This window comes from Lutjanus erythropterus, chromosome 20, assembly GCF_056507025.1.
Source record: "Lutjanus erythropterus isolate fLutEry1 chromosome 20, fLutEry1.hap2, whole genome shotgun sequence".
Classification (NCBI taxonomy): domain Eukaryota; kingdom Metazoa; phylum Chordata; class Actinopteri; order Lutjaniformes; family Lutjanidae; genus Lutjanus; species Lutjanus erythropterus.
Genome location: NC_139336.1, coordinates 14,456,799 through 14,600,977, shown reverse-complemented (window position 1 = coordinate 14,600,977; position 144,179 = coordinate 14,456,799). Strand labels below are relative to the sequence as shown.

The 144,179-nt window shown below is 38.5% G+C and overlaps 1 protein-coding gene and 1 pseudogene across 1 annotated transcript; both read left to right on the top strand.

Moving 5' to 3' along the window:
- LOC146308250 (uncharacterized) overlaps positions 1 to 9,301 on the top strand; it is a 26,329-nt pseudogene extending 17,028 nt beyond the window's left edge.
- Positions 9,302 to 34,103: 24,802 nt separating this feature from the next.
- On the top strand, positions 34,104 to 139,941 carry LOC146308249 (matrix metalloproteinase-17-like). Its single transcript, XM_084745749.1, has 10 exons — positions 34,104 to 34,572; positions 91,149 to 91,281; positions 93,389 to 93,524; positions 108,692 to 108,978; positions 120,302 to 120,478; positions 121,825 to 121,927; positions 126,495 to 126,577; positions 128,319 to 128,471; positions 128,656 to 128,913; positions 139,021 to 139,941. Exons 1-10 carry the CDS (start codon positions 34,438 to 34,440, stop codon positions 139,344 to 139,346), a joined length of 1,791 nt encoding a protein of 596 aa, XP_084601875.1. The 5' UTR covers positions 34,104 to 34,437; the 3' UTR covers positions 139,347 to 139,941.
- Positions 139,942 to 144,179: the final 4,238 nt, after the last annotated feature.

Sequence of the window (144,179 nt, the reverse complement as noted above, 5' to 3'; positions counted from 1 at the left end):
AAGGTGCTCCCCTTTCTTCCACCATTAATTGCTAACTTTGTATGGTAGGTAAGTAGCAAACAGGGGCTGTCAGAACTTTTTGCTGAAAACACACAGTGAGAGTGGTGAAACAAACAGTACCCCTGCACTAACCAAAAAGTTCAGAAACAGTTGAAAGATGCAATGAAGTGTGAAGAGAACTGCAAAGTCGGGTGATAAAAGACCTTCACAGCACCCGTTTTGATATGAAATTGTGGCTTAAACAGAGGTGTTGCTGATGATCCTATTTAAGGTCCTGTTATATTTAGTGTCACAGTCTTTCCAGTGAGACAACATGCACAGCTACACTCTGACTGCTTGAGCTGTATGGAACAGAGCTTAATTAGTATCATTGGTAAGACCTGTGTTTACCAAAGTGCTGTGAAATCAGTCTATTATCTTTAGGTTTGTCACTAGCAGTAGCACTTCACATACACATAATCATTTCATCCATGGTTATTATAAACTATCCATCATAGCAGCTTTTGTCAAGTTGTTTTTGTTGCCTTACGCTAACCAGAAAACAGTTTGTCATGGCTTTATTTTTGTACCCCACAACTTAGCGCTGTCTATTTTCAAAACATTGTACTGAGCAAAGTAATTACTGAGATCTGGGAACATGGCCTCACTGCTAAAAAAAAAAAAAAAAAAAGGTACAATGGGGTAACAAGCACAAGCTGTCAGATGATCAGAGAGAGATTATAAATAAAAACCCAGGTTAGTCCAAATTATGTGGAAGAGAAAATGAAGGTGAACTGCAAAATTATTAGTCAAACTGTCTGGTGTAAACATTAGTCGCAGTTTACAGACCAACTTTTCGGTTTGACTTTAACCTACCTTACTTACCATAATTGTGCACACTTTTGTGTGATGATGGATTATTACCAAAATTACAGGTGCACTCACCTTCAACGTTACATCCAAATAAAGTGGTTAAGATAAGCCTGCTGAATTTTTTATTTGTTTTCAACCTGTTTTACTATGTTGTTTTTTTGTTGTTTGTTGCCCTGCTGGAACAATTTTTATTGATGCCATGGGATCTTTACATATTGTGTGATGTTCATTCTCACACATGTATTATTTTACTGAACCTTCCTGCCAAATGAATGTTATGAAGTCATAAATCATGAGTCTCTGTAATTAAATTATTTACTGTGATTTTAGTGACCATAGTGCTCACTATAAGACCAAATGAGTCCCACCCCTTTTCACTCTGTGCTCCAATGACAGTTGAGCAAGCTTGGTGCCTCAGTCAACTTTTTACTTTCCTGTTTCCTGTATTTAGATATGTTATGTGCTAGACTATGCTATGTTGAAAATAAAACCACATTTTGGAGATGGTTTAAAAACATTGCAGAGACTTAAAGCAACATATATTCACATCCTAATTTTGGCAAAACACTAGCTAACTTGGTAGCTAATCTACATCAATCATTAGCTAGATAGTTACTCAGTGTTTTTCTTAAATTAGATAGCTAGTTAGCTAGCATTTTGCTAATGTAAGCTAACTTAAGACCCTATATGTTTCAAAAGGTGATAGGACATTGAAAGGGTCAGTTGCCTGGCATTACTATGGATTTTAGGGTATCTTGACTTTAATGAGTATTCATTTTATTGACAACTTTTTGCTTCCTGCATTTTAACACAAATTTCTGTCCTTTTTGCTCTCTTTTCACTCTCTTTCTAGTCACATTTTCAAAACAGACTCATTACTTTAGGGCATTTAAGGGTAATTAGCGATCTTTATTTTGCTTTATTGCGTGTTGCATTCCCAACATCAAGACCGATTTCATGGATGGAACAACAAGACATACAAAAGGTGATTCCTTGGCATATCTAGTAGTATATATCACATAATGCTGATGTGATGATATTAAAGTGATGTTTAAAACATAACAAGAAGAAACAAAAGAAGAAGAGTTGACAACTGGGAAAAGTTAAGGTTTAGTTAATTTTGCACAGCAGCTGGTAGAAATGTCTTTCAGAGGGCTACTTTTTACTTTTTCATTCTTATTTGGGTAAAGAAGTTGAAGCTGTTTCACTTTTACCATTTTTTTACACAAGTATCTGTACTTCTACTTTTGGTACCTCTGGTGCCTGGAAAAAAAAACAACAAATAAACAAAATGACATTTTCAAAAAGCCAAATCAGTGAAAAAAAATGTTAATCAGGAGAACATTCTGACAACTTGCTTTCACACATGCTTTCAATAATGACACATTTACGCAACAACCAGCCATTTGAATGTTCAGCTGAATGATATTTGCAGTACAGGAACACTAAACTCCCCCTCACACGAGTCGGTTATTACAAAGACACATCTTTTGTTCCGCAGGTAAAATAATTGACATAGCTGCTGCATCTAACAACTTCTCGCCAGAAAAGGGATTTTCACTGTGGCCCTCAACTGGAAAAAGAACGTCTGTACACAGCGTACAAAAAGACACTTAATCACAAGGACCAGATCAGTGGAATATGGAGAGAGTGTGCAATCTGCGAGCAGAGCCAGTACCAGGGACTGGGATAAAGTATGATGTATTCCTCTTAGAGCTTGTGGGCAACTGATCCTTCAAAGAGGAAAGCACAGATGCAATCATGAGCTTGCTTATTTTCAGATAAAGTCACAGTAATAGGGTACGTGCACTCGAACACAGAATGACATATGCGACAAATCGAGGCGCTTGTCCAGTGAACCAAACTACAGCTCATCTCAGGATTAAAGGCTTAAGGGATCAAAGGTTGTGAGTGTGTAAATGCAATACAGCCTGTCCTCTATATGTGTCTTTATGGTATGCGCAACCCTCCTCGGGCACATCACCTTAATATCTTATGACCACCGAATGGATGAATTATTTGAGAATCTGTGGAACAACGATGGCTCTTCTTCTCTGCTTTAGTGCTCAGAAGATGTATCATATAGTTGTTATTGTATCTGAGATCCATTCCACTCATGGCTAGTGATGCTCGACTAGTGATGGAGCCATCGGCCCATCGCATCTATTATTCAAAAAACCATGTGTTGGCAGCTGTTTCCAGGCTCATTAGACTGAGATCACACAAAGAGTGAGGATACAATTTTTAGTCGTGATCTGACTTGTGCTTTCAGATGGAGGTTTGGAACTCATCAACACCACCATATAATACAGACTGAGACGGAAGGATAGGAACAGATGTAACCGTTTGGAGAGACACTGTCTTGTTTTGTCGCATGCCAGAATAATCTTCTCGCATGCACTGTTTCTCCATATCTGAGAGGGTTTGTCTGTAAAACTCCTTTGTTGTTTTTTTCCCGCAGAGACATTTTAATTTCAAGACATCTTACGAATGACGAATGATCAATGTGTACCATTTGTAAATCGTAAATTTAATTTGTCACATCGTGACAGAGTGTGTTAACACAGAAAATTCAATTTGGAGGTGAGCAGATGTTAGAGGAACATAACTCTTTTTTTGTAAGCCATTTTACAAATTTGGAAGAAAATCCTTTTGTCAGATTTTTTTGTTATGTTAAAAACAAACCAAGGTAGTCATACAAATGTGCATCCAGGATACTACAGGAAAAAATCAGCCAAAGAAAATTAAATAATACCATGTAAACATATAGTACATGTATGTAACCTCTGCTGGCTAGATTACACTCTGCAAAATAAACAGGACTAATTATTTCTGTCAGGCATAAGGCCCCCAACAGGTTTTGAGCTTGTCCGCAGCAGCCTAAACTTTTTTCACAAGGGCCTTTCATGGTAGCAGTGCTTTACAGTGTTTGAAAAAAACTGAAAAACTTGTATAAATCCAAGATATAGCCTAGACTGTAAAACCAAATGCTCACATTAATTAATACATAGTGAAAACATAAAACTTAAACATTTAAGCTGAAGCTGTACTGAACAAGACAATTGTTTATTATAGTTTAATAATTGTTTATTCTTAAAATAAATCAGCACTGTTGTGTAAAAGAAAAGCTGAGAAAGCTAATCATTTCAATGCAGTTTCCTTCAATAGATTTTTGAGTTTTGAAACTTTGAAAGAATTGAAATGAACTAAACAAAGTTTTGCCAACCTATAACCATAATTTACCTTTCTTCTTTAAATGAAATTGAACTTTATGAGTTCTAGAAATTACCCAAACAAAACACAGAACATCATTAGGTGGTCAGCTTTTAAAAAACTTCACTCAAATCTACTGAATTAAGTTGTCCTGAAACTGTAAATTTTCTCAACTTTTTCGTTTTTACAGTGTGTTAATTTGTTACAAATATTTTAATTGAACTGCAATCAAAGAGTACATGTAAAACCAACTATATTCAAGCTCTGATAACCTCAAACTTTTTAGTTTTTAACTAAAAAACATTGTGGCAACCATTTGCCTCAATTTTTTAAAGTATTGCTAACTTTTGGGTTTACAGCTCCGACTCCTCACTACTCTTAACTAGCTGGTTGGGGCCACAAGTCACTGACAACTGCTAGGCTAAAAACAAAGCTTACTTACTAGCAGTGCTGAGGAGTAACTATTGACATGTGATTAAATTACAAACTAAATATGACTGCAGTCTGTTAATAATATCCGTCAATGTCAACATCCTTACAAAACTGTTTCCCCTGCATCTTTTGTTGAGACCGACAAAAGTTATAAACCACTAAAGGATATTAGCTGTAGTAAGATAAATAACATAAATAAAAGAACTAAGCAGTCTATAATATTTACATGAAACAAAAAGTGAATGCTGCAACCATGCTTCACAATATTCTCTTGTGAAAGCAAACGAAGGTCTTCCAGAGTGGAAATAATCAATTTCTTAGTCTAGTCTGCTCATTATGGATATCACTACAACTACTCTTCATTTTTCAGGCAGATAAAGGAGAAAAAAAGGCTTTTATTACCAGTGGGGATATGCATCTACTACATGATGTATTGTGTGCCACAAATTGTTTCAGTTATCACAAAATAATAGTAAATGTAATTATCTGCTATTTAAAGGTTTAAAGATGAGTGCAACCACTGGAATAAACCTTCCGCATATGAGCAATGTCTCGATCACATTCTACTTATCTTATTTCCGTCTTACCAAACAGTGGAATTTGATCGCATTACATCAATCATAATTTCTCTTCATAGGCTCGCTATTCAATTCAGATTACACTTTAAGGTGCTTCTGATGACTTGTAACGGTAAATGAACTCGCCCCATCCTACCTCTTTGATCTCATTAAACCTTATGTCTCATCCTGTACTCTTCACTCGCAGAATACCGGGCTCCTCTGTGTCCCCAGAGTTAAAAATAAGTCAGCTGGCTGCAGGGGCTTTTCCTAACGTGGCCCCTTCTTCTGAAATAACCTCCCGCTCGACATCAGACAGTCTCTGACTCTGTTGAGGCTTTTAATCCAAACTTTAAAGTCATTTGTTCACCTCAGCCTTGAGCTAGAGCTTATTCTTCTTTTCGCCCAGGCCTCTCACCTGTTAACATTATGCTTTTGGTGGGTCAGTCTCTATGAATATTTCAACCCCAGTCAATATTTGTCCTGCAAGTGAGAATAAAACTGGTACTTTCTAACAACTGCTGTATTTCTCCGTCTGTCTGTTTTTGTTTCTGTTCCCATATGCCTCCAAGCCCTCGCAGTCTTTCTCTTTCTTTTTTTGCGTGGCCTGTCATCCTCCAGGTCTCCCTGCATGGTGAAGAGGAGGCCATATGGCTCTGGCCCCACTGGTGTCATTTGAAGTGTTTCAGTATAGTCCTCCTAGATCCACATTTGTCACATACATATATACTTTATAATTCACTGTAACAGAAATTTTGTCATCAAATTCTGTATTTATGGTGGTTTTGTTGTTCTGTTCTCCCAGGAGGGGGGTTCCTCCTCTGTTTGTCCGCTTCTCTCTTAGGTTTCTTGCTTTTTTGGGGATATTGCACACTACAGGCTGTAAAGCCCCCTGAGGCAAATTGTGATTTGTGATACTGGGTTATTTAATTATAAAGGGGCAGTCCACCCAAAAATGAAAATTCAGTCATTATCTACTCATCCTAATGCCGATTGAGGGGGTTTATTTTGTTAGTCCGCAGATCACTGCTGGAGTTTCACAGTTTTTCTGAGTTTTCTGAGCATCTCTCAGACGAAGGAAGTGGATGGTGACCAGTTTTCAAATGGAAAAAAAAAAGGAACAAAAAGCATTAAATGCTTCCATACTGCTTGTCTGGTGTAATCCAAGTCTCCTAAAGTCCCAACATGTCATTTGCACTCTTTATATATATATATTTGAAAACTGGTCACCATTCATTTCCATTGTTTGGGAGAGTCTGCAGTACTTTCAGAACCAGGGATATGCATTTTAATTGGCTGAGGTCTTGGGTGATAGTAGGGGCATCCAGCATACAAAATACATGTTTATTAAGTTACAGTTAACACAGAGGACCCCTTGAAAACCTCCACATCAAATTTGTGTCACTATGAGAATATGCAGTACCATTCAAACGTCGCCCACCACTAAAGCTTGATTTGGTACAGTCAGATGCCTGAGAGGACTACTCTATATTTTTGAATGGTCTTTTCATGCATTTAGGTTGTAGAAAGCCTTCTTTACAAATAGATGTTATTTTGGATGAAGGGTTTGCAGAAAAACAGTCATGTTTGAACATGGAAAACAAAAGGCTGTACAATGTTTTTCCAGACTGACAACTGAAAGGCAGAAAGAGACAAAGACACCTCTGAGCAACAATTAAATTATAATTTATAAGCTCACAAGTCATTGGTAAAAGAAATTGGAAGTCTAACATCAAAATCTAAACAGGATTAGGTTCTTGTTTCAGTGTCAGGTACACAATAATACCTATAACAAGCTTGAAAAAACAGGCATGTCGCTTTAGGAAAACTATTCTTAAAACTTCAGAATAGAAACAAAAGGTTGGCACCACTGGAACTGGATCACAGAATATCAGCCGAACACCCTGGACTGACAAATCACAGTTTAAACCTATTCAGTCTAACCACTGAATATACAGAAGGCCTACAGAAAAATGGGTTCCCAAAATATTTAGAGCCTGACTGCAAGAACTGCTGTGGTTCAATATTGATCCTGGGTCATTAATTCTTTTCGGAACTGGAAAACAAATTCAAAATCAACGAGTATTTGAGGGGTAAAAATGTTTTGAAATAATTATCTCGTCATGCAACAGTGGGGACATCAACTAAATGGAAGTTTTAATCATTTAATTATTCTTCTTTTGGGGACAAAACTATTTCAAACGTCTGCTGTTTGCCTATATTAAACAGCCATTTAGAAGAAGAGAACATCCAACAGGTAATTCCAAACTTTTCAACCGTAAAAGAGACATCTGGATGACCTTACCTACCCAGCTGCCACCAAGGTAGCTGCAGATAATGGAAGGATGAATGAGAAGTCTCTCCCTGACCTTTTTATCTTATCCAGTCAAGCTCTGAGCAGCTCTTTAGAGGTTTGTTTTTTACCTCAATTACCTCAAAATATCTACTGTGTGGGGTAAGTGCATTGCAAGTATTTAGTGATTCATGGAAATTCAAAACAAGAAAAAGAGGGGGAATTATTCAAAAAGGTTCAAGCACATAACAAAAGCACTGATCCTCTGTTACGAGACTAGAAATAATTTACTATAATTTTCCCCTTTGATGATTTGTCTAACGAGTTCTAGGCTGCACATGCAGACTGAGTTATGGTGGAGAGATACAGTGGCTGCAGAAAAGATACAAATGATGGAGAAGTTCTCAGCTTGATTTGTGTTGGTTATGGATTATGTTTCACATGCTCTTTGATGCCCCTCCTGTCTCATCAGACACAGGAGTTAGTGTGGTAATTAAGGAAAAAGCCCCAACCCCCTACTAGTCCTTTCTGCTATGCTCCGCCCTTCCATTTACTTGTATCCAGCTGGTAATTAATGAAGTACCATGAAAGGGTTACCCAATCACGTCACTGGACACATAAATCAAAGGCACTCTCTTTTCCGTATGGCATGTTGGAAGTTCAGTCTGAGAAATAAAGGTTCTTCCTGAAGGGCTAAGATTCTACACAGGACCATTTGGTTGTGACAAGCCCCTTCTTGAAAGCTGGGTTTATCAAAGGTTCTTTGTAAGACTAGACTCTTTTGAAAGAAAGAGTTCTTAAGGGATTGTTGAAATCCTTGAAGAACTCTTTCATCAAGGCTATTTGTACGATAATATAAATGGGTTCTCTGCAAAACTCCCCTGAGGATTCTAGATAAAATCCCTGAAATAGTAGGGTTCTTAGTAGAGCCCATTGGGTTGGTTCTAGATTTAACCATTTGAATACGAAAAGGTTCTTGGTGGATTGCCCTATGAAGTCATGGTTACTGTTAGCACCCTTAGAGAGTGGACATTTTCTGGACAGAACCTCAGTAAAGGTTCTGAGTGGAACATGGAACCAGCCCCGTTCCAGCTCAATTACCCAATTTTGAACTGTTCTGAGACTTTCAACCAAAAAGAAACTAGTTTGGAACCTGAAAAGGTGATTCCCAGCTGTAAATAAAATATAGCAGGTTCACTGGGAACTAAAGTGGATGTGTCATATTCCACAAGTTGTTGTGCATTTTGCAGCGCCCTCTGTTGACGACAACCTTCATTTAAAATGGTTCCACTCCTAGCTCCAAGGATTTTGAATGGAACCAGCTCAAGATCAAGAGCTCATTTGGTGGAAAAGGGCCCTGAAGGGTTCAGGGTTAAACCTTCCACCAATAGTTCTACATAACACCCTTTATGTTGGACATTAATAAAAGGTTCAACCACAAATCAAAAAGGGTTCCCCTATGAGGACAAGCCAGAGAACCCTTTAACTCCTCTGTTTCTAAGACCGCATCAACAGAGCAACTGTTAAGCAAAAAGATAGCTAAACTTGAATGCATGCTCTTGGCTATCGACAGGTGTTTGAATGTTCCTGGGAGTGTGCTTGAGAACAGGAATGTTTCTATCTGCAAAGCTGCTCACGGTGTGCATACATGATTGCATACATTAGTGCACAAGGTACATATTTGTGAATGTTTTTGTTTGCAGGTCGGTACATATGCATATTAGTGGCACTCGCTCTGGTCGGTTGCACAGCGGCTGGGCCCATTAACCAGATTCATTTGCGAGATTGGATGAACGTGGAAGGACGGATGAAGGGACAAGGGACAGAAACCATGACAGCGAAGAGGGAGAGGGAGGATGAGGCGGGTGAGGAGAATGACAGACAGCTGCGTGGGACAGTAAAGAGACCCGAGAGGAAGACAGAAACAGAGAAAGAGAAAAATAAAGAGAGATGAAGAGAAATAGCAAGAGGGGAAAGACAAGCTCATGGGAGAAAGAGACAGAAAGAGGAGAGTGAAAACAGGTAGGCGGCAGAGGAAGATTAAAAAGTGAGACAGAACCAAGGGGATATGGACATGAGATCTTCTTGTGGAGGATAATGGGTCCCCTCTCCTCTCTCCTCTATTGCTCACTGAAGGGCACGTAAGTGTCTGTGGGCAAATATGTATCAGAGTCTGGGCAGCTTAGGCAATTTCATGGAGCTAAAGAAGATGATGATAATCCAGTTAAATTGAAAAATGGGAATGTCTATGGATCCTCGTTCATCCTGTAATTAATCCTTTCTTACATTCATGCAGCCAGATAGTTTATATGATTAGGATTGACTGAGGATAATACTTCCCTGAGTGCTGCCCTGCTGAAATACTTCTCGTGGCCCTATAATGTAGAAATGAACATTCATCTCAAGCTGTTCATTCAACAAAATAGGCCTGTATGTGAATAGGGGGGTTTAAGTGTGCTCCAGTGATCCATGGCCATAAATAAATCAGTACATTTTGTAGACCCTTTAGTGTTTAATGGAACAGTTAAACTGAGTGTCACCAGGACAGACAGGAGAGCTGCTGAGGTTTCACCTTGTGGGTTTTTTTGTTTTTGTTTGTCTGTGTCTCATAACACCAAAGGTTAATGTTACATATGAAAAATTAACATATGTAACATTACTTAGCTATTTACATTTTCACCTATATACATGCAGCTTAATTCAATATGTTTGAGAGGGTTAGTAGAAGAGTTTGTAAAAGCAGAGAGCTCAGTGTTTTTCAGCTTTTTCAGATTTTGGTATAAAAAGTCTGGCCAGATGTGGCCAGGGATTGTTGCTGGAAGCTGGCTCTTGTTCCGGGTTTTGCTCCAGCATCATCACATTGTGGTCAAAAGACAGGCAGTGCTTATTTTTCTTCCTGGCTGCTGTAGCAACTTGTGCTGGTGAGTCCAGACAAATATCTGTACAACAGTAAATTGTCCCAGTTTTCAACACAATTAAACAAGCCATGATGGTGCAAAAGCATGGACTGTTTAATATTTTGCACCCTCAGATGAAATTCGAAAGTTTGCTCTGCGCACCGGGGCTGAGGCAAAAACATGATTTAATCTAAATATGTGCTTAAACTATAACACAGCGAAGATTCCACTTCATGCATATACAGATACAAAAGGAAAAGGGAAGGAAAAAAACTGAAGCAACTGAGGTTGGTGCATATTATGCTAACTAGGAGCTAAGAAGACATCCTCAAGGTCTGTACATTTGTCTGTACAAGTAAATTCAACAGTATAATTGTGCTACAGGCATCATGTTTCAGTACATGTGTAGATTTTTTTTGTCTTGGTGACACTAGCCCAGAGATATATTGACAACATTATGCTACATTATTATGTTGATGAACATCCAGAACTGTTTGTATAAAATCAGTGAAGTCAGTTCTCCCTACAAATGGGCTGAAGCATCAGCTTAAGAACATAATACTATTCTAGGTTTTTTTTAACAGCCCAGATCCTGTAAATGATCCGGCCGGCATTAAGGCAGCTCCACTTTAGAGGTGTTGCTGCAAAGTAGCCGAAGGTGATGAGCTGTATCTCAGCAAAAACCTTTGCCTTACAAATTATAATCTCTCTCCACTCATTTGTGCCTCAAAGAAAGCACAGAGGACATTTTCTCGATTTATGAGGGACAACAACTTCTTAGAGAAGCTGCTTAAAAATTGCCAGTGGGTTATGCTTTACTAAATCTAAGAACTGACATTTTGAAGGTCTGACCCTCCTGAAGGGTACATTTATCTTTCAAAAAGTATAACACGCTATTGTGGGGCCACTGTGCTCCCTATCTCAATCTCCATCTAAGGCAGGTACTATAATAGAAGCCTATTGAAAAGGCAGCTTTTCTACCTGCTGTCCTTTAAAGTATTTTCACTAAAGAATTGGCCATTAGATATGAAACACTGATTATTTCCATTTGACCAGAAGATACTATTCAGACTCTTTACTTTTTACACAGTTTGATAGATTACAGAGAAAAATTATTTTCCACCAATCGGTAGATCATATTTATCACAAAAAGCTTTATTTAGTTTACTGGATACGATTTAGAAAGGCATAAATAAAGTCACACTTCAAAATGCATTTCTGAGCTAAAACATGTCTGTCAGTACAATGAATTCTTTGTAGATGTCTGACTTGAGGCAGAGATCACCACAAACAAACGGAATAAAGAAATTGCTAAAGCATAAACAGTTGTCAGGAGCACTGTTCATTATTATTGTATGATCATAACTTTGGAACAACCAGAAAGTCTTGCTAGAGTTGGCTGTCTGGCTCCGACAAGACAAGAGGACTGTTAGTCAGAGAAGAAACCAAAGACCCTTTTCCTTACACATATGCTGGCTTGTCATGACTCAGTTTGACTCAGTGCATCAGTCCAGCACAGCAGGAGTGTGCATCTCCATTACAGCAGGGCTTAAAGGTGTGTGTTCTAACTGATTCACACTTCTTTTGAGTCAAGCAGTAATAAAATGTTTCATTTCCTAAATTATTCACAGTAAAAGTTCCCTGTTATTTTGTTATTTAAAGGTTCTGTAAAACAATAATAAAAGTCTGTCTTGGGTTTGTCACACCACAGAAACATGTATTATTTATAACCCAACCAAATACACTAAATACATACAATTTTGTCTCAAAGGGCTTAAAATGATCTCAAACATGGACACTCCATCTAGCAGCTTTATTGGATATGTCCAGACATGTTTGAGCCACCAGAGCACAGAGGACAGTGACAGGATTTTTTTTTCTTCTGTGTCAGGTTGTTGGAACTGAAGTGAGCTGAAGTGAATGGCTGGACTGATTTGGACCGAGCGAGTTGCTTAAGGTACATTTGTTATTTGTTGTCTGTCTGCTGGGGAAGGTGAAAGGAAGGAGAGGTCAGAAAACATACAGAAACACAGAACTCATAAACAAGATTTGACTGGTCTGACTCCACAATTAAGTACTACATAGTGGTGTCAGCCACTATGTTATTACATGTATGTGTTTAGAAGACTTTCAGCTTTTATTATGAGGCAGTAAAATCAAGAAATGTTTGGTTTTCATCAGTAGTAACTTAACATGACTCCTATTCAGGTGAAAGTGAACATGAAAAAGTAAAATAAAGAAGATACTTGAACGTACAAACAGCAGCGCAAGAGAGAATCTTACTTAAAACCACAGAGGTTTAGTTTGAAGTTACAACAGTACTGAGAGCTGAACACACAGAGACTTTTAAAAGAGTCTGCACACAGATGAGTTGAGTCTTGCAACACCTGCTTGTTTGAGTGGGAGGACAGGGTGTCGTCATAGGTTGACCACAATGGAGGAGACCTCAACGCAACCCACTTGGAGGGGGATCGAGCGCTTTGGCCCAATTTAGGAGATGGTCCATCTCGGGCACGACTCAGCATGTTATAAGTTTTAATGGAAATGCAAATCAGTGAGTGGCCAAAAGTGGCCAAAATGGAAAAGCCCTAGAAGACCCCAATGACCACTCTAACAGGATATCTAGGCTTCTCTGAAACACTGAACAATGAAGAAATTGTTCAATGTTCTGAACACTTGATGGTACATGACAGCACAACTAGGATTTGTAAGGCACTTTAGGATTTGGAGCATGAGGGAAATGATTTCTGGCTCAAGTGCCAAACTGTACATCTGGGGAATGTCAGGGACTAAGCATCCTTGAGGTCTACAATCTCTGTGGTGAAAGTATAGTGGACCCAAAATCCCTGAAATCCTCGAACAGAACAGAGGACCAGCTCTGAAATCACCTAGTGGAGTGTCCTTTAGGACTACAACAACAACAGTGCCAGAGTGGCCTGAGGACAAGTCTCTGGATGACTGGAACTGTTAACGCCTGGACTTATAAACCCCCATCATCACTCTGACCGAGGCAAAGAGAAACAACTGTGTGAACATGACAGAGTGAGGTAAAAAGGGAAGGATCTGAATATTTTTAAAAGCCGCTGTGGATACAGTTGATGCTGTTGAACCACTGAATCCACACACCAGTCTCTCTAGGCTCCAGGATGATTTCTTTCTTGCTACAATTGACTGAAACAGCCAAAAATATTACTTCTTTACCAGTCATTTATTCCCATGAGTTGCCCGATGCAAACACTCATATCCACTGCGCACACACCCACACTCACAAACACATAAACACGCAGAATTTATAAGCTGAACCGGGGGTAGATGAGGATGGAATGGAGAAAACCATTATTTATTTATCAAGCCAAATGGAATTTCAAAATGAGGAGCTGAGCTGATGGCCGGTCAGTGCTCCCCGTGTCAAAAATAATCATAAAGTCTCATCAAATAAAGTTAGTAGGTTGAAGCTTAAAAACACTAAGATGATGGATAAACAGCAGAAAGACCGGGAACAGAGCCCTGTGCACTCAAGCAGCACAGAAACGCTGCACTCTGTTTACTTGCACTCTGATGATTCCATTAATGTTAATTTAAGGGAGGAATCAAAAGAGGAAATGGAATATTTTAGGGAGCCCAGAGCAGGGCACATTTATCTGAACTGTGTTCATATGAATAAATAATCAGGGAAAAGGTTATTCTCCTCTTGTGCATGGGATGAATGTCTAACACCAGACTGACAGATTTCTCAACTGACAATCCCATCAATAACAAGACCCACTGTTGTTGGGAGAGTGCCTTGGTTCTCCTGGGAGCATCTTTTTATATTTATATATATATATATATATATGTAACTATGTGTAACTTTTTCTTATTAATAAGTTAATAGGGGCAAGGTTAAAACATGATTTTAATTTATTCATGGGACGGCTCAAAAAGCCCAGACTGACAGACTGAATAATGACTTTTGTACTGATTCTGCCAACCTTCCTGAACCCCCCTGCTAACAGGCCAGTCTTTTAAAATTATAATTTTGTAGGACGATTTTCACAATGGAAGCCACTTTAAGTATAGTCTGAAACATTTTCTGACTCAAATAACAGAAGCCCGTAATTACAAAATTAATGATGTCGCTCTTTAAAAATAGAAGGTTGAAGCTAGCTGAAAAAGTTCTACCCTCTTGTGTTGCAGAGAATTTGTCACATTGTGCAAAAACACTGCCTTTAATTTGACAAAGCAATACACAGGACAAGATGTGTGATCCAAGCAACACTGACTGCGATGTGATTCCTGGTGCCAGACGTGACGGTTGCAGGATTCCAGAAACAGCTGCATTCCTTGGATTTTTTTTTATGCCCTGCATTGTCTAGAAATGACAAAGAATGTGGCACAAACAACTTTAATCCATATTGCCATGTGTTGGTGTGGGAGTGTTGTTTGGCATATTTGTGAGGATCATTCAAATGCCACAGTGTACCTCAACATTGTTGCACAGGTTTATCCACAGTTGCAGAGTTCCTTTTGAATGCTTCCAGCAGGACGACGCACCGTGTCGCAAAGTATTCACCATTTCCCACCATTCACTACAGTGCCTTCAGAGTTTGGTGTAACAGGAGGCTTGTAAAACTTAAAGTAAACTACTGTGTCTTCTCGAATCTGTGCCTTAAAAATACAGGCTTTTTTGGAGGCAGTGGTGACCTGCCCAGTGCAGGTGGTATGCCACTAAAGCAGAATGCATGTCCTATTTCACTCAATCCATGGGTGAGATTTGGTCCAAATGCACTCAACAAAAAGGTAAATGTGACATTTGTTTCTGTGTGCAATTCTAATGAAGACTTCTTCTCTGCACACTAAAGGTTTATGTTTCTCAATTTCTCTCATTGCGTTCACAAATTTGTCAAAATCACAGCATGATTGTTGCACTGCTATACTTTGAACTGGTCACAACAAAAAGGCCACTCAAAAATGTATAGTTTTATCCTGAAAATGTCCGACGTCTGTTAGGCAGTTAACTAAGGCTATTTCATATAGGGCAACAGATATCACATTTTTCCAAGGAGGACAAAGTCATGACCAGCCCTGCTCTGCCTCTGATTGACTAGTACTCATTGCCTTGGTTAGGTTTAAGCATGAGGAGTGATTGGTCACAGCCAATCAGAGGCAGAAAATGGCAAAAACATTTGGTATTTGTTGCCCATTTGGTATCTGTAGCCCTATGTGAAATAGCCATAGTTTAGTGGCTAATAAATTTCAAAATAAAACTGCACATTTAGAGTGGCCTTTTATTGTGGCCAGTCCTAGGGACACCTGTGCAATATACATGCTGTTTAATCAGCATCTCTATATGCCACACCTGTCAGGTGGGTGGATTATATTGGCAAAAGAGAAGTGCTGACCAGTACAGATTTTAACAAATTTTACCTCAGCCCATAACAAATGGCAGCAAAAAGAAAAGTGTTGCATTTATATTTTTACTGAGTGTACATTTAATTTCAGATCAACTGTGGTGCATATACTGTAAGCCAGTTTTAAGACTTGGTAAAACATCCTGATACTTTGTTATCAAAGCCAAGAGATCTTGTCATGCATATTTTAATTGTGGTAACCTTCTGATTACCACATTGTGAGTCAACGGCTGGCTTTCAATTAGTGAGTAAATAGCTGATATTCAGGAGGGACTTGGTTACAACAGGATTAATATTCATATCCTTTGTCCAAGATTTCACTGTACAATGTTCTCATTCGAAGAACTTAGAGGAGTATTTCCACTGAATGCCTTCATTTTAATTCACTAAAATAATATAATATTGCTGTATCTCACACATGAGAAAAGCAAAAGGCAGAATACATAAACTAACTGGCGGTGTATGGACTCATTAATTGTTTGTCTTTTTAATAAATACTCAGGGGTACTCCTCGCAATTTATGAATTCATTTATTAAAACAAGGTATCCCAGGTGTTTTATACACTATGTTCTTGGTGGTTTATTTCCATGTGTTTATATGCCTAAAACATGCTGCCCATAGTAATAAGCCTTTCATAATATCAAGGGACAACAGTTGCAACACAGAACACAGCACCCTTTTCTGCGGCATTTTATTACTGCATATTTAAGTGCTATGCTGTTATACTTCAAAGATGTCATGCCTCTAACTCTCACAGATTTAGACAAGGACACATACTAGCAGCAAGACGCTGGCAGCCAGTGTAGTACAGTTAGAACTTCCTGCTGTCTTTTCCCTTATCAGCATTAGCTAAACTGCCAGAGGACATGTCAAGCCTTTAACACTGCCTGCAAAGCTGTCAAAGCCAAAACATTTGGCATTGTAAACTCCTCAAGTAAGTAATGGCCAATGCTTTATGGATGCTCTTAAAAACAATCTCTAGAGTATCTGTATCTCATTGTCTCCACTTAGTATTTCACTCCCTTTTCTCGGTGTGTCACATTGTCTGCCTTCCACTCTAAAAAATTAAATCATTTAATATTTGGAGGCTTAAAACTTGCATACATGACCAAACCTGAACTTGTTTGACTCATGCCAGGATAAGAGACAATGCACTTGATAATATCACTGGTCTTTCAACACAGCACTGTGCAAACCTGGGGTCTGATGGAAGCTGTGGGCTGGTAATTAAGCTGGATAACTAAATAGCTATTAACCCCAGTGTTTTTACTGCTACTTGCTAATATTAGACCCTTTAATTGGACTCCTTAGGGTGTTTCCATGGCCTAATTCTGTCTGTTCCATGGAAAGTGAGAAAGCACTTTGGTGTAGAAAGCCATGTACCAAGCCACCATGATAAATTATAAGGAAGCCTTTTAGGGGACCATGTATTTAGTTGTGTGCCAATAATAATAATTGACTCATTAAAACACAGTATTTAGTTTCACTTTCCTTATATTTTTCTCTCATTCTTAGAGGTTCTTTTAACTGGTTACTCTTGTTCCAATGTCACCTAGAGAACTTTTCATGTTCGTCTAAGTACATGCACTTTTCAGGCCAGAAGAACTCCTTTGGTTGTTGAAGAGCGTGTAACCTTGTAGCACTTAGGCGCTGCCTCTCATACAGAGACTATGTAAATGAGGCAGGATTGATCTTTTCTTTGAACTTCTCTACTTGCTAAACAATTGTTGCCGATGTTTTTTATTGTCTCGCAGGCGAGACACAGCAGGCCTTCAAAGGCAAGCGGCATACACTGACAAATACAAATTATGGGAATGACATGGGCGATGGAATAGCGGGATGTGTGAAGAGCAGATGAAAGAGGAATATAGAAAAGAAGGAAGAGGGCAGGGTGACTAGACCATTGCCTTCATGATGCATTGCTTTGCCGCATCCCCTATGGTGCAGCTGTTTGTTATCTGTCAGAGTACCGGCGCCGTCAAACTGAGGGAGAGCAAGCATTGCTAACTAGCCCTCCCTGAGCTGACACTTATTAGCATTGAAGAATGGAAGCTAAACAGACCACCGAACACGTAAACATATACACAGGAGAGCAAGAAATATTAACTGCTACACAGCATGAAGTCATTCACAGTCTGTGCAAACACTTATTACATACCTTTACTGTAGCATTCAGACCAAGAAAAACCCTGTGTGTGAAAAGAAATTGATAAAGGTATCTTGTTTCAGGTATCAGTGGGACAATCAGGGACACTTTTCTGTGGGAGGGGGTGCTCAAAGGCAAATCAGGCATTCGCCAACCCCCCTCAAAGGCCATGGTGTCCACAGCTGTCCACTGCTGTCCAGATATGCATCTATCTGGACGTATATTCAAAGCGAACAGACTGTGTGTCTTCATGCACACCTGCAAAAGGGCTGGGTGAAGGTGAATATTGATCAGCAGGTGTTGTGATTATTAAGTGCTCTGTCAGCCAATCACAAACAACAGCTACACAAATGGGAAGCTTTACCCAAGGAAAAGTCATGACAGTTGGAGTATGATTGTCCATCTAGTAGTTATAGTTACAATGAAAAAAAAAACATTAATGCATCAGACAAGCCTTACTTTAGCTATAATTCTGATGTATCTCGTACATGGTCACATACTTCAGTAGTAAATGTTACACAACACCATTTGCACTGTGAAGTGTTTCAAGGATAAAAATAAAGTTGCAAAAGAGATGAAACCTTGTAACTGGACATCTTCATGAAAAAGCATAATAATGAATTACAACCAACCAGTGTGGTCGACATAGTGGCCTATATGGTTATACTTTAGCAGCCTGGTGTTGTTTTCAGGTGATTTAATGAATGTAAACACAAGTGAGCAGTCATGTGTTACAGCACTGCACTCTGGTGCCGCACTTCTCAGAGGCTGCAGACTATATATATCAAAATTAATCACAAAATAATCTTATCTTATGTAGTGCATTTTTTCTGGTTCATTCATTCACAACACCATCAAAGTCCAATACCTTGTGAAACGTGATTATCCACCAAAAACTCATTGTATTGCCCAGATTATACATCTACAGCTGCTTTTATCTGGAGCAACCAGTTGTAACGTGCATTTATACAAATGTCTGTGGTAATAACAAAGATGTGTTAAAATGTGTTTATTTTGCAGCATCAGCCTTGAGACTTTTTTTTTCTTTGTTCTTTATTGTCTGTTGCAACATCAAGTGGGCAGCTGTAGTTCGGTGCAATAAAGGGAAGCTGTTGATAAGGAGAATACTTCCAGCATCTATGAAGACAATAAAATACAATCCTTAAAGGCTTGCTTGAGAAATCCAGTTTGTATTCAAGTGCCGGACTGTTGCACAGTAGTTTTAACACAGGATTTGACCACTTTGCTGCATCACGGTGATTTGTCTGTTACAATAATTGTTAAGTATCTGAACACGACCTAAGCTTCTTTTGTTCTCCATGCACCCCTGGAACTCTACTTTTGAAGTGATACTAATAAGAATTTGGGGGAGAGTAAGAGAATTGGGATAAGGGAAACGGGAAGAATGAGAAAAGAATGCTACATAGAGAAAAGCAGAAAGTAATTTGATGCATTTCATGCTGCGTTAGACCAGACATTCATATTTGTAAAATACATCTAAAACAAAAAGGAGAGCATAACTTTTCAAAAGTTTGAGAAAGATCTTGGGTTAAAGGCCATTCTAAGATCTGTAATGGAAACTAAAGGGCAATATCCCGAAACCATTAGTTTGTTGATGGATTCAGCTAGTATTACTTACAATATGCCATGTCTACTTTTGTTTGTGTGGGGGCTGAAATCACTATCACAGATCCTCTGGGCACAAGTACCCATCAGAACTACACTAGACTCTGATTAGCATGCAAAGATGAGAGATGCATATCTACGGCTTGTACATCTACACCCTCTTGACCTCTTTCATTTAAGTATCCCATTCCTGCCAGCGTTCTTTCAGGCTCAAGGGAAGGAGATGGTAGATTTTAACTTTAGACATTCATCTTTTTTACAGTGGCAGTATGTGCATGCAGCCCTCTTTCAGCCAGGGTGTCAGATTTCATTACATTGTGCTGCGACTGGGCTGTAGGCACAGATTTAATCAAGTGTATAATCATACTATTGCCACTAACAACAAATGGAAATGCATTCTGTGATCAATATGCATATCATGAAAGCAAAATAATATAGGCACACACTGCCACATTAGTTCTATGATCACCCTCCTGCAGGCCTCTTAAGGCTTGGCCTCTCATCTTTTCATCTCTGCATAGTGAAAGTTTGCATGCTCAGCCAATGCACATTAGCCCACAGGAGTCTTCCAGCAGTGGAACAGCAGGGAAGCTGGTTGGAGGGTCCACCTGTGTTCAGAGAACTAGAGCTGTGCTGCATAACTAATGCACTTCCAAAAGTCAGAGCCCTCTAATGGAGCTCTGTAGACTTATAAGGCAAAAACTGATAGCTTTGTCCTCTGCTGCTGAACTAAATCTTAATATTTGACTGGTCATACTGCCGTAGGTCATCACTCTGAACCCCCCACAGCTTCTCAGCAAAGGAAGAAAGAGCAACAATCTCTAATTCCAAACACAAACCTGACCGGCACTGTGCACAAAGTCAGGCTGAACCACCACATCTCACTTTTCCTGCCACACAGGAGCCAATGGACTATCTAGCTGACTCAGAGCTAGTGGTCTGTGTACCTTAGGTTTACTTTTTGTGCTATTTTGAAATGGAAATAGGAAAGCAAATTTCAGTAGCTCATAAAAAATGTATGGCTCAAATTTCAGTACCTCTTAAAAATGTTGTGCCACCCAAGAGAATTCAGATATATGGTGTACTCATTATGCAATTTGGAAACACCCCAACATTGCTGTATTTTGGTGGATATAATATAGTCTGTCAAATCTCTCGGCCATGGCTCCAGACCTCTGAGTCGCCGCCCACATCTGTTCAGCAATTCAAATAGGCCCAGTGTCGTGCCTACCGACAGCTGTTTCCACCATTTCAAAATGCAGTCAACCATCATATTAAGAATGGTGAAGACATCTACTATGCAGCTACACGTGATGACAGAAAACAGTGACATACAAATGGTGACAAGTGTGGGTGATGTAAATGTAGCTATAAAAGTTGTTTTTAGTCTATATACAGAAATCACAACTGTGAAATCAACATTTAAAAGTCCTGGCAACCTCTACTGTGGGGAATATTAATCAGCTTTAACTGGTTGTGATGCTATTATACAGGTCACAGAATTCTGTAGGCAGCAAAACAAGCTATTATACTATTAGGTTTTAATTAAGAAGTTAGGCAATAATTGGTCCCTTGCATCATGTAAGCATTCTGATTTTATGATGTACACACAAGTCTGCAATCAGCAGCGCAAACTGAAAGGAGTTGTTACCTGGCCGAGAAACTCCTTATTGTTCCAATAGTCCCAGCAATATTTCAAACTAATCCACCAAAAATTAACTGTAGTCTCGTTTTTACTTTACATAAACAATAGCTGTATAGCTTAGTTTACTGACAAACAGATTGTATTTCCTGTGACTACTTCAAAATAAAAGCCTATTTGTTTTGCCAACTAACATGAAGCTGCAACACTAGGAAATGTTCAGACTGCATTAGCAGTAACTTAATACAGTATTTTTGTGGGAATTCACCAGTTCGTAATACTGCAAATATATAAATATTGCAATACTTTAATCAGTGGCTGGATGTGGCCCAAATGTGGCAAGCTCACCACTAGGTGCCACTAAATCCTACACACCTTCCTTTAAATTGAAGACAAAATAAGAACCTGCTATCATGCAGCATGTTCAAAGAGTGCAAAGTGCATTTTAGATGCAGCACATCAAGACCCAATTAGATGCAAATTTGCACAGGGTGGAATGACGTTATACAAAGACTGAATTGAACTCTGAGTTGAAGATGTTTTATCTTGCACAACAAATATGCACATATCCTGGCTATTTAAATGAATGATTTTTTTCATATTGACAAGGGAGAAAAGGCAGAGCTGAGAAAGAAAAGGAACGAGACTAGAACGAAATAATAGAAAGAACCAGAATTTCGAGTGAGCTCTGAATTCAGTTGGAGGCTGAGCTGAACAGGAGCATACAGGCACACCTCCACAGACATGGTCTGCAAGTCGATTGCTAACTAGTTTAAGTACATTATTGAATGAATAATGCAAACTTTGGGGTAGCTGAACAACCTTCCTAAGTGTGTAACCTTGCTGTCCCACCTTTGTCACGTGTCATTTTGCTCTGTCTAATGTTCCCTGACTCTATGTAGAAGCAAAATAGAAAGAAATTCCCCATAGTGCCAAGTATTCTGTGGAGTCTAACATGAATTGAACCAAAAGGCTTATTATCAAAAGAAAAATCCTTTTAATTACAGCTCATTAATTACACTTCTCTCAGCACAATGGTTTACCAGGCAGTGAGTATGATTGATAAAAAGATGTTACACATTGTTAGGGAAGCAGAGAGGGGCAGAGCGAAGGACTGTAGCAGCTTGTAGGAAACTGGAGGAGAATTGATAATGTTTCAGTGATGAATGATAGTGCCAGCTCACCTGCAGATCCTGTTAAGGAGCGAGGAGAGTGCTGTTGATCTAAATCATTGATGGCTCTCACCGATGGCTCATGCTGAGGTTCTACCAATGAGACGAACAAGTTCTTAACACAGAGCACGTTTTCTATTAGAGCAGTCACTGTAACAAGAAGGGAGCAGGTGTGGGGCTCGTTTCACTGCTTTGACCGCTGTAACACTGACAGTAAAAGACCCCATTGTTAGAGGACAAGGGGGGAAACCAGTTCTGTGGATACAAGCACTGTTTCTCTTAAGAACACCACTCACACATTTTCTGTGTAATCTACTATTTGCTGCATGTCTTAAACTTCTTTTATGCAGCCTAATTTAGGTTTCAGTATGAAGGGAATTTTATAGACGTAGGCCTGGTTTGAAATTGCTAGGAAATAAGCTCACTTCCTTGCCAAGAATTAGATGAGAAGAATGATAGGCTACTACTCTAATATATGTCTATCCATTAAATGTGAAGCTAGAGCCAGGAGACGCTAAGCTTAGCTTAGCATAAAGGCTGGAAACAGATTGTCCCCTTGGTTTGGTTCATTTGGGTTGGTGTAATGATGTGAGGGATTTACAGATCCCCAGGTGTCTCTTAGAATCATCGAGGCTGCCTCAATAATTTCAAACATATTCGATATTTACTATTTAAAATTAGGACAAATATGTCAGTACAGAAGCGAAAGAGAGGTGTCACCAAGCAATGGTAAACTGTTAAAATCTCACCTCCAGTTCTCACAGTGGAATAGAAATGCTGTGTTGACGTTGTCTCCCCAAACATTTTCTCATCCAGACTTGACTTCTGCTTTTGTTTCTCTCATTCCAAAGCATTACAACAGGAAGTTGTCTCCATTGTTTACATCTGCTTCCACATGAAATCATGCAAAATCATGTTCTTCTATAAATCACGTGAGATTGCGATCCCTCTTGCATGATAATCTTGATAATATCCTGTTATGTGCCATTATTTTCAAATCTTGTAGTGTTTGCGTGTTTCAGATTACAGAGAAGAGACTCTGGGAAGTTTCTCCTGATGTATGTGGTGCAACCTGTTTGTATTTTAAAACTCTATAGTATGGAATCAGCTTAAGATAACTGTTTACAGGATACCCCACAGGATTGCAAAGGAATAATGGCTCTGACTGACCAGTACTCATTGCTTTTGTTGGTTGAGTTGTTTAGGTTTAGGGTAGGTTTAGGCAAACCAATCAGAGGAGGAGTAGGGCAGGTCATTCCTTTGTTATCCCCTGGGGGAAAAAAATCCTCCTGGGTCCAGCTCCATACAGACAGTATCAATCATTAAGTCTCAAAATTTTTCAGATCAGAAATTTTCATTTAATACATTGCCAGAATTACTAAACTAAAATCCCCATTTCACCAGACAGAGGACTTCAAATTGATTCTGGCTTTGACTTGGACTGTCCTTTATCTTTGAAAACAGGAGCAGTTATTAACGAAAGTGTCTTTGTGTTAAGGTGATGAGGAAATTTAACAGGTTTGCCCCTTATGGAATCGAACATAAACTTTATTGATCCCACTAGGAGATTTTAAAAATTACCCTCCTGTAGAACTCAAATGGTTACCCTGGGAGCGAGGATGTAGATAAATATCCAAACTGATGGCTTTAATGGTGGTGATAAGAATAAGGTTGATACATTATTATTATGGTAATTGGTGTACAGCAGCTGCAGCAGTTCAATGAATTGAATGTTATTGTTGGAACACACACATCAACACACACTCCTCATCACTATAACACATGTAAAACAATCTCATGGGAGACCACCGTGGCTCTACAGGGGTTTTTAAAGTGAGGTCCTTATGGTAAGAGGAGTACAGTACTCCACATAGTGAAGTGGCACTTCTCCATCCCTACATACTTCCAGTTTTTCTGTCTCAATAGAACAGTTTTATGAAAATGAAAAACAAGTACCAATGACTGCAAGTAATATAAATACATTACAGCACATGCAACAATAATCTGTGGTCAATAGACACTGATTTAGGGTCGGGTTTTCCACCATGTAACATTTAGCACTTATCTATTATTGCTATCATTGATTGAGAAGCGCTTTTAGCTGAAGGTTTTACAGAAATACATTTGCAGAATTAAAGACTATAAACTCAACATTCAAATTTCCCCAGAGTGACAGATATTGGATTTGGATTCATCAAAACTGAATTCCTCTTGACCCACGATTGACCAGTGACCCCATCCAGGGTGTTTCTCTGTATTATTTTCAACGCATGCTGAGATGAACAGATAGAAAAGTTGTTTTGTTTTGTTTTCGTTTTTATTTCAATAGCCCTGTGCTCCTTCTGCAGAGGGCAAGAGAAAAACTGCATTTTAAACAACTCAAGAACACTTTTTTTTAAAAGATAATGTGTATTTTTTCTATGCTGTTGCACCAGAGTGAATGTGAATGGAGCAGTAGTAGGGTGTGCTCAGAAATGTGACAAAAAAATCGCATTCTTTTGAAACAGAAAAGTTGAAAAGGAGTTTAGACACTATGACTTGGTCTCTGAGGATCAGTGAGGGAGAAGCCTTTTAATAAATCCTGTCTCCCATCCGCATAAATAAATAACAAACAAAACGATTGTTTATTTATTTCCTTTGAACCCCATGGCACACAGATATGACTGACATGGCCTTTCATGCCACGAGATCTGAGGTGAGTTTCCAGTCGATTGTGGAGCATCATGGAAACTTGGTGAATGACACGGTTTGAAGGGAGGGATTTTTCACAACATACTCAAGGAACTCTACCAGTGTGTGCACATGTGCATTGTACTGTACTGTATTCTGAGTAGTACACATAATGTTTATTTAAGCCCACTATTTCTTAGGTGAGACCAAAGACTTTTTTTTCTATTCTATTTTAAGTTTTGACAAGAAAATTGTCAGTTGCAGCTTTCATCTGCCAAATCACGCACTGTTATCATTGCTTACTATGCAGGATTTTGTCAAAGAAACAAAAAAAGCAATGCTGTGTTTCATCATTTGTCATCATCACTTAGGACCTACTGGAGGTGTCTGTATCTGCAGAGACCCTACCCTCTGCCTGTATTTTCTTATTTTCTCAAATTTGGTTGTGTTATTACAACGTGTATGTTTTGAGGTTGGTTGGTTTGATTACACTTTTGTCTCAGTTGTCCCTTCTTCTTTTTTCCCTGGTTACTTTTAATTATTGTTACTCCCCTCATCCTCTAGCCCAAAGTTGGGGGTCATAACAATAAGAAAATCTCTCAGATTCCCTGCTTTCTGGTTGTAGGGGGTATGCTGGGGTTTATTTGTACTGTAGAGTATTACCACTGTGGAACAATCAGGAAATAATGTTGGCCACCACAGTGCGACATCGGGTTGTGTTTCTCCAAAAGATGACTCTGCTTTAACTTTTTTTTCCCTGGCATCCCCTGCTGGCCTCACTGCCGTGGTCGTAACACTACCACCATTCAAAATGAACAGCATGACTGGGGTCTTTGCTGCCTGATTCTGCCTGAATGTGACCTAGCTTTATTCACTCTTTTGCTCACTTGATTAATACTGCTGCAGTGGTGCATTCACAAATGGAAACAAAGTTGAGGTAAAACCTAACCCATCTGTGCCTCTGTGTGCACTGCTATCCTGTCACCCGTAAAGAAATGCTTGAGAGCTCATGACAGTTACTGTAAGACATTTCACAAAGTATTGCTTATGACACACTGTAGGTTACAAAACACTAATACCAGCAAACTGAAAATACTTTCTACACACCCTGAACCAACTCAAAACTTATCAGTTCTGTTTTTCATACATTTTTTTTCTTATCGACAGTAACTTTAATTTAGTATCCTCCTATCATGTAGGATCTGCCAATAATGTTTCCTCTCATTTCTCAAAAGGGTGTTAGCGCATTAACAGTTAGAGCCTCTAATCTTAGGAACAGTCTGCATATCTTAAAGCCAAATCTGAGATCTTAAATCCAAAGCAGTTTTTAACTTTAAAATCCCCTTTAAATACCTTCCTCTGGGTGCACAGGTGGTACAGGGGTAAAGTTCCCATCCAGCACCACAGAGGCCCAGAATACAACTCCTGGTTCATCCAGTTTAGTGTTCCAATAAACTGCTGGTGCTTGTGAGTGGGAAGCTGGTTCACATTCTTGCAGTTGAAGTGACGGCCTTTTACCTCATCCATTTTCAATTCTGTTAGTTTGTAATCTTAGTTTGTGATCTATGTACTAGTTTTATCATGTAATTTGTTTGAGAAGAATAATAAAAAGAAACCCAGTCAGGTGAAACATCACCATGATCGCGCTGTCTCTGTCATAGATTATTACAGTTAACCACAAACATCATACATCAGACCAGCATCATATGACCAAGCTATGCCCCCTTATGTGGGAAAGATCATGCTTTGACATAACAACAGAAATGGGAAAGTTCCTAAAAGCTGCTGTGCAGCAGGTGGTTAATCAAATACACAAATCCATCATGATCTCTGGTTCCCCATCCTTCTTGGAAAGAGATCCCAAAAGGAGAGCAGTAAGAATGTATGAGCCTCCAGAGAACTGTAATTCTTTATTTTGGCAGCAGTATAAATTCCTTTTTGATGATAATAAATATGAATTAGCTTCTGTCATTTAACTTGCTGAATAAGAAACAAAGGCTTTCACACTGAGATACTGAGGCACATAAGATACATGACTATTCACTGTCAATGTGGTAAACGATTACCACTGATGGATACTTAGCTTGCTTGGAAGGCTGTCATATGGGACTGCAGCCATAATATTACAGTATGCTCAGTGTCAGACTGTCTTTTCTAACTGAGTATCAGCCTGTCTATCAAACAGCTGTGTATTAACAGGTTAGTTATTTACAGATGACACTTAGCCTAGCAATACTTGGTAATTACATATAAGCAATATCTGCCCATTGCGCCCCATCTTTCCAGACTTAAAGTTATCTGTTTCTGTCCGCCCCAAATGTGGTGCAGCCAATCAGCATTCCTTGTTCTGGAGGTAAAATCATTAATGTCACCTATAGACTTTAGCTGGAGAGAGTGATATTTGGCTTATACAAGAGAGGGGTTTCCTGTCAGGAAATGCTGTCTGATAGAAAAGTAAAGCAAGGAAAATGTTCTAAATATAGTGTAAACTTAATAACCTGATATAGTTTTTTAGCTAGACCTTTTTAAGGGGCTAAAATACCTTTTGTTGCTGATTATGCTGACAGTAGGACATTGCTCAGTTTCTGTGCTGGTAGTCCTCTCTCCTCTCTAAGCGAGGGCATTGCCAACAGACATCTACTAAAGATAATACCCTAACTAGTGACAAATACCTCAAACAATCCCATTTCAAATAATCTGAACTATCCCTTTAATTCATTAGGGTACAACAAATGCACTTGTTCATGTAAGGTATGCCTGATGTCTAACAATTATTAGACATGTCTATAAAAACACAAAATATAAAATACAAACTTGTCAAAGTGTAACACACGTCATGTTTAATTTATATCAATAGGATCTTTGGTTTTCTATCCCTCCACAAGGGGCGTGGCAATTATGTTTTGCAAAGTATCCAAATGTGCTGGTCAGATATATGAGAAAAGTTATGTATTTAAACTTTGATAATAAGTTTCTAATATTATGCGGTCTGTATAACAAAATAAATGTTTTAATTTGAGACTACATCACAGCTAAAAGTCTAAACACTAACAGTTTAAAGTAGATAAGAGATTAATGAATGCCGTGATGGTTTTTAACACCACAATGTTAACTTGACTAATGGGAAAGCCCATTAAGCAGGGCTGACAGTGTGAATACAAAATGTATTAGATATAAATTATGTTATTAATTTACAATTTCAAACACTGTCTCCATTATCAAATAACATTCCACTAAATCACACTAAAACATTCATGTTGCTTCTCTGTGATACTACCTGACATGATTCGATGGAATGGAAAGATATTGGACAATAGTCATTCATCCTGAGGATATTAACCTCACCAATGCAAGAGGTCTGCAGCCAACTTGGCACGAAATGCTAAAACAAATATTAAAATGCATGCGTCACAATGGCAGGCAAAACTCAATTCAGTCCACGTCCACACTGGGCAATGGGTTTTCCTATAATTATATACGCCGAACAAAGAAAATGAGCTAAATTTCTTCGGGAAGTAGTGTGAAGATGGTAAAACACTTCAGGTAAAAATGAAGAACAGACTGAGATGAGTAAATTGATGTTTTAACCTTCTGTTAATATAAAACTGAATGGCTTGAAGCTGCTTTTTTAGCTAGCAGACATGCTGCGAGACACAGTATTCAGACTCTACAATTAGCATAATGGTGTGGCTATACAACAAGTCTGACTGGGATTGTAAGCAGTAAAAAGTTGAGAAGTTTTAAGCCTTCAGCACTAAGACAGCAGAGCTTAATACTGCTGAGCAAAAAAACATATTTTTCACGCCTTTCTCCTCTGAACCAGTGATGAATGACTGCTGTAATGACTCTGAATAAGAAATGGAGGCAGCTGAAGTATGTATGTGTGTACAGCTTTTTGTGGATCGACTGATTGACTGGTTGGTTGATCATGAAACATTCCCGGATTAGCCAGTGAATACTCATAACCATTACACTGTAAAAAATGATACAGGAATTTAATGGAGTCAATAATCTTTTCTCATTAATTTAACATACATATACAAGTTTTATTTATTCAAGTTAAATAAACTTAGCTTTTTCAGAATTTAAGAAATTACCTCAACTCCCTTATCAAATTTTCTTATTTTTGTGGTGTGTCCAAATTGAGTAGTGTAGTCCAAATAGCAGGTTGGTGTAATAGATGGTAGATTAAATAGGCTGAAATCCTATTTAAAATATCGTTAAGCCCCCCTTCCCAGACTTGAGGAAACTAAGGAACCCTGTAGGAACGCAGGATAGATGCAACATTATAATCTGACTATAACAAACGACGATGAGTCCTACACTGCAGTTTGATCAGCTGTCTGTCAAATTGTCTGTCAAAGTAAAGCTAAGCCTGTTATCTTGAAAACAAAAGCCCACTGCTCTGAAAATAAAGTCTGGAGTTTGTGTTTAGAGGCTGACTCCATTAACATATTGCTCAATTTAGTCATTATAAACATCTGGTCCCTCTAAAATGTTATTAATGATTTCTTATGACTCATAAACAGGCACTAACTCTTTCTGTTAATGTTCAGCATTAATTTTAACTCTAATTAACATGAAATGGGGAACAAAAACACAAGTTGCAGGTCAGACTAGACTTTTCAAAGGAGGACACAGAGGCTGTAGCATTGCTGTCAGTGTTTCAGCTTTGCATGTGTCCTTAATCTCTGATGACATAACATGGTAATTTTGTGATTTAAGGCAGGTCGGACACTAACTTTTTAAAATTAAAACTATTTGTTTTTACTTTTATTTTTTACAGTGTAATATAAAATCTAGAACTAAAGTAATGAATCTCTCCTCAGTGGAAGCAAACAGTGGGCTGATGGAGCTGTATTATGCATTAACTGCCTCATTGTAATGTTTGAATGCAGATTATCTCTGCAGTTCAGCAAACTGTGTGCTTTTCTGTCATGTTTTCTAAAAAAATATGGTGGAAAAGTGTAATGAGGGCTACAAAAATCTGTGCATTTTAGAGACATGCTCTTTCTTCACTTCAAGGAGCGAGCCTCTGCTGATATGAGTATTTAATTGAGTGTCGATTCGTTCCATGGTGTTTCCCGGCACATTCTGGGGCTCCTGGACTTTAATGGCACAAACAGTCACATCATGTAGCACCAGTTGTCTCAATCTTCTTGTAGGAAATAATGATATAACTGTTAAATACTACATGGGAAACTATTTGAAATGGAAAACCAACAGTTCTAGCAGTAGATCAACTGGATAAGCTTAATTTGTGTATGTGGGTGCTCGTGCCCATGCACTCATTATGTGTTTTTTTGCAGTTGAGCCATGAGGCTGTGTGTATAATAAAGGAGAACTGAATCATTAGTAACAGTGCAGTAAGGTTAAGGAGACTGTCTATCAAAGTAGACACAGAATAGTTAAGATGCTCGCATGTGGGCGCCTGCACGTGGGTGGGCACCAAGGTGTGTGCGTGTATCCGCATTATGATTCAAGATTTAAATGGATAATTCACCTTGATGTTGTGGAGGCAGTAAACGGTGATTCTCAACAGTGCCAACAATAATGTATCACTGTTTAAAATTCCTTCTGGAAAGTGTTCTTTTTTACCACAGGGTGCAGTGGTGGAGGGTCGTTTCCAGGTCAGCCTCGCTAGAACTAATAAGGATTCAGTCTGGCTTGAGGACATTTCACGAGGGTGGATAATTGCCATATTGGGGGCTTGAACTTGGTTCCTACAGTTGAAGGAGCTTGCTTGTCATTACGCTGCGATGATGTCCTGAGTTATAAACTGAGGAAATAAAATGTAATTGCATGTTGTTGAAGTACGTCCAACTTTGGACTTTTAAGGGACACCAAGCTTCCTTTGACTTAATTTATTTTAAATGAGAATTTTATGTTTATTTAACCTTGGGCTTGACACTCATCCTTGTCAGTGAGTTAGATCCAGGGAACAAAACTGCAGCGCAAAACAAAACTGTTTGGCTCTGTAGGAAATTGAAATAGTAATTATTATCAGGATACCAATATTATTAGTCAGCAGTAAACAGCAGTTATTATTAATCACTGTGTCATCTATTTTCCAGCATCATATTACATAACATCACCACTGTAACATGACCATCCTTTAATTACCTTCTTAAGAACGTGAACTGTTTTTTATCTTTTTGATGAATCGTGATTAAAGGCCAAAGAGATTAAATGAAAGGCGCCTGAAGCTGAATTCAAATTCTCTCACAGCTGTTTAAATAAAGCCAGAAAGAAACTCAAAAGGAACCTACCGGAAGTTTGAAAATCAGACTTCAAAATAAAAGCATGAGCTAACCCATGCAGGTAATTATATATTGATGTGAACATTGTGTGAATATGGAAATTTGATTATTATGCAGTACAGGTGTAAGTAACTAATTACAAATATTCAAATAGTGTATTGCATTTTTGTAGCCAATATGGCAAACAGGCCAGTGAAAATCATGATATATACAGACTAAATAAAACCCCAAAATGGTGCCACAGGACCAGGTTTGGTCATAAACACCTTTGATTGAATGCCAGTTCTTGATAATACATTAAATAATAAGTAATACTCTATACTAAAAATACTCTCAGTAGGTTTTGAGAAGAATATTTTTACTTTTACTGAAGTTTTTTTCAAAAGCAGTAGTTTTACTTGTAGTTGGGTAATATTTTGGTAATGTAACAGTACTTGTATTGAGTACAGATTTCCAGTACTCTTTTCACTGCAGATAAGCAAACAAAAACTAATCAAAAGGCTACTGTAGTTTGTTATTTGAAATCATCATGTTTGCATGATCAAAAAAAATCTATGTACTGACCACAAGTAAAATGGCAGTCCGTTCAAATCAGTGTGAAACTCTCTATAGTCTAACTTTGACAAATTATTATTACATTTCTTAATTAATACATATTTTGTTTAAATTATTTTGCCATTTTAGCAATTAAGTGTTTTAAAAAGTAGATTAATACTACTACAAGTTATTACAGCCCAGAGTAATGTTTTACAGTGTTTTATATTGAGAACCAACAAGTGATGTATTTAATTTACAGTGATATGAAACATTAATCAGCAAATATATGGCATAATTATATTGTGACTTACAGAAATTCAAATTAACTTTTTAAACTGATGACTATAACATTGGCCATTTTTTAAATTAGGCCTATCTGGGAACCCACATCATTACTCAGGTTTGGAAGCTTCATCTGAGATATTTTTAGAATTGAGGACTTAAAACCCTCAAAGGTATCAAACACAGATTTTACTAAGACGTTGAGTTCTGTATTCACACTAATAAGTCAGATTTGTATCACCTTAAGACATAGAAATGCCTTAAGAAAGTTAAACATGGACATGTTAACAGAGTATTTTCTGTCTGCATTAAAATGTTTAAATACACTAGACCTGCGTTGCATATTTTGTTGAGTTGTGTACCTCCATTAATCCCAGATGTTTCAATAGTGTTCAAATGCAGAGAAATCTGGCATTTATTCAAGGTATTCAAGGCTTTCGACTAGTTGCTTAAACTTCTGGCAAAACACAGAAATAACATGTATAAACCCTAGATACATTACCTCATCCACGAACATGATTTCTGCTTCAGTCATGTCAGATACATTTTCATGAGCACACAGCGTTAGATCCTCAGGCAGGGCCGTCCTAGCGGTTCCAAAGTCAAGGCTTAAATCTAAAGGTGACCGTGTTTTTGCCATCAGGGCCCCTTGACTTTGGAACGAGGAGATTAGATTCACAGAATCAGTGACATCTTTTAAATCACTTCTCAAAACCCATTTTTATAGACTTGCTTTTATATGATGTCGTCTTTTAACCCATTTTCAATCTTTTATATTTTTAGTCCTTTAATTTGTGTTTATTTATATCAACTTTATATGATGTCGTCTTATTGTTCATTTCATTTCTTTATTAATTTATACTGACTGTTCTTATCTTTTTCACTGTTCTTATTTTTACTATGTTGTAGTCTCTTTTGCTTGCATGTTTACTTCTTTCATTCTTGTGTTTGGCCTCATTAGTTTGGCTTTGTGTTGTCATATGATCTCCTGGGTATCCTGCTGTTTTGCCGTCTGTCAAAGCACTTTAAAAAGTCTGTGTTTAAAGGTGCTATCTAAAAAAAGTTATATTATTATTATTATTATTATTATTATTATTATTATTATTATTGTAGTTGTTGTTGAGCTGAATCTCAGGACATGGGACTAAAAACTACACTTCCCAGAGTGCACCAGCAGCAGCAAAGAGGTGCTTGACACCTGATCAGTAATCACTGATTTAGAACACCTGGGAAGGACTGGGGGAAGCTCAGTCATTCACACAAACAATCTGCAGAGGAGAAAGAAGCAAGAAAAGAACAAAGGAGACCCAAGTCCACTCATGGATTCAGTCCAAAGACGCCAATGGTAGGTGAAATGTTTGTTTGCTCTTAGTGTTCTGAAATGTTTCCTGATACGGTCAAATTTATGTTAACTGCTGTGTGATTAGTTAATGAAAGCACTGCAGCATTTACTTCTTTGATTTTGTGTCCAATAAGTTTGAATTAAGATATTTCATTTTGAGTTTAAGTAAAGTAAAAATATAGAATATTCTGTTAAATGTTAAAACTGTACTAAACTTTTCTAAAATGTTGATTATTCTTTATTCAATTTAAAAGGCTTAAAATGTGGACACTTAAGAAAAATTTGATTATCCTTTATTTGTTTTAAAAGGCTTAAGTGATTGATTAATTTGAAATGGTTGATATGTCAACTTTTTGGTTCTGTGTTTGATGATGTTAAAAAGTTTGAGTTGGAAACTTAAATTGAGTTGTCCTCGCATCCTTTGGAGGGAAAGAGAGGTGGACTTGACAAGTAGTAGTAGTAGTAGTAGTAGTAGTAGCAAATACTATATTTGAATACATTTTCTCATACCAGTGTTTTGTCGTCTTAAGACTTACGCATTTGACTTATTATTGTTGACTTATTATTATAATTATTATAATTATTATTATTATTATTATTATTATTATTATTATTATTATTATTATTGACGTTCTAGTAGTATTATTTATATTACTTTGAATTTCCCCAGTCCAGTAGCGAGTGCTTTATTTTGTGAATCGTGTCCGGAAGTTGAAGAGGTTATTGTCGCTGGCTTGAGGTTGATCTCTGCTGCTCGCGACACTCACAGCTGCTTTCATTCTCCAGCGCTCCAGACGCAGCGGCAGAGAGCGGTGCTCGTGCTTCTTGCTCCAGGGACATCACCTCAGATGGACTTTATTTAAAGACACGAACACGCAGTTTATGTCTCCTCGTGACGTCTTAGCCGTTAGTTACAGGTGCAGTTTTGCGGGACATAAACTGCTCTAATGATCTCAAGTATTTCCACCTGCAGCGGTTTTAATGTGTTTTATGTGTTTGCGCTCAACAGTGAGGTAGACTTATTCGGGTTCGTTTTCCAGGAGTGTCGGCGTGTGATTTATCCCGTGGATGCGGCTGTCGGGGTCGGTGTCTGAGCCCTGCAGGAGCAGACTGTCATAGGGCATCATGATTTCTCTGGTTGTTCACAAGTGGATGAGGAATATTTCTCCGGAGATGCTGCTGCTGGTGCAGATACTGTGGTTTTTACCTCTGACTGGAGCGGCTCCTTCTGTGACCACCGAGCAGCTGGACACGGGGGTGGTAAGTTTTCTTTTCTTCCTACTTGAAAAAGGAGAAAGGGGGGGAAGTTTTTCTACCTGATTGCACCGATGAATGTGTGTCTTTCTCTGTCAGACCCTACCAGAATGTGGGGGCGTGGGGTGGCAGGTTTTTTCCTCTCCTTTCTTGGACTACTCTTGAGCGTCCAGGAAAGAGGAAAGTGCTGTCTTCTCCTCAGACTTGCTCTGAATTTTAACAGCGCTCTGCAGTCCAGTGCATGAGGCAGAGTGGCAGTGGGCTCCCCACTGCATGATGGCAAAAAAAAAAAATGTTGTGTAGCCTGTAGGAACTTTACTCACCAGACTAGGAAAACAGAAAATCAATGTGTTCGGCTGTATTTGCCATTTATAAATAAATGTATGTGAAGGGATTTGCCCTGGCCGTTATATCGATCTCTTTCACTGACATATCCTGAGCTAATAAGACGACTGGGGCTCACTGGGACAGACTTAACCCGTGATACAGTTTTTTATCAGGCTTTTTTCTTAGTATTGCCTATGACAGACCCATTGCCAAGTTCACGCGATTTCTGTGTTGAAAACAGAGAACCCTATAGAGTACTCAGCTGTCTGCTTAACAAATCCCTTGAAGCAGCCACTGATGTAGGATATAAACAGATCAATTTCAGCTGAAATCTAAGCCCATATTGATAGCATATATGGCTCAGGGTTTCACAAACTTTTTCATGTCGAGGACCTCCACAATAGATGCACATTAGACCCCTGGCCACCCAGTTTGACAGGATTTTGTCTTAAAGAAGTCCTTCTGAGTCGTTTTTTTAAACTTCTAGGTGTGAAGGTAAAGTCTTCATAATCAACTGATCAAACTAGGATCTCTACAAATGACCATCAATCCAAACAGCCCACCCAAATTCTCCTCTTCTCTTGTTTTCCCAACTTCCAAAAATAGTGACAAAGGTTAAAATATTCTATTTCCCTATTTGCCGAGGACCCCCCAGTTTGAAAACTACTGGTACAGTCAGTCACTAGAGTGTTTTTTTATTTGTATGTGATCGGAAGCTGCTGAACTGGGCATGTGGTAAGAAAAGAATCAAACTATTGAAGTATTTTGATAATTGATTAATTATTAAAGTGTTTTTAGCCTAAATTATAGCCTAAACAATTAATTGATTAATTGTGAAAATAACCACCAGATTAATGAATAATGAAAATAATCATTAGTGCCATCCCTAATTATTTGATATTTTCAAGTGACCTGTATGTCTTACATGAGTACTGACAGAAGCCATACAGACTGTAAAGTCATCAATATCACAGCCCCACAGTAATGAGAGTAAATGATCTGATGTGTGTAAGTTTTCTCTGTCTTTTCATCATTAATCCCGACAGATGGATAATACATTGTGCAGCATAATGTAAAATAGAACTTTATTCAAAATTTACTGTAAAAAAAAAAAGTTTAACTTCTTGCCGTCGCTCATAATTTCATTGCCACTGAAGCTGCATTTTCTACAATTTCAGTCCTGAGGGCAACGTCAATTCTTTTTGCTTCTCATCCTAACTTCCGTCTCGCTTTCTTTCAGTGCTCAGACTCTCCTTTCTGAAACCTTCACTTGGGGATTAAGTTTGTCTTAACAAAGACTAGAACAAGAGTACTAAAATAGATCAGTTTCTATTTCTTTACTTATTGCCTTTGCTTCAAGTTTTTCTTCCCCCTTCAGGCGGTGTACCTTTCCTTTTTTGACTCACACAATAGAAGCTTTAATTGTGTGATTGTGTGGCGCCATCATTTTTAATCAATCTTAGGCTGCGTGTGGGTGAGACAAAAAGAAATTCAACTTAAACCACTACTACTCAGGCTACCTAAATTTGTACAGAAGTTACATAATCTAAGAAAGATAAGAAAATGGCACAGTATACACAGTAAGCTCCATGTTTTCTATCAGTGTGAAATACCCAGACTCTTTGCTGAGGCCGATGCCAGCAACCCTGACATCAGGACATGGTCTGCTGCACCTCAGCTCTGAATCAATTTTTTTCTGGTTTTCCAAAAGGTCAGTTTGGCCTCTTCTGACAGGGTTTTCATCATGACCTGTACGCACGTCCTTCCTTGCTGTGTAGTACTGGGGGCAAACAACCAAAGCTTGAAAGAAGCTATTACATTAACAGAGTAGCCCTCCCACCCCTGGATTTTTAACTTCTTGTCTTCTTTTATTTTCCACATGCAGCATAAAATAAAACTATGCTGCACAAGACATAATTTACAGCATCATCTAACTGTTTGGCAACTGAAAAAAGAAAAAGCATCGCAGGAATCATCTCATCATTCTCAATACATTGTCTTTTCTGTATCTGTCAAGTTACTACTCTTTTTTCCTTCTCTTAGTCACTCTCATAACTGCATCTCTTTCTCCCTGAGATGATCGATACTATAACAAGTGGACAAATTCAAAGATCACAATATTTTTGACCAAGTACATTCCTTGATATAGTTATTTTATCAGTATTGTATTAATATTTGAGATGACTAGATGAGCTGTAACAAAATATTAAAACAATGAGATTTTTAATAAATAATTATCAGTGTTCGTTCATTCATTCATTGTCCATAACCACTTATGGGGGGGCGGAGCCTATCCCAGCTGGCGAGAGGCAGGGTACACCCTGGACAAGTCGCCAGTTCATTATCAATAATATGGATATAATGACAGAGTGGATAAAGGCCAGAGGTGCCAAAAGTACACACATTCTTTACTCAAGTACAAGTAAAGATACTTGTGTAAAACAGACAAATAGAAGTACTAATTCAACTTATATATTCAAGTAAAAGTGGAAAAAGTACATGCTTTGCAATTAGGTTTGGTCAGTATATCGATATATCAATATCATAAGAGACTACATATTGTCTTAGGTATTGCTATATCATGAGCTGACATAAGTGCTGTCTTTTCCTGGTTTTAAAGGCTGCCTTACAGTAAAGTGATGTAATTTTCTGAACTGACCAGACTGTTCTAACTGTACTGTTATCATTCTTTATCAACCTAGTCGTTACATCCACGTTACTGATGGTTATTTATTGAAAATCTCAATGTTTTAATATTTTGTGAAAGCGCAAATAATCATCTCGACAATATTGTTGCAATATGAAGGTATTTGGTCAAAAATATTTTGATATTTGATTTTGTCCATATTGCCCAAGCCCTACTGTTGGGTAGTTCAATCTATAGCAATGCATAATATTCTATAAGATCATCTGTTTTTACTTTTTGAGAATTTATGGTAAGCTATTTTAGAGAAGATGTGTATATTGAAATACATATTATATATTGCTTCATGGCCTAAAAATATGGAGTTGCATCGTTTTTGTCTCGTTTCATCTGTCGTGCATGATCTGCATTGGTGAATACATGTTTGGAAGGTGGTATGCAGCTATGTTTAGATGGACAATATTTATTCAGTCTGTCAGAAATTCCAACCTAACTGTTTACATAGACACAAAATGATGTATAATATATATAAATACTGTATTCTAACTAGACAGAAATGATCAGATAAGTCTTTACATGGGTATTATTTTCATTTTGGACTGATTATTAAGAGTTTACACCACCTGTTTCAGTCACATTGAAAATTCATTCATTCAGATTCAGTGTGGTTGGGCCAGTTTCTTCTAGTTGAGGTGTTTACATTGCTTTTATTTGGATTTTTCTATGATCCTAATTTTCTAGGGTACATGTAAATGCAGCTACTACTGTAAAATTAAAATACTCAATAATTTACCTAAAATGCATTGAAACTAAGCCTATTTTTAAAATGTAATGAATAAAAATAGACATTTGTGTTTAAGTGTAGAGAGTAAAAGTAAAAGGTTTTCAGAAAAATAAATACTCAAGTAAATATACTTAAACTCTACTTCAGTATAGAGTGAAGTATTTGTACTTCTGATATAAAATTGATATATTGCTCAGATCTCAGGTGAAGATTGAGTTATAATGAACTTTTTAAGGCAATAACAATTTGTCTGCCTGTAGTCGGTAGGAACTGCGGAGAACAATCAGCTGACAGTTAATCAATGTCAGTGTCTGGCTGGCCCTGATCAGCCAAGCCACTGATATCTTTCTTCTTTAATTCCTGTTTTTACTGAGTGTCAAGAGCAGCCTGAAAACACAGCCCTCTAGCTAGCCCTCTAGTTTTACTCTTACATTAAGTTTTATACAGGAACTCTCGAACAAACTTTTTCTTTTTTGTTTCTGAAAAATTGGGTGCACTATAACACTACAAACACAGCTGTTTCGTCAGATGAAAATCCGCGGTAACAGCAGCAATTTTCCTCCATTTACCATGGCAGAGAAAATAATACTCGAGGTGGAAGCTTTCCTGCATTTCTAGATAGAGCTACAGTACATGATACACTCAGTGAAAAGTGGTGCTGCAGCCTCCACGCAGCCGATGTAGTTTCAAGGCCATTACTCTTGTTGTGGTGTCTGGGATGCCTCGCTTCACTTCGTGTGCTGGTAAATGCTAAGCAAGTCTGCCGGTTCATTAATGGATACATACCTGAAAATGACATTTGTTGTATGCACTCGCACTAAATATGCCACTGGGTGGAGGTCACACAGTTCATTCAATAAAAGTTACTCTTTCACTGACGTGAAGCCCCTTTCCCCAGCTTATTTGTGCTGAGAGAACACTTTCAAACAATAATTTCACACTTTGGCTGTCAATTTGCAACCAAAGCCTGAACGTTACTTAAACTTAGCAATATAAAATATCTAAATCATCTGCTAAAAGCCCCTATGTGCAGGATTTGGGAAGCTTTGTTTTGAGCAACCTGTACTACCAATTCTGTCAAACACACTGTGCTTCACTATGCAACACCATAGACTGTATGGGTGGTGCTGCAGTAGTGGGCCATTAAATTAAATCAAAGAATGCTTGCTATGATGTAACGCAAGAAAGAAAACATAAATACATTTTTTTCTGGATCTTGGTACAAAAAGACTCAAATGCTGGCATCATTTAACAGAAGAAGTTTCAATACTACTTGGTACTGGTTTATTTTGGACAATACCTTAAAGGTATCAAGTATCGATAAATCAGCCTATCACTGATGTTGAACAAATCCATGTTGCAGGCCTGTTTCTGGAAGACTTCCTAACTTTATTAAATGCCTGACAGTATTTATCATGGGTTTTTCAGAGCATGATAATCAAAGCTAATTAAAATTTGAAATGGTAATAGTAATCATCTGGAATTTGACTGTGGTTTATCATTAAAAAAAAAACGGTAATCAGTTTCTTACGGACTGATTCTACCGGGCGTGGATGTGTCATGTTACCGTTGCATCACATCCACCAGAGCTGACCGTGGCCATTCTACACAATGCTTGGGATTCGGCCAGCAGCGCCTTGGCGCATCCCAGAAGCAGCCCTCCACTCTGCTCTGCTTCAAATACTCGCGTTTAGGTAGAAGAAGACATACATTCTCTCGCTCCAAGGCATATTTCTCATAGTGTCCACATACTTTGAAAAATGGGAGCTTCTGTAAAGTTGCACGCTGTACTCTTAAGGGAAAATGTAAGAACTTCTTGTGCCTAAGAAACACAAAGACATGAAAGTGCCTTTCAAGTTTATCATTTTCAAACCAGTCACCCAGCTTGATGAATCTCATGAGAACGCAGGTGGACCGATCTTTGTACTTTGCCTGCAGGTCCAGGACAGTTCTCATATTTACTTTTTATGGGGGGGTGCCGAGACTAGAATACAGACTCTTTCTTCTGTCCCTAAGAGAAGGCATAGAAATAGGATGTCTTTGTAGAAGTTCCTGAAGCTCCAGGGGAAGGGTGTCCTGCTGCCTGCTGTGCAGAGGCCACATGTGGCTCTGTCACTCTGGAGATCAGGCAGTAGAGAGTAAAAAAAGTTTCTAGCAAATCCACAAAGATGCGTGACCATGCCATACATTGAAAGGTTTTAGGGGAAAACACTGAAACATGTTCAGGGAAGAGAATACACCTGATAAAGGCGCAAGATATAAATTTAGACATGCAGAGCTCTCAATAGCATAAAAGAAAAGAGTTCTCCTGCTGTATTCATTGTAAAAACAGAGATTCTCATGTTTGATCACCAATAGCAAAGACAATTTATCTAGACAATATAATCTAACCAGAGCTCCTAGTTCATCACGAAAGACAGGGAGAAAGTATCAGTGCAGACAGCTCCGATGATGACTAGTTGCCCAGTGACTGATTTCTTGTCACTGGGGTGCAGCAGGGAGCCGGCAGAGACACTGAGAGCATCAGTCTGCGCCACTGGAAGGCCTGTGTCTACAGATATAATCAGGTGACAATGGGTATATGTATGTGTGCGTGCATGTGCAGGTGTTTGCCCTTGTGTGCGATAAAAACTGCTTTTCTCTCAGGACTTGAAACACAAAAACAACGATCTAACCACAGAACATCTCTCTGATCTTCATTGTATCATTTCTCCTATCCAGTCCCTTTACACTCCATTGCCACGGTGCTCTATCACTTGGCATTTAGTTGAAATTGCGAATCTTACATATGGTGTGTGTCTTCTTCACAACCACACACTGAGTCCGTAAGTAACCGAACAGCACGCCCGAGCACAGATCAGAGGTATTCATTTTATAGCTTTGCTGCTATCCAGTTTGATATATCACTGCATAGTGCCGATTTGCAATTTCAGCACTTGAGGGAACCGAGTCATAACAACTAAAACGTAATATGCTCTGTGTTTTCTGCTCATCGTGTTATGTTCCTCGCGAGGAGTATTTTCTCCACTGAAACAGAACTGCCGAGCTTCCCAAAGGAACTATTCACCTGAACGTTAAGGGCTTGCCTTCTGATAGGCGAGAGTGAGCTGGCCAGATTAGCAGCTGATAAATTACCTAAAATAACTGTATATTCAGCCACCTGTGGAATGTTCTTAATTTAAGAAACATGACCAATGATCCTTAAACCTACAGACTGTGTGTGTGTGTGTGTGCGTGTGTGTGTGTGTGTGTGCGCCTGTGCCTGGAAGGACAACCACTACACCCTGCCAGTCCATTTCTCACTCTCATTTTCCTGTTTAATTTCTTCTATGACACCACCATCTGGCATCACTTCCTCTGGAGCGGTAGGCGCCCTCCTTCGGCTGCCATATCTCCACCACTCACTCTCCCGCCCTGCTAGACATCAAGATGAATTTTTATCTGGTATTGAAATTGTGTCAAGGAGCAGCGACTAAAACCAAAAACAAATAATTTTCAAAATTATGAAGGAAGATAAGGTTTTACCCAATCATTCCCAGAAAGCTCACTGTTTATGTGAATCTTCTACACAAACTGATATACAATATATCTCTCTGCCAGTCAACATCGATCAATAGAGCTTGGCCTTATGAACAAAACGATCACACTCGGTTGTAACCACTCTTGACACGTCGAGATAACAATGCAAGCAACCCTTGAGCATCACTTTTGGCTACCTGCCATCCTTCCTAATGGGAAGTGAGGCTATACAGAGTTCATTAAATAGTTGCCTGTATTATGTATTGTGCCTGTCATTTGTTATGCTTTAGTGAACTAACCTTGACACCAGTGAAATCACAAAGGCGACATGATTTGATTTGAGTAAAACCTGAGTAAAAGTTATCCTGCGTAATTCCATGCTGTTGCTCTTCATCAGTGAGGCTGTTGTAAGCACATAGTTGCTTTCAGTTTCATCAAAACATCACAGGTTACGCTGGTTAGTTGTTTCTGTTCTGTTCCAAGATATATTTGACACCTTCACAGTTCTAATAAATGGCATCTTGAAAAAAATTTCCCACCTAAATTCTAGACAATAGACACGCACCAATTGCAAATTTCTTGGCTGATTCCAACTTTTTAAAAGTCTGACCTGCCAATTCCAATTTTCTTTCTTTATAAGAACAAGAATCGACAGCATGCACAAACATTTTTGTAAAATTTTTAATGAAAATTAAATTGCATATTCATAATAAAACTTTGACTGTTAATAAATAACTTTTACATTTTCCAAAAAGGCTCCAAGTTACTGCAGGACCTTTCTGACTTTTCCTCTTTTCTCTCTCCCTTTCCTCCTGTCTTCTCTCACATTTTCTTACCCTCTCTACTCATGTCCTCTCCTTTATTTCTCATTCTCATCTTTCCCTAACTCCTCTCTTTATCCTGTTCTTATTGCTCCTCTTAACACAGATGACATGCTATTGTGTGTGTGTGTGTGTGTGTGTGTGTTGCTGAAACTAGCATCGTTGAGTATGGCTGTGATGTTACTGCCATAGGTGTAGTGCTGCCAGAATGTACTGGAAGAATGCTTCGCCACTATTTTTCTCCAAATGAGGAAACAGAATATTGCAGTTTGCATATCCATTTTTGGGACAATTGTGATGCAGACTCACAGTCACAGCAGAAAGAGAGAGAGCACAGAATATTCTCAGCATGATGAAACTTTTAATAAAGACAATTTAACATTTGTTCTTGTGGTCAGTTATAGGTGACACTGTGCTGTGTGCATGACGTGAACCACTGTGCGTGCATATAATTGTTAGCTGAGGACCAGGCCACACTGGCTGCAATAGCAGAGCGTGTGTCAAGGAACCTGTTGGTTTTTATTTTGACACCCAAATTAACAGGTTAGAGCAGCCACATGTGACTTGACATGTCGCTTATTTTATCTGCATTGCATGCATAGTTCTTGGCATAAGTATACAGTGAAAATGAGGTGTTGTCATACTGATATTATAGCAGCAACATGTCACCCTTCACTACAGTTTCAATGTCTACATCTGTAGAATATGTGATGAAAAAATCATGAGGGGCAGTATTTTTCTGGTGTGCTCGCTTTTTGGTACACTCTCTTCTTCTTTCTCTCCTCTCTTTCTTTCACCCTCTCTTACTCTCTATCTCTGAATTAAGATGAATGTTTTTTTTGTTTAGGGGGTGGGGGTAAAAATCACAATGCTTCCTTTTTACAACACTCTTCTGCAAACTCAATATAAAAAATAAGGATGGCAGTAGCAGCACTGCAGCAGCAATGCTGTCTGTGTTCAAATAAATCTTCATTTTCAAATAGTATGCTGAAAAAGAAACTGTGGAATGCAGCCATATTCGAAGCTAATTGGAGACTTTGAGAGGTACGTAACCATAAGTAGGAAAAAAATACAGCTTTGGTTCCTGGGGGTGAAATTATTCAGAAGTGAAGTCAGGTATTCTGGAACAAAACTCTTATTCTGATATTAATGAGTCCCACCAGGATCTTTTTTTGAGACTATTCCATCTCCAAATTCCTCAATTTGCAGGGGCTTTTCAGATAAGTTTGCAATTTACAGTCCTTTTGGGTTATTTGGTTTGGTTAAGAATTGCAAGGTTGCTGGAAAGAAAAAGTAGATAGGATTCACTAAGACCCATAATATGTTCAGTAATTAGGTCAATAAGTGCTTAAGAGAACGATAACAATGAGTCAAAGAGAATTTAGCTCTAGCTTCAAACATGCTCATGGAAGAATACCCACTCACTCCCTGCTGGTTGAATCCCAACTCATTTTCTTCAAGTACCATTAATCCTCCATCCCTCCACCTAACAATGGTTCAGGAGCGCACGATGGAAAATGTTCATTTTAATAATTCAGTTTTTGTTCTGAAGGGTATAATAGGGAAATCATTTCATTTCCAAGCCTCGTTTCTCATACAGTCAGTCTAGCAGCCAACAGTACCACTACCCTCATTAGTACTGTAGTTGCCTGAAATTTGTGTACATTTCTCCTGCATTATATTCAGTCCCTCAACTCTGTCAGTCTCTTTCCTTCCATTTTACTCCCGCACTTCAAGTAGGAGGCTTTCTTCTACCAGCACATCGTGGCTCTTCTGATTACACCCGGAGGCTCAGGGATACAGTAGACTCAAATAGAAAACAGCATGCAGTGACAGTCAAAGAAAAGTATGATGGGAGGGTTCCTGCACCAAAATAACTGAGTGACAAAGAACAAAAAGCATGTTTCAGCCAAGAATCTGAAATATTTTTATATATGAGTGACTCTGACTCTAAATCACTGACATAAAGAAATGAACAACAGAAGAGCTCACCAAATGTGTCCAAAACTTGATTGCCTTCTGGTGGCTGGTTGCGGGATAAGTCATAAACCCAGTCCCTCCATTTTAATAGACTGAAAATGGGACAAACTAAAACATTGGAGTACAAACATCAAAATGAATTCTTCCTCAAATGGCTTGGCTTAAATAATTTATTATTTATTTGATTGGTTACCAGTGTGCAGGCTCCAAATGATGTCAAATGGCAGTGACTTCATATTTGTACAGTGTGAGGAAGCAGAGATGTGGTGTCCATCTTTATTTATGTCAGTGGCCTAAACCTGTAAGATTAATTGGCAGATTGTTAGCAATAGCTAATGTGGTGACAAGTTATGTAATTAAACCACACCATAAAAACACTCTGAATGTTAGGTTCCATGCAAATCTGTTATTATATTCTCAGCCTGGATCATTAGGATACTTTTAGCACTGCTGTCCCACTTCCATCAAGCTGTGTGACCTTCTATCTGCAGAAATGCATCTTGGGACTCGTATTCAGGGCGAGGAGATTATTTCAGGAACAATGTCATGTGGGAGAGGTCTTGAGTGTTGGAGAGAGTATATTTCTTCATAAAGATTGACAGAGAGCGAATGTTCAGCATGTAATATATAGAACATTCTCAGCTCATGAGGAAGAGGGGATCCAGCCCCTCAATCCGTTCCTATCCAATCTGTCACCTCAGCCTTGTTAAGTGTAAAAGTTCCCCAGAGACATGCAAGTTTCTGAGAAGACTGTCAGCATTACTGAGGAGTTTATGATTTCCTCAGAAAGCAATTCAACAAGGGTCTCAAGAGCCCTGACACCTCATTGGCTGCCACTGTAAGCATGGCGGTTTGGGACTGACGTGTGGCAGCTGCGAGACTCCTGCGTGATGCTTTCAGACAATGCCGACACATTGATTTCCCAATAAAGTTTACTGTGGGCAGTCTCATGTTGACTCAAGAGTCAAATAAATAGAAATGTAAAATAAGTCTCATGAGACTTTTGGCCACACACACACAGGCCAGAGGAACCATCAGGAGTCAGTCATTTTTTTTGGTGAGCAACACAAGCCAGATTTATAAAGGATGTTTTTTAGACCAAGCAGGAGTGAAGTAATAAAGTAAAGCTGAATGAAAAATATGGTGGGAGGCTGAATCTAATATACAGCATTATTCTTTTAGGCTGTCAGTTTCACTGAGTGTGTACTTCTATACACTTCTGAACTATGCTAGTTCTCAGGGCTCTGGGCTGTTGTGCACTCAATTTTAATCTGATTTATTATGCTTTTAATGTTTTCTCTTGTTTCATCAGTTCCCTGTGTGAATTAATGACAGTATGAGTCCTATTTTAATCACGCAAGCACAATGATCAGCACAAAAGTGGTGGGTCTTTGTCTCCAAGCGCAGCAGCACAAAGTGCAAGAGGTCTACAGAAATGAAAAATGCAAACATAGTTTGATTACAATTATGTGATTGCATCAATCTGAGTCTCTTAAAGGGTCACATCATAGCATTGCTTTTCATAAAAGTTAGTGAAACACTACTTTTAAGAACAAAAAAGCAACAACAAAGCAAGTAGTGTTGTCACAATACCATAATTATGACTTTGATAAATGCCTAGAATATCTTGATATCCTTACTGAAACAATACTGCAGCAAAGACCTAAAATTCCAGGAAAAGTAATAACATATAAAATGACAGTCCTGACATGAAATAAATGGCTTTAAAAAAATGGACAACAGATGATAGGTATTTACACTAAGTTTGATCTGTTTTTTTGATTGTTAATATTATTATTGTAGAAATTTACTTGTACGTTAATCTGCGATTTAGGGATCAGTTTTTTCTTGCCTTGACTATGAGCATTATTTCAGTTTGATACCCCATAAAAACAACAAATATAACAATAACTGTAAGTCGGGTACTTCATGATGACAAAAGCTCAAACCCAGGCTTATGTGCCTGCACACTACAGGAGTGCACTAAAGTAGAGTGAACACAACACATACAAAAATGTAGGCTACATTACCATTACCACTACTGATTGTGTATAAATTGATCATTTACTGCTGTCATTGATCTTCATAGTTGTCTTCTGGCAGCTTCAAGTTAAGGAAATGTTAACATTACAAGTGTGAACGTTGGTTGCTTGTCACCAAATAAATCGCTCATTTGACTTATATTTGGGGACATGTAATTGTGTTATCTATCATATTCACTAACTAGCCTGTCGCTCTTTGTTGTATACTGTGCAACACTAAAAGCAATGCACATAATTGACGAGCCCTGGTAAGCCAACATCTGCTGCATACACAAACAGAATATAGAGTTGTGAGAGACATTTGACACGTGTCAGAGTAAACAGTTGTGCATAATGACGGTGGCACAGCACTTCTCAAATTACAGGCTACATATTTATGACATATATTTGTCCTGCTGCCTGCAGCTGGCTGCAGGAATTTAATGAACTGAAGTAGTGTACAACCCACTCCTATTAGCTTGTAGATAGATAATGCATTCTGATTAATCAACACTGGTGCTTTAACCATATTAAATGTTCTTTATTTAAATGCATCTACTTGTTGAGGCTTGTTTCATTAAAATAGTTTAACCACATTGAAAGCATTGTTCTGCTATTTCTGCACATTTGTGGCAAATATCCAGTAGGGCTGTACCTGACCCAGTTTTTTGTTATTTGGCTGTTCAGTAAGAAGATTTAATGATTTGTGTCCTTTTTTTCATTTCAGTACCACATTAAATTCCTTTATCAGCTTGCATGACTTTGTGTGGAAATCTGATGTTTTCAGTATGAGCGTTACAGTCAGAGAAAGTAAAAGTCTGCGTCCTGCTCATAGTGTTTAGCCTCCCATGCTGTTGCATCACTCCGAATACGATGACAAAGCTGAAAAACACGAGACAAAACTTGTTTACACCGCAGGTTTCATTTTCTCTCGTCATCAGTTAACCACTAGCACATGCTGTCACATGGATTTTTTTTTTTTTTGCCCCAGGAAATTATCAATAAAAAAAAATATATATTTATGATTTTCCTTTTTTGTAGTTCCTTATTGAAATGTTCTCCATGTGTAATATTATAAGCTTTTATCTGTTTTATCCTGTTAATATAATACACACTGACAAAAAATGACTTGAAGAATATCAGAGAACTGAGGGGTCTCTGACTGATGATTTAACTTATCAACTTTCAGGGGGGAGCCCTAGTATTAAGTTTGCTATAAATCATACAATTGTCAAGGGAATGACTACACTAGAAACAGATGTGGTTCTGAGATGTCTAATCCAGATTTTCACCAAAATAACGGTCTTTGTACTGCCTCGATTGAATGATGCCTGTTTGTGCCGATTTTCCCGCCTCTGCACCATGCACTCTGTTCTGAGTACCAAAACACCATACAGACGGGAAAAGCAAATTTCAAGGTCAGGATCAGCAGCGCCATGAAAATAGGGCCCTATGGGTGTTAAGACTAGCCTCGGCCAGACATGGGGATGGCTGCTCTGGTGCTGATTGAGGACTTAGCCAATGCAATACTGTGAAATTGTGTTTCATTGAGAGAGTGGAGGAGCTGGAAGGGGCATTTTATCTGCAAACAGTTGATTGATGGCGTGTATATCCATCTATGCCTAACTGTGAGAGTGTGCACGTGTGCCCAGTTTTTTATGAAACAGAACCATGCAGCATGGCTTTATAAATCTGACCAAAATGAGCATGCATATTTCTGCTTTTATTTGTACACAAATTTAATCCCATCAATACAGAGCTTTGGCACAGCCAAATAGAGATCAGGACCGATCCAACATTTTTAGTGTGGCATTCATCGGGTATCTCGAGACCACGTTCCGATCTAATTTTCACAAGACCACGTCTATGCCACATGTTTGTAGTGTACAAACATACAAAAATGACAATAACCAATATAAATAACCATGAACAAACACATTGCAAACACCAACAAACAGGAACATTTGCATTTTGGAACATCAAATAGCAAACTCTCAGCAATGCATCATGGGAAATTATGCAAATGACGGCTGTCCCTGTCAGCTGCACACGTGAAGATCACATGCCAGAATCTTAGAATGCCCCACAGTAGTTGAAGGATACCATCAAGCAAGTTACATTACACCAACTACAAGCTTTCCAGACTGAAGTGCAGTTTCTGCCATAATCATAATGTCATAAACATTAAGAACAGAGTGTTTCCATCAGTGTAGTGTCGTACCCGCAGATATCCAAATTCAGGTATTGGAATCACACTGGAAATAAAAAAAAGAAGGTGCATCTCTACAGTTGGATGTCAGAGTAGATAAGTTGCAGAAGCAATGGACAGAACTGTGTAAGCAGTTAAGCAGGAATTACTGTTTTCCTCAGCTGCCTGTCAATCTCTCTCTCATTGTCTCCTACTGCTGTCATGATTTACAGTAACTGTAGATTAGAAACAAGCTGGCACACTCTCAGGCTACCCATGTAGAAAACCCCATGTAGAAAACCCCAAATCAACTCCATGTGGCCGTCCTATTTTAACCCAGGCATCGCTCCTCCTTCCACTCATATACCAGATTGAGGTTTTGGTTGCCAAACTATTCAAAGGACTGACCAGATCTTGTAATTATGGTGGTTTCTGGAGTTGTGCTGCTTGCATGTTAAAGTTAAAATAATCCAGAGGCCAGCCAGCTGAACTGAAGGAAACCCCAAAGCAGCAAAAGAGCTGCTCTGAAGTTTGCCTTTTCAGACTGACAGAACTACAATAAATGCAGCGTGTATGTGTGGTTTTTTTATGCGTGTGAGGATGAAGAAAAAGGCAATTGCTTCTCCGAAGAAAGATGCTTACTGATTTTCAGCAGTGAATTTGGCACAGTAGTGATGGGCACTGCTGGCTTTTAGTTCATTTCATACCAAACTGATGGAAAGTCTGTACAAATAAAGGAAGAAATGAAAAAAGAAAAAAACAGCTGAGAGGGTTTGATATGTGCTTTGGAATTAAATTCGTCTGTATGTCTAAGTGAAATGAAGAAAGAGGGAGAAAGACAGACAGAGAGACAAACTGCAGGTCTGGGAGACGTTGGGTGTTCAGCCAATGCCTGTGAGTTTATTAGAATTATAATAAAAGCCTAGATGTAATAAGTACTAGCGCATAAAAAGCAGACTTTGCTACTGAGAGCAGAATCACTTTGTCCCACTGCACAGTACAGAGCTCCATTAATTCGTAGGGTGACGGTTACATTCAAGATTGTATCTTGAGGTGCCCATTAGCTCGGCAATTATTCATTGGTTAATTAGGTATTTGCAGTGTTTTTCCTTTCTCCAGCCCATGGGAGACAAACAAACTTATTTCTCAATATGTTTTCCCTAAGTGACAATTAAACTAATTACATATCCTCCACAAAAGTAATTTAGTGATCAGACTGCTTTTCCAAACACCGTTAAGTCAACGTGAATGAAGAAATGGCATCAAAGTTCAGGATCAACTTACTTGGAACAGGTAACCAGCATACACTCATTGCAAAAGCAAAGTAGATTCCTGTTTGACCATTATCAATTATGCAACACTCGATTGTTTCACTGGAAAACTCTGGAAGTGATCTCAGAAAGCTGTATATGCTTGCAAAATATTAATGGAGTTAAGTGAGCTTTGTTTTTGTTTACAAACCTCGTATGGGAGGCTGGAAGTAATGCTCTGTACCAGGCCGATTCAATTACTGTTTCAAAAGGGCCAGATTTGAAAAAGGTAAAGTGCCGAGGGACCGGATGTTTACATTTCCTCTGTCTGACCTCTAAAGTTAGGAATTTAAATGCGAAAAAACAATGCACCTAAATTTTTTCTCTCCACTTCATTAGTCCTCACAATTGAAAAAGAAACAGTTTGTACAAAAGTACTGTATAAAACAATCCACCTTGTAATTCTGGAGGTGCACTTAGCAACAGACAAACAATGAACGGGCTAATTACTGTACTAATAAAATTATGATCTTTTAATAAAAACTGTAACCACCCACAAATTTAAAGTGTTTGCAGGTTGTTGAAATAAAATCACATTGAAATACATATTTTTCATATTGACAGTTTATCAAAGGGCTGGATTTGGCCCACAGGCCACCAATGAATAGGCCTGGTCTGAAGACCATGAGGACCTCTACTGATAGTGCAGTCTTAAATAGACCTGAAGAAACTACCTCACTACCTCAACATGACATGTATTAATGCATTTCTGCTGCATGCAGCAATGTGATGCTCCAACGAATTAAAGTCTGTGTAAAGGAAAGTCAGAGTTTATCCTCAAACTATGAACATACCTGTAGCATCAAGCATGACTTGCTCAGATTTTGTTGATCATTTTTCTTTCTTTTTGCTTCTACCATGGATAAGTAGGCTACGTAGTCATTGTTTCTTTACATGATCACTAGTCTGTACGCAATCTTGTATTTCAAAAATTGATCAGAATTTCTACACTGTTCCCGTGTCTGACTTCTTTCCTGCTTGATCTGCTCTGTGCAGCTAGACACGGTACCTGTCGAAAATAGCCTTGATGCATATTATCTGTGGAGCAGAGCAAAGAGCCACTTCTGGAATACACTGCAGTGTGGTGGAATCACAAACATCATGTAGAACAGCCACAGTCGGCTCCGGACAATCTTATTGCAGATTGAGAGGAACAAGTTGATTTGTGGGCAGGTCTGATGACTCGAACACGTCTGTCTGTACAAGTCCAATAAAGCTGCTGGATGGTGAATCAGTTTTTCAGATCGTAGTGGTATTTGACAGTCAGACAGCTGAGGGGACACACCCTCAGCATTTCATCTGCTGGGGGCTCAGATAATGGGAATGGAGTAACAGCACACAACATTTTTCTCAGTTGCATATTTTTAGGAGTGGGAAATATAATAGATTTTCCATTGTGATTCTATTTTGATCGATCGGCACAGAAAAGTGAGTAGTTGGCTGCCGGCTGAACAGCCCACCACTCACCTCAGTTTGTCCAATTATTTTAATACACCATGATGAAGTCTCGACTAACTGATGACCTGATGAATGTCATATTAATCAGGGACTGACATTCTGCTCCTTTATCTTGTTTAGTTTGACCAAGTTTAATTAACTGATCCTGATAAGTGATATGGCCCCTCCAAAGACTTTATTCTTTATTTGTCTTGCTGACAAAAACGTCACTCTGTGCATAGGCATTATGAATACCATCTGACTCAGATTATAACATAAACTATGAAGACAAATTAATCGTTTTTTCTTTTTTCTTTTGTTGTTATCTTATATAGCTGGACCAGAGTCCTCTGCCGTTTCTTTCTGGCTAAGTCTGAGCTGTCATTTTGGATTTTACAAATTGAAGGGGGAAAAAAGGAGCTGGATAAGAGCCACACAGTATGCAACTGGGTCATGGAAAGATCAAATATTTCTGCAACACAGCTAACATTCACATTACACTTTTCCACCTGAAGCGAAAGGAGTTGTTGATGCCAAGCAGAGTAGCCAAGAGCAAGTGTCAAAGCAGCACAGGTTTTTTTTTTTTTTGTCAATTTGAATATTCACACTGTTGGAGAATATACTGACTTTCTCTCACATGCAACCACAACCCTCAAGTTGGGCTTTTGCTGTGTCTTTAATAGCAGCACTATGAATTATAATCAAATCTTAACTCAGCTATGATTCATACATTCATTTATATGCAGAAATAGTGTCAGAAATCTGAGCAGTTAACACAGGCCGTGGCTGTGTATTGATTTTATTTTGGATGCTGACATTTATTAAACTAGTAGGTGCAAAACAAATCCTCAGATCTGACAGCCTGTCTGTAATCCAGGCTTGCTTTGACACTCACATTCATTATTATGGGCACAGAATTGAAGCTACAGCAAGTAAGTAGTGCACAGAGGCCTGTATGGCTCCGTGTTCAGCCGCAGTGGGGCAGAGTGTCTGCAGCGAGGCACTAAGTGGCAAGACCAACAGATGTAAGCATAGCAGGAGCCTCGTGTCCTGAAAGGGAAATCGCCCTTAAGCCCAACTTTGCACATGCCTCTTGAGTGAACTCTGCCAGAAACACTTGCTTTTACAGATTTTACACTTTTGTATATTAATCAGCGCAGGAATATGTGTGTTTAGTTTTATGGTTTGTCATTTCAGGTGGCTCTGTGAATGCCAGATCAGGAAGTTATAGTGTTCAGTAGCTATTTGATGAAACAAACTGACCAAATCAAAATTTAGGACAATTGGCACTGCATACTAATGATTATTTCATCATCAACTAAAAGAAATTTAATTACAATGTATTTTTCTTCCATTAAATGATCGACTAGAACAATATACTCAGTGAGGTTCAAGTCTCCGCCAGGCAACAGATGCCGAAGCATCTACTGCAATGCCACCACAATTGCTAGATGCAATCAGAGATTTGTGTAGTTTTCTTATGTAGATGTATGCAAAGTGTTTTGTATACAATAAACGTCCCAACTTCTCAATTTAAACATAGTTATTTATGTAGAAGATTGTGTTATTTATTTCGAACATTACAAGCAACAAGGCAGATTTATCACAGTGATATAGATATAGAAATCTACATTTTGGAGAAACTCACAAAAGCTGAAATTTTAAATAATTTATGCTTGATGTTCAAAGCTTAGAGACTGCATGTCTCAGTGGAAAATGTTGCTACTCAGAAGGTTAATGTTTTTGCACACAGCTGATTAGATCCAGTAACCCCCAAGTAAATGATTTTACGTAATTCCAACAATTAGCCACTGTCTGTTAAAAGTTTGGTTGGGAAGTGGACCCAAATGCATACAGAAGACAAAATGGAATGAATAAAAGTAACTTTAATAACTCACTAAAGAAGGCCAGAGACCCCAGAATGACAAAATGCAGCTGGGAAGTCCAGGTTAAAAAAAACTCCAAAGTCCAATACAGTGTAATCAAAAGGAGGGTGCACAAAAACAAAAAATCTAAACACCAGAGGTGAAACTAATCAGCAATCAAAAAAGGTGGGGAAAAAAACAAGTCGAGATGTACAGTCACAAAAGCAAAAGGAAAGGCAAGAGCTGTGAAATAAAGCAGGAAATGACTAACAAAACACTATCATGTTCAATTTTTCAGGGTTCAGATTTTTTTAAATTTCATGAAAATCGATTCAGGATTTAGTGAGTTACAGTCGATTTTGTAGGGAAGTCTGCATCTCTCATGAGTTCACTAGCGGACTTTTAACACGTCAATATGGAAACCAAGCAGACAGCATAGTAGAGGTGGCAGCACAGCTAACAAAACTGAGATTTATTTAGATCTTTTTATGCCTAACTTTAGTGGCTCATAACCATTTTTTTAAACTAACAACGTGCTACTCACTGTGTTGGTACAGAAATAGTTACTGAACACTGTCTGGTTTTGCTGGAAGGCCTAATTCTAGGCAGGACAACAAAGACTGAACTGAATTAAGGTTTTCTATTGTTTTTAAACATGCAATTGAAAAAGTATTGAAATATACATTTTTGACAACCTTACACACACCTATTGCATGGTCTGTCCCAGACTTACGTCTAGTAGAAATAATAATTATTCATTCTATGATGCATCCAAAAAACAAGGATTAATGCTCAATGCAATGCTAAGAGCCTGAGGTGTTGTTTGACTTATTTATCTGAGCACAGTTAAAAAAAAAAAAAAGGGTTCAAAGGGTTTCACTTTTTAATGATCTAAGATAAAGAGAGACTGCAAATGCTTTCAGGTTCTACCAGTCCTTTCCAAGGCAACTTTATGTACCTAGTATTCCAGTGTATGCTAGAAGCTATTGTCTATATCAAAGTGTAGTTGTGAGAGTGTATTGCAATTTCTAATGCATTTTTAATGCAAGTAAAATTAGAATGAAGATGTATTTTTACATCACTGTAGAACCAACTAGATACTCTTTATAACTGCGCTCGCTTAAAGCTCCTCTATTGTTTGAAGTACTGCTGAGGTAAACTAAAAGCCCATAGCTCCATAAACTCGGTTGGACTTCTTAGACTTCTATGTTTCTCCACAGTAATATCCAGTGGTCTTATCAGATTTTGTGAGCATGATAAAAACATATTCATTATATTTCAGGACTGTAGGGCTTTCTCTCTCCTTTATCTGGCTTTCTCTATCTCTGTCCCATGAACACAGGCTCAGTTTAAATCTTTGCTTTTTTATCCTCTGTGCAATTGTTAAGCAGATTTGGAGAGATATGGAATCTGTGCCTAAGGTCACAATGAGAAACTGTTCTGTTATGATTTATTGTAGTATACTGTATGTTTTTTTCTATACATATAGCTTGTTTATGTTTACTTGCTTATGCATGTATTGTGGTTGTTGACATGGCAGATTGTTTGTCTAGTTTTGGCTGTTTTTGTGTCCTTTTTTCTTAATAATATGATATTTTCTTATTGTTGTAGTCTGTTTTTGGTGTTTTCTGTGTTCCTCACAAGAGCCAGGAGTTAGCAGGGATGTTCCTACAAAATAACTGATTGTTAAAGTGCCCCAAATAAGTTTTTACTATAGGCTTAGACCATGTCACTGTTATTTTGTGTTAACAACAACACTTTAGTGTAGACAGCTGGCAGTCAATTTGAATTGTGGAGATATGTAAAATCAGCAAACCTGTTCATTTCTGTCATTTCCAGCCGTAACTGTAACATTACTTGAGCATGGTGGTCCAGCCTATCTGCTGTTACTGTATCTGCTGTTGGTGCATTGAACCCATCATTTTTGTTCTCTTTTCCACCCTGTGCACACATACTTCTAAGGGTGTAAACGTGTTATTTCAGCTGTGAATTTGTAGGGGAGTTTTAACCTCTACGGACATCGTTAAAAAACAGCCGGTTATTGAACTCAAGCATTTTTTTCCCTGACCAGACCAGACTTTCATGAGAGTAGCATGACCTCTGGTCAGACGTCTCCTCTACTACCGACTAGAATTCCCCTGATATAGAGTTTCACACTTAGCTATGCAGCTGGACTGTGCTCTGCTCTGCTCGACAAGCATCTTATTACCATAAAGCATCACAGCTTGATCTACAGGAGGTGAGTTGAAAACGCACAAACATATACCAGCATCCCACTGACATCTAGCATGAAGACATAGAAGAGTTACTGATAGGCCATGAAATAAATTGGGTCACACACATGCCTGTGCACATACATGGGGGTGTGGCTCTGTCACAGCACCCCGTTTCATTCCCAGACCAAAAGTATTGCCAGAGTTTGAACTCTGACTCCCTTTCCTGACTGTAGCCGTGTCAAAACAGCAAAGCAAGCAAACTCCCTCTGCACCTCATTTTGTCCAATTTAACTTCCCATTCTTCAGCCTTGAAGTTTGACTTTGTTGTGTTTTGAACTCACTACTGCAGGTTTCAGTGTCTGTCTGTCTGTGCAGGAATCAGCTGATCCACAGCAGGCCTGTCGCTTCTTTGCTGCGATTTTATTGCTGTAGGTCCAGTACAGCTCCCCTTCCTAATGAAACAGCACATATCCAGACAGCTCATGTCTTTCTGCAGGTGTAGCACACACACACCAGCATCATACCTCCTCTTCCCTTCTGGTACTGCTACTGTTTTCTCAGGTAACACTCATGTGGTGTCACAGTAACTTCTTGTCACTGAGCCGTGTGTGTTGTACAGCTCGGAGCTGTGAAGGTTTCTAAATAAAACGCTGACTTCGTTGTTGTTCTGTGTTTGATGACCTTTTTTTTTTGGAGGGGAAAGCTACATCATAACAGGTGATGAAGTTTTTGCATGCTGGAGGGTGAAACAGCTCGCGTGTGAAAATGAACCCGTTAAAGTTTGAAGCTTTGTAGGGATGAGAAGTTTGTTTGACAGGTAAGAAGGTGTTTTTGCTTTTGCTGTGAGGCACACTGGCACGCACATGGTATCACATAGACAGACAACATAACCACGTACAAAATGTTAGGCTGCACCCGGAGTGACAATATCCCTGAGTGCAGCCTGAAAGAGAATTCAGGCAAAAAAGAAGAAAAAAAAAAAGTTAAATCTTTTTCACTTGACTGAGCAAATCAAATTACAGATGCACCAATCCACTATTTTTGGGTTGACATCCAACCAGAGTTTTCACCGTCTGGAAAGCTTGTTTTGTGTTCATGTTGTTCATGCACCAGTGCCTTGCCTTGATGTGCTCTGACCATTGTGATGCTGTAGGATTCTGGCCTTGCGACATCCACATGTGCTACTAACAGTGCTGAGGCACAGCCCCCATTTCCCACCATGCATTACTGAGAAGTTTGTTTAGTTTGCTATTTTATTTTACAGAAAGCAAATGTTATTTTTTGTTAGTGTGTATAATTTGTTTGTTCAGAACATGCTGAGTTCTGTTAGTAAGACTATGGAATTTCAGTATTGGCCTCGGATACCAATATCGGATCAGATCGATCCCACCTGTAAATCAAATACAGTGTATCTGAATTAGAGTTGGGACTGTATTTAATACATGCTATTGCAAACTCCAGTAAGGCCTACTGTGTAGTAACGTGCTAGCTTTGCTGTTTAAGCTTTAGGATGAATCGGCCTAAGTCCTGCCCCTTTTTTGCTCTGTGCTTCAGTGACAGTTGAGCAAACTTGATTGTCAACTTTCTCCTTTTCCTGTGAACAACATATAGTCACATCTTAAGTAAGCCAATGTTAGAAAAGTGCTAGCTAGCTAGCTGGCTAATGACTTATGTAGATTAGCTTGCTAGTTACCAAAAGTTTTGCTAACATTAGCTAACTTAAGATGTGCATACTGTATATGTTTCTTTTGCAGATCCCCCAGCAACATCTTTTAACCATCTGCAAAATGTCTTTTCTACACAGATGAGCCTAAGTACAGGAAACAGAAAAGCAAAGAACACCAAGGTTTGTCCAACTGTGATTGGTGCACAGAGCAAAAAGAGGTGGGACTTAGAAAGAGTCAGTTGTTGTTTACATTGTAGCAATCTAGAATAATAAAATGGCTAAAGTTCAACATTACATAGAGCTTTTATTTCAATGTGAGTGAGGCTCTGCTGTCTTGAGCAGCTACACTAACAGAGTGAACTTAACTGCACCGAACAAGTTCAGCAAAAGTTTATGGGGCCAAAGAAGTACAAATTTAAACTTATGAATTGTTCTTGTGTTTAATATAGATCCCAAGTATTGACCTCCATGACCAGGCATTTTGGCATTGACGGGGGGGAGATGTTATGGCACCAATTTCACTGTAGTGGGAAAATAGAGAAGTAGTTGAGGTTATGTAACTCTGTTTGAAAATTAATATTGGGACTGTTTGCAGTCTGATGTAGTCCATAGTTGTTTTGCAGAATAGTAATGCTTTAAGTAATTCTCATCATTACATGCTCTGCTTCGCACAAATTATATCTTGCACATTTGGTGTGGAACCAGCGTCAACCACTATTTCCTGTTCATGCCCTCACCAACATTTTTTTCTGTTTTGTCTAAATATTTTATGGGTTTTAAGGGGAAGGACAATCCACCATGGGAAGTGTGCGTGTCTGTGTGTTTAACACCAGTTGCCACCAGTTTTCAGCGTCTGTTGTCATGCACTGCCCCCCCCAACAGCTAAAACCCAGGCCTATAAATTACATACGTGATCCATAAATACACTCATATATATTCCTAGCGCTTGTTTGAACTTGGAGCTGACATCTCTCATAACTTCACGTGAACGTAATACGAGCAAATAAAAATAAAACTAGACAGAAAGGAAACACGTCTGTCTTAATTCACTGGATTTATTTCGACTGTCACACATTAAACTTTGTGCACACTGAAATCCACACACACATTCACACTCTTGGACAAACAGTTAAATGTTAAAACTATTTCTGGCAGGCAGGGGATTGCATATGTGACAGTTTAGATCTGTCACGCAATCAAGCATGTGTATGAGTTTGTATGCATGTGACTGCGCATATATCTTCTTTATTGTGGCATATGGGATGAATGCCACAGCAGGGACACTGGGCAGGCGTTATTCAATCCTTGTGTTTGTGGGCTTTGGCTGGGTGCCATGCCACATTACCGCCCACAGAGAGAGGAACTTCAAAGAAGCTTTGGGGGCTTTTTCCCCAAGTGGAGCCACTGAATCTTCTGCCTGTTAAAATAAACTCCATTTACAGGGGCATGTCCTAATTGGCTCCAAAAGCCTTCGGTTTGTTTATCTTTAAACCTAGGGTGACTTATTTTTACTCCGTGCACTCTGCGTGAATCCCCTCTGGAGCTAACATAAAATATGCCATTTGGTGGTTAATTTTGTCCAATGCTCCTCAGAAGTCCACAACACTCTGTGACAGCTGTGGAAAGACTGACACCTTTGTACTGTTAGTGCTGTGCTCTACACTTTGATGGGACCACAAGAACAATTCATAAACCCACATAGAGCAGCTCGGAGACATGAAACAATTGATATTACTTTGATACTTCAGATTCTACCTAATGTTGCATTACAATACAATACACGACGGGTTTAATATAGCAGGTAAAAAAATCTTTTCTCTGTTAATAGCACTTTTCACATTTAAAGTTCCCCTCTAGTCACATTTTAACTCTGATAAATATTTTGTCTAACATGGTTGTCATACATAAACAGTAAAAAGAAACACTGAAAAAGGGATGGAAGCTCATCTACTCTTTACAATCTGGCCTCATCCCAGCTGATCATATATCAACATTTTGTCACTGTCCATCGGCGTCTCATATGGATGCAGAAGGTACCCTTTAGCAGCTGCATGAGCCATGGCCACAAAGTCATGGTTAATTGTGTAGCGCCTTTAGTTTGAATAGGTTTAAGCACAAAAACCTCCTGGGTAGGTTTTGGATAGGATCATTTTTTGGGGTTACAAAAGTGCGCAAAGTATGCAAAGTCATGGAAGTGACTCACCAGATGAAAGTCTCCAAATGCAGATTTTTTTTTTTTTTTTTTTTTTTTTTAAGTTGTCAGTGGTGATCCAGAATGAATCCAGGTGATGCTGCAGATTTTTTTGCTTGTAATGTGATCAACAATATTTATTTAAGGTAATAAAGATTACTTTTGAGCAAAAATGAGAGCACAATACATAAAAGCTTCAAGCAGGGCTGGAAGAAATATTTAGTAGAACCTGTAAATTTGAGGAGTTCTTCCCATCACCAGCAGTGCAAAACAAAATGTTAACATTTGTTGGGACAAGTCAATCAGCGTAAAATGTAGGACACTAAAATGCATGGTTCAGTGATGGTTTCTCAAATAAATTTTTGCTCTCACTGCTCCACAACCATTTCTCAGTCCCATTCTCCCAGCAGTTATCACTTAAACACATAAACAAACAAAATACCTGTATAAATAAATAACTGGTAATGTGCTTGACAACACTCAGCACCATCTCTATTTTTTTAAAAATCGATGGAAAATCTGCAGAAATATTGTCGGAATTCTGCAGCACGTTATGTACCTTAAAACTTTTAATAATGTTTAAAAGACTTGAAACATGGTCTCTTGGGAGAAAATCCTGTGTTTGTTTGAGGCATCCATTCACCCCAGTATTTTTTTTTTTTAGGTTGCCTGGCAGAGATCTACACTTTGAGTGCACTTTTTAAGTTTGTTTATGTTGTTTTTAGCTTGTTAGCTTGTAACTGGCAGTGGCTGACACAGCTAATGCTAACACTCACTCTGTGTTCTGACAAGTGCACTCTGGAGGTTTCAGGTTTCTTCTCCTGCAGTTGCACATAAGAATTTGTTATGTACCAAATCTAGCTTGCAAGGGGTACCTTTGCATCTCAGTTTTTAGGGAGATGCACAAATATCCACCCCTTCAGTAGAGGAATGTCAACACATCTCTCTAATGACAAACTGCACAGATACAGGTCAGCATAGTCAAGACATTTTAGGGACATAAACATAAAACGAAACATATTTGTTAGTGGAGGGGATCTTTAAATAACCACATTAAAATACATATCCACTGCTGAAAAGAGCTGTTTTTGGGTTCATGTAAATGTTGTCTTAGCACTTGTGTGGCAAAGGGTTTGTTTAATTAAATATATATTGTAAAAGAGGAAAAGTCCAGACCCCAGGATTCCAATAAAAACACACTAAACTGGAACCAGTGCCTCATGGAAACATCTTATGCCTCTTGGCCTGCAGCAGGAAGGACTTTATGGTAGTTTATAAAAGGGTTGTTTACAGTACACATTTGGTAACCATTTACACCTGGAATCAACACATTTAACGTAACGCATGGTGTTTGGTGAGCTGGCCGCATTTCTACCATAAATGTAGGAGCCTGGTGGGCCGCAAACACTGTGCCAAAGCCAAAGCTGACACCAGTCTAACTAGAAGCCAAAGCAGTCGAAAAAAAATAAAGCCAGTCTGGTATGTTTCAATTTGTTTATCTCACATTGTTTTAAAACAAAAGAAAATGGATTAAGATTACATTTTTGTTCTAACTGAGTTTCTATTTGTGTAGCAACATTTCCATATCATGATGCCATGGTGAATTTTTATTCCAACCCAATGAAGATGAAGTGCAGCAGTGAAACATACACGGCTTATTTTTATGCAATAAATGCAGCTTGTTACGTCATCCCCTCCTTGTGATCACTTTGTTTGAAGTCTTGAATATACAAAGTGCTAAACTAAAATTCGAACGCAGATATAAATTACAGCATCTCACCAAAGGCAGCCGTGTCAATATGATATTCTGAGCACCTCAGCCGTTGAGGGTTTTTCAGTGGCACCAGGCCTGCAGCAAATAATTGTAGAGGAGACCATGGCTGGACTGATGTTAATAATGTGCAGCCTGGCTGAGCTTTTCTTTTACTCTGATACATTTAGACAGTGGATTCTGGGTCTTATTTTTTTTTTATCACAACTCTCAAACATCCTGCTTCCTGCACACCTTTGCACATGTGTCTTGAACAACTGCAGCTGCAACCTTAGACGAAAGGAAGAAATCAGCTCCATTCTTTTTATAGTTCTTCCTCCTTTTATTGACATGTGAAACATCAACAGGAGGTGGACATATAATCCTAATGCTGGTTGCAGGGGTGGCAGTGGGCGGCTGTGGCTCAGGTGGCAGGTCGAAGTGTCCTTGAGCGAGACGCTGAACCCCAAATTGCTCCCTAAGAGCAGGCTAGCACTTTGCGTGGCGGGCTCCGCCACCATGATTGTGTGACAGTGTGTGTGCATGGGTAAATGAACAATGTTCCCGCTCAGCCAGAAAAATGCAGTGTAAGTGCAGTCTATTTACTATTAGTACTGGTAGTACTGGCATGCCAGAGTTTAAAATTGGTTCAACAGAACTAATGGACACATACATGCACTGTTGGATCTCTTAAGATTGTCTCTCTAACCATCAGGTCGCTCTGCCCTGTGTTCATAGCTTCATAAGGTCATTACATGCATTACATTACATTGTTGCCTCTGTCAGATGCTGCCTTTCAGTTCCCTCTATTACCACCTCTCCATCAATCCCTCCATCCTTCCCTCCTCCACCGCTCCATGTTTAACAGGACTGAACAAATGGCACCCTCTATTAACCAGGCATGTCTAGGTCACTTAGCGCTGAAGATCTCGGTGGGAGAGGTACCAGTTTTAAATCTCTGGCTCCTTCTCTTTCACTGTCTGTCTCCTTCTTTTCCCCATCCTCTCTCTTCTCCCTCCGCCAACAGACAGGAGTTGTGTCTCAGCTCTCTGTAGAACCAGCTGTCTCTGAGCCAGGGATTAAGTGATTCACTTACCGGCCGCATTTTAATCCTCGCTGTCACACTCTCGCTCTCACACACACATACACACATGATTTGTCACTTTACGTGGGTCCACTAAATTGAATTATATTTGAATTATATCCGAGTGTTAGATATGTGTAATTAAACATTGACATTCGGCTGTGAGTGGAAACTGGGTGCTAAAGCAAGCACATCCAGCAGAACATATCCTTACAACAAGTCAGCCATGTGTTCCATTATAAGCACATTAGATGGAAGTACTTGTCTAATGAGGTGATTGAGTACTTCAGCAGGCTGGGGTGCGTGCCATCTGCTTGCAGCATAGTGCCTTTGAATCCCACAGATGAATATTATTATATGTCACTTCTTGGCTGTCTTCAGTCCACTGCATCTACAGTAATGTAGTGCAGGAATGGTTTTGATAATGAGTCGATCGCTTAGGTCATTTATTTAAAAAAAAAAAAAAAAACATTTGCAGGATTCGCTGCTTCCCTCTGTTTTACATCACATCTAGATGTTAAATCCTGGGGTTTTTGATCGAAACAAGCAGTTTAATGTCATCACCTTGGGTTCTGGGAAAGTGTGGCATTATTCTGAGTAAAAATTGATGGTAGCACTTTATTTGAAGGGGTGTGCATAAGACTGTCATTACATTGTCATAACCATGTCATGATACCTGTCATGAACATGAAGGAGTCTTTATGAATGTTGGCAGTCAGTCACTTATGTCACTTTTAATGCAAAGTTAACATTGTTTGAAATGTTGTAAGATGTTATAACAACTTGACATTAACCAAGAAAAAATGTCTGTTATAACAACTTGACATTAACCAAGACAAATATGACAGAAGGTTTGCCAACATGTAGTACAGTACCAGGATGGCTAGCTCCACGCCTAACCAAGCTAACTATCTCACATCTGGCTGCAGGTAGCAGCAGACAGCATTTAGCCTGCTTTAGCAACAACTAAACAACTCTGTACGCCAAATCTCCTCAGTACTGTATTCTGTTCTCAAATTGGCCTTATAACATTTAATGACTTCTTCATAACAAGTCAAACTGGACCACTTTAGTTGAGTTCAAAGAAAATATTCTTGACACATTTATAATGGTCTTATGATGGCCAGTGTCAAAACCAACCACACATGAGAGTTTAATGTAAAGACTTCTCAAATATTCAACTTTTCAGTGACATAATTTACTAAATGACACTTAATGACAACTGAAACATTCATAAAAAGTCCTTTATGTTCATGACAGGTGTCATGACAGTGTAATGGCAGTCTTATGCGCACCCCTTTAAATAAGGTGTTAGCAAAAATATCATTTGCTGGATCCAGTTTCTCAAAGGTTAGGATTCACTGCTTCCCTGTTATACATCACCTCTAAATTTTAAATCCTCTGGTTTTTGACTCAGACGGACAAAACATGCAGTTTGAAGATCACCTCGGGATCTGGGAAAGTATGATTTACTGTGTGGTAAATCAACAATTAAAATAATTATGAATAGCAGCCCCGGTGCAATATGAAGATAATACAAAAAATATACAGACACAACATATTTGTCATGGCCCTCTGACTAAATATTTTCTTGGTAAAGACGCAGATAAATATTCAAACATTGACTCACAGTGATTCTTGTGCCAACCTTGGCTGCCCGTGTTTTGTTGCTCCTGCTTATTCATCGTTTCTTTCTATGTTTTATTTTTCTCACATTTTGCCATGTGCTTGCTCATTCAGTATGAGCTTGCGGATGTGCCAGGTTGCTCTTGATTTTCTCTGCTGTCCCAAGGATATCATATTATATGACTAAATCCAGCATTTGGTGAGGAGCAGCATAAGACAGAAAACAGAAAAGAAGAAAGAATGCCGGTGTTAGCAAACAGATTTTCTGTGGCATCTTGTTCAGATGCCACATGAAGCAGCAGCAGCCAGCTCTTGCTGCACCACAGGGCTGTTTAGTCTTGCATCTTCCTCCACTGATTGTGCTTTATGTAGAGTCTACAACCCTACTGGCCTTACAGATCTGAGGCGGCCCGCTTGGCGATGTGCTGCTCTGAAATAAAGGCAACTTACAGCTCAACACAAACACTTGAGCTGAAGCTTGACTTCTGTTTAAATCTCACCTCATCTTTCCTTGCACTGAGTGTGGTGAACTGGCTTGTGTGCACCATCATTGTGTGGCCGCAGGGTGTAGATTTGGGTAGGGACAGAAGGGACATGCCCCAACCAATACCCAGGGATTACAGAATTAACTTTAGCAGTGATTTTCGTCTGAAAATTATAATATAACCACTGCTGTCATTGCCAGTGTCTAGTCCCTATTAGTTGGTGAGATTAAGTATAAGCACCTGTGCCAATTATAGACGCAAGACAAATGCCTCAGAGTGGTTTGGTCCGCTGCCTACCTATAACCATGGGTCTTTTTTACTGCCAAAATATAACCCACTGCAGGAATGAATCCTAAAATACAGAAATTAGTCAGCATATAAGCACCTTCTGGGTCCCTCTCGTTCCCTTCACATTTTGTTTATAAAATATGTCAGTGAATACCCCATTCATGAACTTTGAAGCTTTTATGTGTATTCAAAAAGGCAGTTACTAACTAACTAAAATGAGTCCACAGAGACATAACAAAACATGTTAGTATCAAAAACTTTTGTTTGCCGCAGAGCGTATTTCCTACACTAATACAAAAGCCGGTAGACAAATATCATTGGCAACAAATCAAGCAATTCATTCAGACCATCAGGGGGGAAGTGAGAGACACAAATCTATTATATTGTAATTTATTCCCATACATGCTGCAATCTCAGTCATCACTCCTGTAGCAGCAGCACACTGACTCTCATGCTATGCGCCTCAGGCAGGAGACTGTCAGCTTTTACTGTGCTTACATGGACATTCTGTGTCTCTGTCTGAAACTTTGCAACAACAGGCAGCAGAAGAACAGGCAGACAATATAGAAGCAAAAAAAAATGGTCAGGTGGTAGAGAACATAGTTGCAGCAGACTTGGTAGTGCAGAGAAGAAGAAACCGGATTTGTTTCGAAGTAATCGGAATCATTAGCAAACCGATTCAGGAACAAGGACAAACTCTGCAACAAAACTAAGCATGTACTGCTGTGCACAGTGCAAAGAGGCTAACCGGCCACCAGCCGTTCTCAGCTGAGACTCCGTGTGAGGGCAAGAGCCAAGAGCTTGGCTGACCCTTCCCACCCATCTGTTTCTGAAGCCCCCCTCAGGAAGATGATACTGTTCTGTCTCAGCCAGCAATTTCTACCACATCAACAGCTCCTCGTTCAGTGTGGTCTCTTAGCTCAGCAAGAGAAGATTAAATTAAGTCATATGAACTGAAAGCTTTAATTAATTAATTGCAACTCTTACAGTAGAATGTAGCACACAAAAATGATGTTTTAAGTCATTTAAAGCAAAATTTTAGATATCTAATCTCATATCACTACATCAATACTTAATATACAGTATGGTCCAAGTTCATCTTTTTTTCAGTGGGTGGTAGCTGGTCTGGCCATAATGTTGCCTGTCACCCACACACAAATACTTGAATTTCTCCTCCATTTTCCATTTTACTTACTAAATGCACAGACAGTTGCTGTTGTGTTAGTGATTATTTGTTCTCTGGTGTCCACTTGTAAAGGGCCATAAGACTATATATGTATCATCTCTGATGCCTACATGTTATTAGATAAAGACTGCGGTATATCAGATTCAGAGCACTATGGCTACTGGAAGTGTGTGTGTGTGTTTGTATTTGTGTTCTGGTGTGCTTCATGTCAAATATCCTCTCAACCTACTCTATTATCAGGGTTTCTTCATAAATAAAGTAATAACTGGGTTGATATTGTTGCAGTTCACCTACCTAGGAAGTTTGATCTTCATGCACATTTGTACTGATAAAAACATCAGCACCATAGCAGACAGAGCAGTGGAGTCTGCATTTACATAACAGAACGAAAAAAGTGAAAAAAAAAAAAAAAAAGAAACCTTGAAACATGTATGGACCCCCTCTAATGAGCTGAGGTGAAATCCATGCTGAACAATTTCCAATTAGCCTCGGTAAGCAAAAAATAACAGCGGATGTTAGAAGTGTGTAGCGAGTGAAAAACCTGGACACTGAATTTGGTAGAAAGAGACAACAACTAGACCACTGTCCCTGCAACAGGATGCCTCCAAAGTAAAAAAAAAACTTTGTCTCATCAGAGATAGCAGTCATATGAGCTAAAGGTGGGATCCGGAAGGAAAAAAAACGCATCGCACAACAACCAAACTACAAAATGCTGAGAAAGTTAGGAGCAACTTAAAATGATTGCGAGATGCAATCGGAATTATAAAGCCTCAGAGCTGAATTTGGTTTGTCCACTTGCTTTGCACTTTATGTGCCCTTTTTGAAATGAGTTTATACATTTTTTATCACACTGAAAGCAGTTGTGTGCTGTTTGGAGGAAACAGAGTCAACTGTCTTGTGCTTTCATCATGTAAAATAGATTAAAAAAAAAACTTGCTTACATATAGCATTACACTGACATGATACTTGCTGAAACTGGAGTATTGTTGAGGATTTATAATTTTTGTTCTCACCTATGAACAAATGGAAGATAAGATTAGTTTAAACACATCCTGTGGGAAAGAAACTGAATCAGATATCTCAATCTTGGGAAATCTTACTCTGTGTGGATGCTGAATGCCTCCTTCATGAAGCATTAATCTTACTGGACTTTAGCTTAATTTTATCTTATAATAAAAAAGTCAAAAGTTTATGAAGTCCAGTCCAGATTAAAACTTTAAACTGAAAACGCTTTGGTCTCCAAGTGTGATTATTATCTTGCACATTATAAATGCATTTAATATTTATGTGAAATGAAGATGATGTCGAAATCAGGTCATATTTCCAATCCTCTCCTGAATGAATGCTTGACATTGCAGTCCATTACCCATAATTCCTCCATTGTGTTTGTCCCTTTCACATCCTTGCCCTCAATCTGTGGCCCACTCCTTTGTATTCCCTTTTTCTTCTTCCATCTCATCTGAAACTGTCTCCTATTTTATTTAACTACTGTACAGAGCTTTGATGATACCACATTCTTGTATATAATATTCCTCACTACTCTGTATTTCATTTCTGGGACACTTTGAAAACAGTCTTCCCTTGAGTAGTAACTTCAGTTATTGAGACTACAATCCAAAAAGTGGATCAGCATGCTTTTTCAAGAGCTGCATGTACTTTTTATAGTAGTTATTCTAAGCATATGAACCCATATGTCCATGCAGTATTGTAACAGTTGTCAGACTCCATCTGCAGTGCCAGGTGTATGCACAGAATGGTCCACAAAATTTCTCAAAAGTCCCCTGTTTTTTTTTGTGACACACAAACGTAAGAGGAGTTTAAGAAACGGCTCGGTTAATGAGAATCAGTGTTTGATTCTGTCATAGTGATGAGAAGGCCATTTCTTCAGAGTAACCCGTTTTGTTTCATTCACCTGCTACTAGTGAACCAAATTATGAATGTTTCTTTCAGTTTAAGCAAGGTGATATATTGTTTTTTTTTTAATCTAATTTTAGGAAAAATGTCAGAATAAAGAACATAATATCACAATAATCAAGTGTTTAATTTTTTTTGTTACAACCCTGTCGCTGAGCAGCAGCGCTCACTCTTAGTTCTGCTCAGAAATGTGAGACATTCAGAATGAACAAGTTAACTTGGCTCTGTGCATGAGACCTGCAATGATTAGTTGATTAATCTAGTCAATCAAAAGAAAATTGGTTGGCAACTGTTTTGACAATTGATTAATCAGTCATTTACACAGCAAAAATGTCAAATATTTTGAGCATATTTTAGTTGTTTGTTTTTTTTTTCACATTTTCTGGCTAAAATGTTTCATTAGTTATCAAAAAGAGATCACACTAGAATAGAGATGTGTGTGATTTGGTTAAAGAGATACAGTATTGTGTAATTTGACTGTTTTTCCTACTTTTCCGGGGTCAGAAACTAATAAACACTTTCGGACAGACCTTTTCATATATTTGGTGTAACCTGTCAAACATCGATATTAGGCTGTCTTGACTTAATTGTTGAGCGTCTATGGGATCAAATAACATAATTATGATAGATTGATCTCATAGACATCCAGGAATTGAGAAAAACTAAGGAAGTAAACTGTGTACTGCAAGTGGGCAGCACCTTTTTCTAAGCTTTGTCTGAGGGAAGGCCCACAGTGTCAGACTCTGAACAAGTTATTGAAAATAATGCACCACGCAGAAGCAAGATTTGGATCCACTTCCACCCGCAAATCTAGGTAACTTGTTCCTCCTTAAGAGTTATTCAGCAAGAAATGTCAAAAGCAAAATGGCTTTTGCTCATCTGGCTCTTCCTACTGACAGATGGAGGAGTGAAAGACTTCAGACTTCAACCAAAGCGAGAAACGAAAGTATGCTTTCAAAAGTGTTTCTTATTCTATTTTAATCTGGTACATCAGTCATGCACCTTCTTAAAATGGACCTGTGAGAATCAAAAGAAACTCACTATTTTTGAGCAGAGGAAAGATGGAGAAGTGCAAAAAGACAGATAATGTCTAGACAGACATAAACACTTTTTGTTGCCTGCTTCAATTTTAGAGTCTAATGTACCTCCAAGGCAGCACTCACATCACTATTTCAGATGTCAGAAACGGACAATTTTCTGTATATTTCAATAAACTCTCCATGTTGATGGGTGACATGGATTGACAGGGTGCAGTGCACAAAAATAATGTGACCTGCTCTTTCAGAAAAGTTTAAAATTCAAAAACTTTTGACAGAATTCAGGTGAAACTTCTCCACTAATAGAAATCTGTACAGACGGCTTCAAAAGGTTTTCAGGTTTTTGCTGCAACTCCACAACATCATGTTTCTGTCAGTGTGACAGAGGCAAAATGTCCTATGTGAACTCTGCCTATAGCAGCAAATCACACAATTTATTGTTGATGCATTGTTGAGGTGTATCCACATTACAGAGGTGTGTCAACTGTCAGATATACAGTATGTACAGTATGAGCTAAAGGTGGATCAACTCATCAACTTCAATGTAGTAATTTTTCAGCTCATATCTGACTAAATATATTTATGCAGTGTCAGTTCACAGTAAATTATGCCCATTCGCCTCAGTCTTAAACTCAGTTTAGGTCCAAAATAGATTTGTTTTAGTTTGCAACTGGGTTGTGCACTTGTTGTATCAGTAGAGAGACAATTACACAGTCAGTGCAACAGATGCATGATTTGTTTGTGTGTAAAGCCACACACACCTTCTGCTCTATTAATGCCTGACTTCAGTCCACATAATATCTGCTTCAGTCTTGAATTGGTTAAGCAGTTTAAGCATGAATGCATGAACTATTAACAACTATCTGAAGGAGTAAAATAAATCAATACTTAATTTGAACCATTGCAGGTAAACTTGGTATCATCTCTCTGTCCGATGGAGGTTAAAGTGCTCAAGCAACTGCATGTCATCATTTTTGGTTTAGAGAAGCTCTGGGAGACTGACTGTACTTGGGCTAAATTCTCATATCAGCATGCTAACATGTTTGTAGTAATGAAAGCATGTTGGTGTCTAGCAGGCATGTTAGCAACCTAAAATTAGTTAATTAGCAATAAACAGAAAGAACAGCTGAGGCTGATGGGAATGAAAGCACCATAGGTGGCAACAAAACAGGATTACCAGAAATCATTAGAATACATCATCTGGGAACCACAAATGTATGTAGATGTGGAGATTTGTCACCACAGGCTGGACCAGAGGAAAAGACCAGTCTATAGAATGAATTCCCTAGAAAGCTCAAATATCTGCAGCAAAATTCGTAGCAATCCATGCAATAGTTGTTGAGATATTTCACTCTTAACTACAAATGCAAACTTAATGGAGGCCCTAGAGATAAAGTTTGGGGAGCACCAAAGTCAGCAGGATTTATCCTCTGGGGACCATGAATGTCTGTACAAGACATCATGACAATCATCCAGTAGTTGAGTTGAGATATTTCAGTCTGTCGACCAACCAGCTGAGAGATATTGACATCCCTGCAGCATTTCTAAAAACTGAAAAAAAAAACAGGGTGATAGGAATACAAGTTTTTGTTACATTTCACTCTTTCCTTATATCTTCTCCTATCTGTTGAAACCTTGCCAGTTCAGTTGTGGATCCTGTTGAATTCTCCTAGAGCCTTTTCTCTGAAGTAGATAAAACTGCATAGCCAGTATTCCCATTGGGTCCTGACCAAAGCAGAGAGCTCATCCATCTTGCTCGCCATCTTTCCTGACCTTATGTATATTCTCCAAGACAATAGATGGAAGGTGGGGTTTAAATCCTCTGCTGCTTCTCCTCACCTCCAAAGCTATCTTCTTTATCTCTCTGTTCACTCTGTTCGGGTGTTTAGAGATGGGGAGGGCCCCGCTGTCAGGACAATCAGCCCACAAGTGAAAGAGGATGGTTGGAAGGATATCAAGAGAAGAAAAATGGAAAGTGATTAAAATAAAAGGAAATTGTGAATGTAAACAGTAATTAGAGTTGCAGTAATAGATTTTTTGGAGGCAGAAAAACTCCTTAGCAAGCTGAATATTTAACTACAGTATAATTTAGTAGTTTTGGCGAAAGTGTTTGCTGGGTATGTAAACAGGCAGCTGTTTGCAGACACAGAGCTACAGTATTCATTTAGGGTCATATTTCTGGACACATGATGAATATGAATCAAATATTCCACCTCTAGTTTGTGCACCACCAACTCCTTAGAATATGCAACTACAATTCCGAAAAAGTAGGAACACTGTGTAAAATGTAAATGAAAACAGAAAGCAATGATTTACAAATTCTTTTTAACCTATTTTCAATTGAATACAGTACAAAGACTGTTTAATGTTCAAAGTGATAAACTTTTGTGAGTAGTAACTCTGAATCTGATGCCTGCTACACGTTCCAAAAAGTTGGAAAACAGATTAGGAAAATGGTGGAAAGCTCAGAAACACTTGATGAGTCAAATTTCAAATTCAATTTTTTTACATCATGGACATCATCAAGGCTAAAGACGACAAAGACCATCCAGATTGTTACCAGCAAAAAGTTCAAAATCAAGCATCTGTGATAGTATGGAGGTGTGTTAGCACCCATGGCATGGTTAGCTTTCACATCATTAATACTGAAAGGTACACAGGTTTTGGAACAACATATGCTGCCATCCAGACATCTTTTTCAGGGAGGTCTGTGCTTATTTCAATGACACAATGCCACAACCCTTTCTGCACGTGTTATAATAAAGTGACTTCATTGTAAAAGAGTGGGTACTAGACTGGCCTGTCTGCTGTCCAGACCTGTCTCCAATAAAGTTGAGCGCATTATAAAGTGCAAAATACAACTGTTGAGCAACTGAAGTCTTATATCAAGCAAGAATGGGAAAGAAAACTAAAATGCTTACTATGTGTTGTTAAAAGAAAAGGTATGTAACAGTGGTAAACACGCCCCGTCCCAAACTTTTTGGAATCGAGGTTGTCTCTGTTACTTCAGCTTGCTAGCTGCTTTACTTCACTGGGATTACCAGGTAGTTGCTAACATTGTTAATGTGCTGCTGGCATGTAGCACACAGGGACTTTTTGTAAGTTGGCTGAAACACACATTCATTTGATCCAATATTAATATAAAAATATTGCTAATTAAAGCTTTATATTTTGGCTTCTGAAAAGAAAACTGGTGAATAATGGCAGAAAATTTAATTCAGTGTAAGAGCCCCAATAATATTCGTCCAGAAGTTCAAAGATGTGAACAGCTTGAGCAGCACAGTCCCTCCAACCATCCTCAGTTATTCTCTTTGTGCTGAGTCTCTATCCTCTAAAGCACACATACCATCAGATGAGGAGAGAAATGACGCTTCTCTTTCCAAGTTTCCATCAACTTGTCCTTCTTACCCTCTCTGACATCATGCTTGCAAGTGTGAATGTCACACATACGCACACATGGGGCCGCGCGCTGGAGGAACATCTCGGATTAAGCATGACCCTGGGGGTCAACATATGCCGTTAGTGTAGTGCGCACACAGCACTACTGTTTCAGTTTCTCACTCAACACGCTGTATCACACACTCTAACCAGCAACACGCAAGGGATATCTCCAAACCCTCTGGGTCTAATACATCTGCTTACACATAATTTACATTGTGAGCATTTGTTTGTTTTCTTGAGAGTAAGACTGAAGATATTCTTAGTTGAGAATGCACATTTGAAATATTGTAACAGGAATTCATAAAATGTTGTTACTGCTGTATTGAGGGAATAAACCACTGTAAAGACCATTATGGAGGATAAGGAGTTGTATTTTAATTAATAAAAAGACAGTCTGTACCTCTGCTGTACACCTAAAGACATAAGGGACTTTGAGAGTTGTTGACCTTTATGCTTCCAGACTTGGCCTTCAAGTAAAATGACCTCCACTCTCAGCAGAGGGATTAGGAGTAAGAATGAAAAAGAGAGGAGGGAGTTTAAGTTCACGTTTAGGCAATTTATTATCATCTGCATTACATTACATTTATAGTACATTTCAACCCAGTGAAAATCTTGTGCCTTGACTATTCTCAAGGACAATGTAAAAGTGATCAAAGAGGATGTGTAAAAGCTATGCACAACAACAATATAAAAGAATGGAAAATGCAGTCACCATATGCTGTATAACATGTAAACAAATATCCAGTCCACCTCATCCTGAGTGACAGACAGCTCATTTGTAACCTTATTTCAGGGAGTAACATTATACATTAAGTTGTGGTTAAAAATACACACCATATAGTGGATAAAAATAGTACTATAGTCTGCTTAGAGTTGACTAATAGTGACTTACATCTGTGACCCTGTTGGCTGAATGAAAAGCTAAAATGAGTTATTTTGGCAGAAAGTTATGATTAATGTAAATAAATGTGAATGCCTATGTCGGCAGAAAAATACTCCATATGTGTATAGGTAGGTAGTTCTTTATTTATTCCTGTGTGTCCCTGGGAAATTTCATTCTTACAGCAGCAGAACAGAAGAATGGATAATAGATGAGGGAGAAAATATGCAATGCACTAAAAGTATAAAGATAGTATCATCCTAATATCAGTGTGAGGACAGGGTACAATAGTATATATAATAAAGTGTAAAATATAAAAAATGTGTTTAAAAAAGTAAAAGAAAAAAGTGTAAAACAGTGTGAAAAATATGCATCAATAAGATATAAGGTGTGACATTTGTACAACAGTGCAAACATAAAAAAAGACAAAGCAGTGCAAATATAGTCCACATGTATAGTTATAAAATTTATAAAGACAGTGCAAAGTTTCAGTTGTGAGATTATTTAAAGATACAATAAAATAAAAAGATTGTCGGGGTTCTTGTCTTGTGTTCCTGAGTGAATTAATATGTGTAGCAACTTTGTGTTAATCCAACAGTTAAGACATTTAATTGAACACACTAAATAGAAAAATATCATTCTACCATCTACCATAATGTCAGTGCTTGTCTATGGAAATAATTCAACTCACATGCTGCTTTTTCCACTTTTAAAAAAACACTGCCCCACATTTCATTACAGGAGATGTGCTGTTTATTGCACTCATCACTCTGCACTATATGAAAAAGAACTACACACTTTATTTTTGTTTATAAGTTTCTCCTGCAAAAGTTGCCTCAGTACATCCCTCATCTCAAATTTAAAACTGCTCTTCATCAAACCAGATCCCTGGACTGGCTAACTTTTGTTGCCCCTCAAGTGAATACTGAACTTAGCAACACTTCCTGCCTTTCAGTATGTTTTAACATAAATGCAGTGAGTTATAAAGGACTTGAATTTTTCATCCAAGTGGATGAACTGAAACTTTTTCAACATTTGCTTATATACAGCATTATTGCTGTTCTTTTTCTCCTGCTGTCCCCACGTCTCTTTAGCAAAAGAGAGGCTAATCAATCAGACTACTTGATTAAATAAAGGTCATGTATAAATGTCAGCCACATGGTGGCTCTGGAAATGAGAAGTCAGGTGATCACCAAAGGCGATATCTGGGAACCATGAATATCTGGACCAAATTTCACAACAGTCATGGGCTGAGGCGAAAATGCCAAATCTTTCTAGTTTTTTTCAGTGACTCGGCGCTTGCTACAAAAACAGCCACCGTTATTCGATCAAATTACCAAATAATCTGATCAAATCCCTCTTTAAATACAGAGTTTGCATATTGCATTTTACTCAGAAACTACACATCACAGACGCTAAAAACTGCCATGTCACTGCATCTTTACGATAACAAGGAATATTAAATACCTCAATTTGCTGCTAATTGTTCTGCCAATTTGCACTTTTGATAACATACGTTCTTTAAAGTCACAAGATTGTTTAATGATCATTTTATTAAATTTATAGTCAGATGAAATAATGTCATTTGGAAGTGGTGCTTTCAACTACACATCATGATTTACTGGAATATTTCAGTTCCAGGGTTTAATTGTTCATTTTATTGTTTATTTTTAAGATATTATTTTGCTTTTTTGCTTTTGTTGGATAGAGACAGCTGAAAAGTAGACAGGAAATCAGGTAGAGACAGGATGACACACAGCGACGGGGAACTGGCAGCAGCTGCAGAGGACTGACAGCATCTGTATATGGAGCACATGCTCTACCAACTGATCTACAGGAGCACCCCACCTTTAATTATTGTTCATTTTACCTTGTTTTAGCCATGCATTCCTCCTTTTTTGCTACTTCCTGGCTTTCTTTAATGTTTTTTTTTTATTGTATGTCTGTACCTTTGTACCTTTGTAAATGAGAGTTCTCCCTCAATGTGTTTTCCGAGGATTTAAATACATAAAATTGTGCTGCTGATGATGGTGGTGTATGGATGACTCTCTATTCACAGTCAGTGTGAAAAAGTGTATCTTTGCACCACTGAGATAGTCCTTCACTTCAGCCTGGAAGCATAAACTGTAGATCAGACCAGTTTTCTGCAGGGTGTTAAAGCACAGTAGTGGCCTGACTCTCTATTTGGCAAAAAGTCTACTTCATCTTTCTTTGACTAGAGAGCCTCCCAGGTCAAAAAAAAAGGAAGTCCAGTTTGTTTGTGTGAAGCGAGACAAGGAAATGTATCACAAAAAAAAAAACAGATGATATAAAGGCCCAGTTTAATTCTCACTTTTTTACTGCCCAGCAATCTGGCAGAAATGTTTTGGTGTGATCAAACATATTTGTATGGCTGTGCAACCGCGCCAGTATATCACCAGCAATTTCTCTCTCCTGCTGTTTCTTACAGCCCTTTATTTTACACGTCCTCCTCTGTTTGCACAGGTGAGACCAAATCCTTCATTTCTTCAGGAAACGGTGTTTTCTCAAAAAGTCTGCCATTGCTCTCAGTTTTTATGAGCTCCTTAGTCAAACACACAAGCTGTCATTGCCTGCCTGTTATATCATCCCAGTGTAATGCTTTAAGTAAACGATTTCTCCGAATAAGCTGGTGATATAAAATGGAAAGCTGCTCCAACTGCTTTGGAGAGTGATAGCATCGCTGCAGCTATTGCATACGCTCCCTGGATGTTATGGAGAGAAACGGTTTTGGAGAAATCTTCTTGGCTGAGAGCAGAGATTTTGTGTTTATTGATGTGACACAGAATGGGGCAGGATTTTTTAATAGACTTTTTGGTGGACTAGGAGATGAGTTTTGAAGACAACAGTCAATCTTTTATGTGTGAGACTGCAGGTATTTGTTTGGATATACACATATCTTGTGCGTGCCATTTTGGAATAATAATAGTATTTAGATCTGGGCCTGTATTCATCAAACTCCTGCAAGAAAATTTGAATATTGTATAGATAGAGGCGAGCACCAACCTTGTGAAACATGGTTTGGATTGACTGCAATTATAGCATTCATAAGGATGACTCAGACGTCCTCTGAAACAATATGTATAATTCAGGACATTGTCACTCTGGCTTACCAGTAAAGGCTGCTGCTTTCTTATGAACTGTTGCTCCAAATGCACTTTGGGTGAAGGATCTTACACCACTTTCTTGCACTTGTCTGGAGTGCGAATGACAAAGAATACAGGCATTGATTTTGTTTGTGGTAGTCCATTACCCTTTTTATATGTTTCTTTTTTCTTGCTTATATATCTACTCAGGAAGCCGTAAACCTTTTCTTCAGTTTTGTTTCACTTTGGCCATGTTTTTTTTTCTTTGTATCTCTCTCATCCATCAATTCTGCCACCACAACCACAAAATATAACATCCAAAATAAAATTATCTCAATGAAAGCCTGCTTATTTTTAACTGGCTAATGTATTACCCACTTTGCCTGGGAAAATGTAAACACAGGCTTGTTTCATCTGATTTTAAGAGAAACTAGAATAATGCATTAAGAATAACTATCCAGAAACAGCTGATGGTCTTACTGATGGTCTTGTTCAGTCATGAGCATCAGTATTAAACTGAGACTGTTTCGTGACTAGTTAAAAACTCCTTGTTGTAGGTTTTAAAAAACGAGACCTTCTCTGACTTTCTTGGTTGCCCAAAAGTTGATCCAAAGGATTTGATGTTTATCTGTGATCCCCAAGTGCCTTGGTTGTCTTCAGCTCCCCTGCAGCGCCAACAGTGTGCAGCACTAACTAATGTTAGTACCTTAAAAAAATGTTTACTGTTACTGGGTATGAATTAGACACACCCCCTATTTTTCACTGTGGTGAATGAATGTTACCTGAAACTTGTTAATTACATTTTTTTGTTGGTTTGTTTTCAGTCGCAGTTTGGTTAGTTGTAGGCAACAAAACTACTTGGTCGAGTTATGAAACAAAATTATTTAGTTAGGTTAAGGCAACAAAACTTCAGTTAAAAAGAAGATTATGGTTTGTCTCTGCCATGAGCGTGTAAATAGCTTTTAATGTGCAAATAGGCACATTGGCTATGGATGGGCGCAAATGGCATCTGCCTTGAAAAATAAGCTCTGCAAATGTTTTATGAGGAAGGAAGCATGTGTTTGTCAGACCCCAAGGATAAACAGAATTTGTTTTGCAAAGAAATGCTGAATGTTAACAGCTTCATTTTGCTTGCAAAAATAATCTTCTCGGGGCACCTTTAATTTCTCCCAGAGATATTAGAAAGAAACTGATACACAATACACAAATTAAATAGTAAACTTAAAAAAACAATGCTTTTGTAAAATAACTACTAAAAATTTTAAGGATGTTTTTAAAACAAGGAAAAATGTTTCAGAAGTAGGTTAAATTCTTGTCTGAGAGCACATGTGATTAAACATCTGATCACTTGAGAGCTGCTCTTAAAGATTACTCCTACACTTTTTTTATCTTTATCTTATATATGTCATTACAAAAGAGCCGCGGAAGCATTTGCCGGATGAATTTGCTGCAGTCATCCAGTACAACTCAATATAAACCCTTTTCTGTCTTCTTTGTATTAGCACTTTACTGCTTTATAACCTTTTAAAGGTCTGCCCTCATCCCAGAGGCATTAAACAACAATGTAAACACCAAAGTGGCCACTGCTGCTTCCTCGAACTTTCGAAGACAGTGAGGTCGCGGGGTTAAACGTCTCCCGGTGACTCATTTCTTGTCAATAAGGCCGAGGTTGAAAGGACTCAGCAGCTGTTCGTTGGGGAAAAACAGAGGGAGGTTTTGTCAGGCGGAGGATCTCTCAAGCAGGGAGGATGAAACAGATTGAGCTTTATACAGAGGCTGAAGGGATGGCGGGGTGAACTTTGACCTTTTTGGGGAATCAGGAGGAGAGTTCATCCCATCTGGCAGGATGTGTTGTATGATGTTGTAACAGGAGGATGAGGGAATGTCGTTGAGTTAAATACAGGGTGCTCTGTTCAAGGGCTATATACAGGCGGATTTTGTGTACCTCCATGGCTTCAGTGTCTTTCCGTCAAGCATTTTATTCTCTCTGGGTATCACTTGTATTTTTCATCTGAACATTCCTATAGCCTACATGAAACATCCTGCAAACAGGCAGAAAGAAAGGTTGAGCCCACGGAGACAAACAGAAGCAAAATCGAGAAAACTGCGGCAGAAGAGGAAGAGACAGAGATGAAACAGAACAAGAAATGTCTACTGCACACATTTACCTGCTGTAGTCTTTACTGTATAATAGGATTACAGTGACCAGGGCTCAGCGTTTCAGAGCAAACAAATTTTATTTCACGGATAATGTAGCGGAAAATAGAACAAACAAAACCTCTGATAATTTAATACCCACTTTAATACCCATTGACAATTTGTATGAGTATATGAGAAAGGCTTGGAAGCATAGAGAATGTGTGCATGTGTGTGTGACGACTATTAAATTATAGCAGAACAAAACCGAGAATATTGCACGGATTGATTTTCAACTCCTGTTATGAAGAACTGTGGATAACATACAAACTGGATTTGTTGTTTACTGGAACGGAGTGCTTCGGAGCTGTAGTCCTCAAAGTCCTCAGAATTGTATTATACACTCTGGTGACTTACTTGTTGCTTCACATTTTCAGGGATGTTTAAGTAGGGTAAGATCTGAACTGATGACGGCATTAGTCACAATAGTGCTTTCTAAGTGGCAATATCCTCGAATGCAGTGGTTCCTAATCTTTTTTTGGCTTTCCATTTCAAAGCCAAACAGTGTTTACTGACAGACCATACTCAGATTGCTTTATTTGAATAGTTTTTTTAGGCTGGAAGAGGTGAAATTATTCAGTATTTTAAAATTATTTCTTACTGTATCTTGATAATTATCTTGTGACCTCTCATTTTATTGTGCAATCCATAAAGAAGACTCCAAGGTACTGGAGGCATGAGTATAATAAAAAGCCTTTACTAATACATGGCATAAGTCTTCATCAGCATCTTAAAATTGAATCCAAAGACTGAGCTAGATGCTTAAATGGAATAAGACATTTCACAAATGAGTTACAGGGTATCTTGCAGGCTCAAGCTGGGAATCATTCATCTAATCCATTTAAGTTTGAATGCGTACACTATAAATATATCACACCACATGTACCTTTTACACTGTAAACAACGCCATCACATCTAAAACATCTGAAAGACGGTGAGTACAGAAGATTTCTGTAACTTTCTGAAACGAACAATCCGACACTGACATCCACTTTCACCATGATTGACCAGCTGTGCAAATATGAGAAACGTTTGATCTTCTCTGTCTCTGCCTCACTCTCGTTTTTCATTCTCTATAAAGCTGTTGGTGGCACTTTTCCTGTGTATGTACAACCAGGTGCATGAATGATTTCCAGGAGAGACTGTCTGAAAACATCAGATGCCACAGTGTTCGGAACAATTGCAGCACTTTTAAAAACTTTTTCACTTTACCTTGTATTGATGATTTACAAGCATATAAGACAAACAGATGAACCTGTGAACAATTACACCAATCAAAAAAATAAAATAATACAGGAAAGAAAAAGCTTTGTTTGGGAGTTACATTTTTAGTAGTCCATCCATTCTTTCAGTTTCCTGAACTCAATTAGCTGTTCTTTCTGCAGTCTTCATTGCTGTTATGGGTCTTGAATAATGCCCATTTGTCCCACTTTTCATCCAGCTGTGTTTCTTGCAATCTCAAACAATGTGTGTTTTTCCATGATGTATATTTTCTCTACAATCCATTGTTCTGGGCAGAAGGATCAACTTTACTCCATTTCCTTGTAATGTTTATTTTTAGCTATTAACAATATTTTGATCAGATGCCTATATACCATAGTATACAAACACTTCTGTCTTCTTACATGGGTGGACAACACATTGCGAAGTAGTTCTTTTCTACCATAACCTAGCCTTTTGTGATTGTACAGGCTGTTTTTGGACACCAAATGCAGGCATGATAAAAAAAAATGTATATAAAAAGGCAATTACACGCTGTATGGCTGTGAACTTACCTGTTAGGGCTTTTGTATTTATACAGTGGTAGCTCCCTGTAACATTGTCGTAGGGTGTTGTACAGCCACCCTGTGAGCAGCAGTGTATAATTGAAAGTGTGCCGTCTTAGTGAGGCAGTGAACAGTGTGCAGAGTGATGGGAAATATAATTACGTTACATAATCACTATCTTTGTCAGCAAATTCTTTGCTGTATTTTTTTCACTCTAGCTGTTTACATTCCCTACTTTTACTAATGCTTTTGAATTCTGTGCATCATTACGTAACTGACTTAGTAATCTGAGAACTAAGTTGTTTGAAGTGATGCACATTTTGGCATACAAATAGCTAAATATAATGACTAGTGCAAAGGGGAAATTCAGAAAGGACTTCTGTACATGATAAATTAGTGAGTCGTATGAAAAGGCATGAAGGGACAGATACAGAGACCAGGAAAAAGAAATTCTCTTCTGCTTACTAATATATATTAGAAACTAAAATTAAAATATCTTTTCTTAAAATGTGTAAAATCATAAATGTTTATTACATTGATTTTTGTGTGTTTATGTATTCCTTATTCTTTTATCTTCACCCTGGTGTTGCAGAAGTTCCTCAGAACTGCTTCATTTCTAAATTAAAACAACTGGGGGAGATCAAAGTGTCTCATTAAGACGCAGATACAAATCCCACAAAAAGCAGCAATATGTCAGACAACTGCACTTTCAACACACATCACACAATGAATGCAAAGTGAGTTTCAACCATATTCTTTAAATATACATTGCTGTAAATCATTTTTATTCATTTAAGAAAAAAAAAGTCTGAATTCTTGGATTTCAGTTTCTCAGATGTGGCTATTTTCTGTTTTCTTTATGCCTCTGTGACTGAATATCTTTGGGTTGTGGACAAATCAATTTGACATTTGAGGATGTCACTTGGGCTTTGGATGATCAATATCACATCCATCCCTACCTTGTCTGTCTGTGTGACACTCTTTGTCTAAGATCTCCTCTCCTTTTTATCCATTTGACTCCTCAACCTGCAAGCGGTAAAGACAAGATTATCTGTATGTTTCAGTCTCTCAACTGCTGTCGCTAACTGCTCTTCTGTCTTCAATCTACCTCTTTTTCCACTCTGATACATTTCTCCTTTCCCCGTTTCTCCATTTTGTGGGAGACTGATTCCAATCATGTTCACTTGCTCACTTCATGTCAGGATTTGCAGGAGCAACACTGGGTCCATGAGGGAGAGAGATGAGGAGAGGAAAGAGATCACAAAAGTTGTGGAAATTCATCCTGAGGGGGACATGAGCATGTGTATTAAATGTCATGGCAATCCATCTGATAGTTGTAAAGGCATTTCCCTCAAAACCACAAATTGGAACCTCATGGTGACACAAAAGTCAGCTGAAAGATGGATGGATGGATGTTAAGAAATACATCCACTAGAGGGCGCTGCTTAGAATCAAAAGTTACCCCAAAGAAGAAGAAGTGTCAAAAGTTTCTGTAAAATCAGAAACTGTCATAATGTACTTCTTGAGAAAGAGACCAAAGCAGAGACAACCTTGTAGACAGTGAAGGTCTGAACGTTCATTAAATACATTTCCAGTACTTTTGGATTTTTAAAACTTCTTTGTTGAACTTGAACTATTGGCTACACTGCTACGCTACTGCTATGCTACCCTCATAACTACCGACATGACTGCTTTGTTTTATTTGTATCCTTATGCTTTCAGAAAATGTGAAGAAATATGGACAAAATGAACATGGAGTATGAACAGAAGGCTCTAACTGTATCCATATGTGCAGCTAACGTTTAGCATGAATGAGCCTTTAGTGTTTGTACAAAACTCCATGGCAATCCATCTAACAGTTGTGTGCAATATTTCAATCTGGACCAAAGTGACAGACCGACTGACAATGTCATCCATATCACTAAAAAGTGAGCAATGAGGTGGACCTATATGTACATTTTTTCTAATTTGTTGTCACTCACACACACATCCTCAGCCTCAGCCAAACTGCCACACTATTCTTTTGCTATGATTACCCCTTATATCTGCTTATGTCAAGGAATCCATCCATCACTTGATTAAAATATCCTGTTAAGATGATTGGTCCCTCCATGCGACCTAAGACTTTTTTTTGTCCCTCCTGAAGAAATAAGTCTTTAGTGGTGCATGCACAATCAGTGGCGAAGCTTTAATGTTATTGATCAATACCCATTATTCTGCCAGCACTTTCATCAATAAACTCAGAAAAAAAAAAATAGTCATTTGTTTCCATTTCAAAGTCCAGAATGAGCTATGAAATCACCTTCTTATAAACTTAAACACTTTATTGGTTTTCAACTATTTTTTTCCTTAATGAATCCCACAGCGGTCTATTTATATTTAGATACCCTTAAATCTGTCTTTTAGTACAAATACTCCCTTTGTTGGCTTGAAAAGTGGCTGCTTGAATTAGTGCCACTTCAATAACATGTTTTTACACTGGAAAAAAAGCAGTGAAGTGCCCACAGGAACTTATAAAACCAGTCTGGTGATAGACTCAACCTACAACACTTCCCTTTTATTGATTAAAGTCTACGTAAAAGTTGATATTAAAACCCACCCCCTGGCCTACCCTGATCTGAAACACCATATATCAAATTTTAGGAAGGTCAGATGGAGTGGAGCCAGTGGGAACCATGGGAGGCACTTGTGTGTGTGTGTGTGTGTGTGTGCAACTGTCTGTTTTTTTCTTCTTCCTTTTCTTTGGTCGATGTTATTCATGCAGCTCATGCGTGACGTGCATTTACACACTCTCGCTCTCTTGTGGTGTGTGAAATCATAGTCAGTGGTTTGGTTTGATGTTTACAAGGCTGTACAACAGAAGGCTCCCTTGAGGATGAGTAGATCTTAAGACTCGAGAAGCCCTTTTCATCAGAGGTCTCCCTCTATCTCCCGCAATGTCTTTCTTCATGTTTTTTCCCCCCTCTTCATGTCTTCTCTCACCTTTTTGTTCCCCGTTGCGGGCCTATTCTGAGTGAGGTCTTTTGTGGGGTTAAGTTCAAACTTTTTTTCTTTTTTTTCATTTACTCTCACTCACACATACATGCTGACACTCGCAGTCAGTCATAGTCGCCGTATACAGTCACCTTTCTCAGCAGTGGGAAGGCCTGACAGTTAGATAGATGACGGAGTTTGGGATTCTTGACAGGGTGGAACAACAACCTTGCTCTTTGTCCACAAACATACACAACACAATGACAAACTACTTTCTAATAAACAGCCCTATCACTGGCCAGACACGTTAATTTTGGATGATTCTGCAAAACTTAGCTGATTATGTTCAGTGATAAAGTTTTTAACATCCAGTGCCAGCCTGTTTTGTATCGACCTCCACACTCTTCATTACTCGTCTTGTTAAATAAAGGTCACCCTGGTTCCTGCATTAGCATACAATGCTGGAATTGGGCATTAATTGCTCACCACAGAAACGTTCAATATGAGGATCATTTATACAGGTACTGAGGGTATAATATACTATACAAAGGGCTTATAGTTAACTGGTGAATTATTCATGAGTGATTTGTAGATCAAGTCATCAGTGAAGACAAATCCCAGGTTTGACCAAATTAAAAAACAAAATCAGTTTGTGTTTATAGTCATGGTAACACCCTGCCTCGAGGGATGACCATGCCAGTCCACCACTTTAGCCCAGGCTAAAATATCCCAACTGCTGAGTGGACTGCCATGCACTTTGGTACAGAGGATGAATCCTGTGTCATATTTGGTAAACTGACCTTTCCTGTGGCACAGCCATTAGTTTGAACTTGTTATTTTTTTAGTGTCTTGAAAACTATTGGAGGGATTGCCACACACATTCATGTCCCTCTTTCGGATGAACTGCAAAACCTCTTGATCTCCTGATTTTTTGTCTAATGCAACCAGCAGGTTCAATTTTTTGTTTGTTGGTTTCTTTTGTTCGTGACCAAATACCTGCAAAACTAATGATATTCCCATCAGTTTCATTTGGACTTTGCATTACGTACTAATTAGCTTGCTAAAGTTTTCAACTAAAATGTTAGTGTGCTAATTTTCTTACCATTGACATATATAAAAACATGACAGGTCCCCAAAAGTGAAGCCAAAACATCTCGAATGCCCCCTGGTGGCTGCAGTATAGGTCTTAAATTCCCAAATGCCACCAAAAGACACTGATATCCAGGATATTTTGATTTCATTCTTTTAGTGTGGTGATGCATTGTCCATCTTTATGCAGTCTATGTAGTAGCAGAAGTATTACAATACTTGCTAAACATACAAATCTTAACATTGTAATGATGATCATGTTGACATGCTAACATTAGCCTTTCACTCCAAGCATCACTGTGCCCATGTCCAGCCTCACAGAGTGGTTAGTGTGAACATAGACTCTTCAGCTTCTTTTCTGTCTTCATTTGAACAAGAAGGTTCAACTCTTTAGTGTCTGGAAAAATACAGGAGATCACTGGGGCCAAACTAGATTTCTTAATTAACAGCTTGGGACCCACAATGATGCAGATTATACAAACATAGTGAAAATGTGCCCTTGCTAGTCTGGAGGACAGCTGGAGGACAGCTAGAGTAAATCGATAACTCAGTACGAAACAAATCAAAAAACGTTGGTGTTACTGTCTTTGAATAATTTGCTTTCCTAAATTACATATTTTCTGCTCAATGTAGCAAAAAAATACAAGAGGTGGTTAGACATAAGAGTGCTGCAAAAATACATTTCTTGTATGAAGTAATAACGTGTCAAGGACAATTACTCCTCTGTTAACTTCATTCATACTACATTTCTGTCATAGCCTTTTGAATAAATGCGACACAAATACCTGTAAGTTCGTGAGTGAGTTGTTTCTCGTTTGTCAAATCAGATATAATTTGGTTCTGCTTTACAACAAGAAATATAAAGCATCAAAAGTTTTATGCCAACCACAGCGGAGTGGCTGAAACACCTACAAAGAAAGGTTTGATTGTTCAGAAAAAGAGCATCCTTTGGCGGAGTGTGTTTGCTGAATAGATTCCTCTCATTTGAGGTACAAGAATATGGGAATACTGGAGTGTTAGACATCATTTTGTGCCATCATTTTCTGTGTCTGCTTGTCTTAATAATGCATGATTAAAAGAAGACTGGAGTCTGAGCCATCTGCGTCAGCCCCCTCGTGCTACAATTAATCACAGATTTTAGAGAGAATAAACTTGTACGGGGGGCTTCAGTCCTTTCATCATATACAGCATTTTCTCTCTGTGCATGAGAGCGATGTTTGCCCTCTTTTCACACTACCTTTCTCTTTTCTTCTTATTCTTCTGGAATCTAGTGTAATCAAATATGGCCTTTCGTGTCCTTCATTTCACTACTTAACATTTGTTCTAGGTCATCTGAGTATCAGGAGTGCACTCAGAGGTTTTTACACATGCTGTTGTTGCCATGTGGATCATCATGTGATCATCTGTATACTGTGCATCTTTCCATTGTTTTAGATACAGACTAATATACAGTACTAATAAATAGGAGTACATATTTTACAAAACTCCATTTTAATGGTCTTTCTTATGAATTACACCTAGTCTATAAATCGCCTTTTACACTGGGCAAAAATCCCACTAACATTTGGCTTGTGCCTTAATGGGAAAAGGTACAACCAGCATTCATTCCCAGGTCAGTCCCAGGCTTGTCTTAAAGGGATCGTTCCCCCCCAAATTCAAGAATACGTATTTTTCCCCCTGGCCTGTAATGGTATTTATCCATTTTGATTTTCTCCATTTGAGTTGCAAAGCTTTCAGTATTTCAGCTGTAGAGATGTCTAACTTTTAGGGTTTGGATGACATGTTAAAATTTCCCAACCAGCCATCGTCAGCCCTTTCAACCAGAGATTGGCGGTATATTCCCTGCCGACCTCCTCCTATCATCTTGAATCTGAACTGGGAGATGTGTACAAGCAGTGAATTCATTATATTACGTAAGCTTAGTACATTTAATATGACAATGACAAAAAAAAACTCAAAAAAGTGTCAAGAAATTAAATATTCAATCAGTTTTCCTTTTTAAACAGAGAAATACAACCACAAACCCTCTGAATTCAATTTTCTCTCTTTTACTGAACTAAGACCAACTTAATTGGCTCGTTAAGTCCTTGTAAAACACCCTCCATTCAAACTCAACAGAGAAACATGTAAAACTCACCAAAATTGTCTTTTTTTAATCTGCTCACTTCATGCAAAGAGTCTGGCTCTACCAACGATGGATGCAGCCCATCATCGACAGGTGATATATTTGTCCAACCACCCGATCCCACTGTCTTCTCTCCAGTATAACTGAACCGAACTGAAACGCCTCATGGCTCGTTGTGCTCAAAGCACCAAAAAAATAAATACATTTGAAAATTCAAAACCAGCATCTCTTTCCAAAAATCATGACCGAGTTATTCAAGATAAGTGAGCACTGTCATATTCTATTTTCTTTCTAGTAGAAAGAAAGTAGTTCCAGTAGATCCCAAAGTAGTTCTGGAAGATCCTACCACTAACTTACAACTCCTGTCAGTTGAAAGCGAACACAAAGCAGTAAAATAAAACATAACCCTGAACATAAAAACAGCGAAGCAGGAGAGAAACAGAATTTCAAAGCACAGAGATTAAGGAAGAAGCTCCAAAGGGTTTTTAGCACACATCAGAAAAAACAATAAAGAACAAAAAAACAGAAAGGGAAAACAGGTCTACTAGCAATGTGAAAGGAGTCAATTGAATATTTTCAGAGGGTTAAGCCATGTTGGGAAAAAAAAAAGGCATATATGCACTAATTTTGGTATAAAATGTTGAAGTTATACTCAGTTTCAGATCTCATAAAATCCAACTGTTATCTTGACTGTATTGTCTTTTTAATCTTAATGGAGTTTCTGCACTGAAACTATGCCCTTTGCCCATTATTTCCTGCCTTTTATTTTATTTCACTTCTACTTACTGGTTATTTTCCTCTTTTGAATCTCTATAAACATTCTAATACATTTCAGTGCCTTATGTAAACCACTTTGGATTGCCTCTCAGCTTGAAAAGTGCAACACATATTGCTTTGCCTTTTTCTGCTTTAAAACCCACAAAGGAAGCATTTGTGATTGATGCTCCCTAGCGATTTCCACACCAACTGGTGTGCAGAAATTGCTCGGTTGTTGTCAAAAGGTCCACTAAGACATAAAGCATTGTGTGGTTGTATTTATAGTATTTCCTTTTTTTCACTTTGTATTTGTGTGAAGCACAAAGTAAGGTTTCTGGATATGCAGACCCTGACTGATGTAACATCCATGTTTTTTTTCCTTTCTGGACCACATACAGTAAAAAATTCAATTTAGCAGTAGCAGGCTGGTGAAGTTACATCCTACTAAAGGCACTGAGTTCAAGTGTTTGCAAGCTGGCCCTTGAGCAAGATGCTGACTCTATAGCAGCCGTAGAGATTTATTCTTTAGCTGACCCTGTGCTGTCACGTAGAAAAAAATATTCAGTATTGTGACATATGATTCAATCACTGAAAAGTGGGTTGGATGGCTTTTGAACCTGAAAGTGCTTAGCTAGAACCTCCAGCTCAGTATAACCTGCACCAGAATCCCAATGCCTTTGACCCTGACCACACCTTTATTACATGTCAACTGAATCAGACTTTGATGCTGCTCAGATTTCTAAACCAGCTGTTTCTTTTGATCTTTCCAGTTCTCCAACAACTACCATGTCGTTTCCATCATCTTTTTTTTTTTTTCTCATCTTTCTAACCTTTTAACCACTGGATATTTGATCATATATAGAATGCCTAAATCATAAACCACCTTTTATATCGAAGCCAGGTTTTCTCCACCTGGCGGGAGCACAGATACTAAAAGCACAGCATCACATAGACAGTTAATTCAGTTTTATTAGAAAATGAAAAGAGGCCTGTCACTCTGACATTTATCAGGACGTTAAAATAAAAGATGGTGTGTATAAACACCGGATGAAGTTATTTTATCAGAGATATGATATAATTCAGTGCTCTTCATTGCACTTACAGTAAACAAGAACTCTTGAGACCCCCTCCCTGTCAATATTAACACACAGTCACAGACACGATTGTCTTTGTTTTGGTAACAGCTCATCATTTATGATAATATACTTTGAGCAAAAATTTACCCTGATTTTTTACTTTCCATGTGTCGCTGTAAGGAGACATATTTCACCACAGTTCATAGGGCCTCTAGGAACAGGAAGCAAAGTTCAAATTCAGAGTTCAAAAGTTCAACAGATCTTTATTGATCCTTACAGGGAAAGTGATTTGCAGCCAGATCACACAGAAATACACGACATTAAAGACCACACAAAACACTAGAACACTGCTGGACAACCAGCAAATGACAAGACAAGGCAAAGGGTGTGTGTTTGAATTTACAATTTAGACAATAAGAAAAGTATTATAGGTTTTTTTTTTTTCAAAAAAGGAAATGCAAAAATGTATCTGGATTTATTTGATAAAGTCAGTAATCTTCCTGTTTTTGTCCATAAAGTGGTTCATAAGGAGATTCAACAAAGCCCAGGTCAAAGTACAAGAAGAGCATCAAAGCAGTTGTACAAAAAAGCAATCCACAGACGACAGTTTAAAATGATCTGACATTTAGAAGTTTTAAATTGTCGTCTGCAGATGGCTGATGGTCTACTTTGAGCTGGATCTCCTTTTGAATCACTCTGTCGACATAAATGGGAAGATTTTTGTTGATAAATCCAGATACATTTATGTTTTTTTTGGGGGGGGGGAGACAAAAAACAAAATAATAAACCTTTCTTATTGTCTAATTTGTAAGTTCAGACACACACTATTTGTCCTCTGCTTCTTATGACACAGGGTCATCTGTATTCTGCAAACCTTCCCAATATGCTGGTAGGGTAATGGAACAAATATCAGTCCACAGACAACTTTGCAAGAACTAAAGTCAATTATTTAGTTAATGGAATCATCCCACTCTTGTCAATAGAGAACAGTTACCTTGCCATCGATCTGTGTCACTCATCTCTGATGAATGCTGATCAAAAACCCATTAAAAACACACTTGTCAGACTGGCTATCAGACCACGGAGGGGTGGAGATGGACGACAAAGAGAACAAGCAAAATGGAGACAGCGAGAGAGAAAAGGAGACACAAAGAGAAATAGCTAAGTCGAGTTCGAAAAATGAAGAGGCGGATGGGAATTGACTTCAGATGAAAATGTATCTTTCAGGAAATTTCAGAAAGACGCTTTCGTACCAATTACAGAAGTTACAAAACCAATCCAACAGTAATATGTTGGAAACATGGAGAGGAAAGTGATGAATGAAGCCACTCTTATAGAAGAGGAAAGCACATGTGTAAATAATGACATTAATGATCTTACTGGGACCCTTGAATAGAACAGAGCCGACGTGAACGTAATAAGTAACACCTGTGTTTTTCCTACTAAGTTAAGACGTATGGAGATCACAGACAGACTGTGAGTTTCAACTTTTATTTATGATTCGCTATTAAAACTCAATTTACACTAAATGCAGAAAATCAATTTGTGAAATTAAACATTGTGGATTTTTCTTTTTATCTCTGCCTCTTACATGATTCAATTAGGTTTATAATAGCATAATGACTAATGTCTATATGCGTATGTGTGTCATTGGTTAGCATAGTTTAATTTATTCGCAATATTAGTTAACATTATGGAGCCAGACTTTATTAACTCACAGTGGGAAAAGATGATATTAATTATGGGTGTGATCTATTTAAAGGGATAGTTTGGATTATTTGAAGTGGGGTTGTTTATACATAGTCAGTGTATTACCTCCAGTAGATGGGGGTTGGTACGCACCCCAGTTTAGAGAAGCAGAGAGGAAATAATCTATGTACTGCTGTGGACAGGGTCACCAACAAAAATGTATTTTAAACACTTAAATAAAGGACCATGTAAAAAAAAATCAGTATCAGTTTAAGTGTATGCTATATTTAGAATGTTCTTAGAATTTTATCCTGGACAGGAAACTGCTGATATATATTCCAAATATTGCTCCTTCTAAAACAACCAGACTCCATTGATAAAATCAATCATTTTTCCAAGAGCTGCTCATCTAATTTTGCCAAATCCAGTTAGTTTACTTGTGTTTTTGTGTGACAACAGTGTTTTAAAACATTAGTTTGGATTCACCAAAGTAGCAAAAGTGGTAGATCAGCAACTCCTGTGTTCTTCAAGGTAAAATTACTGTTTTTGGTGATGGATCTGGATCTGGAATCTGGATCTAATACATTTTGATGCTGACCCTCTGTACAGCAGGACATTGCTTAACTTTCTACACTGGTATTCTGCTGCTTCCCCAAAACTGGGGGCATGCCACCCGCTTTCTACTGTAGGTAATAGACTGACTATGGATAAGTACCTCATACAACCCCACTTCAAATAATCCAAACAATCCCTTTAAGTGGCACAGTAAGCCTTGAGCAGTTAGCCAACATGCACGCCAGGCTCATGGGACTAGGTCACGTAAATGGAATGCAGCCAGTATTAATGTTATCAGTTGTGCCTGTGCTTTGCCTTTTCCTTCAGCGACATGTTGAAATATCTGCGGTGAAAAACATCTTTTGTAATGATTCATTTTGTATTTGAAAGAGTCATTTTAAAAAATGTATGTACAAACTGTGGTGTCTAGACTTGGACTGAATGTGTGCATGGACTCACAGAGGGTTAGGGTTCGGGTGTCCACAGACAGTAAACATGAACAGGTGCCAGACCTTCTCAGCAGCTCTGGGATACTTGGAGTCCTTGAAATGCCTGGGATGACTCTAACCTCTATGTCTGCTGTTCCCTTCCAGGACTGGCTGAGTAAGTTTGGCTACCTCCCACCCCCTGACCCAGTGACTGGTCAGCTTCAGACCAAGGAGGCCCTGACCAAGGCCATCAAAGCCATGCAGAAGTTTGGGGGACTGAAGGAGACCGGAGTCTTCGGTATGTGGCGCTGTGCGATTGTGGTGAAAGGGAAGGATTATGTGACAGTGGATGAATGATGACACTGTGTGTGCATTTGTGTTTGTGCATGTTTACTTTCTGACTACAGTTTGTGAGAGTGAGTGGTATTATAATGGGGAAGAAAATATAAGGTATACCCTTTACTATAATGCAATATAATGTAACTCAACCAACAAAATACCAATTATGGCTTTAGAAATGGTCACTGTGTAGGATCAAAGTCATTCTGATGTAACAACCATTGAACATTAGAAAGGTAATTATTTCAGCTCTTTTGTATTGGATTGCATTGGATTCCATAGACGACTTGCTGTCACAAACAGAGACTTGTGTTATTATATTTGTGGCAACCCATCAAAGACATAATGCATTCCCTATCACCTCACCCTGAAAATCAGTGTAAATGAGCTGAATTAAAATGAATGACTGGTTAAAATCAAAAACGAGATCAGAGATTCTCACAGTATTGTTTCTCCACGGCCCCACTTGTGGCATGCATTCAGCACGAGTCTGAAAGGCGACACGGCGTAGCTTACTGTTAGACTGGAGCAGCACTTTTCACTGACAGAGTCGGAGATGTATCTAATTCTTTATTAACTCTGACTGATCCATGCTTTCCACCGCCACTATGGAAGTTTTAAAGAAGAGTTTGACAATGTAAATGGTAGTTGTCAAGGCATAGTCATCAGTGCTCAAAGAATAGGCTTAAATCTAAAAACTAATTGGAATCCTGACTTTAAAATTGAACATCAAATCAGATCATTGATTTTGAGATTTGTGGCACCCCTACAACCAAGTCCCTTAAACCAAGTCTTACAGGGACAGTCCAAAAACCAAAAATGCACATTTTGCCTCTGGCCTGTAGTTCTGTTTATCCATCTAAATTGATTTGGCGTGAGTTGCCAAGTTTTGGAGATATTGGCTGTAGACATGTCTGCCTTCTCTTGAATTTAATGGAGATGGCACTCTGTGGTGCTGAAAGCTCTAAAACAATACAGTTGAAAATCTCCAGAGCAGCGTCTCTTTCCAGAAATCATTTACTGAACATCCATAGACCTTGTTGTGAGCAATTTCATGAAGGAACTAGAGTCTTAAGTAACATGAACGTGCTCACAACAAGGTCTGTGGATTATCTTGAGTAACTGAGTTATGATTTCAGTTGTTCAAATGCATTTCTTTATGCCCTTTGAGACCCACAAGCTGAACGACATCTCGTTCCATTGTATTCGAGAGAAGGCAAATATCTCTATGACCGATATCTCTTAAACTCAACAATAGATACAAGCCAGTGGAAAAATATGTATTTTTGACTTTGGGATGAACTGTCCCACCATTGTGACTCCACAAAGCTGGTTGACTCCACAAAGACACACACACATTCCCACAGTAGACTGACAACATTGCATAGCATGTGATTGATAATAGTGGAGTTCAACAGAATAACAGTATATTGATTTGTATACCCTCCACTATTCTCTCTCACATACTGTACACATCATTTCTCACACACGTTGTCAGCCTCTCTCTCACACACACCCTGCAGTTCTCTTGTACAAACAATATCTCTCTTTATCATACACACCACTACTCCATTTCAGTGTATGGAGCTGGAGGGTAGACAGTGTGATACTGTGTGTGAAAGGGTTTTAAGGGAGCACAGTGGTGAGTGTGTCTGAGCAAGTATAATTTATGGCCTGAACAGGAGCGTGTGGGAGAGAGTGCGATTGTGCATGTAAGAGGGTATCGTGCTGAGCATGTATGATTTATGGCCCAAACGGCCAGTCATAGCCTCCAGTACGAGCACATATGTATGCATATGAGGACATACGGCATGAGTTACAGCTACTCAAACAGTTATTTGCAAGAAGATGCTGAACCGTAGTAGTGTGTGTCTCCCACTTTTATGCATTCTTTACACAGTGTGTTCATGTTAAACACAATCTGTATTCATGTCTTCAGTGTCTTTGTCTTCCAGTTGTCATAAACTAAAGTAATAAAGTTACATCTATGGTGTTATACTAACATTAGGTTTAATTAATCTACCCTCATTAGTCTGTTTCACAATTACTTCTTCTCTCCTCTTTAGACCAAGCCACGCTGGGTCTAATGAAAACACCCAGATGTTCCCTGCCAGATGTTTCTGAGGCAGAGGTGACAATGGGCCGCAGGAAGCGAGGCCTGACTCCTCAGAACAAATGGAATAAGAGGCATCTATCCTGGAGGTAGGGTTACATGAAATACACAATCTAGTAGACAATATATGGATATAACTGCAATGAAAATGCAATGTCAAGATCATTCACTATCTGTAGTAATGCTGAATGCTCAAGGGTGCTTCACATAGATATAAAAAATTACTTAATGGACCCGGTCACAATGATGTGTTCCTGGCAGCGAGTGGTACCTTGCTGTTGCTTGGCTACTACATGAAAAGCTGTTTATCATTTACTGTATGTGCTCATGTTAGCCGCAACAACTAACAGAGGCTGGGTTTAGGCAAACACAAACACTGTACTGTAAACAAACAGATCAGGAAAAAAAAAAATCATTCTTCAAGTTATCAAAAAATAACCCACCAATCCATTCAGGCTTGATACTGTGTTTTATGCCATGAAAATATCTGTTTTTAAACTTTTTAGTTGGTTGTTAGCAGCAATTTTAAGCTCAGATTTGAACATTTTTCACTGTAAATGCTCAGAGCGCTCCTCCAAAACATGCAAGATTCTTTTTTTGAGTGCCACTTTACGCTTTTACGATTTTTGGACCACACTTAAAAATGATTTAGAAATGGTTTGTAATCAGGTTATTAGTTATTAAATACTTCATAAGTAATTAATTAATAATTAGAAACAAGTTACAACACAGTTTTCATGGATTGATGCAGGCTCACTATTTGGCAAGATCCAGTTACTCATTACCACCAGTTAATACAAGGAATAAGTTACTAACATTTATAACTAGAAAAAGGAGCCTCATTGTAAAGCATTCAACCCATCACCATTTATTAATGACTCACTGCCATTTATAACTAGCCAAAATGAAAATGTCTCTTGGTAAACAATATAAAGCCTTAGTGTATGAATCCTACTAGGCTGTAGGAAACAAATCATTAAAATTAAGGGTAGAATGAGTTACTCGCTAGCTTATGAGTATGATATTGTACAAATGCATACTACAGTGTTCCAGTAAAGTCAAGTCAAGTTTATGTATATTTAAAAAATCAAAGAAATTAATGTGAACCAGTTCATTTTTAGGACCTGGAATCAAATCACAATTTGCCTCAGAGTGGCTTTACAGTCTTTACAGTGTGCCACACCCCCGTCTTGTAGAACCTCTTAAGAATAAAGAAAAACTCCCCCAAAAACCCTTTTAACGTGGAGAAAAGTTTAATCTGTGTCAGATGACACCAGGTGATCTAAGCTAATTTTGTTAAGTCCATCTCAGTACATCACATTAGTGCAATATAGGGAGCTGGAAGTCATAAAGCATCACATATTCAATTTTTGTCTCCATCGAGATTAGATTAGTTGACTCTCCCTCAAGGCAGAAATCTTTTTGGTTTCTGGATCAATTTTGGCTCAGATGAAGAGCAATTTGTAAAAGTGGCATGCTGGTTAGAAACACCTTAAAGAAACTCAGATGATATGCAAAGAAATTAATTCCATTTCCTGTATATAAGATGTGAAATGACTTGTGAAACATCAGAAAGCGCGCTGCATGAATGGTTCCAGGTCTATGCTGTTCTACTCAGAGACCAAAGTCATTTTGTATGATTCCTGAAGATACAAATCTTCTTCACAGAGTCATTCTGCAGTTTATACTGTTCATGATAAAATAATATGGTCATGTTAAGTGCAGCTGGACCATCTGTCAGTGAGGCAGCTTAGTGTTAGACAGCAGAGGAAGAGGCAGTGGAACATATGGTTGGCCTGTGCTGATTCACACACGCTATCAAGGGTGATTCAACAAGGAGATGATCTAAGCTGGTGTGTCGGCCAGTTCATGTAATATCTGTGCACCCATGCAGTAAAAGACTTGCACATTACTGCAGTAGCTGCAACCACATGTGCACAGACAAGCATATGCAAACATGCAACACACAAGTAACACACATGCACAATGAGGAACACAAACAAGTACACCCACACTGTCTGCTCCCACATGAGGTTTGATTTCTCTCTGTTTGCTCTTTAACTGCTGCTAAGAGATGTTTGTTAAGGGTTGTTGCTTCTCAGTAAGTCCGTCATTATATACAAGTCATGACAGGCCACAGCTTTAGGTCAGATCTACCCACAGTTCTCTTTAGCCAATCAGTGACCTCTAAGCCAACAGTTTTGCTGATGAGAAGAGTTAGTCCTGAACTTGTTCAATGGCGTGACTGATTCATTTTTATCTTATTATCAGTTACATGATCATATGATCTCTTGCGTCTGTGTGTCATCATTGGACTAGCTTGTCCACACCTAATCCTGGAAAACTACTGGACCAATCTGCTTTTTTTGTCAACATTCATGACTCTGTGTTGAAGGGCCTCTGTAACTCAGTTTTCAGGTCATCCCATATTTGTGAATGTGTATCTCAAGAATAACTTGAGGGAATTTCTTCAAACTTGGCACAAATGACCACTTGGACTAGGGTTGGGCAACTGGAAAAATATATCGTCTATCAATGATGGGCTGAATCCATCGTCGATTGCTTTTTTTGGCCAATTTTTAGGGTGATTTTTGTCGTTTCATTTTGCTAATGTAATAGTCTGCAGAGTGACAGCCTCTGCTCTGCACCACACTGTCGTCCAGCGGTGCAGCACACACCCACTCAGCCGACCATGAGTGAGCTAAGCTGGGTGACGAGTGAGAGGAAAACAGCCTGCAGAGTCAGACTCTTTACACTCTTTTCACACAGTGAATTAAGGATTTATTTTGACCAAACCAGAGTTGGGGATTGTTGGAAGAGTGGACAGACTAACAAAGACGGGTTTGGTGGGTTTTACATGTTCTTCTGTCGAGTTTGAATTAAGTGTGTTTTCCAAGAAGTTAACAAGCCAATTAAGGTCGTCTTAGTTTTGTAAATGAGAGAGACTATAATTCATGCGTAACATAGTGAATTCGCCACTTGCACACATCTCCCTGCTGAGACTCGAGAGGATGGGAGGAGGTGGGAGGGGGATGAAGATATCGCCAATCATTGATTGATCGGCTGATGATGGTTTGTTTGGAAAATTTTAACATATCGCCCAACTCTAACTTGGACTCAAGGATGTACTGATGAGATTTGGCTGGTGTAACTTTGCAAATCTCTGTTGTGGTGGCTTTGCAGTAGATGCTTCATAGTCTTCTGTTTGGCAGGGATCAGCGCTCTGACTGCACTCTTCTGCTGTTGTTACACATGCAGATGCTTTCAGTTGAGTGGTTCTTTCCAGGTGGAAAATTGGACCATTCATCTTGGTGAAAATAAAGTGACAGTTGACTTGTGTTTTGCAGTGCATTTCAGTCACAAATGTTTGCATGGAAGGTGACAAGTGATCAGTTACCTCCTTGCAGTTTATTCCAATAAAAATAGCTCTTTTGGCTAGTACTGGCTGTTGATTGTTCAGCCAGTGTTATGGCTGGTGTGTAAGTTTTGCAGTTGCAAAGTTTGTAATTACGCATGGAAAAAAAGCTGCCAAATATTATGATTACACCTTATGAGAGCTAACAGCTGCAGGATTAGGCATGCTAATGAGACATTTTGGCACAATAAAACAGGGAATCTACAGTATAGTTTATTTGTTTCACTTGATATATGTAGTAACCACAGCAACACTCAATGCTGCTCTGCATAACACTGTGGAACTGTACTGCTATCTTTTTTATGTAGTTTTATTCTTCTCACATTGCATACTAAAGCCTTTTCACAAGTCTAGAGTAAGTGGTTAAATTGCTTTTGTTTAGATGAAGAGCAGGATGTTTACAGCTGACAGGTCAGCACAGCATTTCAATTTTGCAGGGTGTTGCTTTGCCACAAGCTGCAGTGTGGTACCTGACAGCAGGAACGCACTGAAACAGACAGGTAGACTGTGAAAATCTTGGCTATGCTTTCAGAATATGAGATGCTCACATCCAGTTCATCATGAGAAAAAGTTTGATTTGCAAGTCTATACACAGCACTTCAGGTGGAATAAAATGATGCTGGTCCTGTAAACTAACAACATGACAAGCTCCTACAGGGTGTTTTTGTTTTGTTCCCCAAAGTGACTGACCAACTAGTTTCTTATTTCCATGCACACAAGCTAAAAAAAAAACTACAAGAGCCTTTAGTAAGTCACAGCAGGTACACTGCAGTACCAGAAAGCATTTGCGTTTTACTGGACAGGTACTGATTAAACAAGTAGCAGAGGAAAGTATTTATTTCGGCCAGGCCAGCCCAAGTTAAGGAGAGTGGGCACACAAGCCAGATAGGCCGAAACAACCTGCAGAGGAATGATGAACCCAAGAGGCTAATAGATCTAAGGTAGGACAGAGGAAAAGCAGAATGAAGCAAGATGCAGAGGGAAAGCAGGACATCAGGGCACTGGAGGATTGAAGAAACGGGTCGATAAGCAGGAACGATGGGAAGGCTGTGGGAGCACGAGGGAGTGGGGGGGCTGCGGTAGTTACTGTAAAAGCAGAACATAAAATAAAGTAGAACTCTGACTGAGAGAAGATGATGAGGCAGCAGGATGAAGTTGAGTTGTTGAGTCAACAAACATCTGTCTGCTTTTCTACTGCTAGAGAGACATGTTTGGGATCTAAAAGTCAGTCTGGTTGGTTCACAGATTAATGGGCGATTCTGGTATTTAAACTTTGGCTCTGCTTTTTATATCTCTTTTCTTGCGATAGCCTTGGCCAGAGACTTTACGTTTCCAGGTATATACCATACATATCGTTCTTGTGAATGCAGTATCGCATGAGTGCTTTGGCAGAACTTCTTCACACTTGGTACATGTCCACTTGGACTGAAGCATGAAGTGATTAGACTTTGGAAGGTCACTGTGACCCCACATCTGTCCCATTCTCTGGAATGTGTTATCTCAGAATTTCTTCAGATTTGGTACAACAGTCCGTTTGGACTGTAGGATGAACTTATTTTTATTTTTATTTTTATTTTTATTTTTATTTTTATTTTTATTTTTATTTTTTTTTGTCAAAGGTCAAAGAGTCACTGTGACCTTAAGTTCAATCAGTCCTATATCTCAGGAACACCTGGAGAAAACTTCACTACATCTGGTAGAAATGTTGAAAAAACATGTTTTGGGCCATGACTCAAGAATTCATATGATAATGATAACAAAATTTCACACTAATAGATAAAATGATGAAGTCATGACGTGTTCATCCAAAAGGTCAAAGGTCAACCTCACTGGTAAAATCTTCTGCAAAAACACTTTAAGCACTGTAAGTTATCTGTAAAAATGATCCCTAAAAACAGGATGATTATTCACTGTCATTCCTGTCAATATACTGATGAATAAAAACACTTACTACCTTTTATTTAGTTCTTTCAAAGTCTTCAGTACATACATTATACAGACATGGATGCGAGCTGGAACTTGTCTGGTGGAGGCATACAGTGATGAGGTGGTAATTGTAGTTTTTACATATTTTAGGCTCTAAATGACTAAAACACACAAAAGTTTTGGAATTGGTCATGTAAATCACCTCAGCTGGCAGCTGTGAAACACTGAAAATGCATTTACTAAAAATGCTTGTTTTTGTCACTGAAAGTCTCAGATTGTTATTCTAAGGGTGTTTTGTGTAGAAAAGATCTCTTTACCGGTCCACTTCCTTGTTTTGGTACAATTAGTTTGCCACCTGATTTGGACTGTACCTGAGTACCCATGAACTGGATCAACACAGTGTTCACACTAATCAAACAAACTAGACACTGGGGTCAAGTGTACTCAGATCCGGGCCTGGGTTCCAAATATGAAATCCTCCTTAACATTAGGAAAGTGTCCCTAAAGAGATACCTTATTGTTAGAGTTAGTGTTTGTTTAACCAGGAACAGCTATTATTGCTCTATTCAAATCCACCAGACTCCACTGACAAAAACTGTTGCAACAATGTTTTTTGTGACTTCAATATTGCGTAACTTTGGTGTTTTAGTAGGTTAGTTTGGCTCTAGACTAAACCTTTAAAAGACCAAAGTCAGATAATGTTGTCAGACACGCTAAAAGTTGGCACTGGATGTGATTTTTTTTTTTTGGTGCAGAATTGTCCAGTATTTCCCAGGGGTGGGCTGGTTCATCCATCCAGGATAAACTGAGGAGAGTAAAGCTTCTTCGACATAGGGCTTTGAGTTTCCTGCTCCACGCTGGTTTGCAGCAGCAAAAGTCACAGATCAGACTGCTGGAGGGATGAGTTCAGAAGGATGAATCACTTGTCACTGGGGGCAGGATGGTTATGGCTTATTGATAACAAATTACCTGGTGACTTTGTCCCTGTGGCACTGCCTTGTTGAAATAATCCCTCACATCCACCTACTGGAGACTGAGATACAGGCACTTTTTTTGAGGTCAAGATATGATTGCCTGGAGGCTCTCGTAAGGTCTCAGCTGACCTGGAAAACTGTATGGCAGCAATCCAGCATCACGCTGCACCAAAACTGTTGTACAGAGTCAACATCTGCTTCAGGGGTCCAGCATGCGCACCGCTGCGAGGACCTGCTGTTTTATGACTGGAACGTTTTGCTTTCTCTCATCACACACTCTTTCTTTCTCTCCATCCTGTTACTGCCAACCTACTACTGCCAATCACTGCTGCTTTCAGCCCGGCCCCACTCAGCTTTGTGAAATAAGGCAGCCTGTCTTTTCAGTCCAGTGAAGCCACCTTTCTACTCGCAGCTCTTAGCCAAGTTTTACTGGAAATTGAGATATATGGACCTCGTGTCTTTTGTAGATTTTCTTTCTGCCTGGAGCTCCTGCCAAGAAACAGATGGTAAATTTAGTGTGCTTTTATTATAAACACTTGTGGATTATTTTTTTTTTATTTCAGATTCAGTCACATTTTGCGAGGTTTCCATGTGGTGGGGTTTATCAATAACTAAACATAGTAAAACACTGATATTCTATACAGACCTTGCGCCTCAGGAGTGTTTTTGGGATTTAATTTAATGAAAGCACTTTTATATCTTTATGGACTTGCTCGCTCTTTTGTGAGGTGGAAAATCATCACTCTCAGAAACATCCACTGTACTCTCATACAGTGCTTATGCCTTTTTATTGTCACATATGCCTTTATTCAGCTCCGAGGTCTCTGCATTGTTGACACCACAAAGAGAGAACATTTTTATCCATCTGTAGTAGATGAAGTGCAGAAGCCATGAATTGCAATACTTTATTTAATTAAAAGTTACTTGCGAGGGAAAGTTCCTATCTTGAAACTTTCATGAACCATAAAATTTGAGGTATTCTTTAATGTCCAGGTTTTTAACACGTTTATTGTTGTGAAATGGTTGTAGTTGGTTATGTTGAGGCAACAAACATAATTAGGTTTAGTCAAAAAAAAAAAAAAAAAACTTTGTTAAGTTAAGTAAAAGATCATGGTTTGGATAAAATATTTTATGAAAGTCATGTGACACATGCAACGTTATGTCACTTTCTCCATACACAGACTTTCTTGCTCTGACTGACATGGATGAGTTTGTACTGAAGTTACTTGAAAGTCTGGTGCATCTCATACAGATGCCAGATTCTCCCCCAGCAAAGTTGTTACGCCTTGTACCAAGTATCTTTTTTCACAGGGGTCCAGCATGGGCCGGTGACAGACCAGCATTAAAGTAGGGCCCTATAGTTTCTGTGATAACATAATCACAGCTGTAACTGCGGAAAAACCATGGCAGAGATTTGAAAATATTTGTACATAGTGTTTTGTTATTGTTAATTTATTCAACACTCAACTATAGTAGAGTTTTGCAAACAAAATAAATTAATTTGTGACTTTCTTGACTTGTAAAATTGTCTTTTAAACTGACAAACATATGGTGTTTCCAATCATTTACTTTTCCAACTGCGCTGCTCCACTGTAATATCTTAAAAATACATCCCTCCAAAATTCCCCCATGCTTGCTATACACTGGGGGAAACCCTTTATGCTAAAGGCTATCTTGTGTGTCTGTATCAGACTGGCTGTGACAAAATGTCTGTATCTGCCAACCTGAGAATGAGACCAGGCTGGCATTTTCTAGAGGTGTGTTGAGGCATTATCACAATATAAAAAAAGCAATGTATTGTAAGTGGACTGTTGTTTTGCCTCTGATTCTAACCAACCAGAATTACTCTGAGACAATATTGTGTAATAGGCTCTGTAATGACAAAACTAATTTCCCTCCTCATTACTAATTTATAACATAGTCTGGCTTGCAAGGATGGTTTCACACACAAGGAAATTCTACTTCTGCCAGATAAGAACTTTCTATAAACACAGGTTACTCTACAAGTGTGAAAAAGATCCCAACTCCCCACAGACATTTCATGTATATAACTAGGATGTTTAATATGGCAGCTTGCAATAATTTAGCTATACTTGTTCATTGCCTCTCATTACGTATTTGTAGCTATCACTCTTGGAGCAGTGCAGTATAAGTGCTATTGAAAAAAATGTTGTATTGTGTCTTACGTGTGCATGTAAGGCTTTATTTGCCACTCTTCCTGCCCCCTTCTGAGGGCAATATGATTAGACTGTGTTTATTGTGATTATTTACCCAAATGATGCTTTACACATAAGATGCACTCTACTATTGATTCAAAATAAAAAATAAAAAAGAGCAGTCTCCAAAATCTGTGTTTATGTCCACCAGCTATCCATTTCTCAAAAGTTGGTGAGCTTAGAATTTCCCTTCCAGACAAGGGAAAGACTAACACCTTCATGAATTCAATTACTCACAAACAAGCATAAACAAGAAGTCAAGCAGTTTGTTTCAGATTAAAAGCAAGTTACTCTGTATTCTGATTAGCAACGTTGGAATGTTATCTGCAAAAACACCAATTTCAGTATCAATCAAAAACACCTTTTTATTTGTGTTATTTCTATTATTTATTTTCTTTGATTAAACCCAAATTAATTAATACTGTGTGTTTGAAATTACAGACCTTATTATAATTAATTTGTCTTCAGTCATATATTACTTTGGTAAAATTAACACTGTGAGTGCTTTTACTGGACAATCAAAGAAAAACAATAACTAGAACAGTTAATTGTTACTTTGGGTAAAAGAAATGACAAAGACAAAGCAGCAAGATTGTAAAAGGTTTTTAATGTGACAAATTTTATTGATTGAACAAATAAGCATAGATACTGTGGCACTGACTTGTATATTCCATCTCTTTGCTTGCTTATTCTCTCCCCTTCATTTCCATCAGCCTGTAACAATGCCTCGCTCTCTTTCCTTGTGCGATTTCCTCCTCTTCCATCCTCTGTTTGTCAGTTAAGCACCATAGCGAAAGATTCACAGTCTGCCCAGGACTGCCTGCTCAGTAGTGTCAGGGTGTTCTTTGATGTAAGCAGTTCTTTATGGAGGTATTATATTTGATTGATGTGGAAACGTCTGACAGTACACTCTGTTCTCGGATATTTATTTGTGAGTCAATGATGCGCACTCAGGAGCTCTGTTGCTGCTAAACAGCCCTCAGCCACTGAGCCACTGATGATTCCTGCTTTATGCTGCAGCCAAAAACTCTTACATCTGCACTTTTTTTTCCTCCTCCAAACTGTGCTGGCTCATGTGCTTATCACTTTTTAACTACTCATCAGTCATGGTCGTGAAATTTCCAGAAAATAAACATGATCACACATCCATCAGCTGGAGCCACAAGTCTTTTTAGAGCTTAGCTGAGAGCTGTGGAGTGATATGACCTGTGACTGCATTATCAGTGCCCACAAATCTTGACTACAACTATTAACTGTCATCCTTTTTTTTTTCTCCCCTTTGTGTTTTGTTTTCTACTTGTTTTTCACAAGTTCACGGAGGTAACAGTTCTGTGAAGAAAAGTTTCACAGAAATTATTCACAAATTTTTGGACACAAAGCATTAAGCATAGTGTTTGTTCATGCACTTAATTGTGTAAAGTACTCTTTTGTAGTTAAGTCTCTCCAGTATTTACTTCAATGGCACGATTTGCTAAAGTTCCATCCCGTCGTGGTTCTGTAAATTACAGTATATTTGAGGAGACCTGTCCTATGTCTAGGTGGTAGAAGATATCCTAAACTGGCCTGTGATGTACTCTATCTGGTTCGACAAAATACTGTGATAATTTGTCCTTTGAGACATTCCTGAAAAAGGCCAGAAGACTGCATTGAAATCGTTTCTCTGCAGTAAGTCATGAAAGATTCTGTGTATAGTGAACATTAATGACTTCCTTGAGTCATCACAGTGAGATTAATGTGAGATAAGTATTAGTAGTGTATTTCTAGTTCTTCATGTCCATAGCAGGAAAAAAAATAATATTCTAGACATGAAATATTAATACAGTTCAATTAATTAGCTAATAATTTATGTCAAATAAAATAATACATTAGGTACATTAACTGTATCGTACCTTTTGTGCCATAAAAAATAGTAAATGTCTTGGCTCAAACACTGAAACACTGAATTATTTAAAGAGTTTTTAATTAAATGAAATATTTAACCTGTGAGACTTTGACTCACTGCTTTTATTATTAAACTTTATATATAATGAATATAAAACATAAAATCAAAAAATTGTTTTGTTTGTGGAATCAAATAAAATTGCTTCTGACGTCGTGGCACACAATCTTTTTTCATAGTCCATGTAAAGAAAGAGAATTCACACATTTTTTGACAGTAGGTTATTAAAGATAAAAAAAACTATACCAAAAAGGGCTTCTTCTTTTTCTTCTTTTGGCTTCTTTATATTCCCCTCATTGGTCCACAGTGGACCATCTGTGTCTCAGTGGCAAACCAGCCACTGTCCAACCTGGGAATGTGTTTTTATGATCCACATATTTGATCTGGCATAGGCTTTTTATGGCGGATGCCCTTCCTGATGCAACTCCCCCCATTTTATGGATCCTGGGACCAGCAATTAGGAATGTACTGGCCAGTGGCTGGGGAGCAACTCAGGGTTTAGTTGCCCAAGGACACTTCGACACGTGGACAGGAGGAGTTAAGGATCAAGCCGCCAACCCTGTGGTCAGTAGCTGCCCCCCGTGGACTTGAGGGCAGGCTGTTTAATAAACATCAGATCTGTCCGCTGTTTGTCACTTGATTAAAACATAATCAATAAGGTTATTAAAATCAAGGTCTTATATCGACAAACTGACAGGATCTCTACCATGTTCTGTAAAGTTAACCAAATTTAAAGGAAGCACCACAGAGATATGACACCTGGTTCGTTTTTTATGCACCTATAGTCTCCTTATGTAAACACAAGCAGTTCCCTGGGAGTCCTTGTTCATACTGATGCAGCGTTGGACTGTTCTGACCTTGGCGGACTTACCTGCAGTTACAAACACACACTCACAACACACGCATTCAGATGCACATACATACTTACACTCTGACAAAACCATGCACTCTGCCTCTCCATCTTTCTCTCTCATCAACATTCATCCGAACACGCAGACAAACACACAGGTCTGCACACAATCAACCACCCTCGTCCGTCTGAATTAGGACTAATAAGCAGGTGAATTGTCCGTGGAGGTTGAGCCATTAGCGATGACCTTGGCTAACTGTGGTTTGCAGCGAGGGTTAGATCCTCTGCCTCTATGGATAAGTGGACTGTGTGGGCACATATCTGTGGGAAAAATTAACACAAGAATGAAAACCATACTTACTGTTTACCACAGGTCTCCACACAGAGTAGGTAATCTGATGAGATTTCGAGGTGACTTGCTGCATAAATTTGCATCTTAATGAGGTAAAACTCATCAAACTACGTCCTTATTGCTTTAAGCTAACGCTGGTAATACCGCCCATGTGTTTCGTGACAACATGTTGACATAGACATATTTGCTAATTAATACATTAATTAGCCGCACTAATGAGCACATTCGCATCACTGGGTGTGCTAAAGACATTGTGGTAACAGCAAAACAACAGGCAGCTGAAGTGGGATCTGTAGTGAAGAGCAGGAGAATGTATCAGCTAATGTCGGCCAAAACTATGGATTTTAGCAAGCTGCTGAGATGACCTTAAAAGGATTTTATTGGACAGAAGTAATGTGAGCTTCCTTCGTATAATAAAGAAGTGATTATGATCATCTCTAGTACACTTTTTTATCGATTTATATCCTGAATCATGAGGGTTCATACCACCAGTCATGACTATAAGAGTGACAACCCGTTGGTGGTACTATGGATTGTGACAAATTTTAATCTGCCTTAACTATAAACACAATACTGACATGATCACCTTTAAGCAAACAGCTGCTTTATATTGGTCAATATTAGAAATTATTGATCATGTAGGTTGTGACTGATGACATGTTGTGTGCTTGTGTTGCCGTGGAAGTGGCTGAGGTGATAAATATCGTTTACTAAATATCACAATACTTTATATTATATATTGCTCAGCCATAGTGCTAAATAAATAAAGTTTTAATTTCCTACATTAATTATACCTGCTCTGTCTCTACATTTGCAGAATAGAACCAAACCAAAGACAAAGTTCTACATAAAATTAAAGAAAACCAGTTACTTGCTTGTTCTAGGGCCCATCGTCTCTGAGGTAGGGGTTGATTTAATAAAGAAAAAGGAGGTGGGGAAAAAAGCTTACCACAGCAAAAAATATCCCAGCAGTTATAGTGATTTGACCCCTAAAAGAAAATCAATCATATGCTGTACACATAGATCATATAACCTCACAAGGTGAAAGACTGGATAAGCTAAACATGATGAAAAAAAGTCTAGAGAGTAAAATGGAGAATGCTGAGGGAGAGAAGAAGATGTGTACATATGTGTGTTTTTAAATGTGCAACAAGATAAACTGAAGAGTGGATAAAAAAGTAAGCAGTGATGAATGAAAATGAAACTTAAGTAGACAACTTGCTAATGTATGTGTGCCTTAAGAAGTGAGTTAAAAGATTAAAGAGATTTTTCTGGTGTGAGCTCCTCTGGCAGGTGTTCAGAAGTTTGACTTTGGCTGTAAAGGTCCGGTCAAGCTCAGCTACAAGCCAGCTCATTGGAACAGCTGCTGCTCTGGCTCATGTGGGGATGAAAGGTCTGAAATGTAGCTGGTGGCAAAAGTTGTTGTGATTCAGAAGTTATCCTTTCCTGCAAAAAAAAGAAAAAAAAAACACCAGCAGGCCATCAGGCTTTAAGATGGATGAACAAACCTCTTACAACAGCTTACAACATTTTGGACAAATTTATTTATCCTTTCAGTAGACCTTGAAGGTCACAGAAAGCATTGTTTCTTTTTTTCATGAATATCAGGACAAGTTCAGCTGCAGGTAACTGCTGACCTTAAACACAGAGTAGATGTTTTGCCAGAGGTAATGTCCACTTAATAGAACATTTTGACAAAAGTGTTTAAGTCAGGTTGGCAGCTGTTAACTGTGTTAAATTTGAATCAACCCCTGTGTTTGGTACATAATACCTCACTTTCTAACTAAAAGGCAGTCTGTAAATCTACAGAGAATGATGGGATCTTCTATTTTCAGTACCAGATTATATCCATGGTGTTGCCTGTGTAGCTATAAAAATCTAGAATGATCAGTTGCAGCAGTAGAGCAATTTAACCCCAAGGAAGAAAAAAGTTAGACATATCAAAGTTGTGTTTAAACACCTATCAACACCTATAGCAAATTTGCATTAATATATCAGTGTTTGACAGTCTAGAGAGGTAGGTAGGTAGAGGAGTTTCTGCCTTTGCTCTGAAACAGATGATGAGCTGATCTGTTCACAGCCCATTTAACTAGATCAGTGTTTAGGTGTTCTTCACCCACCTGATGGCCAACTGCTGTCAGAGTCTCCATGTCCACAGAGAAATACTGAAACACAGAGAAGTGCTGCAAGAATTATGCACATGTAACCCTTTTTGATAAAGTGTCTGTGTTGTAAATGTGCTGTAGCTAGCCAAGCTAATGCTAGTGGGTCAGAGAGGCTGAGAGGCTCCAGTGTATGCATGTGTGTGCGTTATCATGGGATTACAACAGCAAGGGAAGAAATACCAGTGATGCTTCTACAGCTGTCAAAAAGTGATGGCGTTAAAGTTTGAAACATGAATTTCATGATGACAAACAATCCTAAATGGTCGACTGAGTGTCAGCATTGGGCTGGTAGTGTCCAAGATGATTTAAAACAGCAGGTGAACCCATGACACCAGATTTTTATAAATTCACCAAGAAGTATCAATATAAACACCAACATTGATGTGTTTCATCACAGTACAAAAAATAATTTAGTTTACAGCTCAACAAACATTGTGTGCAGTACTTATTTAAAAAAGTTTCACCAAAACATCTCTGGACATGTATAACATTCACCCAGATATATAATATCAACCCTCCCATCAGGGACTGCAGAAAAAAAACTTGCCTTTTGGCTAAATCTGAGACCTTTATGTCATATTGATCTTGAACTAATGTGTGTTGTCACTGATAAATAAATGAACAAAGTAAAGGTAAATTCAATTTATGGTATGGTATTTACGGTCAGTTTATGATTTCAAAGCCATTTTCAAAGTAAAAGCCTCTCTGAAATTCTGAACATCAAAAACTGAAGGACTGGAACTGACAGACTTCCAATCTGTTAAATTATGTGCCTCATTTAACCTACACATGGCTCAAATATACTGTATTAGACTTTTTTTCATTCCAAACACAAAATAGAAAGTTCTTCATAGGGGACCAATTTATACTGGTTAGAAACTGCTTGAATCAATCTTCCAGGCAAGCTAATTTACATACCTATCTCAAAGCCACACTGAAAGTCAGAAAGAAAGAGTCACCTTTATTGGCAGCAAAAACAGGCTATTATTACTCTGTCCTGTTTTAATTCAGAAGTACAAAGGGCACCAAAGTCTAAAAAAAATACAAAAAGATGTCGCTATAAATCATGAAAGATATCATCTTAAGAGACAAGAGACAAGTCATTTGGACATTTGGATAAAAGTGTTAGTTTAAATATTGAGTGTGATGGTTGCATGATTCCAGCAAATTTGGACAGTGTAACTGGAGGAGTTAGAGTTGGTATGTCCTTTTAAACATCTGTAGGTGCAGAGGACATTTTAGTGAAGCTTACTCAGAGTATGTGTGACATGGTGTCTATTGAGAAAGGTGAATTTGCTGAAAGCTGCTACGGGGCTTTTTGAGGAGGAAAACACAATCCACCTGAGAGTGGAAATCTGGCACCCCGTAATCCCCACTTCTTGTTTTCTTCATGTTTGTCCTCTCTCTTTGTTCTCTCAGAGTGAGGACCTTCCCTAAGGATTCGGCCTTACTGGGCAGGGACACCGTTCGAGCCCTGATGTACTACGCCTTGAAGGTCTGGAGTGACATCGCGCCACTTAACTTCCACGAGGTGGCGGGAAGTGATGCAGACATTCAGATCGACTTCACTAAGGCCGACCACAATGACGGATACCCCTTTGATGGGCCTGGGGGCACAGTGGCGCATGCATTTTTCCCCGGAGAGAGGTTCACAGCTGGAGATACACACTTTGATGATGACGAGGCCTGGACCTTCAGATCACCAGGTGAGGATCTTTGCTTGTAAGCAGTTGGCCCTTCTCTGCCTGCTTCAATCATCTTATTATAGCTGTCTATTAAGTAACGAGTCAGTAAATATTATAGGATTTTTATAAGAATGCTACATGCAGCAGCAGTGTTTACACATTGCCACTTGACAGTTTGATCATGATGGTGACACTATACTATAGATTATATAAGTCAGGATACAATATATAATAGAACTGAGTATTTCCAGTGTATAATTTAGAGAAAATTATAGATCTAAGACAAAACTTGATGGAGGGTGGGACTGAGAGAATAAGGTGCTATTGCGAATCTGCCTTCCACTTCAGCACCACGGACAGCACCATGGATCGGTCAATTGTACAAACCTCAGTCATATAAAGGATGAATGACTGAGCAAGCGAGCAAACACGAGATTTTCTCTCTTTTGAGGATGTCCCAATCTGCTCCACGCATCAGTAAACAGGTGAAGCATGTCACTTCTAGTTCTGCAAAGTTTTGGTGAGTTCCACCAGCCAGTTTTCCTTGGTCAAAATCAACAGTGACATTCCTGGTGTGTCTGTTTCCCCTGATTGAAGCATCAACATGGACAACCAGAGCTTCAAATAAATAAAATGTTCCCCAATTATATAGAATCAAGGCTGAATTACATTATTCATATGTCCACATGTGTCAAACTCAAGGCTGTGGGCACTTCCTTTTATGTAGCCTGTGGGATTTTGCAGAATGGCACTATAGAATTCTATGCCACATTACAGAGGTACTGTGTCCATAAACAACATGTCCCAGAATGCATCCTTATTTTGTTTTCTGCTCACGGAAAGGGTCTAACTGCTACTATGGCTGTGTATTGGCAAGAATATGACAATATTGCACATATCACGATACAGAGGTTATGATTCAATATATTGACACATATTGCAATGCTGTAAGCAAAGTGATATATTGATATTTTTTAAATCTAATTTTAGTAAAACTGTCATATAGTAAAGAAAATACTACTTTATGTATAAAATGACAGTTAAATGAGTATACGAGTATACCAATACAGTGCCACAAAACATAATATCACAATACTCAAGTGTATAAACATTTTCTTACACTCCCAGCTGCTGGATGTCAGTCTGTGCTAGATACAGCGTGACAGTATCACATAACAATTTCTAGCAGTGGCTGTCTTGGCAAGTGGATGTAGCAAGTAACAGCAACAGCCTAGCAAAATGCTGTCATTTAATTTTTAAGCAAATGTACATTTTGGATTTGAAACTTTGTTCATAGGCTAGGAGTATAGGCTGAGGCAATGTGCAGCCTAAGCCTGTTTGTACCCTTTCCCATTGCAAACAAAAGCCAGATTTTAGTGTTTTTGTGTTTTTTTGTTCAGTGCAAAAGGGTTTTAACATCCCCTCTGCCTCTGAACTGTCTTTGCTGCTATGGGATAGAGAGAGGGAATGGCAGATTAGCAAGGGGGATGCACTTTAATCATTTTGTTAACAATCACAGCAGCAATTACTACAGCTTGAAAGTGTCAAGTGTTGCACATACGCTTAAATATACATGTATTATATTAATTAGTGAAAGACAGTATGTGTCTGAATCAAAAGGTGGAAGCTGGAAGAATGATGGGGTAGAATGGACATGTGAAACATCTCACCAAAACTTTTCTCAGAGACTCTCAGAGCACGATAATTAGAGGAGATTGAAACAGTCAGGGTCTTGAAAACTTTAAGAAAACGAAAAAGAGCCTGAAAACTGCATTAAACCTCCAGGCCCGCCAAGACGTCTAAATCCAAAACTAGAACGCTGACTGTATTTTGGTGCCAAGCTGTGCCTCTACCCTTTGTTCATGATCCAGATTCTATAATTAATATTTAATATGTTGGAACTATGAATATAACATACAATGGCTTCAGATACGGGAGTCAGAGTAGTGACTAAAGCAGTGTTGATCATAATCATAAGCTTATTAGGAGGCATAAAAGGCTTCCTTTCATTTCCTCCAACTGCCATAAACAAACAATCTACACTAATGAGCCACTGAGACCCATAAATTCTTGTTTTTAGCAATTAACAAAAGAAAATCCAGCTTACTGTTCACTTATATCGATCCCACTTGATTGTTGAATTATGTCATAGGATTCTCAATAAAACTGAGTGTTGTAGCTTTCTTAACAGACAAAAGCACCACATTTAGAGTGATCAGCCTGTGGTTAGAGTACCTATTGTCTTTTAATATCCTCTGGGCTCTGCGCAGACGCCTCACTGATATCACTGATGTTCCGTAGATGGGTACCATTGATGTTCTGGGCAGTTTTAACCACCCACTGTAGTCTTAAGTTTCCTTCTTGGCTTTCTTTACCAGGGTGGGGATGTGATGATGATGACAGGTTCTCTCTAATTCTGATTCCGGGAACCTTAAACTATTCACCTGCTACACTTCAGCTCCACTGATGCAGAAAGGGGTGTGTGTCTTAGCCTCCTTTTTCCAAAAATCATCAATCAACGGCTCATTGATGTTGTTTTTCTGCACCACACTGCAAGGCTGTTGATTTCCTCCCAATATGAAGTCTCTGATGGCTGATCACAGTGGTGTCACCTGCAAATTTTAACAGTTTTCTCCGTGTCAGGGGTTGCAATCATGGTTGTAGAATGTGAACAGGAGGGGGCTGAATACACACCCCATCCTTTGATTTATGGCATTGAAAAGCTGACAGGAATATCTCTCCACCAGACCTGGAAGCAGCACTATAATCTGTGATGTCGAGTAACAGCTGCTCCAATGATAATCAATAAAAGAGTGATTTGGACACAATAACAGAGTGATGGGATTTCAAGGGCTGTCACTGCACAGAAGGATCATCTTTATATTCGGGGACAATGGTGGAAAGTTAATTTACTCAAGTACCGTACTTAAGTTCAATTTTGAAGCACTTTAACTCAATGTGAGTATTCCATTTTTTTGTGTTTTATACTTCTAATCCACTACATTTCACTGAAAAATGTTTTGACAGCTTTAAGTGACTAGTAAGCTGCAAGATTAAGACATTACAGGAAAAAATAAAATACAAAGCCTAGTTTAGATTTAAGTGCAAGTTAAAATATAGTTAAAATTGGCTCCACCCCATGAAGCTACAACATTAAAATGCTGCTTACACTTTGATAAGTCTGAGAAAATAATTTAATGGTCCAGTGTGTAAGATTTAGGGGAAGAAGGAACAATCTCTTTATATCTACAGAGGGTGTGGCCTCTCTTCCACAGAGGCTGCCAAGGGGAGGGTGAGGCGTGCAGTATTTAATTGGTTGCCGTCTACACTCCACTAGATGTCACTAAATCCTGCAAAATGGCCCTTTAATAATATTGTACAATGTGGTATAATAATATAATACATTCTGCTTTAGCGCTTTAACCTACCCACATTTGTTTTACTGCTAATACTTCTGATTGTCTTTTGGCCTGTCCAGAGGAAACAAAATCTGCCTTTTTATATATATTAAACATATGAAATTCAACATGCTACTTGATGAGTTTTACATGTGTTGTTAAACAGATTTGTTACCATGGGACAGAGACATATCCAGTCTTTATGCCAAGCTAAGTTAGCCAGCTGCCTGCTACAGCTTCATAATTGGCATATAGACATGTGAGTAGTGACAATTTTCTCATCTTACTCTTAGCAAGAAAGCTAATGAGCCTATCTCCCAAAATGTCTATTTTTCTTATATAAAGGATCTGAATACTTGCACAACTGCTGAGGTATGACTAAGTAGCTCATGCAGATCAGGCACTTATTTCTATAGTTTCCTTCTCAAGAAAAGTAATGCTAATGTGTGCAAATACCATGATGATCACTTGATTTTACTCCGATAAATGCACAGCTCTCCGTGGCACATACTCCTCTCATGATTGTGATTCAGACTGAAAAATAGGCTCCCTGGGGGTCACAGACCCACTGCTGTCCTACTCCTTAGAGATGGGACTTAAAGCTTGTAGCAGGGGTAAAGATAACTCTGACTGTACCAGCTGGTGTGTCTATGATGCGGCCAAGATTTGTGTTCATTTCCATTCTTTGCTTCTGCCCCGTTAAAGCTGTGAGCCATATGTTACATCAGCTCAATCTGCTCCAATTAGACCTCGCAGCAGGCCACAGCAGTGGCCATGATGACATGACGGGGTAGTAGTTTACAGAATCATCTGCATAGATGGGGGTTTAGTTAATGGGACAATGGCAGTGAAGGAAAGAAGGATCAAGGGTGTCTATTTCTCTTAAAAGTAAAAAAAAAAAAAAAAAAATCTAAATAATGATGATTTAATCAAAATAAAACAAAGAAAATTTGTTGAAGTTTTTCCAGCCATTAAAACATTTAAACAGTGGTGGCAGTCTGATGGAAGACAGCCATACTGTTAAAAACAGAGCCCTGACTGAGAGCGAGAGTGAAAAGCTGTTGGCTGTGAATCATCTTACACTGTTAGGCATTCTTGCTTTCAAGGTTACTTCTTTCACTCACTGCGATAAAGGAAATGTACATTAAATAAAACACACCAGACTTTTTCATTTGTAAATCAGGCACTTTCCCCTTCTTCTTCGGCTGTACTCTGTGGAGGCACTAAAGCGCTCTGTTTCTTACAGCCAATCAATGCCAATAAAAACAACCCTGCACTGTATAGTGCTGCCTTAGATTTTCTAGCTTTCTTTTAGAAGAGAATTAGGGTTTATGGGTTTTTGGATATAGATAGTATACTCGAGACAATCTTATTTGTATGCTATAAAAACACGATATTGCCCTTGTGATCATTCTCATACTCTTTCTTTGAGACTGTCTGCTGAAATGCCTTCAGCAATTTGGGACTTACCTCAAGGCCAAGGTCCTTGCTAATTATAGAATTCCTCCTCTTTCTTTCTAATGCACTGGAAAGGATAATGGCTACCCAATTAACTGTGTAACTCTAAAGCAATGTGGAATCCAAATGTTTCAGCCTGGCATTTAGGTCATTTCACAGCACTAATAATGCACTTGTAGTAAGAATGGCACTACTGCATGCAGCACCTACAATTCAGAGTTGTAATCAAATTGAGTGTAGCCTATGATTCTATCACATTATATTTCTATTACTGCCTTTTCTGTTACTTAAATGAGCAATAACTGATTTTTTTTTTTGCCCACTTGATGGCTGCACTGAATGAGCTGTTCTGAAAGTTGCTATGGTGAACATTAGGAAGTTAGGGAATGGTTTCTAATTTACATGTAAGGCAAATAGAGATTCAGCCTTTATTCACTCTCCTTTTCACTTTATATTGGTCTCCACTAACTCATGAAGGCTAAATAGTTCTCAACTATGATAGTTGCTAACTTTGCCTGTGTACTATTTAGTGTTTGGCAGGTAGTACAGTGGATTATCCACTTGCCCGCCCCAACAAAGCAGGGAACAAGGAGTTTGCTAGCGCATATGCATGGACCTAAATTTTATGTGCCCAGATTGATTGAGTGCTGATCTCTATGAGCTGATTTTCAGTAAAAGTATGTGATTGTGAGATCAGTATTAATGCTTTCTAGATGCTGATTGATTTTGATAACACAGAAAACTTAAGATCTCGGCTGATTTGGCTTTACTGTCACATGCTAATTAACCACGAGGAGCACTTTACTCTCAACATCATTTGTATATCACTCACTCGCTTTGTGTTGCTACGTCAAGGTAGTTAGCCAGCTAATTTGTCAGATGTAGCAGAAGTATGGACCCTTGTTTTGGTCTGCTCCTGTTTGCCCTGTTATAGTTACTGCTTTAAGCTTTAAACTTCCTGTAACTGTTTCAAATTAAAAGCCTTCTAGTGTTCAGTGGACCAAAACTCTTAATTTCTTAGAGAAATTACAGTAAAACATTTACAGAAACCTGTTGTAAAAACTCTCTGACTTGCAATTACACTGTTTCACTCGGCAGCGGCTGAGTAACCTGCAACATGTAGTAGTAATATTACCAGTCCAGTTTGGCTTGATGTCAAATATATAATTTATATAATACAACAGACCACCAAATACTGCTATACCAGGTGTCATAACAAAACAAAACAGCAACAAAAAAGATTGTTACCTGCCAGATATCAGCTGATAGGGGTTATAAAAGATCGGCAATCGGGATCGACAGCAAAAAAAAGTGGGTTATGTAAGTTTGATCGAGGCACCCTTGCTGTAAACAACACATGATTAAAAATGTTCAGTGAATTTTTTATGAAGACAGAAATATATTCAACACTTTTGTTAGACCTAAAGAATGCAGTCCATTATGGTGAGAAACACTCAATGTAAACATAACTTTTATTTGTTTATGAGAAAACACCACAAAGCACCTTTAATATTAAAATATCGTAGCTTTAAAGTGATTATTTAACACATGACAGTTGTAATATTTCATATTGGGATAGTTTTAATGAATTTTGGTTTCCTTTGCAATACTGAAACATGAAGAACAGTTGGTTTATACACAATTATAAACAATCTTAAAAGCAAAAGGTTTTCTTTTTTTCACTAGAACAGCATTATTTGGTCTTCATTTGATGTGCGGGCTTGAGCCTGTTGGTCAGGAAAAGCAACAGGTTGTATCCTTTCTTCTCCCTCAGTTTCTACCCATTGATGGTTTTGAGCCAGATGTGCCTGCATGTTTATTGTTGCTCATTGTTGCTCATTGTTGCAAAGTGAAAATGTATTCATTAAATTTGGACCCTTGATGTGACAGTCCCACATCTCCTGTTTTGTAGAGCAGCCATCCAGTCTGTCCAGTCGCTTAAAAGATCACTATTCTAAAGCTGCCAACTTGCCTAATTTAACACACTAAATATTCACAAAAGGAGCTGATGCAGACTCACATTCCTCTCAATTAATTTCTGACATGACATAATAGCTCTTTGTATCCACTTTGCCTTGGGCAGGCCAAAATCACAAAGAGGGGAAGTGTCTCCAAACACACACGGACCAGTTGAAAATATAAAGTTACATTTAATAACAGAGCCTAACCAGCAAATTGGCATGGGGGATATTATCGGCTCATTATCTGCCTGTATCCTGGAGAAAAAGTTAACAAGGAATTGCACTACAGGGATGTGAAGGATATGACTGAGGAAATTTGGGAACAACAGATCTCATTCGCCAGCTGTGCTGAACAAGAATTTTTTTCCTTAAGATTCTGGTATTCAGCAATATTTTACTAGTCAATGCACACTCAAGAGCACACTTACACACATTTGAGTGCTGACAAGTAAATTACAATATTTTTGTATCTTTTATAATATATTTTTATACTCTATTTATCAATTTGTGTTTGAGTAGTTAGCAGACCAAAAAGCTAGTAATTCTGTATTCCTCTCACCCCATCCCACCAAACAATCCCAGCATCCTAACCAATAATAATAAAGCAAAGAAAGGTCAACAATAATAACATTAACAGTAGTAGTGTTACATTTGGTTAAGAAAACATCTTACCATTTACTTAGCTGTAGTAATTTTCATTATGTACATTAATTTCATAAAGCGTCTCAGAGACGTTCTGTCGTGGTTGTCCAAGGGAGCATCTGAGATCAGATGTGGGGCAGTTGAACGAGACCATGGTGCACACATGGAGGCACTGCTGCAGAGAGGTACTGGCTGTGAGGTGCCAGGTTCCACTCAGCTGATGGCACACCCGGGGGTGCTATCTCTTCAGTAATGATCCCGATGCACTAGTCCAGCTCAGATAACTCTGGGCAAGCCTTTCCAGTGATCAGTGTCTCTCTTCTCTCTTCTGTTTTTAGTGATACACACAAACACATATATATTCAATTTTAGATCAAACTGTTTTTTATTTTACTGAATACAGCATTCACTGAATGAGCATCCCATTGGATTTTACTTTTTACAGTTTATTTCCTGACGTCCTTACGCCTGCTTAGAGTCTTTAGATTTTCATTTTCAACATTTCTGTGTGATTTCACGCAGCCCTCTAGTCTCATGATTGGTGGGACATTTATTTATGCTAATAAGGAACATCTGGCACTTCAGAGGCCAATAGGATTCATTTTTATAAAATCAGAGATGCGAACAACTCTGTGGTTTAAGAAAACATTCACAAATCTGTTGTAGATTTTTCTTAGGATCTTTCTTAAAAAATTGTTGGTCTAAATTCTCTGATTTCAAGAGTTAAAGTCCTGTAAGACTTCTGTTTTAGTTTCACTTCTTGGCCCAGATAGAACTCAATAAACTCTGATAAATATTTGAAAGTGCCAAGGTCTAATTTCATTTCTCTGCACACCTTTTTCATACATTCCAGTCCATTCCTCCTCAGTAATTTTAATATCACGATCAGCTTCCCTTTTGGGTTTTAGCAAGTAAGATTTAGGGTCTGAACTCTACTGAAGCAGGGAATACAATTAAACCATCACTGTAATTTCCAATAACCTGGTATTTATGGTAAGTGTGATGGCATCCTCACTCTAAAGGTAAAAAATACAGGAACAAAATATGTGAGTCAGCTGTGGCTGCAGATATCACCAGAATGGACTTTTAGGCTGCTCATTAAATTATTTTAGTCTCACCTAAAAAGACCATCCACTACATTAAAGGGCTATCTCAGATTATTTGAAGTGAGGATGTATGAGGTACTTATCCACAGTCAGTGTGTGATGTGCAGTAGATGGCGGTCCACAGGAAGCTCAGCCATGTGCTGCAGAAAAATATACTTTAGCCACCTAAAACAATCAATGTCAGTTTAAGTGTATATTTACAATATTTTCCCAGCTTTGTTTTACTGTCAGACAGCCTTTATCCACTGAAAACTGCTATTAAGCCAAATATTGCTCCTTCCAAAGCAACCAGGCTCCATATATTAAATAGGTCTTCAACGTCCTTAATAAACCATCTGTGGCTCCGAGTTATTATTTGGACTGCAGAACACTAAGGTCTTACATATCACTACTACAGGCTTTGTTTCATCTTTTTCATGTCCAGCTGCTGGAGTTGTTGTATCATCATCCTCCGTTAATTTTCCGAACATGCTCATGAACAAATGTTTGTTTCATCCCTTCTGTAAACATAGTAGAAGCAATCATGTACCCTAAATATCCTGATAAAAATATTAATTATAGAGTGATGATGGCACAAGGTAACACAAGGTCACAATACTACAAAGATTCACATCAAATGAAAAGAATCGCCCTTGGCTAGTTGTGCTCCTGCTCCTTTCCATCTACCGTATGTTACAGCATCCTTATTAAACTTTAAATTGAACACTGCAGGCTATGTTTGTAGCATTCTGGATAGAGCATGCTATATCCAAGGTAGACGTACCCCTAAATAAATTATATGTACTGTGCATGAAAAGTAATGAGATTTTTAATATTATATCTTGTGATAGCCTGAAAACAGTTCTGTTAGCTGGATATATGCTGCTTCTCATGTCCTCTGCCATGCAGTCATATCCTTTTGCTTCAGTCTGTCTGCACTCTAAACCTCTCTTTCTCTCTTTTTCCTGCTCTCTGTCTTTTTGCCACGAGTGTCGAACTCAATGAGTCTCGTTCATCCACCTAAATCTCTCAGCTCTGACTTTGTCCGCAGGCATTAGGATTTTTTTTCTGTCCGCCCCTGATGGAATGTATATACGATGACATGGTACCTACTTTGTTCTGAATCCCTGTTCTCTCCCCCCTCGATCCCTCCTTTTATCCACCTTTCCTCTCTACACCATGTGCTCCTGTAGATTAGAGTTGGCATTTTCCTTCTGAACATCCCAGGTGTTGTAAGCACAAGTGCATGTCTCCAATTGTCCTTTGTCTTTTGACAGAGCGCAGCACTGAGATGTTCCCAAGTCGAGGCCAACATAAGGTTAACAGGATGCAGACTTCAGCCACAGCCACCAAGGAGCTCTAAGCTAGCTTGGCTCGACACGCTAGAACTCACATTTTTGCAAATCTAAATCTCTAAACCCCAGGTTTTGTCTTGCTTAGCAGAGCCAGACAAGGAGTTTTTGGAGGCTTTGCCTTTTCTTTTTTAGTTGAACATCGAGGGAAATGTGCTTTAATAGCCTGCAGCCTCTTTAGGTGTCTTTCCGCACTCAGGTTTTGATTGGCAGCCCAGGGGCTCAGGCAGTATTACCATAGTTATCTCACTACACCACACGCCTAACAGCACTCACAGCCACCAGAGCTGTCTGTCATGCCTCTTAACTTGCAACCTATAGAGTTCACTCATAAAAGGGATAAACATGCAAATCAGGGATGTGTTGGTCCTACAAAAGTCACAAACTTTAGACAGCAAGGTGATCTATGTCAAAGCTGAAGTTGATATAGTAGCAATTCAACTAAAAGTAACGGATGATTTATAAAAGGTACTAATATTGTCTCTTAGTTTCAAAATGAAAACCTCAATTATCATTTCTCATTGTGTTCCTTAATAAATATACTTCTTTCTTTTATATCTGTTGATTCCTCTTACAAAAGGGTGCAGAATTATTTTGGAGCTGTGACTAAGATTTTGAATGTGCAATTTTCTTGTCCAGTAATTTACTACTAGGCTGGACAGGAAAGATTGTAGAAAAGAAAAATATGCTGTGTGCAGCATTCTGTAGCTGTTTTGTTGATTGAATGGACTGCTCACCTAAATGAGGGGGGTGGGGAATATCCAATTATTCAAGGCTTTTACTCCAGTTCTAAGTTCAAATGTGCACCACTAGAAATGTAAGTGCATAAAACAAACTTTAAAAACTTCAAACTTAAAAGTGAGTTTTTTCTAAAGTCTAGTTTTTATTTTTATTTCCATTCATTATATGTTTTTTCACACTTATTTTTTGCTTTAGTTTAATTCTAGTTAACTACAATGACCTTGCTGTAGACACATTTTGTAGATATGATAGAGTCACAACCGTGCAGTTACAGAAGTTTACAGATGTGTATTAATATTAAAATGAAGATTGAGTTCCAAGATGGATGTCATCCAGCCCATAAGTACTTAGTACTCATGTAATAATGTAGGAATAACTACTGAGTACTCATGGGTCAGATTCTCAGTGTGTTGTTGGGCATCATAAAATCGTTTCTTTACTTTAAGGATATATCAAAATGCATACATTTAAAGCTGAACAGGAGACACATGTGGAACAAGATCCATTAAGTGAAGATACCATAAAACCCTAATGAAAGGCACCCGATGACAAACAAGACAATCAATCATCCTTTCACTTGTCTTTAGTTTAAAATAGTCCCATTCATGATCATTTTTTAGTGCACAAGGAGTTCAACATGTAGATATATGATGTGTAAAAACAAGATGCATGATACTGATTTCTGTTTCTTTCTCTGTGTCCTTCAGACTCTCATGGGATGGATCTGTTTGCGGTTGCAGTCCATGAGTTTGGTCACGCCATCGGCCTGGTCCACACCTCAGCCATGGAGTCCATCATGAGACCGTACTATCAGGGTCCTGTGGGAGACCCTCTGAAATACGACCTACCATACGAAGACAAGGTCCGCGTCTGGCAGCTCTACGGTACGAGGGAACGTCCATCCTCTGTCCTGTGTGTCCGTGTGTGTGTGTGTGTAGGGGACAGAGGGAGAGGGGGCAATTGATGAGTCCTGTAGAACAAGATTATTGATTAATGAAAACATGCATTGAGTTAATTGGACCTCTTTATGGCATATGACCTTATCACACCATTCACTGATAAAGAGAGCAGCAGCGTACAGGGGAGAGACAAATGATCTTGAATACGAGCATGAAGCGCAGGAAAGAATGCTGATGGACAGAACTGTGAGGGAGGAAAATGACTCAAAAAAGACTGTAGCAAGCACAAATTTAAATCTAAGGAATCCACTGGTACTGGACATGCCTTACTAGTTGGAAAGTTGGCTAAACAATGCTCAAGAGTTCGGCTAATTTTAATGGGCTCCCTTGACTTCTCACCTCAAGATATCTGAATGATATTTTGCACCATAAATGTGTGATTTTCAGCTATTCTAGTTGAATATTTCTGCATCTCTGAATATATATTCTCCTTGGAATATCATTTATTGGGCATGACTGGACAGCTGTGAATCTTGCGGTTTCAATGAGCCCAGTTGTATTCATATGTGATGATCATTTCATTGTGGTAAGACCATATTGTGAAACATTACCACACTGTGTAAAATTATCTATTGTGGCTTCTAGGATAATCACAGCCTCAAGAAACTACACAACCACAAACTAAAGACCTGGTGCATTCAGGGGAATGACAGCATTCCTATGTATATTGACAATAAAAGCATCCCTGAGCAATCTCCAGAAGCGCTGTCCATGTACTCACTGAAAAATACAATTATTGCAGAAATTTCCAAATGTCAAAAGATTTTGACACCAGATCACAGCATGTTTTTTCCTATGGTCGTCCTCAAAGCAAATTTTTATCAATTCTTGTGGCCAAAAATGGTTAAATTGTGAATTAAACCACAGTAATAAATAGTATCAACCCAAAAATTGCTGTGACAACTTATGAGACATGATAGGTCATGGGAATGGCCATCATATACTTTAATTAGAATTTTCTAAACTCTAAACTTTCAAACTGTGAATGGGCGCCTAAAGGAAGCACAGTGTTTATTACAGATAGAAAAAAAGCTGACAGAGTTCTGGGCTGCATCTTTAAATAATCCTCAGGTCCCCAGCTTTCAGATGATATATACCACTTGTATGTGGCATTTACTGTTGACCTTGCATCTCAAGTGTATTATGTAAAGAGGTGTTAATATATTACTTGTTTAATTGGAATGACAAATAAAGACAAGCAGCAAATCTATGAATTATATGATTAATTACCTCGTCTTTTGTGTGTTCATTTTATCCTTAATCCTTCCTAGGGGTCAGAGACTCAGTGTCCCACACAAATCGACCAGGCAACCCCTCCCAGACAGCCGAACCTCCTGTCCTGCTGGACCTGCCTGAGAACAGATCCACTCTCCTGTAAGTAGAAGATCTGGAGTCCTTTTAGCGCAACACAGAGAACTCGGCTATATTCTGGTTGGCAAACACTTGAAATAATCCACTTCAACCTCTTAAGCCTCATTTTTTTTTTCTTTCTCTCCTTTTTCTGGCCCTCTTAACACACACACGCTTGTGGTTCTTTCTTTTCCTCGCTCCCTCAGGCAGCCCATTCTCTCTGTCCACTGTTGGTAAAGAAGGTAGAGCAGAGGTTGTAATAAATGTCCCCTATGAACACAGAAAGGCAGTTAAAAGTAAAAAAGGACGCACTAACAGCCCCTCCAGTGCAGTGCAGGAGCTATATGACAGGATTTCCAACCTTTTTTTAAGTTTGATGTAGCCCCACAGCCCTGCCAGGTGAATTCAAGCACTCCTACATCAACACAACCTGTCCTGTTCCAACTGAGTTAATTTGAATTGATTTTAAACTGCATATTGTCTATTAGTAACACAGTATAGTGGTGGATGTAATGTTGCATTCACAAGCTCCTCAAACGGTCCAATTTTCCGAGTTGGGAAGCCATTCTTCGATTTTTATGTCATAAAGTTGAAACAACATGAACGCTACAAAGCACTTGTTGTAGCAGATGAGTGACAGGTTGGCTGAGACTTGCATCCCCGTGAAGTTTCATGTTGCTATCCAAGTATGCTGAAACAGTTTGAAGCTTAAAATTATGAAGTGATCTTGTCCCAGTATATTCCCTAAAACCACAAGTATTGCTATACCTGACTTGTTATCAGGACTAATGCTAATAAATAACTTCTGTAATTAATCTAAGTCACTCTGTATGGGGAGCTTACAACCTAATACCATATTACAATGTATATCAGAGCAAAAATTGATATACAATTTGAGTCATGTAACAAACTTTACAAGTTATTCCTTCATCTTGAGGGGGCATTTGTGTGAGTTTTCCCAGTTGGGACGTTGTTTTTCTGATTATTCTGAATGCAGGATTAGAACATTTTTCTTCATACAATTTTACTTTTTCCACAGCAGCCATAATTAGCAGAAATAGCAAGGTAAACACAAGTGTTACCAGTGATGCAAATTAAGGTCCTGTTCCATTTAGTGCAGCAGAGCCTTTCCATTTTGACCCGAATGGAATGTAACCTTAATTAGTATCATTCGTAACACCTGTGTTTACCCAAGTATTTCATGTCAACAATTTATTCATTACGTTTAGCTAACTGTATATTAATTAGTTTTCGTTAACTTCAACTGTTTTATACAGGACTAGTATACTTTTAACCATTTCAACTGTTAAGCCATTATTTTTTTTTACAATTTAAACTGTTTATCCATTACTACTTTCTATCCATTTCAACTTACTTTTAGCTATTTCAATTTTAATAGATTACTTTTAGCCATTTTAACTATTTGTCCATTACTTTTTAGATTTTTATCAATAAATCTATTTTAGCTATCAGGTTTTAGATACTGCTTCTTTGTTAGTTTTTTCCAACTCTTCCAGTGTTAAAGCTGGGTAAGGATATATTTTTTGATCAAATTATAGTTTCTTTTTTTTTATCAAATTAATTGAGCAATTCTACAGTATTTTCACACACAACTCGTCATGTGTAGAACTACACCCTGGGGTACCTCCAGTTGGGGATCACTCCTCTAGGAGGCTTAAATATACGTAAAGATTGGCTGAAGTGTGCAGCATATACAGGTCAGCTTCTCAGCTCACTGTGTGCTCAGTGTCATGGCAATGTGCAGGTGGACATGGCTGATGGATCACCACAATAAGTAGGACTTTCATCCTCCGGCCACCGTGGCCACAAATTTCATGACCATCTGGGAATTTACTGATCATTTGGCCTAAGGGAGGGTATAAAAGAGAGGTGTAATGTAATAGTGAGAATTGTCAGAAATAGGTGATGGAGCATAAATATGATTAGTGGATAGCCAACAGGCGGATACTTTGGCCCAAGAGTCATGATTAAAGAAAGATCACCACTGGGTTCATACTTTAAAAATGGTCTAGGCACTATAAGAAGGTGATGGGGACATCAAAATCATTAGAATCGGCATCTGAGGCCATCTGACAATAGGTATTTATTTAATGCAAGATTTCATTACAGTTCTGTTCGCTAGCTGAAAAGATGTGTCGCACTGGACCAAAGACACAGACAGACCAAGAGACCCACCCTGTATGCGCAGCGGTGCAGAGTGTCAGTCAGACTACACAGCACATGAACAATAAGTGAATTTTAAGTGATGGCCTGGATTCAGGAGTCTTTTGTCTGCTATTTCACACAATTCCTCTCAGCAGTAGCCAGGCTGTCGCACTACAGCGTCTCTCCTCCCCACCAGGAAATGTCTTATTAGTATTATCTTTATATTTCTGAGACTGTGTCTCATCCATGTCTATTATATTGTTATCATGTACATCAACCAGCAGGGTGAAAAACCCAGCTCAGTGCATTTCTGAACATTCATGCACACCTTTGTATTTTTATCAACTTGCCAAAGTAAAAATATGATAAAACAAAATTATAAAGTCTTTTGTTTTTGCTTCCATTTTGCATGAGTTGAATTCTTAAATCTAAGATTTCTTATATGCAAACAAAATGTTTATTTCTCTTAAATTTTGTCCACACATTTGGACAAATTGGACATTATGGCACAAGTGTGCCTTGTACTGATTATAATGAGATCCTGTCTACATGTGGAAGGAGCAACAACAAAAAAGGGCATCTGTGGATGCATGTTATATTTACCTGAGTGACTCTGGAGAACCGCTAATGCATCTGGACTAACATTATGGGGGAAAGTTGATTCAGTCATCATCTGTCAGCTCTGTGAGGACAGATTGCAGAGCCTGAAGTGAAAGATTTTCTTGTCAACTTCCAACTAGACTGCATGTCAAAGTAAAAGGACCACGTTAGCGAAATCCACAGACTGCAGAAAGAAGAAACTATCTTTGAGTGTAAAAGTGACTACATGTCCTGTTTCATAGATGTTATTGTCAATAACGGATTTGTTCTGATGAATCAAAGTTTGCTAGGATATAATAGCTTTGGTTAGCTTTGGTTTTCATGTGATATGTGTTTTCTGTCATGTTAATGTTAACACTTTTTTTTCTTAAACGGTAAAATGCTCATCTGGACAGTGATTGTTTTTGTTTTAAATCGCTGTTTTTAAAAATGTCTGCGTGTGTTCAGGCTAGGCCTAAAAGGCCAGTCTAAAATGTGGTGTTTTATCTTGAAAAAAAGACATTTATTGGGCATTTAAGTATGGCTGTTTCACACAGGACTACAGAAACCTTTTCATGACCCGTCTTATACTGTCTCTGGTTGGCATATCCTGATATTCTTAATCTAATCCTAATTGAGCACTCATGCCTAAACCTAACCAAGCCAACCAATAAATTCAGAGGCTGAGAGGGCAGTTTTATCTTTTTTTCAAAAACTGCACGTTAGAGTGACCCTTTCATTGTGACCAGCCCATTGCACATGTGCAATAATCATGCTTCTTCATCTTTTATCTGGCTAAGGAGATGTGACACTGATTTCAACAAATTTGTGAACAAATTTGAGAGAATTTGTCTGCATAAAACAAATCTTAGCTTTTTTTTACTTCACCCTCATGTAAAATGGGAACAAAAAGTGTTGCATCAATATTTTGTTTCTTTGTTTTTTTGTTGAGTGTACCAACCTTATAGATTTTGATATTTTAATTATTCTCAAGCATAAACAGAGCCTGATTGTTTTGCAAGTGAGTCAACTGGACTGTGATGTGTCTCTTGAATTAATAGGATCAAGAGAGGGCAGCTTGCTTGAGGATTGATCAAACTGTGCCTCAAACTACACTGACAACAACACCCAGTGCATGCTGACATCCATGCATACACTCACACCAACAAAAAGAAAGACTTTGTTCTAAACAAGCATATAAAATCCTCATTTGCACACTAGTGTCAGCCTTTCACCGTCCTCACTGCTCATTTTTCACCACCTCTCTCAGGTGCGTGACGCAAGGAAAAGCCGAATTATGTCTGACAAGGGTCAGAAATGCTGACCACGAGGCAGAGGTGTCGTGTTAATAGAGCTCTGAATGGGGATCTTTGTTGATAATACGAGGGCGGCCTCCCACTCACAGTGGCAGCCCTGTGGTGCTAATGGCTCCATCATTGGCAGGCTGACCACGTCAGTCCTTTAAATCACTTATTAGCTGGCGGGATAAATGCACTGGGCGACCTCACCGTGTCAGCGTGATAGCATTTCACCTAATGTTTAGCCTTTTTAATTGAAGGAAACACATGCACACATGCATGCACACAGTGAGACTCTCTCAGCAGGTGGGTGCAATTATCACATAGTTGTTGTTTTTTTTCATTTTGTATGCAAATGGATTTAATTGGTTTGGTTTTTTTTGTGAACTGCATACCTTACAAAAAGTGAGTTTCTTTTGTGTAAAATTTAGATAGATATAACCTCAAACACTCAATGTTCAGACTATAGATTTGAATTCAATGTCTCTAAAAGTTATTCTCCTCTTTTCAACTTTTCCATCCTCTGCCCTCCAACTTTCCTCTTTCAGGCTGGCACGAGATGCCCCGGACAGATGCACCAGTCACTTTGATGCCGTGGCTCAAATACGAGGGGAGGCCTTCTTTTTCAAAGGTATTCAAGCTTAAAATGAGAAAGTAAACAAGAGAGACAGACGGACGGAAAGATAGATAAAGAGTGACAGTGGGAGGGAGGCGAGAGGGAAGCAGGTGAATGGATAGGAGATAGAGTGAAAGAGTAAGGGACGGGGACAGAGGCTGGGCAGAGGACAGAGTGGTGGCTCCAGCGATCAATAGAAAGCCAAGTCATGTGTGGCTCCCAGGGCTTACCTCACAGACGCACACACCATCACTTATTCTGCAGTGTAAACAAAATGCTCCCATAGGGCTCAGACTATTTTGCTGTATACTCGTTAATTGCTGAGCTTGAAATTGATATTTTTTTTATTGGTTAGTATATTTACAGAGTGAACTTTCACTAGCCAGAACATAATAGATAAAGTAATTGAAACATTACAGTACATGATGAGTATTGGCTAAGGCTCCCTGTCTTCCTAATAATTTGTACTGCTCTTCCTAAACACGAGTCCAACTGTATTTTCCAATGCGGTTTTACACACATAGATAAAAGTTAGGATGCACCTGAATCCAGTGCACTGGAAACAGATATTTGAAGTTGCTGGTTATTAAACAGTAATGGACAATAAGGAAATACATTTACTTGAGTACTGAGGAGCTGTACTTTACTTAAGTATTTGGGGTTTTTTGGGGGGAAACTAATGACTTTCACTTCACTACATTTCAAAGTCAAATATTGTACTTTTGACTCCTCTACATTTCTAAGAAGGCTGTCGTCACTCGTTACTTTTAGACTAAGCTTTGAAGTCAGCTGTTAGATGGTTTCAGAGAGTTACAAGCTTCTGTAAATGCATCATGAAAACAATACAGCGTGTATTTATATTAGAAAATGTACTTTGTAATTTATACTTTTGAATGCTTGAGTATTTTTAAAAATAAGTACACTAGTACTTTGACTCAAGTAAAATTTTGACTGAGAAAGTGAAAAGTGAAATAGAAATAAAAGATAGATAAATAAAGATAGATACAATATAAAGTGTAGTATCAGGATGTGGAAATATATTTCATAAGTATTTATATGGCAATATTAAATCACTTGGATGCTTTGTAGGCACAACAATTGTATAGCCATTGAATATTAGGTTAGAAAATAAAACATCTGCCCAATTTAACATGACTTTGGGCATAAACCACACCCACTTCTGATCTTCAATCCAAATACAGACACAGAGACAAAAAAGGATAATTTCCACATTAAAATCTTTAAATAGACATCTGATCCTTCTATTTTGTTAAAAATTTCACTATCTATAAATATGTTAATTGGTTCATTTTTTAAAGTTTTCTTCCCAGACACAGGACATCTCCTACTTCACTGTAAGTTTCTTTCTCAGTGTTTGTGCACAGACAGCTTCAAATTTCTACATCACACTTGTGCAAATTTGGACTAAGATCGATTTCCAAACTAGCTGTGATGTCACAGATCACGCACTTTGGCCCGCCCCTTAAAATAAGATTTTCAGTCAGCACAGAAAATCTTTCCACTTCCAGCTGATGAATGTGAAAATATCCTTTTAGGGTCAAATTCTGCGCATACATAAATTCTACACAGTGAAGCTTGAACATTCAGTGGTAGGAAGAAGAAGAACAGTTTTGAGGGGAGGCATTTAAATTTGAAATCAGATTGACAGTTATGAAAGAAGGGTATGATTTCTGCAGACAGAGCACGCTGTGTCTTCACTTAATGACCTTAATTTCCTGTGGCCTGTCTGTCACAGGGAAGTACTTTTGGCGACTAACGCGAGAGAAGCACCTGGTATCACTTCGTCCAGCTCAGATCCATCGCTTCTGGAGGGGTCTTCCACCCAATCTGGACAGTGTGGATGCTGTGTATGAGAGGCCTGGAGATCACAAAATAGTCTTTTTCAAAGGTAAATATCTGATCACAAGTTGCTCTTTTTTGCATTTATTTTATATTTGTCTTTGTGGATTTAGTTGAATGACCAGGCATATCTTTCTTTATTGTATTTTTAAATATTTCTGTAGTTTGGTAGATAATTCCCAAATTATGTTAATTCCCCATTTAATTGCAACCTCTGTGTCCACCCTCTTCAGGTCTAAAGTACTGGGTATTTAAAGACAATAACGTGGAAGAGGGTTACCCTCGTCCAATCACTGACTTCGGCCTACCCTCGGAGGGCGTGGATGCAGCCTTCGTTTGGCTACACAATGACAAAACCTACTTCTTCAAGGACAACCACTACTGGCGCTACGATGACCACCTGAGGCGTATGGACCTGGGCTACCCTAAAGACAGCACGCTCTGGAAGGGGCTGCCGCCAAACCTCGACGATGCCATGAGGTGGTCTGATGGTGAGTAGACATGAAAATCACTTTATTTACTCGTCATTTTTTTCAGGTAATTGATGTTTACCAAGGGGTGTTGTTAGACATTATTAACATTTATCTGGATTTTGCCAGTGATTGTGCATGGGGTGTTTGACGAAGGACAGGTGCGTTTTAATTATGCGATGCCAGTAGCAAGGACATTCCTCCAGAGTCTTCTCCTGTAGATTGGAGGCCAGTAAGACTGTAGGGACGATTCATATTTATGTTCAAACTTAGATATAGCTGGCTAAATTTACCATCAGTCATTGGTGTAGTTTGTCAGCTTTGGATGGAGATAAAAAGACGGTGGATTGGATGGCAGCAACAAGAGGTAACTCCAATGAGGTGACAGGACACAGCGTGTTCCCTGGCTGCTCAAACACAAACCCTCATAGGTTCTCTTTGTTTCTTTGGCTGTCATATTTGTATTTTTTGTGCATTTTTTGAATGGCTGTTCCTGTCTTGGTGGATAATAATTAACCACAGTCTGTTAAAAGGTCCCAACTTCTTGACTTTTCCAGATGTTCAGTTTCGCTCTAATTTAAACATGCTTGTTTGCCACTGTCCTCATCATCACCTGGAGACCGCTCAAATAAATCTTTCATTTAAGCACACTTAGCTGTGTCGGCCAGCATCTTTCTCTTTCTTTTCTTCCCTTTTTTTCTGGCACATCTTCTCTACCATCTTCTCACCACTCCAGATGTCTGTGTTTCAGCAGCAAGTGCTAGATATTTTCAGTTTCAGTCGTGATGGCAACTGTTACCTGCTATTACATGTTGGACCAGCTGTGTCGCTGCAGCTAATAGGACTAATAGACTTCCAGATGGCTAGTTCACACCATTTGATAGCTACAGCATATTTTTTTTAATTTTTTATCATATAAGTGAGCACTATACACTTACTGCACGCACACGTTTTTCCACACAAAAACCCATAAAGATACACAATATAAACTCTTGGCAAGTATGTTTACATAACCTACACAATAACAAATAATCTGTGACCTATAAAAAGTGAGCTGTGGGTCTGCAAAATGAACAGTCCAACTGTATGTTTGCCTTGAGGGACCTTTTGGATGCGAGATGCTGAAGTTTCCAGGCAACAAACTTTTTAGATTACAGACACTGAGTCAGTCTACAGGAAAAAGAGTGTAAGACTGGAATCTCGGCTTGCCAGCAACAGCCTTGACCTTTACTCTGCAAACACAGTGGAGAGCCGTGTTGGGTGTTATGAATCCACAAGCCGGCCTCTCCTTATTAATCCAACGCTCCACAGCGAGCTCAGTGGAGTCGATCAGATGCATGGGGAGCAGGCGATTTGAAAAACCCTTAAGATAGGATGAGAAGATAGCTAATCTAATCAAGGAGGTCTAAGAGAGAATTATCCTTATGTATTATCAGTAGATCTGTCTTCTGATAGCAGTCTGCCTTTTCCTGCTCTGAGAGAAAACTGAAGTTTGGCGCTTGAGCAGTTTAGCGGTCACTCAGCTTGCGGTTGTCTTGCATAAAAGCCCTGCATAACACCAAAGCCAATGAAAGAACCTGCTCACTTTACGCCTTTTGGGCAGCCATGCATTTTACATACTGCCCTCTGGTGTATAGCTTCAGTGTGTCAGTTCTCATACTATCTGCATCAGCATCAGTTACTGCCCTGCAGCCATATGCCCCCTCAGTCAGCCTTCCCATAACCAGTACAAACACTTTTAACATCAGTTTACAGTATGGAGGCTAATTTGAGCTGTTCACATCAGTAACATCTGCATCAGTACGTTTGAGTTGTATTTTTCCTCAGTTATTCTCAATCTAATGGCAGATTGAGTCTGCAATAAGTGTTTGCTGCTATTTTGACTCACACTTCTTACATCAGTCTTGAATTATGTAACCATAACATGACTCAAATAATATGTCATTTTACTTGCACACTCAATGTAGCTTGAATTATCATGCACCCATTCAGAAAAGTATTTGCACGATTTAAAGCTGTACGAATCAACATTTGTATGAATCAAAAGACTATGCAATGTGATACGGCTGTGTAGGGCCTCAGGCAAGGGTCTGACAATATGATATGTATCACAATACAGGGGTTATGATTCAACAATAATGATAATATTGCGATAGTATGAGCAAGGTGATATATTAGTATTTTTAGAGAACCTGTCATACTATAAAGAGAGCACTGCCGTATTTTAAAAAGTTTACTTTTTATGCCATCAGAGAATTTGTGCCTATTCGGTATAAAGAGCAATGGTCTGATGAAATATGGATTCCATTATTGATTAAAATATGGATTAAACCAAATGTGATTTAGGATGATAACATAGGAATATAGTATTGATAATTATGTCGTCTATATTTTATCTGAAAAGCAAAGATCCTTACGTGCCCAGCTGAAATCATACATTTTATCACTTAAAGTTGAAACTGGTTGATATGTCGGTCTGAAAGAGGAAAAGCAAATATGTTCAATGTGCTGTTTGACTGGTATAGAAAATGAGTTCCACTTTGTTTTTCTATTGCCCCTTTTACTGGGAACTGCACAATATTTTTCTCATTAATATAAAAGTAGGTATTGATTTAGTAAATATGAATGATGCACACAGATTGAGCTGGCTGCTCATTTATGAAACATTTAGATTAACTAGGTTCATGGGGAAACCCTGGGAAATGACAAAAAAGATCTTAATTGAGATAAACTGTCGGTTTGTAGAAATTCTTCTCTTGGTAAAGTACATTTGAAATTTGTTTAAAATATGTTTTTTCACATTCTTTCTTGAGTAGTACTTTTTAATGTGGTTATTTGTTTTATTTATCACACAGAGAAAGTTAGCAACTAGCTGGTGAACGTAGAGGAGCATTAAGCTGGTGAAAGTGTAGATATTTCTCGCAGGAGTTTGTGGAGTTTGCTACAGGCAATGGTTCGCTCACACAATACTAATTACATACTGTATGTCTCTTATTGTATCATTAGAGAAGTCATGCTTCCTGTGGCGATTTGACCTTTAACATGCAGAAATGGCAAAGTTGCTGAATTGATAATATGTCGAAAATGGGCCCAACAACAGCCAGTAAATGAGTTTGCAAACAAACCATTTCAGCTTGAAACTGTAGATATTTGTGTTTCTCTGTGTGCGTTAGTGTATGTCTGTTTGGCTGAACTGCATGATTTCTCTGGCATAATTTGTTATTGTGCTGTCTGGGACTGAAATCCACAACAGAAGAGGCTGAGATGGTCATTAAAAAACATTTCTAGATCCATAAATCAGATCAGAGTATTGATATATTCTACGCATTATTGCAAATAGCTTAGTCATTGTCCTAGTTGAACACGTTTCTCCTCACAATGCTGCCCTCACTTTCAACATCCACTCCACAGCAGTTACGCTGAGAATTACAGGTATTTTATCAGACTCTCAAGTTGTCTCTGCTCAGCGTCACTTTGAGCCTGGGTTGTTTGTTAAACTTATGTGTGACAGGAGTACCGTCCTCACACAGACTGCAGCCCACAGCATTCGAGCTGACTGTGGCTCTCAGTGACCGCCGCCAAGACTTTTCTCTTTTTGAGAGTGTCCTACTCATCTGTTGTCACTGAGTGGTGGTGCATGACAAGTGGTTCATTGTGGCAGCATGGGCGCTGCCTTCTGCTCATATATAATTGAACCGCTTTCAGAGTATGATTATAGTTTGTGAAATTTCTGAAACACATCAGGGAGGAAGTGTCGTGCCAGATGGACGACACGAGTATTGTTCTCTAATACATGCCAAAACATTGCTCATAGGTTTTATTACATATGGTCAAACACTGACCAGCAATTGACGCTTACTTGGAAAAATCATCAGCTGTCCCTGATGACCTTTTTCAAACACAAATCAGCCAATTCTAATCTTTGATAAATCACTATAGCTCCACTCTGAGTCAGAGGTGAGAGAAAACACATGCATTCTGTGACAAAAGAAGCAATGTTAATGTCATTTGGGGCGTTGTTAGACACTGTGTGACATTGGCAGTATATTCACAGCACTGTTACAGATTCAGATTTCCTGTGATTAGTGTGACAGACAGAGCAGATATTAATATCATTCCCCAGAGCTATGACGCATATTTACCTGCCTTTGGTGAATGTTTCTAATTAACTAGCTGAGGTGTTTTGAAGGAGGCATCTTCATCTAGTACAAGAAACACTCCTGAAAGATGAAGATAAAACGAGTTGGTTATCTTACATTTAATATATGCCATTTGTAATTTCCTCCTTACAGTAGTGTCCAACTCAGAAAAATAGTTTTGTCTATAATGCTTTATATGGAGTGTGCATAAGAGGGTCATTACACTGTCATAACCAAGTCCTTACCATGAAGGAGTCTTTATGAATGTTTGTGACTGTTGTCATTAAGTGTCATTCAGTCAATTGTGTAATTTTTAATGCAAAGTCAAGTGTTTTGATTGTCTTTGTTACAATAACTTGAGATCAATCAAGTGAAAGATGTCTTTGTTATGACAACTTGACATTACCAAACTTAAAGAAGCTGTTCAGCTTTAAGTGGTAACATTACATTAAACTGTCATATGTGGTTGGTTTTGACGGTGGCTGGCATGAGACCATTATAAGTGTGTTATGAATGTTTTCCTTGACCTCAACTAAAGATGGTGGCCAGTTTGATGATAGAGAATACAGAGAGAACAGAGAATACATGTAATGACATCTTTATGACAAGACCAAATGGTACCACTTCAGTGCAGGTCAAGGAAAATGTACATGACACACTTATAATGGCCTCATGATGGTCAGTGTCCAAACTATCTACATATGACAGTTTAATGTAATGTTATAACATAACTTAACTAAACAGTTTCTTTAAGTTTCATAATTTCAAGTTGTCATAACAATGTCAACTTTGCATTAAAATGACATAACTGACCGAATGACATCAATCATTACAGGTGTCATGTCATGGTTATGACAGTGTAACGACAGTCTTACACTAAGCTCTTCAAACAGTGTTACCATTTTGTCAATATAATTGGATTAATCAGTAAAGAAGGCCCAAGGCGATATTCACACGCAACAGCTAACAACTGCTACACCAATAAAATGCACTGGTTTGTGTGTGGTTTATATTATTCAGTTAGTGTGTGTGTTGATGTATGTATGTTCTTTCTGTCTTATCTTTCTCTTTCACCTTCCCTTTAAACCTTCTCCTAACCTCCCCCTCTCTTGTCACCTCTCTTGTTTCTCTGAATGGTGCAAGCTTTAAAGGAGGTGGTCAGGTAATGTGATCGTTACTGGAGCATGTAACGTCACGAATCTGCCATGTCAGTAATCTTTACACACTATGTGCATCTGTGCCTGTAAAACATTCTGGTCTTTTACCTCCTATAAAATGTCCAGTGCCTTCGATAAAACCCACACGTTTACGGTAGAGTGAGAACATGTGTGTGTGTGAGAGAGAGAGAGCTCACAGCTGGCCCTTGTGTAATTATGTGTGGCATTAGCATGGCATTAGCCATTATGAGGCGTCGTTATTAGTGTGTGCTGAAAAATTAATGGCAACAACAAAAACCAATCAAAATCTACCACTGAACTGTGCTGTATGAACATTTTCTCACAGGAGGTTGACTGTTTTGATGGATGTTAAGCTCATTTTTATACTGTAGAAGTTGTTGAGTTTAAGTGAATAGTTCTACAATGAAGTGTTTGATGGTTCTTGTTTTTACTTATAAATCTACCTTAACAGCATATGTGACGTGTATTTTTGCCTGCAGCCTATTTGTCTAGTGTTTCTCTCACACCTTGAACTTGAAAAGTTCATTAATAAGCCCCCTGAGATTTAGACTCCCTCGCTAAATCACTTTGAAACTGAGAGCCTGTTTCATAACTTGATTTCATCATTGTGCAGCACAGGAGATTGTGGAAGATAATAGCACAAGATGTAATGATTAACAAAGTGTGAAATAAATCAGTAAGGAAGGTCTGATCCTCAAAGGACCAGTGTGTAGGATTTAGTGGCATCTAGTGGTGAGATCTGGTTCCACACTTTATCATTCTGTTATAGGGGGAAAAGGCTCGGTCTGGTTAGTCACAACCAATCACAAAAGAATGTCAGGTGGTAACTTTTCGGTGGAACATTTGCGAGCCCTGGCATTAAAATTGTTAAATCTCCTCAAAAGAAAGTTCATATCATTCATGACCTAGGTGCTAATTTGCCATTTTCAGCATCTAAGTTTCTAGCTCTGAGGTTGTTGTTTCTCATAAAAACAGGGGACTTGAAAACACAAAGTGGATGCCTGAAACAGGCGACCAATGGCAGGCTTACTGTATATCAACAGTCTATATCCAGTGAGTCAGACTAGTTCTGGGCAACAAGACGCTGCAACATAACTCCATGGAAGAGGACCTGTGCCTTCTGTAGCTATAAACAGCTCATTATAAGGAAAAGAAAACATAACTATTCTTATTTTCAGGTGATTATACAAAACATTCTTATTATTATATTCCCTTTCTGCCATATTCTCCCAACATATTCCCCTAAATCTTGCACGCTGGACCCTTTAGAATAAATGAGTCATCTTGCTTTATTATAACTCCTCCTTGTATGTTATGATGATCCAAGCAGCATGTGCTCGTCATATTCCTTAATAAGGAAACAGGATGTAAAGAGCTCATGAAAACGGTTACCAATGTTATCATACCACTTAAGATGCTATAATAAAATATTCTAGGTGTTGAGTCTGAACCCTGTGAGAGTGAAAGTTATTTTTTGTTGTTTGTGAGTTTTTGCTTGTATTATTTATTGGTCATAATAGTTTTATGAACTCACAGTTGCTGTCAGTTATGCCAAAAATATACCTCATAGATTTCACTGGTTAGCTGTGCTGCTCTTCTGTGATGATTTGTATTTGACACTTTCAGAATTCTCGTAAATTAAAACAGCCTGGCGCAATTCATTCATATGTGAAAGCCGTAAGCGACTTTGAGTGGCATGCAAAAGGTAAAATTACCAAAAAATTAGCGAATGAAAGAGTTAAAAAAAAAAGTGATAAAAATCTTAGGGATAATTCAGTTTTAAAACTTAACAGTTTTCGAGAGGATATCATATATATTCAATTCATTTGGTCAAAAAAAAAGACATTTTTAATGATTTTATTTCCTTGGTCCTGACATTTCGTTTGACCAGATGAGGGTCTTATTTGAAGTTGGTCCCCAGGTGGAGGAGAAAGGGTGCCTGCTGTTCCAGAGCAATTACAATAGGTCGAAAGCTGAGGACATATTACCTCCCCGTAGGGATCAGTAATGTTTGCTTTAACTTGCATTGTTTTGGCAGCCTTTGTGGAGCAAATCCCCTTTAAGGAAAGCCTCCACCAGTTGGCTGTACAGATTAGGCTTTGATAAAGCACTCGTAGGTGTTCAAAACTGGCACAAAAACAACTAATTAGCAGGAGGTACTCAGGACTTATTTCAGGCCGCTCTCGAAGGGAACAAGCAATATCACCTCTTTCCCCTGCAGCAGCTCCCAGCTGAATGTGTGGAGGCTCTTTTCTCTGTCAGGTGTTTAGAGGTCTGTGTTGTGTCTGAGCTTCCGCCAGCTTCAGAGGTCCTGCTCCAAGCTCTTTGATGTGTCGTGTGTGTGTGTATGTCTGTGTGTGTGTATGTGTGTGTGTGGATTTGTTTTACTATATTTGTGGAGTACAAAAAATTGGAGCCCACTATAGGCCTACTTGTGGGGTCTAACAGCTATGTCAGGACCAAAACTGTGGACTCCACACATTTTTAGAGATTTTTCACTATAGACAAGAAAGACAAGGCAAAACAAGGACATGAGTATGACACAGACAAACACAGACCAAAGGGAAAGGGGAGAAGGACCATTCAAATTGTTACCAGTGCTAATTTCAAAAGAAAAACCAGCATCTGCGATGGTGTGTTAGTCCCCATGGCATGGCTAACTGTGAGGGCCTCAGTAATGTTGAGAGGTACATACAGTTTTTGGGGCAACATATGCTGCCATCCAGACAATTTATTTTTCAGAGATGTCCCTGCTGTTTTCAGCAAGGCAATGCCAAGACACATTCTGCATGTGTCCTAAAAGTTTGGACACTAGACAGGCCCTCCTGCAGTTCAGACCTGTCTGCTGCTGAAAATGTTTTATTTGGTGTATTATAAAGCAAAAGAATACAGCAATGACTATCCTTGACTGTTGAGTACCTGGAGTCATATCTCTAGAAAGAACAACAAACAAATTCACTTTTAGAATTTCAGCATTTCCCAAATGCTTAGTGAATGTTGCAGGATTAAAATTCAGAATGAGCATATGTTTTCCACAATAAAGTTAAATAGTTTTCTTTTACACAGTGTGTGGACATATCGCACACACACCACCATCACACACATGCTATTAGTTGAAATCCTGATAGTTTTACTAAATATAGTAACAGGAGAGACAGAGACATTACAGTGGTGTTAACATCTTATTATGAATCTCATGTGTAAATGACATACTGTGGCCTAAATGAGAATCTGCAAACAAACTTTAAAACTGTTTAAAAAGTATTTTTGCAGTAAGATGATCTGCTGCTCTGTTCCATATGAAGAGTGCTGTGGTTTTGATTAGTGTAGGGGAACAGTGATGCTCTGTTACCTGCTCTCACGGTAACATGACGTCTCTGTGGGTCAGACTCGTGACTCTGTACTCTGCTGTCAGACACGTTTTGCATAAATGATCTGCAGCAGCGTTTCTCATCTTTCTTATAAACCCAAAACTTATTCTAGACTTGCACGTTATGAAAGTTTGGTGGTGCGACGTGGAACAATGTCACTTCTGACGCTGTCTGCTTTGATGAAATGAAGAGGAGACACAAGAGAGGGAGAGGGGAGCGCTTGTTTTGTGCGAGTGCGGCAGCAGGCGTCCAGTGAGAACAGGCAGTGCAGGCAGAGGCACGGGGAGAGAGAAAACGTCCAGTTCAGTTCCCTGATGCCAAAAATTAAACATATGCGCGTCCTAATGAGGTGTCTCAATAATGCATATCGAAATGCATATACATTTAACGCACAAGAGACGAGCTGCAGAGAAGAGGGAAGGAGGGTGAGCGAGTGTGTGAAGTACTGACCAGTGTAAAAACTTTGATGATGAATCCTGTTACTGTGCAGTTCTCCAAAGATTGAAATATCTGTCGCTGTATAGGCCAAACTGACAGACGCTCATCTCCTCCACAAAACATTTGTCATTGCGCTTCATTATTGTAAGTCATGATGAAGAGTCCAGACTCTGTCTCTCCTCTTCATCTCCTCGGTGTGTGTCGGTGTGCAGTTTGCTGCCTGCTGTGGTCTAAAACATCCTCAGTGATATAAACTGTCAGAGTGACACTGATGTAAATGATCCTACTGCCTCAATACAAAAACATGAATATATAATATTTTAAATCTGAAGCCTTCAGTTCCATAGAAGCTTCAATTGACTTGACAATATTTGAAATTGTTTGTGGTTAATGTGGTACATTTTGAATGAATAAAAAATGTGCAATTAATTTGCAATTAATTGTGAATAAATATTTTAATCGATTAAGAGCACTAATATATACACATATATAACAACACAGATTGTGCGCATACCTTTGGGCCAAGGAAACTGGAGCCACATCAAAGCCTTTATCTGCCTTTAGGCTGCATCCACAAGCCTAGGATAAAGAGAACAGTGAGACAGAGGGAGAAGGAGAGGAGAGAAAAATGAAGAAGATGTGGTGACAACTCATGGTGAATAGTGAGTGAGAAATCACAGGTTTAAAGATGAAAAAGAATATGCTGAAAGGAGGACAGAAATGGTGTGATGAGAACAATTCTGGAGGGGAAGCAAAAATAAGTTAGGAAGCAGCAAAAGAACATCCGTATTGTTAGTTATATATTTATCTTTCTCACTAATCCTGCTAATATATTTATGTTTGCTGTATTTTAATCCTTAATTTGCATCGCTGTTGTACTTCCATCTGCCTTAAGGGCAAATACAAACAAAGTATTTTTTACTTTCTGTTCAATGTTGTATTTGTATTTGGTATTTTAAAGCACAGACTAACACCGGCCCACTACCCTCTTTCTCTCTAAAGGCTCGTCCTATTTCTTCAAGGGGAAGGAGTACTGGCGAGTGCCTGGCAGCGACATGGAGGTGGAGGCAGGATACCCACGCCTCATCGCTAAAGATTGGCTGCTGTGCACCGAGATGCAGTCGGACTCCCCAGATACGGAGCCCAAAAGCACGGAGACAAGAGGCAACGTGCACCATCACCCGGACCACGCAGAGAATGGATACGAGGTGTGCTCCTGCACCTCAGATACCGCCTCGCCTTTGGGCGCCCGCCCCTCCCCATCGCCCATGTGGCTTCTGCCACCTCTCTGGACGCTCTCGCTGGCCCTCCGCTCCGAACTGCTATGATGCCAAAGCAAGGGACAAAGTTCTCAAGCTGGGGGCAAGACAGAGACTCTTTGGTGGAGGGCCAGTGGACACTCAGTCTGAATACGAACTGGAACATTTTGTTCATATAAATATCAATTGGTATGTTTTTGCTATTATTTTTTGCTGTTATTTATTTCACATGCCATTTGATGGTCATCTAAAGCGCCTTGCAGTATGGGTAGTAGTACATACATACATGCATACATTATCATATAATCATACTAGGCTATATAGGCATCAGTCCACTGATGATGACAATGCTAGTACCGTGCTTTACAAATTGAGATACACAGAACCACAAATTCTGTCTCATAGTTTCCTCTTGAATGGGTAAGCAGTCTCATCTTTGCAAGGATGCTGAGTGAGACTGTCCAGAAATATGTTCACGCAAAATACCACAGTATTCCAACAGCACCCATAATAATCTCTTTTTTTTTTCCATTTGCAACGAGTTTACAGCAATAATGTATGGCATTGTGGGATGTCGAATTTCAACATTTGAATGACACCCTGAGATGTGAGTAGACGGACAGATGAATAGATATAAAGGTACATTTTTACCTTAGAGGAATGGTTTGACATTTGTGGAAATAAATACAGTCATTTAGTTAGATGAGAAGATCAGCACAACTCTCATGTCTGTATGGTAAATGGGACAGACCACCCCAAAGTCAAAAATACATATCCTCCTTCTGGCCTGTGGTGCTATCCATCTAGATTGTTTCAGTGTGAGTTTTGGTGATATGGCCATAGAGATTTCTGTGCTCTCTCACATAAAATGGAAATAGATTGTACTGAGCCTGTGCGACACAAACTTTTTCTGTGGTAGAAAGAAAGTAGTTGCCTTATGAAACTGATGAAACTGCTCACAACAAGGTCTGTGGATTAGCCTAAGTAACCTGGTCATTATTTCTGGAAAGAGATATTGGTATTGAGTTTTTGATTTTTCAGTGCTTTGAGCGCCGCAAGCCAAGTGCAAACTAGTTTCAATATATTGGAGAGAAAACAGACATATCAACAGCCAATAACTCCAAAACTCAATGACTCACACCAAAACAATCTAGATGGATAAATGACTACAGGATAGAGGAGAAACTTTTATTTATGATTTTGTGATTAACTGTCCCTTTGAGCTACAGCTAGCAGCTAAGTTAAGCTTAGCTTATCTTAAAGACTGGAAATGCAAAAACATCAGACTAGGCTCTGTAAAAATTGAAAATTGCACATTGTGGTGTGGACTGGTGGGTGGATTTTATAACCTTTGGACAGAGCGAGGCTAGCAGTTTCCCCGTTTCCACTCGTTATGCTGAGCTAAAACCAACCAGATTCTGGTTAAACTTCTCATCTTACTCTAGAAAACTGTCAAACTATTCCTTTAATATTGCCAGGTAAGTAGAACTTCCTGCTAAGTTGCTTACATCCTCCCAGAATTCTCCACCAGTCAAAGGGTTATGTTTAAAGGACTGGTGTTTAGAGTTTAGTGGCGTCCAGTGGTGAGGTTTTAGATCGCAACCAACTGAATACAGCTCACCTCACTCTCTCTCTCGAAGTGTGTAGGAGTAGGCATGTATGGTGGCTGCAAAATTCACATAAAACGGTTTGTCTGTTTTGGGATACTGTGAAAACATGGTGGTTCAACATGACTGTCCAGCATGACAGCCTCCATGCAAGAGGCAAGAGGATCTGCACCCTCTATAGATATAAAGGGTTCATTCTAAGGTAAACACAACAATTCTTATTTTCAGGTGATTATACACTAATAAAAATGTACTGATGAATATCATTTTCCGTTTAGTGGTTACTAGTTAAGGTTACAGTTTTGACCACGATGAAGGTTTAGGTCTAACAATCCTTGAGAAAGGTTCAGTATTTTAACAGCCTGACAGGAAGAGTTGCCTGAAAGCTTCAAACCAGGGGAAAGACTGACATGTGGTACATAGATACTGTAGTTAGACAGGAGACTGACAGCCCAGCATGAATCTAGGCAGACAGGTGAAAAGTACCCTGGGATGTTGTGTAGATAGATAGTTAGGTTTACAGATGAATGGCCTCATGGGATGTTGACAGGAAGACAAATGAAGGGCTTCCTTGGATGCCGGCAGGTAGATGAATGGCATCCAGGTCTGTAAGATGGGCAAATACCATCCAGTACAGCTACATGAAGAAAAGGGCACCCTCAACTGTGGGAAGTGAGACCAATTAATGACTTCCTGTATGACAGAAAGTTAAAATCCACAGGTCGCTTAATGCCATTATCCTTAACACCAGTAGCTTAAATCCCTCACCGTCCTTCCCATGCTCTTTGAGGGCGCTCATGTATCTCCATGAATTCATCATTTTCAACCCTGGTACAGAAGCATTCCCTGCCTTTATCAGCAGCAGTATTGGTTTCGTTGTATTTTTTGTAATAAATATGGCTGGATTGTGACTCCATATTGCTCTGATCAGATTATAGTTCACAGTCTTTTTTCCTCACCGCTGGACAATTTTACTTCATCAATCCCAGCTCTTTCTGGTGGTGTCATTAGCAGACCTCACAAGACAGCATCCGGATTTATTCTTGCTGATATATTTACCTACAATTTAAATATAGACACAGATATATTTGAGTTGAGATGTTCCATGGTTAGTGCAAAAACCAAGTGGACTGTGTATATTTCAAGGTGTGTTTTCTAATGTAAAATATTTTTGTAGAAAAATAAAAGAATCTAAATGACTTTATTGGCTAAATGTCATCATATGAATATCGGGACAGATTATGTTGCGTACTCAGTGTTGTGGCTGTGTGGGCTGTGTGTAATTATTTAGTGTCATTGAAAAGCAGCCCAGGCTTGAAGACAGATGAAGGTAACATGACAGCTTGCAGACACCAACTGGGAGCTGCTCTCCATCTCTCTGATGTTCTTAAGCGTGTTTTCTCTTGTAATGGTCACTGCCGCTCATCAGGAACGCAAACCACGTCACGTCAATCACGCCACACGCTCACTCTGAGTCTGCTTTATGAGCAGATTAAGTGGCAGAGGATTATATATACCTGCACTTTTTCAGGGAAATACATCAGAGAAGTAATGTCACCTGATCCAAAAATATTCAGTGGCTCAGATACCGTTTAGTTGGAGATCAAAGTGAACTGTGGGTGGCCAACAATGAGGACAAGTGCTAAGGAACATTACAAGAACCCCATGTCAGTCACAGACTTCACCCGCACTTCAAAATCATAGCAATTAAATGAACAAAGAGGCCACAGAAAAGATAAATGAACATAATATTGCATAAGATATTGAAAGTAATAAAAAGTAATACTGTAATTTTGCACATGAATTTGAAAGTAATGTTGCAAATGATACTGAAAAGTAATGAAAATAAAAGTAATATTGCACATAATAGTGGAAGGAATATTGTACATGATCTTAAGAAATAATAGTAGAAATAACATAAAATTTAAAGTAATATTGTGTGTAATATTTAACTTTTTTGCAAATTATAATGAACTTAATATTGTACATGACATTGAAAAGTAATAAAAGTAAAAGTAATTTTGCATTATAGGAATTTAAATGAATATTGCAAATTATCTAATGAAATTTTGCACAATATTGAAAACTAGTAAAAGTAAAAGTCATATTGCACATGAAATTTAAAGAAATATTGCACATAAAATTAAATGTAATCTTGCACATTATAATGAACTTAATATTACACATGGAAATGAAAGTAATATTGCACATGATATTGAAGGTAATATTGCATATGTTAATGAAAATAATATTGCACATTATTTGAGGATATGCACATGATACTGAGACTTAATAAAAGTAAAAGTAATATTGCACATGATATGAATGTAATATTGCACATCATAAGAAAAGTTATATTGCACCTGACATTGAAAGTAATGTTGCACATATTGTTCTCAGATGACCTCTGGTAGATTATGCACATCCAAACTTCATTTTGATTTGAGGTGAAATAAGTTTAAAAAGCATCAACCATTATTTCTGCTATTCCTGCTTTTGATTGTGTATTATTCTGTTACAATACCATTTTGTACTCTGCATTTCGAGATGACATTCACAAACACAATTGCTATTGTGTTTTGTTGTAATAGCTTGCTTTTCAATATATGTTTTTTGCTAATTCTCGTAATGTCTTATCATGTTAGTTAAAATTAGTCTATTGTTATTCCTCCTGCATCTCCCTTTTGTCACGCTATGCGGCTATGGGGTGCGACACCGCTAAGAGCAGCAATTTTTCTTCCCTCCTCTTGACACACTTGAGTGGTGTTAATTAACTGGTGTGCCTCAGCAGTCACCAGGAGAGCACCTGCTCCCAGGGGCAAATGCAGCGGGACGGGTCACTTTTCAGCAGTTTGTCCAACTGAACCTATTTGAGCTGCTTGTTCAATCAAACCTAATTGTCAGAATTCAAAATGTTACTTGTTAAGAAGTATTGTATAAGTAAGGTGAGCATTATGACAACTTTATTTTTAAATCTTTTAAATCTTTCATTCACATTTACGTGTTTAATTTATACACCACAATTATACACACAAAATTTTCAAATGATATAATAGGTGTGATATGTTTTATTTTTTTCCTGGTGCATTTCATAAGAATATCGTGAAAAATGAGCAATAATCATCATGTTACGTAATGAACACCTGGATGGAACCCCCAATGAAACCACTGATACAGCTCTAATGATGAGGTTTGGGTATTTAACAGGGAGGCACACAGAAAAAATTAAAAAACAGAAAAATAAAGACAAATAGGCACACAGACAGACTGATGTGAAGACATTTGGACAGCTATG

What these genes read in the sequence shown, in the direction of transcription:
- LOC146308249 (XM_084745749.1), top strand. Translation starts at nt 34,438, where the DNA reads ATGATTTCTCTGGTTGTTCACAAGTGGATGAGGAATATTTCTCCGGAG. An exon ending in CCGCGTCTGGCAGCTCTACG is followed by an intron (nt 120,479 to 121,824) that starts GTACGAGGGAAC and finishes AATCCTTCCTAG; the next exon opens with GGGTCAGAGACTCAGTGTCC. An exon ending in GGAGGCCTTCTTTTTCAAAG is followed by an intron (nt 126,578 to 128,318) that starts GTATTCAAGCTT and finishes TGTCTGTCACAG; the next exon opens with GGAAGTACTTTTGGCGACTA.